Genomic DNA, 102705 nt, shown 5'->3' with positions numbered 1-102705 from the left:
GGTGAATTCTATCAAACATTTAGAGAAGAGCTTAACACCCATCCTTCCCAAACTCTTCCAAAAAATTGCAGAGGAAGGAACACTCCCAAACTCATTCTATGAGGCCACCATCACCCTGATACCAAAACCAGACAAAGATACTACAAAAAAAGAAAATTACAGACCAATATCACTGATGAGTATAGATGCAAAAATCCTCAACAAAATACTAGCAAACAGAATCCAACAACACATTAAAAGGATCATACACCATGATCAAGTGGGATTTATCCCAGGGATGCAAGGATTCTTCAGTATACACAAATCAATCAGTATGTTACACCATATTAACAAATTGAAGAAGAAAAACCATATAATCATCTCAATAGATGCAGAAAAAGCATCTGACAAAATTCAACTCCAATTTATGATAAAAACTCTCCAGAAAGTGGGCATGGGGGAACCTACCTCAACATAATAAAGGCCATATACGACAAACCCACAGCAAACATCATTCTCAATGGTGAAAAACTGAAAGCATTTCCTCTAAGATCAGGAACAAGACAAGGATGTCCATTCTCACCACTATTATTCAACATAGTTTTGGAAGTCCCAGCGACGGCAATCAGAGAAGAAAAAGAAATAAAAGGATTACAAATTGGAAAAGAAGTCAAACTGTCACTGTCTGCAGATGACATGATACTATACATAGAGAATCCTAAAGATGCCACCAGAAAACTACTAGAGCTAATCAATGAATTTGTAAAGTTGCAGGATACAAAATTAATGCACAGAAATCTCTTGCATTCCTATATACTAACAACAAAAGATCAGAAAGAGAAATTAAGGAAACAATCCCACTCACCACTGCAACAAAAAGAATAAAGTACCTAGGAATAAACCTACCTAAGGAGGTAAAAGACCTGTACTCAGAAAACTATAAGACACTGATGAAAGAAATCAAAGATGACACAAACAGATGGAAAGATATACCAAGTTCTTGGATTGGAAGAATCAATATTGTGAAAATGACTATACTATCCAAAGCACTCTACAGATTCAATGCAATCCCTATCAAATTACCAGTGGCATTTTTTACAGAACTAGAACAAAAAATCTTAAAATTTGTATGGAGACACAAAAGACCCTGAATAGCCCAAGCAGTCTTGAGGGAAAAAAAACGGAGCTGGAGGAATCAGACTCCCCGACTTCAGACTATACCACAAAGCTACAGTAATCAAGACAATATGGTACTGGCACAAAAACAGAAATATAGATCAATGGAACAGAATAGAAAGCCCAGAGATAAACCCACGCACCTATGGTCAACTAATCTATGACAAAAGAGGCAAGGATATACAATGGAGAAAAGACAATCTCTTCAATAAGTGGTGCTGGGAAAATTGGACAGCTACATGTAAAAGAATGAAATTAGAACACTCCCTAACACCATACACAAAAATAAACTCAAAATGGATTAGAGACCTAAACATAAGACTGGACATTATAAAACTCTTAGAGGAAAACATAGGAAGAACACTCTTTGACATAAATCACAGCAAGATCATTTTTGATCCACCTCCTAGAGTTATGGAAATAGAAACAAAAATAAACAAATGGGAGCTAATGAAACTTAAAAGCTTTTGCAAAGCAAAGTACAAACAAGATGAAAAGACAACCCTCAGAATGGGAGAAAATATTTGCAAACGAATCAATGGACAAAGGATTAATCTCCAAAATATATAAACAGCTCATGCACCTCAATGTTAAAAAAAAACAAACAACCCACCAAAAAATGGGCAGAAGACCTAAATAGACATTTCTCCAAAGAAGACATACAGATAGCCAAGAAGAACATGACAAGCTGCTCAACATCACTAATTATTAGAGAAATGCAAATCAAAACTACAATGAGGTATCACCTCACACCAGTTAAAATGAGCATCATAAGAAAATCTACAAACCACAAATGCTGGAGAGGGTGTGGAGAAAAGGCAACCCTCTTGCACTGTTGGTTGGAATGTAAATTGATACAGCCACTATGGAGAACAGTATGGAGGTGCCTTAAAAAACTAAACATAGAATTACCATATGACTCAGCAATCCCACTACTGGGCATATACCCAGAGAAAACCATAATTCAAAAAGACACATGCACCCCAATGTTCACTGCAGCACTATTTACAATAGCCAAGTCATGGAAGCAACCTAAATGCCCATCGACAGATGAATGGATAAAGATGTGGTACGTATACACAATGGAATATTACCCAGCCATAAAAAGGAAGGAAATTGGGTCATTTGTAGACACATGGATGGATCTAGAGACTGTCATACAGAGTGAAGTAAGTCAGAAAGAGAAAAACAAGTATCGGATATTAACGCATATATGTGGAACCTAGAAAAATGGTACAGATGAACCGGTTTGCAGGGCAGAAATAGAGACACAGATGTAGAGAACAAACGTATGGACACCAAGGGGGGAAAGTGGTGGGGGGGAGGATGAATTGGGAGATTGGGATTGACATGTATACACTAGTATGTATAAAATACAGAACTAATAAGACCCTGCTGTATAACAAAATAAATAAAATACAATTTAAAAAAAAAAGGCCCCAGGAGGGAAGGGAGGAGAGAGGCTCATCTGTCGACAAATATTTGCTGAGCTCCTGACTCGTGTCAGGCACAGAGCTGGTAGACTTCATCCAGGAACTCCTTACTGGGGGATCCCCCTTACATAGGGAGCTGAGCCTCGGCTTAAGTGCATTCATTTTTCCCAGGGGAAAGGGGCCACATCTTCCACCAGATGTTACAACCACAGCTTTATGGAAATAATAGGATATTAGCAATCCTCACCACAAGCCTCTTATCTTCACCTTACAGGTAAGGGAAACAAGGCCCATGGGGATTGGGTGGCCCAAGGGTACCCAACTAGGAAGTTGCCGAGCTGAACACTATTCCTGCTCTTGGGATGTTTTTGCAACAGGAGCATGTAGAACTCCTAGTTCATCTTTCCGGACTCCATTCTGATGCCCTTCTTGGGTGAAACCATCGCTGCCTTCTCCACCCCACCCAGTGTTCCTTGGTCTGGCACTCCAGACCTTTTGAGACCCAGCCCGTGCAGGAATATCTTGCTCTTCCCCGACTTGCACCCTGTGCTCCAATCAAACACCGTGGTACCCCTGATGACAACACTCAACTACACCTTCATGCTTTTGCATGTGCTGTGTTCCCTGCCTGGATCACCCTAACCCCGCCCACCCTCAGTCTGCCTGGATAACTCCATTGTTCCTTCAAAACCCGGGCCAAGAGTAACCTCGGCTGGAAAGCCATACCTAACCCTCCTGCGCAGGCTTGGGTGAACCTCCGAGTTCCCCTCCACACTCCGTACACTCAGCTTCTGCTGGGGCACCCAAGTCACACTTGGTTGGAGCACCTCTGTTAATATCCGCCAGCAGCAGCGCCCCGGCTCCACGGGCACACTTCGGGGATCGCCCCGTACCGTAAATGTGGCCCTACATGGGCCTCCCCAGGGAGACCGCGAGCTCCGTCAAGGCCACACGGGGCCCTCTCACCATGTTCCCCAGCCCTGCTCGCGCGGCACGGAGTAGACAGCCAGTAAATAATCTGTTGACAGATGAGTTGGTGCGGAGTTCCCGGCACACCTCTCCAACCGGTCAACAGTCGTCGTGACGGTGCCTGTTGACGCTGAGATCTCGCTCTCTGCGTAAACCCTCAGCAGCCTACCCTCCTAAAAGCAGACCCTCGCCGGGCAGGGTTCCGCCCCACTCTGCAAACCGCATTCTCCAAACCAGTGCTGGACTTAATCACTTTCCCGCTCCGGAAACGCGGCCCCGCCAGGGCTGCCGCCCCGGCCCGGTAGGCGCGCTGGTCGGCACACCGCTGGCGGCGAGGTCACCGCGGCCGCGCGCACCCTGGCCGGCCGCGCTCGGGCCGTTTGAATCTCCCGCCCCCGCGGGCGGCGCGGGCCAGGCGTGCGAGGCGCGGCTGCAGAGGGGCCGCGCGGCCCTCGGTCGGGCGAGGCGGGGCCCGGCAGGCTCCGGGGGGCCCCGCGGGGCCGGAGACTCACGCGCCCGCACCTCTCAGCCACTCGGCTTCACGTGGGGCCGGCGCCGCGCGACACGGGCGCGCGCAGGCAACGGCCCCGACCCGCCGCCGACCGCCGGTGCCCGCGCGCCGCCCTCCGCCCCGACCCTCCGCGCGTGACGGGCGCGACCTACCTCGCTGCAGGTCGGCCACAAGGAACTCCTCCGCTCCCCGGCCCGGCCGCGAACTGCCCCAGAGCATGCGCTCTACAGGCCTCCGGCCCCGACCCCGGGCCAGAAAAGAAAACAAAGAGCCCGGCGGCCCCTGGCGGCCGCCCCGGGAAGTGCAAGTGGCGCGCTCTGGCTAAGGCGCTCCTAACCAGGCTCTCTCCGCCCTGGCAAGGGCACAGTGGGTGTGTATTTTGAAGACCCCAAATTGGGACAAGAGGACTGACAACCAGAAAGACTACTTGAAATCAAGGTTTGTTTGGGAGAATCTGGTGTGGAAGGGACTGTACGGACAAAAAAGATTCGGATCCTCCCTGCTCTCAAGAGGCTCTCCATCAGAGAAAGATGAGAAATCAGACTATCAGCAACTACTCAAGGCTGTGACAACGGTACGCACAAGGTTATCTAGCTCAGCCGGGGCTTAACAAAGGCTTTCCAGGTTAAGCCTAAGAGGGCAGGGCATCCTAGGAGAAGCATCCCGTGCACTGACAGGGAGCGATTGGGAGCCTGTGGTGTTTGTGGGAAACTGCCAAGGTCTGACTGGGGCAGAGGGTGCCATGCGGAGGAACTGGAGAGGGAGAGACAGATCATGGATTCAGGGTCTTGTCTAAGGAGGCAGCCTCTTCCCTGGGGAAATGGGGAACTATGGAACGGATTTAAGCACGTGAGTGACAGGAGCAGATTTTTGTTTTAGAACAAAATGGAGAATGCAGAGAATGGACTTGGGGGAAGGGGAAACCAAGAGTGGGGGAGGGAGGCCAGATAAAAAAGATGAGGCTGTGAACTGAAGTTGGGAGCTAGTGATGGAAAACAGGCGCCAAGCTGACTACCCTGTCTTGTTAACACACTCCTTCTTCAGGACAGGATACAAACAGTTCTTCAGGATTTCAAGTTCTCTGTGGTGACCTTTCAGGCCTTTTGATTGTGTCTGGGGGTTTCCCAGGTCAAAGGCGTGGCCTCTGCAGAAGGATATTTTCTCCATTTCATGTTGATTCTGACTCTGAAGGTCATTCTATCATACCTGAACTCTAGATAGACACTTTTTTTTTTTTTTTTTTTTTTGCGGTACGCGGGTCTCTCACTGTTGTGGCCTCTCTCGTTGCGGAGCACAGGCTCCGGACGCGCAGGCTCAGTGGCCATGGCTCAGGGGCCTAGCCGCTCCGCAGCCATGTGGGATCTTCCCGGACCGGGGCATGAACCCATGTCCCCTGCATCGGCAGGCAGACTCTCAACCACTGCGCCACCAGGGAAGCCCTAGATAGACACTTTTGATGAGAGTTTACCAACTGAGTTTCTTCTACACAAAGCCCACCCCAAAGCACTCCCCATCTTTAAGGTTTCTCACCTCCTCAAGTTTACTGCTGCCTCCATCAGGGACTCCATCTTTTGGATGTTACACTGTGAAATTCCTCCAAGTTTTAACCCTGGGATCTCTGATCTGTCCCTGCTGTCTTCCTCCAAGATCTTACTCATTCATATGGCTTGATGTAATTATAAAAATAACTATCATCACGTATTTTGTAAAACCTCTTACTTCAACTACAGAAACACATCCATCCATTACTTCATTGGTTCCTCACAAAACCCTCGACAGATGGAAAATGAAAAAAATGAGGTTCAAAGAGGTTACGCAAGTTTTCTCTGGGGTCATCATACAAGTGGTAGAAGGAGATCAGAAATCTTCTTTAGGGCCGAGCCATCGCCTTTTAACTGAGAGGGCAGCCCACCTGGTCTGATTCTGACCTCTACCCTAAGTTTTAGTCCTACGGCTCTACCCAGAAGACTCAATACCCCAAATAAAACTCATTTTCCTTGGATCTAGACCTCCCACCCCCACCCCCCCCTTCATCCTTCAAGCCAAGGTTAAGGTTCTCTGAGAAGTACAGATTCAAACTTTCACATCTTTTCTGATTCTCCCCTCTCCTCTCCATCTTTTATTTCTGCCACTCTGGTCTAAAGCACCACCCACCTGGCCTCTACTCCCACCCCTCATCCTTTCCCCTTCATTTCATTCCACCAAGATCCCAAGGTTAATCTCCCTAAATCATAGCTGTGAGACTTTGCCCTGCTTAGAAATCTTTAAAGACTCACATATTTCTTCAGTGCTGTGCTAGGAGCACCAGGTGGCAAATGCCCCAAGCTGTTGGTTTCCTATTTCCCCCTTGGCGTCTGCACTGTACTCTGAGCATGCCCATGCCCATTCCTGCTTTCTTACCTTTCTCACCTCCCTTACCAGGTGCCTTCTTTCCTGCCTAGCTGAATTCTTGATATGTATATTTTAAGGCTCAATTCAGTTGCCATCTCCATGAAGCCTTCCTTAGCCCCACTTATCTTTTCCTTCTTTGAATGCAAATATTAATTTTTTTTCACACTCTATTATTGTTGTATTTTATTTATTGAACACAAACCATAGTAAGGAGAACAATCAATTGAATCCAACCCAGAAATGACACAGATAAATGGAACTAGAAGTGAACGATATTAAAAGTTATTATTACTGTATGGCAGGGCTTCCCTGGTGGCGCAGTGGTTAAGAATCCGCCTGCCAATGCAGGGAACGTGGGTTTGATCCCTGGTCTGGGAAGATCCCACATGCCGCAGAGCAACTAAGCCCATGTGCCACAACTACTGAGCCCACATGCCACAACTACTGAAGCCCGGGAGCCTAGAGCCCGTGCTCCGCAACAAGAGAAGCCAACGCAATGAGAATCCCGCGCACTGCAACGAACAGTAGCCCCTGCTCGCCGCAACTAGAGAAAGCCTGTGCACAGCAACGAAGACCCAACGCAGCCAAAAATAAATAAATAAAGAACTAAAAACATTTTTTTAAAAAAAGACTTACATTAAAAAAATAAATAAATAGGGCTTCCCTGGTGGCGCAGTGGTTAAGAGTCCGCCTGCCGGTACAGGGGACACGGGTTCGTGCCCTGGTCCGGGAAGATCCCACATGCCGCGGAGCAGCTGGGCCCGTGAGCCGTGACCACTGAGCCTGTGCGTCTGGAGCCTGTGCTCCGCAACGGGAGAGGCCACAACAGTGAGAGGCCCGCGTACCGCAAAAAAAAAATTAATTAATTAAAATAAATAAATAACTGTATGGCATATGTCCAAAAGTTAAGTGGAGACATGGAAGATATAAAAAGACCCAAAGTGAGTTTCTCGACAATATCTAAGATTACAAATACACTGGATAGCATTAACAATAGATTAGATATTGGAAAAGCAACATTAGTGAACTTGATGCACAGCAAAAGAAACTATCCAGGGGCTTCCCTGGTGGCGCAGTGGTTGAGAGTCCGCCTGCCGATGCAGGGGACACGGGTTCGTGCCCCGGTCCGGGAAGATCCCACGTGCCGTGGAGCGGCTGGGCCCGTGAGCCATGGCCGCTGAGCCTGCACGTCCGGAGCCTGTGCTCTGCAACGGGAGAGGCCACAACAGAGAGAGGCCCGCGTACCGCAAAAAAAAAAAAAAGAAAGAAAGAAACTATCCAAAATGAAACTTAGAAAAAAAAAATTTAAGTGAAAATAGTATTAGTGAACTATGGAATAACTTAAATAAGTAGCCTACTCTACAGGTAATTGGAGACCCTGAAAATAAGGAGAAACTGGGGACAGAAAATACATGAAGAAATAATGGCTAAAAAATGTTCAAACTATAAACCCATAAACTATAAACCTACAGATCTGTGATTAAAAATAAATGTGGTCTTGGGACTTCCCTGGTGGTCCAGTGGCTAAGACTCCACACTTCCAATGTAGGGGGCCCGGGTTCGATCCCCGGATAGGGAAACAGACCCACATGCGTGCCGCACCTAAGAGTTTGCTTGCTGCAGCTAAAGATCCCACATGCCACAGCTAAGACCTGATGCAGCCAAATAAATAAATACAAAAAAAAAAAGCTTTAAAAAAAATAAAATAAATGTGGTCTCAACACTCCAAATGAAAGGCAGAGATTGTCATAATAAATAGAAAAAGCAAGACCCAACCACACACTGCCTACAAGATATACACGTTAAACATAAATACAGTTGACTCTTGAACAACTCAGGTTTGAACTATGCAGGTCCACTTATACTCAGATTTTTTTCAATAAATACGTACTACGTACTACAGTCCTACACGATCTAAGGTTGGTTAAATCCATGGTTGCAGAATCACAGATACAGAGGGCCAACTGTGAAGTTATATGGGGATTTTCAGTAGCACTCCTGTGTTGTTCAAGATTAAAAGTAAAAAGATAGAAAAAATAGATTAAAAGTAAAAAGACAGAAAAAGACATACTCTGGTAACACTAGTCAAAAGAAAGCTGGAGCAGCTATATTAATAGCAAAGTAGATTTCAGAGCAAAGAATATTATTGAAATAAAGAAGGTAATTTCACAATGGTAAAGGAGTCAATCAAAACGCACAATCCTCAGTATATGCAACTAATAACAGAGCTTCAAAATACGTGAAGTAGGACGTCCCTGGTGGCACAGTGGTTGAGAGTCCACCTGCTGATGCAGGGGACACGGGTTTGTGCCCCGGTCCGGGAAGATCCCACATGCCGCGGAGCGGCTGGGCCCATGAGCCATGGCCGCTGAGCCTGTGCTCCGCAACGGGAGAGGCCACAACAGTGAGAGGCCCGCATACCGCAAAAAAAAAAAAAAAAAAGTTAAGTAAAAACTGATAGAACTTCTAGAAGAAACAGACAAATCAACAACTATAGTTGGAGATTTCAATAACCCACTCTCAATATTACTGATAGGACAGGTAGGAAGAAAACCAGCAAGGATAGAATAGACTTGAACAACACTTTCAATCAATTTGAACTGACTGACATTTATGGAACACTTCACCTTTCTTCACACTCCACCTTGATTTTTTCGGACAACAGTAACATATTCATGCCTTTTTTTTTTTTTTTTTTTTTTTTATGGTATGTGGGCCTCTCACTGCCGCGGCCTCTCCCGTTCTCCCATTGCGGAGCACAGCCTCCGGACACGCAGGCCCAGCGGCCACGGCTCACCGGCCCAGCCGCTCTGCAGCATGTGGGATCCTCCTGGACCGGGGCACGAACCCGTGTCCCCTGCATCGGCATGCGGACTCTCAACCACTGCGCCACCAGGGAAACCCCATACTCATGCCTTTTAAGTGCACATGAAACATTTCCCAAGATAGGCTATACTAGGTTATAGAAAAAATCTTGTTAAATTTAAGATGATTCAATCATACAAAGTAAACATATACTTAAGCCACAATGGAATGAAAGTAGAAACAAGTAACAGAAAGATCTTTGGAAAACTCCCAAATATTTAGAAACACACTTTTGGTTATTCCCTGGCAGTCCACTCGTTAGGACTCAGCACTTTCACTGCTGTGGACTGGGTTCAATACCTGGTCGGGGAACTAAGATCCTGAAAGCCGCCTGGCGTGGCCTAAATAAATAAATAAATAAAAATAAAAACAATAAAAACACACTTTTACATAGCCCACAGGTCAAAGAAGAAATCAAAAGGGAATTTCAAAGTATTTTGAACTGAATTAAAATGAAAACATAACATAGCAGAACTTCTGGAATATTTTCGTTTGTTTTGTTTTCTACTTCTGGAATATTGTTAGAGTAGTATTTGGGAGAAACTAATAGCACTAAATGCCTATACTAGAAATGAATAAAAGGTCTCAAATTAATCAGTTTCTGCCTTAGGGAACTAGGAAAAGAAGAGCAAACTAAACCCAAAATAAACAAAAGAAAGACCATAATAAAGATCAAAACAGAAATCAATGAAATAGAACACAGAAGAATAAAGTCATCAACCAGCGTTTGCTATGTGCCAGGCCCAGTATTAGGTCCTGAGCATACACATAGGGTCCCATGCTTTGAGGATAACTCAACTAGTAGGTTAGATGGACATTAACTAAAAAATAAGCACATCAGAATGCTAATAACATTATCATGATGGAATGCTCAAGGTGCCCACCCTACCTCTGAGAGAAGCCATTATGGGTGCTTAGGGAAGGGGAGGTGAGAATGGTGGATGAGTTTAGGCTCTAAAGATGCAGACCTTCATCTAAAGATGTGTGACCTTGGGCAAATAATCTAACCTTGATTGTCTTCCTGTTCTATAACATGGATATAAAAAATGTCCCTGTCCTGCATAGGGCTGTTATAAGGATTAAAGAATGCCTAGCACATAGCAAATCCCCATCAAATGTCAGATACCATCATAAAGACACAGGTTCTGGGACTTCCCTGGCTGTCCAGTGGTTAAGACTCCACTGCAGGGGCCCAGATTTGATTCCTGGTTGGTTGGGGAACTAAGATCCCATCCATCAGAGGGAAAGACATGCATAAAGACAGAAAGTGGTGAAAAACAGAAGTAACAGCCAGGAAGGGCTCCCGCTCCCCAGTAAACTGCACTCATGTCTTAGTATTATCCAGTTAAGTAGACATAGGCTCATAGCAGGTTTATAATTTGTTACAACTGCAACAGTTTTTATGGTGTAGTGGGTACTAAATAGCTGAATACAAAGTATAAATAGCTAATTTTCTCAAGGCATGGCATGATGTGGGTTGAGCACAGGCTCTGCAGTCAATTGCCTTGTTCGGATGCATGCTCTGCCACTTACTGGCTATATAACTCGTGCCAAGTTCCTCAACGCCAACTTCAGTCTCCTCTGCAAAATGGGCACAAAGGGTACCTACTTTACAAGGGTACATAGAATATTAGATGAAATAATGTACATATCTTACCACACTGCCTTGTTCAAAGGAAGGTAATAGTATATCATGACACCGTTTTGGGTTCAAATCCTGCTTCTATTACTAGTTAGGTGATCTTGGGCAATACTAATCCCTGCATCTTCTCCCCTTTTCTCTCCTGAACAGGTAGCGTTCTGAGTGAGATGAGCCTGGTTTAGTAGATCATTTATCTGTGGTGGCAGACTTTATTAAACAAAACTTTAATGGATACTATATCCCTAGTTGTTTGCTTTTAAGTCAGAGAATTTTCTCACAAGCTCACTGTACTTAGGAGACTGTAAGCTTTTTTTTTACAAAAATTAACTTTAAATTCTCATTACAACTCCAAGAGGTACTTTTATTGTCCCCATTCTATGCATAAGGAAACTGAGGCAGAGAGGTTAAGTAGCTTGCCCAAGGTCACAGGGACTACAAGTGGTGTCAGGATTCAAACCCAGGCAATCTGTTTAGCAACTACTGCTGTGACTATTAAGGCCTACATGGAGAAAAAAGCCAGAATAACCTGTTTGTAAAAAGTCTACAGGTAGGTATGTTGCAACCTGAAGTTCACCAAAGGATGCGACCTAGAATACTTGCTGACAGCTTTGCTTCAGCTACACTTGGACACCAGGAGAAATGGATGTATTCCCCACCTAGCACTCAGCCCTACCCTGAGAATTTACACTAAAAACATTGTTCAGATTTTACTGTGGATCTACCAACCAGAGTGTTCATGTGGGAATGATGCCAAGACGTGCGCTGGACACAGGGCTAACCCTGGGGATACAGGACCAGTCCACTTCCTAGTTGTAGATTTGGGCAATTATTTAGCCTTTCTCCTCCTGGGTTTTCCTATCAAAGCAGACAGATTAATACCCACTTCAGGGCTGTGATTAACACATGCCAAGTGCTTAGAAGAACCTGGCACAGGTAAGCACTATAAGTGTTGCTACTTGCTTAGGTAAAGCAACCCAGGTTCTCCAATAATCATGGCCACAAACTAGCTCCTATTATTTACCCTCTTGTCTCTGAACGCTGTAAAACTGTACATCTGGACATTACATGTGTTTGGGCCACAACCCACCAAACCCCCAAACCCCCCCCTTAAACCTGACCCCAATGGATTCTAAATTGGTTATTCTACCTCATGTTGTAAAATTCACTTAATAGCCCCATCCAAGATCTAGACTCTGCCTTCTAGATGGTTCCCTGCTAGTCCCCATCCTTCAATCTTATGACTTCCCTGTTGTGACTCAAGCATAGCCCTTTGACACAGAAGCAGAGGATTAACTAACTACCCCAACAGCTGCTTTTAACTTTTTAACATCTGCACCAAATCTTGTACAATGGTTAGGTCTCATCAGCATCAAGACCTCTCATTCAACACCCATGTCCAGTGGCCTAATGTATAAATCTGTAAGACCATACCTTAAGCCACCTATTTACAACTGGTTAGGAAACCATTTTCCCAAGTAGTAGTACACAAATGCCAATATTAAACCCAAGAGCTCAGGGCCTTTAATTAGTGCAGAATCAGTCAGGTATTAACTGCTTGAACAAGCAGCTTCATTTATAGAATACTCATTTAGCAGTCATATTTGCATAGAAAGAACCACACAGGGAATTCCCTGGTGTTTTCACTGAAGGGGGACCAGGTTTGATCCCTGGTTGGGGGGCTTAAGATCCTGCAAGCCACATGGTGCGGCCAAAAAAAAGAACCACACAATTATGTATATAGTCAACTTTATTATAATTCACGAGTACATTAGAAACTGACATGGATCTCTTTATTAAGACATGTAGATTCTCATGGGCACCTGCTCTCCACTTTTAAGAAAATCCAGTTTACTTGAGAATGGCCAAGATCTTAGTATCAGTACATCAAGTTTCCACCTCATAGGAAACCTGAAAGGGTCTCTTGGGACTCCCAGGTCACTGTACTGTCCAGACTTGCCCACACTCAAGTGTCTTCTGGAATTCCTTCTAAATTTCAAAAGGCACCTGGGCAACAGAACACTACTACTCTGCTGGTGTTTAAGGTGCAATTCCAGGGTTAAACATTGTGCCGCAACTTTCAAATTGCCCAGGCTTATCTTCCAAAAACAGTGTATTACTCACTTTACTAATCTCCCTGCCAAATAAAGGCCCCCAAAGCACTGTTAACTGCACAAGTCTGGCAAGGCTCCTCTTCTCTCCTGAATGAAAAGGACAAAAAAGAATTAGATTCATACATAACCATCTTAGTTCACTTTTAAATTTTGGTATACTAGATGTCTCTCTGCATGGTTTGTCTCCTCAGTCATTGTCCACAGGACTCTGAGAAGCTGTAGGAATATGCAGGCGCAGACTCAAGGCCCGGCTTCATCTCCAACGTTGTGGAAAGGGACTGTACGTCATGGGGCAGAGCCCTACGCTCCCCTACGCCACCAGGACAGAGCCCGGGGAGTGACCTCCCGGGGTATCCACGTTGGAATGTCTGACTGAACAGAGTTACTGTAAGTTCCCATACAAACAAGTTTCGCTCTGAGAGCGGACAAAGTACAACAAAGTTAGCCTAGGTACCCAATTAACACACTTGACTATATAGTACTGTACTGTAATATAGTTTTATAATACTTTTCACACAAATATATAAAAAACAAATACAAAAAAATTAACATTTTAAATCTTACAGTACACCTTGAAAAGTACAACAGCTAGCATACAGGAGCTGGCCTCGAGTGAACAGGCCATGAGTTACTGACTGGAGGGAGAGGAGGTGGGAGATGGTAGAGCTGAAGGACCAGCAATAGGAGACGGAGGGCAAGCTGCAACTTCACTCATGCCTGACGCTGATGGCACAGGTTCTGGTCCCTTGCTGGATTCAACTCTTATCTACCCTCCTGAAAAAACGATCCAGTGATATCTGGGTACTAGCTCTTTTTCTCATCAGATGACACAGTAGCACTGCATCGCATTCTGAATGGTTGCTGCAACTTTCGTGTACCATTCTACATCCAGGTCCTCTGCCTCAAAAACTAACAGTGCCTCCTCAAATAAAGAAAACCCCCTTACCACTTCCTGCATCATGAATCTTTCATTCTTCAGCAGTACCACCTACGTCACTGCTGCTTTTATGCTTGTTTCCAGACATCCTGGGCTTAAAATACAGATACTGTCCTAGTGTACTCCATGCAGTACTGTAAAGTATACTAAAACACAACCACTTGTAGAGGATGCACGCATGTGACTGTAAGGCCTGGCCGTAAAGGATGGCACCGTGAAACACAGCTTTAAATTAGCTTTATTTGGGAGCGCTACCGGGCGAGGTTCGCTGGTCCGAAGGGCAGGGCCAGAGAAGTCGCGCCCGGTTGAGGGCTTGGGTGGGATTTATAGGGGGTAGAAAGGAAAGGGTGGGGCAGATGGTTCTTGGCGTAGATTAGCCCTCATTTGGCGGTTTTCTTCGGGTGCTGTGGCAATATCGGACACCAGTTGCATCAATTGTAGGATTGTTAGTTCCGCCCCTCTCAAGAGGGGGAAGGCTGAAAGTCCCCGGGCTGATGCAACCGAATCAGCAACTGAATTTGTTTGCATCACCTGCCTCGGGCCAGCTGACCTTACAGTGACAATGTACACCAGACACCTGAATTAACTTACATGACTGGACATGTGCACACATGTTTGCATCTTAAGGTCTGCATGTAGAGGACTTACTGTACCCCTGTTTTCAAGACATTTGATTTCCCCTCATCCCATACTACATGTAGATTTGAGGGAAGTTCAAGTCCACAAGGATTAGCAACTGTTTCTAATAACTTCCCAAAGTTATGCTTTATCTATCATAGTTACTGTCATTGTAGACATATGCTCCGCATATGCTGGCGCAACTTAACCCCCCCGCATCACAGAAATGAACTGTACAAGAGACCAAACCCTTAGTTCCCCTGGAAAGATCGAGAGGGTACACACATTACATGGCTCATGGGACAGTTTGCTGTCTTTGGTTAAGTCATTCAAAATTGTTCCATTTGCAAAACAGAAATCTCTCCTCTATCATGAGTATTAAAGATGTGAAGATAAACTTTAAAAAGCCACCTTCCTGGAACGAGTATACATCTAAGAAACTGTCAACATGCCTACAAAAAAAAGTAGCAAAATATCTAGATGCATTAAACGGCAGCATCTTCATGAAAGGGAACTGAGCTCAAAATGATCAAATGTCTTATGCAAAATGTTGGCAGGCAAACACTGATAGGCCAAAAGGAAATCGTACATTTACTTACCCCGAATCAGATTATTTGGAATCCCAAACGAATGCTGCAAAACAAGGCAGGTAAGAGCTTTAATCCAGTAGTACACCCAAACTCATTACAACAAATTTTTCATTCACTTCGGATCAACCTAGATTCAGATATGCTGCTCTAGAGAGCTGTTTCCTGCATGGTTTGTCTCCTCAGTCATTGTCCACAGGACTCTGAGAAGCTGTAGGAATATGCAGGCGCAGACTCAAGGCCCGGCTTCATCTCCAACGTTGTGGAAAGGGACTGTACGTCATGGGGCAGAGCCCTACGCTCCCCTACGCCACCAGGACAGAGCCCGGGGAGAGTGACCTCCCGGGGTATCCACGTTGGTCACTATACTTTAGAAATTAACTTCACCAAGTTCACAGCTACTTCTCAAGAGTATCCATAAGGGACTAGATCCCAATCACCCCAGAGTGTCAACAAGAGTTGAGCTCAAGACTAACCAGCAGACACATCAATAATCTGAATTTTCAACCAGGTACTCCAAAGACATCTAGGAACCCCAACAGGCGATTAGCTTGCTGCCAGAGAACAGCAAATAACAAACAGCCGTTATGACCCCAATAAAGGCTCCTACCTTTAACCCGATTGCCTGAAATAAAAAAATTGCCCCAAAAGAAAAACTAAATGGCAGCAGAATTAAGAATAACCCGAATCGGGAACAAAATGGCCTGCACTCAACTCCACTGAAGACACTAACGCGCCTCCTAAGAAGCAGCATAATGGCGCAACAGAAAATGAGGGCGGGCGCTGCGCACTTAGCTTGTGGGCGCGGAGGGTCGCGCCCTGCAGGCCTGGGAATTCCCGCGCTAGCGACCCTTGGTCACGGCCAAGACCCACGGCCGGCGAGGCCTCCCCCGCCCACACCCGACCCGGCCCCATTTTTGCGAGTAAGGGTAGTCAGCATGGACACCGAAGATTTGGAATCATTCTAAATAGTATGATCCCCACAGAAAAGGCTGAGTAGCGGACCCAGTACCAGACAAAACGCTGAGGAAGCAGGCATCTAACCACACTCACCTAACACCCAAAGCGCACGACAATAGGCTTCACCGAAAAGACCAAACCCTCTCAAGCCATCGGTATTTATACCGTCTTAAGCCCTGGGAAGTCAAGAAATCTCTAGTGCGCCTGCGTCAGGTCATGCGCAGTTAGGGAGTTAGAAATTCGCTAAGGGTGCTGGGACTCCACTGCAATGTTAAGCCCCACCCCTACCTGGCGTAGAGGCATCTCGCGATACTAGAGACTTCGCGCGGGACCTTGAAAGTGCAAGTTATAGAAAGGGAGGTTTTGAAGTATTTAGGCTGATGGGTACGTGCTGGATCGGGTATTTACGGCTCTACGATCAGTTCACCAATCTGGAGGATAAGCCGTTAAATAAAGTCAAAAAACCTTTGGATTAATAAGTGTTTTGAATAGAAGAGGCATTTATGCCTTATCTGAAAAAAAAAACACAGAAAGAAAAAGGCATCTAGAGAAATGCAGTCTCAAAAGGGATTGAATCTACCCTGTTACGTGTGAAATAAACATTTGATAAATGGCGTTGGTAAATAAGTCGGAAGTACTAAACTGTACACTTAAAAATGGTTAAACTGGTAAATTTTACGTTACGTGTATTTTAACACATATAGACACCTAATATAAAGAAGGCAAGCAAAGAACCCTGAAGATAAATGTTACATGTGAAATGCTGCAAATGCGATAGAACTTCGAATAAATGTTAGATAAATTGACATAGAGCCATCACAGCTCTGCTATAACGAGTAGAAACATGGTGTTCCTCCTATAAGATTTTGTGCTGGGTGCTTTAAATACATTATTTACCATCACAGCAATTCTAAGACACTGGTATTATTACCCAGTTAAAAAAAATTTTTTTAATACCATGCATTTTCTTTCTTTCTTGCATTTATTTTTGGCTGTGATGGGTCTTCCTTGCTGCGCGCAGGCTTTCTCTAGTTGTGGCGAGTGGGGGCTACTCTTCATTGCGGTGCACGGGGTTCTCACTGCGGTGGCTTCTCTTGTTGTGGAGCATGGGCTCTAGGTTCACGGGCTTCAGTAGTTGTGGCTCGTGGGCTCTAGAGCGCAGGCTCAGTAGTTGTGGTGCACAGACTTAGTTGCTCTGCGGCAATGTGGGATCTTCCTGGACCAAGACTCGAACCTGTGTCCCCTGAACTGGCAGGTGGATTCTTAACCACTGCGCCACCAGGGAAGCCCTATTACCCAGGTTTTAAGATGCGAAACAGGCCCAGAGCAGTGGTTCTCTAAGTGTAGTTGGCCAACTGTGGGGTCCCTGAAACTCTTTTGGGGGTTCATGAGGTCAAAACTATTTCATAATAATACTTAGACTTTTTCTGCCTCCTTCACTATGTTGAGTCTACACTGATGTAAAATGAAGTTGTGGGTTAAACTGCTGGTGTCTTAGTTTGCTTCAAAGCCCTGTCACCAAACTGTACTGGTGGTCATTGTATTCATCAACACAAATTTACAATTAAAAAAAAAGTTTCACCGAAGGGCGTCCTTGATGAAGAAGTAAAAATCATTAATTTTACTAATTCTTGCCTTTTGAGTATCTGTCTTTTATTATTTATTTATTTATTTGGCTGCGTTGGGTCTTCGTTGCTATGCACGGGCTTTCTCTAGTTGTGGTGAGCAGGGGCTACTCTTTGTTGTGATACGCAGGCTTCTCATTGCAGTGGCTTCCCTTGTTGCGGAGCACAGGCTCTAGGCGTGTGGGCTCAGTAGCTGTGGCTCACGGGCTCTAGAGCACAGGCCCAGTAGTTGTGGCACACGGGCTTAGTTGCTCCGTGGCATGTGGGATCTTCCCGGACCAGGGCTCGAACCCGTGTCCCCTGCATTGGTAGGCGGATTCTTAACCACTGCACCACCAGGGAAGTCCTGAGTATCTGTCTTTTTAATATTCTATGTGACAAAGTTAGAAATACACATAGAGCATTTATGCTGCATGTGAAAAGCTGATCTGCAGGAAAAGCACTTATGACATTGTTTGAGTTGTGAGCTGAAAAAGCCACGTTTTTTCATGGAATACTATCTTATTTGAAAGAATGGCTGACATCTTTACCAACTATATATCTTGTGTGGGACTGGATTTTCTTCATTTACTTAAACCAAAACACCATATAGTAACAGGTTGAATGCAAGAGCAGATATGAGAACTGAGTTGCCATCAATTAAACCAGACAGTAAAGAGATTTGCAAAAAATGTAAAACAATGCCACTCTTCTCTATTTTTGGAAAATAGTTATTTTTCATACAAATATATTGTTAATTAACCTGTAATGGATTATTATTTTGAAATGTATCATAAATATTTTTAAATTTTCTCAGTTTTAATCTTAGTACAGTAAGTATCAATAAATACCAACAGATAGAAAGGTTTTTGGGGTTCTGAGTAATTTTTTAAATTATGAAGGGGTCACGAAACAAAAATGTTTGAGAACCAGTAGTTTAGAGGAAGAGAGACAATTCTGCTACTTTTCTGGTGATATTACGAGTATTCAGTTGCCTTTCAATCACTCATTCAACATTTAGTGATTATGACTTAATTTGCTAGGCATTGTGCTAGACACTGGGGATTGAGATGAACCACTTTTTCTGTCCTTGAGCGCTCACAGTGGGGGAAATAGACATGACAGCAAATTCTACTACTGCTTGATAAGCTCTGTGTGGCATGAATAATGTATTCTGAGGACAGAGCAACTGAACAATTGGCTAAAGGCTGAGAGGGTTTTCCTGGGGAGTTGAAATCTGAGCTAAAACTTGAAGGAATAGTAAAAGGGTGGAGTGTGGAAGACGACAGCATTCCAAGTGAGGAACTAGCAGACCTGTGGTCTCCCGGGAAGGGTGAGAGGTCAGCTTGATTAGGAACATCAAAGGGGGAACTGCCTGGGCTTTTCATGAGCCTGAGAAATAGGCAAGAGCTGAATACAAAGTATCTTGTGGTCCAGACAAAATTTAAATTTTATCCTGCAGGGGCTTCCCTGGTGGCGCAGTGGTTGGGAGTCCACCTGCCGATGCAGGGGAGACGGGTTCGTGCCCCGGTCAGGGAAGATCCCACATGCCGCGGAGCGGCTGGGCCGGTGAGCCATGGCCGCTGAGCCTGCACGTCCGGAGCCTGTGCTCCGCAACGGGAGAGGCCACGGCAGTGAGAGGCCCGCGTACCGCAAAAAAAAAAAAAAAAAAAAAAATTTTGTCCTGCAGGTAACTAGGGGTCAATACTTTCGAAGTAAAGGATTGCTCTATCTTTGCATTTTATCTTTTTTTGGCTGTGCCACAGGGCATGTGGGATCTTAGTTCCCAGACCAGGGATTGAACCTGTGCCCCTGCAGTGGAAGCGTGGAGTCTTAACCACTGGACCGCCAGGGAAGTCCCTATCTCTGCATTTTAGAAAGGTAACTCTAGTGGCAATGTCGGAGGATAGATTGGAGAGACTGGAGGTTATAAAGTTCCATTAAATTATGTTGGCTTTTTTTTTTTTTTTTTTTTTTTTTTTTTTTTTGCGGTACGCGGGCCTCTCACTGTTGTGGCCTCTCCCATTGCAGAGCACAGGCTCAGCAGCCATGACTCATGGGCCCAGCCGCTCCGCAGCATGTGGGATCTTCCCTGACCGGGGCACGAACCCATGTCCCCTTCATCAGCAGGAGGACTCTCAACCACTGCACCACCAGGGAAGCCCAAATTATGTTGGCTTTGAACTTGAATGGTAAACAAGGCAAGAGGAGATAAAGGAATTGAGAGACATTTCTGAGGTAGAGAATGTACAGACTTTATTGTCCTACTGGACCTGCAAGGTAAGAGAGAAACTTGCAGATAATACCAAAGTTTCAGATTTGGGATGCTGAACATATTGTGGTCTCTAACTCTGATAACTGAGAAAGTAGGTGGTAGGGGTAGCGAGTAATGTCCGCACAGGAGGTGAATATAAGTTTTGTTGTTGTTGTTAACCTCATTGTTTATTGAATTGTGAACTGCTGCAAACGCTGCTGAAGTCTCACTCATTGTGACCCCTCTCTCAGCACCCCCTTGAAAAGGAAGCCTGGAGGTGCATACCTTGGGAACATGTGGGTGTATATATGTCTACAGGGTAACTGGATATAGGGTTGGACTCCAAGCAAGAAATCCGACTTGTAAATAAAGATGTAGAAGTTGTCAGAATAAGAGTGGTGACTGAAGTCATGTTGGAAGAGCAGGGAGAGTGATGAGAGGACATGAAAACCCAACATTTAAATGGTGGTCAGTGAAGAAGCCGGGGGACAGAGGAAGCACGATCAGAGGAGAACCAGGAGAGTGAGTGGTGTCTGAGAAGCCAAAGAAGAAGTTTTGAGGATTAGAACATGGCCCAGAGCATCACATGCTGCAGAGTAGTCGGATACATTTTGAGCTGAAAACAGGCCTTGGATGTGGCAGTTAACCAAGAAGACACTGGTAACCTCAGGGAAAGCCATTTTATTTTGGTTTTAGTTTATATTTTAATGAGTTTAGTGAACATGGCTTTAGAAATGGAAAACAGCATGTATGTACCAGAGGTCCTACACGAATGTCAAGAAAACTGTTCAGTTTACATCTGCATTGCTTCTTTTTCCTCTGTCACTCATTTAGTTCAACTGCTTGGACTGTACAAGAATTTAAGTTGTTTAATGTTAGAATAGATTATGTGAGGGAGTATGGGAAAAGTAGGTGATAGAACAACAGGGGAAGCTTGTTTTTCTTGGTGGGGCAGGAAGGAGATAAACGCTGATCAAATGAATGAATTAATGGTGTGTGTGTGTCTCCTCAGTACCAGATGCAGAGAAGTTGAGGGTGTTTGTTCCTGTCATATGACCTCTATGCTTTATGAAGGAGGCAAAAATTCTTGGGGGAAGAAATTAATGGTACCCAGAGAGGAGAAAGATGGAGCAAGCGGTCCAGGCTGCTGGTGTTTCCTTCTCTTCCCTTCACGCCTCTTACAGATGGAATTGAAACAGTGGTTTAGGCTGTGTTTTGGTTTCAGCACCTGGCTTTTGTTGTACATTCTCAACTTTTATAAGTAGACTTCCTATCCCACCCCCTCCCATTCAATATCCACTGGACTTGCCCTTTCTGATGGTGGTTTTCCAAACCCCTTCTCTGCAATTGTAGTCCTCTCTCTCCTGGGGTACAGTAATCAAAATCCTTATGGACGCTAAATTCATTCACTGTTTCAGCAAACACTGGGCAATGTGTACCTTCAAAATACCCTTTTAGAGACAATGTGTGACCTCAAAAGGGTAATGGCAGTTTGAGGCCTCTTTGGAGGGCTAGAAGGAAAATATGGGAGCAGGTGGAGGCCAACGGCATGCGCAGTTCTGACTCATGGTTTCTCTTAACCCTTGGTAAAGGGTGGTACAATAATCAAGGCCAGTCTCTGAAGTGACAAGTACAAAGTGAGTCATTGGTGGGGCCACCTCGATTGAAACTGGGATGCTTGCCAGAGAGGAGTACATAAGCTACGATCTGTCCTATTGTGGTGTCAGCCTGAGGTCTCATTATATGTGGTCCAGACACAGTAAGTCCTTGCAGGGACAACTGATTAGGATGCAATTGCTTTTCCTCGAATACATGTAAAGAGTGATTACATAATTTTCTTTGACTTTGGGGAGGTAACTTCATCTCTCAAGTTCTTCACTGGTAAAATGAGTGTACTTTCACTTACCTCGCAGTCTAGGTGGGATTAATAAAACCTAGAGCTGCACCTGCTACACAGTGTGGGGTTCACAGTTGGCTTTCCCCTCTGCAGCTTATTCTTTTTCCACAATTCTGTACAGACAGACACAAACATCACTGACCTTCATCTCTGGTTACGTTTAATGTTCTTACTATAATTTTTCCCCCTCATCTACTTCTCATTTAGGGTGTCTAGCAATATTTTAGGGATTTTTTTTTTTTTTTTTTTTTGCCATGCTGTGCAGCTTGCAGGATCTCAGTTCCCCTGCCAGGGATTGAACCATGCCCCCTGCATTGGGAGCACGGAGTCTTAACCACTGGACTGCCAGGGAAGTCCCTTAGGGAGCATTTTTTTTTTTTTTGAATGCCAAGATGTATTATTTAATAAGAAGGAAAAAAAGAACAAGGTGCAGAACATAATGTAGAGCATTATCTCTCTCCTGTTTTTGGTAATTTTTTTTTTTTTTCACATTTTTATTTTTTTATTTTTTTATTAGTTTCTGCTTTATAACAAAGTGAATCAGTCATACATATACATCTGTTCCCACATCCCCTCCTTAGGGAGCATTTTTAAGCAACCTTAAATCATTTGGAGTGAGGTAGAACATAAAAAATAAACACTACACACCAGAATAGTATAATTTGTTTTTTTAATTCTAAAATACATTAATAATTAATATTGATAGGAAGACTGATATACAATGCAATTATTTATTTTACAAGGAGATTCTGTACATCAGGGAAGCATCTTGAAGTACAATACAACAGGCTTTTATTTCTTCTTTACATTATGATTGTGAATTGTTACTTACACGGAAAGAGAACACAAAATCCTCTTTATATATATATTTATATAAACACCTGAAAAGACTTGACTCCCAAAGTATCTTGTTTCAAAAGAATATGAATGAGATGAAAGATGAACTAGATTCCTTGGTGGCACATAGAAAGCAGACAAGTAGCTCAGGAAATCAAATCCTGTTTCAAGCTTGGCACATTAAGGGAAAGGAAGGCGGTGAAAGGGGTTTGAAAAATGTCATCTGAAGCCACAGAGGATGCTGGCATAAGCCAAATAGTTTCCAGAACAAGATAGAAAGGTTAGAAGAAGTTAACACTTAATGTGTGGCCACCTTATATACTGACCTCTAACAACTTTGTAGAATTGTCACTTATCTTCCCTTGGTCATACCAAATGTTAATGAATTTGAAGGAGATGTGGGCCCAGTGTATCTCCACAGCCATAAAGCACTTGACGTTTACTGAGAAATCCAAATGCCTCCCTATTCCCCATATGGAGGGAAGATACTACCTTTTAAGGTCACTTTAGCTTTGTTTTAACCTGATATTCTGATTGTTCAGCAAATCTTACATGGGCATGAAAGGAGGAAAAGAGAAAAATCCACTGAAAGATCACATACAGAACATGGACTGCAGAAGAAATCAGAAGAAATCTATAAAATAGCCACAATTTTCTGAACATTAAAGGGAAAAAGCCACATTCATCAGTTAAGCAGAAACTATTTTTTTCCCTTCCACTAAGAGTGTATAGGAATTAGAGGGAAATAGTAAGGCTGTACGGTTTTCAGTAAAAATTCAAAGAAAGCAACTGAATCTTCTGTTTTAGGAAATCATATTAATATATATTACACATACAAAAAGGAGTGGGGCCTGAGTCAATGCCCAGGCACCAACTGCACTGGCTACAGCTTGGAAGAGGAGGGGTGAGTGAGGTGGAAGCTCCCAGAGAGGGTCAGCAGGAAGATCAGTGTTGGGAGTTAAGACAAAGAGCGCAGCAAGAGAAGGCAAACAGTACTGAGGAAAAGAGAGGAGCAGTGGGTCATGATCTTGCCCCTCCTCACTGCTTCTCCAAAGACCTTTTTCTATCTAGCACTCCACATCCCCAGGACCTTGCTGTGATTCTGGCTGGAAGCGTGGGGCTGACAGCACACAAGTGCTCCCACAGAGTTGCTGCAACTCTGCTTTATGGGGGAAAACACATCTCTTGGTTAGAATGATTTAGAGTATCATTTGGTACAACAAAAGTACAATAGCCTATACAATTTAAGCCATGAGTCAGTTTTCTGCCAAGTTAGCCTCAATGTAAAGGCCTTTTTTTGGTTTTGTTTTTACATACAGAAAACATATACGCTTTCTCATTTTCCCAACTTGGAATCTGGTTGCAGCTCAGACTGTTTAACAGATAGGAAAAACATAAGTTCCCATCATTTCTTCAAGATTTCTTTCTTTTTTTTACAGATAAAAGTCAGAATGACTTGTGCCAAAAGGAAGAACATGTCAGATCCTGAGCTTCTCTTGGGCTGGACTGCCTGAAGAGGACTGTACTGCTGTGTTACAAGAGGTATAGTGCAGTGCTTTCAGCTGACATGCCAGTGTGGTATGAAGGCTTCCCCTGGAGGTGGGGGCCCCTTTTTCCAGAAGGTTGGGGGCCTCCAGAAGGTTTCCCCCATCACCAACTGGATGTGATGGCTAGAATTTAGAGCCTACACAGGTGGGTCTCACAACAGAACAGCAGGTAAGGCTAATGGTGCAAACTGTGCCTCAGCACAGGCAGTCATCTTGGGTGAGGGTGAGGTGCAGCCAATAAACCCTGGAACCTGCAGGTGACTCAGAACATTGGTGGCTGGTGAGGGAAGAGCCCTCAGGTACGCTGCAATATTAAAAGGTTCAAAAGCACTGACAAAGTGTTCAGCTTTGCCCGAGGCAGCATACAAGAATCCATTCCAGTGAAATGCTACATTCACAGAAGTGCTGTTCACCCCAGAACTATATCCCAGAGGACTCAATTCTGGCTGCGCTGAGAAGTGCTGAAGTTCCCTCCATGTCGCTCTGGAGACTGAAGCAGCAAGGCAGCCCTGTTTTAGGGGGTTGCTTAGATCCTCTCGCAAACTTCAGCATCATGGACGGTGGTAGCTAAAACAGATGATCAACAAGAGCCGAGTTACCAGATATCGTAAATTTCTTTGCTATTACAATTGACCCTTGAACAACAAGGGTTAGAACTGTGCGAGTCCAACTGTACGTGGCGTTTTTTTCAATAGTAAATACCACAGAACTACATGACTGAATAGCCTGTGTAGGAAGTGGAACCATGGATACCCAAGGTGCCACATATATTGAGGGGAGCTATAAATTATAAGTGGATTTTCAACTGTTCAGAGGGTTGTGGGAGCCCCAAGTCCTGCCTTGTTCACAGGTCAGCTGTATTATCTTAAAAGTAATGAAATGAATGTTCCAACTGAAAAACATGACCTCTCCTCCACTCTAATCCTACCTGACATTTCTGTAGCATCTGATACTCCTGATCCTCTTCCTTCCTTCTTGAAACTCTCTTCTTCTGACTTCTGTAACACTATCTTTTCCCTAGTTTTCCCTCTCTTTCAATTGCTTTTCCTCAATGTTTTTCTGGTTCATTTTCCTCTGTCCACCCTTTAAATACAAAACACTTTTCTCCTTAAGAGCTACTATCTTTTTTCATAAATTTGAATCTTTGTACCTTGCATTTCTCCCTGGACTCTAGGCTGAATATCCAACTGTCTTCTAGGCAGCTCCCCCCCTCCCTGTGTCACAGGCTCATCAGACTCAACATATATAATTGACTTTCTAGTTTGTTCACTGTCTGCCTTCCTCTTTTAGAATAAAAGCTCCCTGAGGACAGGGACTTTATCTTGTTCTCTGCTATATCCCAAGCACCTAGCACTGTATCTATCAGGTAGTGGGTGCTGAATATTCACTGAATAAATGTCCTAAACTGTTCGCCTGGACTCCTTATTAACTAAACAGTCTTCAAAAATCACACTGGAAATCTAAGGAGTCATTTTGATTACTTCCTTTAGTTCATCCCTGCAATCAGTAGATTGCCAAATCTTGTTGATTCTATGCTTGAAATGTCTTTCAAACCTATCTTCCCTGGTTTGAGCTAGCAGCATGCTCACTCTATTTTAGTTGCTTCCTAATTGGTCTCCCTGCTGCTGGTCTCGTCATTCTTCCAAATCACCTTCCACAGTTCCACCAGGGCTTTTTCCCAAATACACAGAACTCCAATGGTTCCAATATCCTAGCATGAGTCAAAGCTCTTCAGAACATGACTGTAACCCATCTTGCTAGTCTCACCTTCACCATGCTGCCCCCATCCATCCTCTGCTCCAGCTACATGTTCTATTACTCAGAACACGCATTTTCCTGCCTCCCAAAGTCTTGCTAAAGCTGGTAGCTCTGCTTACAATGTTCCTTCCTTCCTTCCTGTCCAAATAAATTATTTTACATAATTTAAGATGCAGCCTAAATGTCACTTTCTCTCTGACTTTCCTGTATTGTTGCTCAATGTGGTACTTTACTACTAATACTACTACTAATAAAAAAATAGCTAACACTGGACTTCCCTGGTGGTGCAGTGGTTAAGAATCTGCCTGCCAATGCAGGGGACACGGGTTCGAGCCCTGGTCCCAGAAGATCCCACATGCCGCAGGGCAACTAAGCTCATGCGCGACAACTACTGAGCCTGTGCTCTAGAGCCTGAAAGCCACAACTACTGAGCCCACGTGCCTAGAGCCCGTGTTCTGCAACAAGAGAAGCCACTGAAATAAGAAGCCCGCGCACCACGACGAAGAGTAGCCCCCGCTCACCGCAACTAGAGAAAGCCCGCATGCAGCAACGAAGACCCAACACAGCCATAAATAAACAAACAAATAAATAAATTTATTAAAAAAAAAAAAGCTAACACTGACAAAGCCAGGAAATGGTGGAGTTGGGATACGAAACCTGACAGATTCAGGCCTCAGAATGACTGAGACATTTATCACATTGATTGTACACAGTGGTACATAGGTCTCTTCCTGGATTAGACTATAATCTCCTTGCTGGTTTGGTTTGTTATTTGAGCTCATATTACAGCACCGTGAATGGTGTTACTATTGTTCAAAGAATCTGCCTTCTCTAATCCTGTCAGAGTTCAGTACAAAAAAATTTTGTAGTTAAAATAACCATTTGTCTGTATTGTGATCGAAAAAATGTTTAACATTTTATTTTCCAATTTTGCTTCTTCCTTTTTTTTTTTACAGCAAACTGTAATTGTCATTATAACTTCTTTCATTTAGCCTCCTTTTATAAATGTTCTGAGAGTCACCTAGATACTTTTACTGATTCCATTTGTGGCTCGCTGAGTCTTTAGGTATGGGCTGGGTCCTTAATCACAACAGTAATTCCAAATCAAAATGCTTCTTGGCTTGTTTCATGATGTTTATACACTAAATTGGTAAGATCAACTGTGCTAGAAAGGACTGAAACCAGAGAGGGCAGGCTGTTGTCTAGCTCAGCAACAGTTCCTCATCCATAACCTGGGACAGTGAAGTGCAGAGAAGAGTGGCTTTTAGTCATTCATTCCTTTCCCCACATCCTGGTTGTGCAAGTCAAGCACGTTACTTAACCTTTTTGAGTCTACTTCCTCATCAAGAAAATGGGGATATGAACACACCTGGTATGTTTGCTGCAAGGATTAAATGAGATAATATACATAAAATGCCATACTCAGTAAGGCATGAACTATGCCTCTTAGTTCTCATCTGTTTCTCTTAACATAGTCTTCTTGCAATTAACACTGAGTGTTGTTCTTTTAACTATGTCATTAGAGTTCTTCCTAGCTGAACAACTCTGCTACATTTGCTTTTTGGTGGAGCTCTACTTAGCTCACAGTATTTGGGTCTTACCGTGTAAAATGTTTGCTCTCCTCATGAACTTCCATCTCTGAGCTTTTAAATTCATTTAATTCTTTTCTTATGGCGGCCTGCAGAGTAGAAACAAAAACGCTTCAGCATCTTCTGTCTGCTAGAGTACAGCAGTGTATCTGCCATCTAGTCTCTACTGTGCTTAACTCTGTGAGTGACTGCGACCCCCGGAAGGTAACCCAGAGGGAGGGAGGAAGCCAGGTCAACACATTGGGTGAAGCTCTGAGCCTGATGCATATCGCCTTTCCTGACACCCTTCATCTCATAATAAACCTGAAATCTCCAGTTAAATCAAAACACTTGAAGACCTCCAAAGAGATATTGTACTTTTTATAGTTTCCACAGCATGTAAAAATGCTTTTCCTGTTATAAAAGTGAAATATGGGTAATTACTAAGATATACCATCCAAACTCCCTCCAATCAAACATAACCACTGTTAAAAAATGTGTTGTATTTCCAGATTTTTGTACTCTGTGATGTAGCAGGGATTTTCTTCTGTTTCAGTTTTGGTGGTGGTGGTGAAGTCATTAGTATAAAGTTTTGGTTGGTACATCTTGGTATTTTGTACCTTAGATATTTAACATTATACGAGAAGTAGAAATTTTGTTATGGTTCCCCCTTCTAGTTAATGTCTTGTACCCTTCAAATAAAGAAAGAGAGACAGACGACAGACACCTTGTCGGCAGGGGTCAGTTTGGTCCACGGTTTGTCAGCTCGCCGGTCATAATCATGAGCATCTGTTACCTCCACGTATTCATTAAACCTCAGAATCTTCCTGGCAAGTAGTTCAGCCACAGTTGGCCTTTGACTGAGCTGAAAGAAATGGAGGCTCTCAGTTCACTATGCCAGAAGTTAGGCATCAATCATGCATTCAAACTGCCTCTAATCCAGAGCTTCAACCTTTCAATGCACATCAGAATCAGCTGGGGACCTTTAAACGTGACTGATCCCTGGGTCCATCTTCAGAGATTCTGGGTATCAGGAGATTGTTTGTTTCTTTAAGCTCCACAGTGCACAGCCAAGACAGAGAACCATTGCTATAAACCGGTATAACCAGTGCTTCTCAAACTTCAACATGCATACAAACCACTTGGGGATGTGGTTAAAGTGTAGATTCTGACTAAGCAGATCTGGGGTGGGGCCTGAGATTCTGCATCTCTTACAAACTCCAGGTGATGCCAATGCTTCTGCTTCGTGGTCCGCATTTTGGGTAGCAAAAGGGTCAGGGCTACAAATTCATATCTAATACATTAGAAAGTGAATACATTTAATATGAAAGCAATATCTATTAATGGGTAATATATTTTTTTTTTTTTTTTTTTTTTTTTTTTTTTTTTTGTGGTACGCGGGCCTCTCACTGTTGTGGCCTTCTCCCGCTGCGGAGCACAGGCTCCGGACGCGCAGGCTCAGCAGCCATGGCTCACGGGCCCAGCCGCTCCGCGGCATATGGGATCCTCCCAGACCGGGGCACGAACCCGTATCCCCTGCATCGGCAGGCGGACTCTCAACCACTGCGCCACCAGGGAGGCCCTATTAATGGGTAATATTAAGGGTGAATTTCCTTTCACCATGAATAATACCCAAGATATCAGATTCTGTAACAAATCATGATTTAAGGTTGAACAATCAGGTAACTTGCTCAATCTGAAGGCATGAAGTCCAGTGATGGCCTCTAGCCACCCCCAATCTATCAAGGATAATTCCTCTGGTCCTGGGGAAGGGGAGAAGTGGGAAAAATCAGGAGGAAAATGCCTAGATTCCTTGCTCTCCTGGGGATTCTTATACATTTTAAGAAATGTCTAGAGAACTCAGACCAACTCCAAGAATCTACAGGAGGTAACTACCAACTATTATGGAGGGAGGGAAAGGAAAAAGGGCTTAATCCCAGAGTTTAAGGGCTAACACAAGTCTGGTACAGAAAAGATTCTACCCTAACTGATTTGGGACCAATGAGAAAATCCTATTTGGTTTTTCATACTTTTCAGGTGTTACTAAGGGTCAAGTTCAGTTCTTTCTCTGATTAGAAAACCACCAGTTTGCCTTGCAAAATTGAATTCTACACACTCCTCCTGTTACCATTTCCATACATCAACAGCTTTTATAGTCTAAACCAAAATCCCAGGTCTACCAAACAGAAGGTCAAAACTTGTGCAAACATTTATTGAGCACCTTCTTGTGCCAGGCTTTCTTTAAACAGTAAAAATGGGGGGAAAAAAAGTTCTTATAATGCTGTGTTGTTTTCTGTATTTTCATCATGTGTTCTATTTTCCCAGCAATCTATGGCAATTCAAGTCACATTTATTTCTTTCCAGTCAAATAGGTCATTCAAATACAAGACACGCAGTGAGTGGACAGACTGAGGCAGTGTACCTTTCTAGTGAGCCGACGTTTAATCTCTCGTTTTTCTGCCTGACGATCAGCTTCATTTTTAGCTACAGTTGACAGTCACAAACAAAGAATATTACTTCAAAATGGCAATCTGCATATCAAACGTTACAGAATTACACACAGATATTTCTTTTTTTTTTTTTTGGCTGTACCCCATGACATGTGGGATCTTAGTTCCCTGACCAGGGATTGAACCCGGGCCCCCTGCAGTGGAAGCCTGGAGTCTTAACCACTGGACTGCCAGGGAAGTCCCATACACAGATATTTCTTACAGGTTCCAAGTCAGAATAAAATACTTACTTTGGGACTGGTTAATCAAGACAATTTTCTTGTCAACTGGTGTAGCCAAATACTTAAGAGCATGGGTCAGCCGACTATGGTATCAAATCTGGCCAGCTGCCTGTACTTTTCCTGCCCATGAGCTAAGAATGGCCTTTACATTTTTAAATGGTTACATTTTGAATGGTTTGATAAGTACCTACATAATAGCTTCCTTGTGCTTTTTGGCCTGCAAAGTTGAAAATATTTACTATGTGCCCTGTAAGAAAAACTTCGCAGATCTTTGCTCAAGAGTAACCACTAACAATGGAGAATGGAGCTCACACTAGGTTTCACATGGTAAGTCTATAAAGCCTCCCACACTTGTAACCCTATGAAGCCTAATCCTCCTCAGGGTGGAGGTATTTAAGGACAAATTTCACCCTATAATCGGGAAAAATAAATCTGTACTGGATTAGAATGCTATTTCAGTTAGTCATTTACATAAACAGAAAGCAAATTAAATACATGGTCCTATTTTCTGACTTTGGAGGTATGAAAGCCTTAAGAGATGAAAAAGGCACAACAACTGCTGCATTTGGGACTTGCTCTGGGTCCCCACTCTCAGACACTAGGAATAGGAAGGTCCACTCCAAATATACAACCACTACCTTACCTCTCTTAAGACAGAGAAAAGTTGGGCACCACACGCGTCAAAACCTCTCAAGTGCCCAAGGTAGGTACAGGATACTATGAGAAAATTAAAATACAATTTTCTGGAGTATCCCAGTACACTAAACAATATTATAATGATATCTTGTAAAGGAAGTTTGGGGGGAACTATGTTCCTTCAGGGGTAAAAAGTATGAATACTCCTTCCTTGGCTAGAATACTCTCTTCTTGGCCCTTGTTGAAAAATGCTTCTCTTTTCTGTCATGTGTATTAAAGTCAGAAACACACAAAGAAAATCTATACGACTTCATTTCCATAGCTGGACTCACGTTGTAGTATGTTTCGTTGTTCTAGTTCTTCTGGTGTTGGTCTTTGACTCAGTCGTCTAAAAAGGAAATAAGAATATTGTCTATGTTAAATCTCCCGGTCCTGTTTATAAAGATCTGTTTATGAAACACTTTTGAAACACCTTATGAAAAGTGTTTATGAAACACTTTTCACACTGAAAGTGTTAATACAGATATTACAACATAAAAAGGAATTGTACAGGCAAACAGGAGGCCAGGATTCTAGTTCTAGCTTTGATGCCAGCAAGCCCTATCACCACAAAAACTCAGTTAGACCTTGAATTACTCATGTGTAAAATGAAGATTTGGACTGTTCTGGTGGCAACCAAACACATTTGCTCCTTCAGCATACAGGTTAACACAGATCCTCAAAGATATTAATAAAAATTCTCATTTAGGAAACCAGAATGAGGACTGAGACTGTGTGTGTGTGTGTGTGTGTGTGTGTGTGTGTGTGTGTGTGTGTGTGTGTGTGTGTGTAATGCTTCCCATATGACTCTGATCTTCCTCTTTTTATTTTTATTTTTATTTTTTTTTTTTTGCGGTACACGGGCCTCTCACTGCTGTGGCCTCTCCCGCTGCGGAGCACAGGCTCCGGACGCGCAGGCTCAGCCGCTCCATGGCATGTGGGATCTTCCCGGACCGGGGCACGAACCCGTGTCCCCTGCATTGGCAGGCGGACTCTCAACCACTGCGCCACCAGGGAAGCCCCTCTTTTTATTTTTATTTATTTTGTTTTCTTTTTTTTTTTGGCTGTGCAGCATGTGGGATCTTACTTCCCCAACCAGGGACTGAACCTGCGTCCCCAGCACTGGAAGTGTGGAGTCTTAATCACTGGACCGCCAGGGAAATCCTCTTTTGATTTTGATTTATTTATTTATTTTTGGCTGTGTTGGGTCTTCGTTGCTGCACGTGGGCTTTTTCTAGTTGCGGCGAGCGGGGACTACTCTTTGTTGTGGTGCACAGGCTTCTCATTGCAGTGGCTTCTCTTGTTGCAGAGCGTGGGCTCTAGGGTGCGTGGGCTTCAGTAGTTGCGGCACACGGGCTTAGTTGCTCCGTGGCATGTGGGATCTTCCCAGACCAGGGCTCGAACCTGTGTCTCCTGCGTTGGGAGGCGGATTCTTAACAACTGCGCCACCAGGGAAACCTCTCTTGATTTTTTTTTTTTTTTTTTTTTTTGCGGTACGTGGGCCTCTCACTGTTGTGGCCTCTCCCATTGCGGAGCACAGGCTCCGGACACGCAGGCTCAGTGGCCATGGCTCACGGGCCCAGCCGCTCCGCAGCAATGTGGGATCCTCCCGGACCGGGGCATGAACCCGTGTCCCCTGCATTGGCAGGCGGACTCTCAACCACTGCGCCACCAGGGAAGCCTTCTCCTTTGATTTTTAAACCAGTGTTTTAGGAACCACTGGAATTTGAGGTTGTCTCTTTTGGAGTTATATTCTGTAAAATCTATGATTTTAATTTCAGTCCTCTCTGAAATATCTGATGAAGTTTCTCATCTCATTCCCAGTTCTGAGATGTTATTCACCAATGACAACTTGTCATTTCTAGAATCAGAAAGTTCCTCATTTCTTACTTTTAACGTATAGCTCTGACAGTATTTGAACTACGTGCTAGTAACTCTTTAGATGCATGGAAAACTCCCACCCCCATTTTATATACAATTTACAACTTTATGTATTTCAAAGCTTTTCTTTTTTCAATGTTCATTAAAAAAAACACCACCACAGCTTTACGAAGGTATAAATGACATACAATAAATTGCATGATTTGATATTTTGACATATGTATGTCCCTATAAAATCATCACCGGACTTCCCTGTGGTGCAGAGGTTAGGAATCTGCCTGTCAATGTAGGGGACACAGGTTTGAGCCCTGGTCTGGGAAGATCCCACACACCGCGGAGCAACTAAGCCCGTGCGCCACAACTACTGAGCCTGAGCTCTAGAGCCCGTGAGCCACAACTACGGAGCCCATGTGCCACAACTACTGAAGCCTGCGTGCCTAGAGCCCGTGCTCTGCAACAAAGAGAAGCCACGGCAATGAGAAGCCTGCACACCACAATGAAGAGTAACCCCCGCTCGCCACAACTAGAGAAAGCCCGCATGCAGCAATGTTGACCCAACACAGCCAAAAATAAAATAAATAAATGAATAAATACATTAAAAAAAAAGAGTTCATTAAACGATTTAGTTCCTCAGGGTAAAAATCTTAAAAAAAAAAAAATCGTCACCACAATCATGGTAAGGAACATGTCTATCACCCTTGGACTGATTTCCTAGGGCTGCTGTAACAAATTACTACAAAGTGAATGGCTTATAACAGACACTTATTCTCTCACAGTTCTGGAGTCCAGAAGTCCACAATCAAGGTGTTAGAAAGGTTGGTTCCTTCTGAAGTTTCAGAGGGAAAATTTGTTCCATGCCTCTCTCCTAGATTCTGGTGGTTGCCAGCTGTCCTTGGCGTTCTTTGGCTTGTAGATGCATCATTCCAGTATCTGCCTTAGTCACACAGCGTTCTCTGTGTGTGTGTCTGTGTCTATCCGTCCCAATTTCCCTCCTCTTATGAGGACACCAGTCATTGGATTAGAACCTACCTAATCCAGTATGACCTCATCTTAAGTTGATTATATCTACACAGACCCTCTGTCCAAATAAGGTCACATTCAAAGGTTCCAGAGATTAGGATTTATTTTGGAACATACAACTCTACCCACTACAACCTCCCTGACAAAATTTCATTTCCTTTGTAATCTCTACCTCCCTGCCTCCAGGCAAACACTCATCTGCTTTATTTACTCTCAACCTCCCTGCCCCCAGGCAACCACTGATCTGTTTTATGTAACTTAGTTTTCATTTTCTAAAATTTTATATAAAATCATACAGTACGTACTCTTTGTCTAGCTTCTTTCACTCAGGATAATTACTGAGATCCACCCAAGTAGTGGCATTATAAATAGTTCATTCCTGTTTACTGCTCTGTAGTATTCCATCACAGGACTATGTTCATGTTCATCCATTTATGTTTTGATGGACATTTAGGTTGTTTCTATTTTGGGGGGACTATTAGAAATAATGGAATGGCTGGATCATATGTTGTTTCATTTTTTTTAAAGAAACTTACAAATTGTTTTCCAAAGTAGTCTATTTTACACTCCCAGTCTATTTTACCACCACTGTGTGAGAATCCAGCTGGGCCTCATCCTCAGCAACTTTTTTTTAAAATTAATTTTTATTTATTTATTTTTGCTGTGTTGGGTCTTCGTTTCTGTGCGAGGGCTTTCTCTAGTTGCGGCGAGCGGGGGCCACTCTTCATCGCGGTGCGCGGGCCTCTCACTATTGCGGCCTCTCTTGTTGCGGAGCACAGGCTCCAGACGCGCAGGCTCAGTAGCTGTGGCTCACGGGCCTAGTTGCACCGCGGCATGTGGGATCCTCCCAGACCAGGGCTCAAACCCGTGTCCCCTGCATTAGCAGGCAGACTCTCAACCACTGCGCCACCAGGAAAGCCCCAGCAATTCTTAATATTATCAGTCTTTTATTATTTATTTTATTTTTAAAAATAAATTTATTTGTTTACTTATTTATTTATTTTTGGCTGCGTTGGGTCTTCATTGCTGTGCGCCAGCTTTCTCTAGTTGCGGTGAGCAGGAGCTACTCTTCATTGCGGTGTGCGGGTTTCTTATTGCAGTGGCTTCTCTTGCTGCGGAGCACTGGCTCTAGGTGCACGGGCTTCGGTAGCTGTGGCACGCGGCTCTAGAGCACAGGCTCAGTAGTTGTGGCGCACGGGCTTAGTTACTGTACCGCATGTGGGATCTTCCACATGCCGGGCCCCCTGCATTGGGAGGGCAGAGTCTTACCCACTGGATCAACAGGGAAGTCCTTGCTTCCCCCACCTTTTAAAAAGTGGGTTGTTTCTTATTGAGTTTGGAGAGTTCTTCATATATTCTAGATATAAGACCTTTATCAGATACATGGTTTGCAAATATTTTTCTCCCAGTTTGTGGCTTATTTTTAAATTTTTTTTTAAACAGTGTCTTTCACAGAACAAAAAATTTTAATTTTGATGAAGTGCAATTTACCAATGTTTTTCTCTTAAGAACCATGCTTTGAGATCATATCTATGAAATCTTTCTTTAACCCATATTCTAGAAATTTTACAGTTTTAGCTCTCATATTTAAGTCTATGATCCATTTTGAGTTAATTTTTTATCTGATATACTGCATGAATTGAAGCTATTTTTGTGCCAGGACCATTTGTTGAAAAGACCATCCCTTCTCAATGAAATTGTCTTTTTACCTTTGTCATAAATGAGTTGCACATATATGGGTGGGTCTATTTCTGGGCTCTCTTTTCTGTTCCATTGATTTCTTTGTCTATCCTACCTTTACATCAGTACCATACTGTTTAGGTTACTTTAGCTTTATAATATGTCTTAAAATAAGACAGTGTTAGTCCTCCAGTCCTGTTCTTTTTCACAGTTGCTTTATATTTCCGTAACAATTTTAGAATCAGTTTGTCAATTAAAGCCTACTGGGGGTATTTTGATTGGAACTGCATTAAATCTACTGATGTCTTGATAATACTGAGACTTCTGATCCATGAATATGTTATTTGTCTCCATATACTTAGGTCTTCTTTACTTTCTTCAGCATTATTTTATACTTTTCAGTGCATAGGTCTTACACAATCTTTCATCAGGTTTATCCACAGGTTTAATTTAAAGATTTTTGATGGTATTGTAAATTGCTATTGTAAATGTTAATCTCTTGTATTTCTACATTTTAATTTTAGACTATTCATTGCTAGTGTCCAACAAGCTCTTCTAAGACGATTATGACCTGGGAAAAAACACTCAGAGACGAGCAACTAGCATTGCAATAAAGCAAAAGGAATCTATTATTAAAGATCCCCATTCTTGGATGAAATATACAGTGTGGGAATATAGTCAATAATAATGTAATATCTTTGTATGGTGACAGATGGTAACTAGACTTATTGTGGTGATCATTTTGCAATGTATAGAAATATCAAACCACTATGTTGTGCACCAGGAACTAATATAGTATTGTAGGTCTATTATACTCCAAAAACCAACCAAACAAACTTATAGAAAAAGAGATCAGATTTGTGGTTACCAGAGGCAGGGGGTGGACAGGGGGAACTGGATGAAGGTGGTCAAAAGGTACAAACTTCCAGTTATAAAATAAATACATACTAGGGATGTAATGTACAACATGATTAATATAATTAACATGTATGTTATATATCAAAGTTGTTAAAAGAGTAAAGCCTAAGAGTTCTCATCACAAGGAAAATATTTTTTTTTCTGTTTCTTTTATTCTGTATCTATAGGAGACGATGGATGTTCATTAAGCTTATTGTGGTCATCATTTCATGATGTATGCAAGTCAAATCATTATGCTCTATACCTTAAACTTATACAGTGCTGTATGTCAAATATATCTCAATAAAACTAAAAGAAAAAAAAATCCCCATTCTTAACTAATTCCTAATCTTGATGGTCTCTTGCTGACACTGAGAGGGCCACAGTTCTGCATTAAGACTGCCATCAGCAAAGCCAGGTGTCTGAGGTAGGAGAGGAGAATATATTTTAATTAACAGGCATCCTTATTTAATTGTTTTTAAGGAATACGCCAGGAGTTCCACTTTCCGAGAGGAACATCTGAGGTGGGCAAACATGTGTCTGTATACCTGGACTCTACGTGCAGTACATATGCAGGAAGCTGGCCTGCGTTCAGTCTCTCTATGCTTTTGGTTCCAGCTGACTTGAAAAATATACTAACACGTTGAAAGGAGGCAGTTGCATGGAACATGTGAAACAGATACAATGGAAATTATGTGTGTGATTTTTAACTGGGCTGGCACCTCATGGTTGAGCAAGCCAGAAGAGGCTTGCTGTCCTGGGAGCCACTTAAATCCTTAGAAACTTTGAAAAAAACCATACTTACGTTTATCTTATGGTGTAAAGCTGTGAGATCTATCTCATGGTTTAAAGCTCTGAGAGCCACCTAGTTCCTTAATTTCCAAACTCTCAGAAGATACCCATCTGTGTACAATGTGTGTTTTTAAAAATTATGCTATTTCTAAAATTAAAAAAAAAAAGATACCTGCATGCTCCACCACAAAGTATGTCTCTAAGACATATACTGGCATAATCAAATCAAATCAATCTATTCTAAGAAAAGGCCTACCGGATCAGCGTGTTCCCAATCTGGTGCCGTATTTCATTCCACTCCTCTTTGCTTTTTCGAGGCCAAGAATTCATGTTCATTTCAGGTTCACTGGGTCTGTGGTTCAACTTCATTGCCAGTGTGTCTTTCCTCTTCACTTTGTTGGCCAGAGCACCTTTGTACAAGGGAAAGAAAAACATGTAGAAGCTTAAAGCTCAACCTCACCTGGAGCTAGGCAAGAGTCTGAATAAACAATATCATAATCCCATCTTCCTAGCTGGCCTCTGATGATCCACCTAACAGAGAGGTGGGGGTAAAGCTGAGGACATCTAAAAATCTTTTTAGCAGATGGCCTCAGACGGGCTAAAAATATCTTTTCCCTTCTACCAGTTCTGTCTACATTTTTCTTCTTAGTAAGAGTTGCTAGAGGAGGGATGGTCTAAGCAGGGGACAGCCTCTGAATTACAACACAGAGGCATTTGCACTAACACACCTCATAAGGTTCCTACTCTTAAAGCTGCTTTCCACTTTTAGGAATCAGATTTCTATTATTCGCAGATGTGTGTACACGAACATTTTTTTTTCTTTGCCCCATGAACACAGGAAGCTCACTAGGCTGAAGGAGAGCATCACCTTTGTCTTCTCCACAAAGCCCAAATACCAACTTTCCTTTACTCCACATTCTTTAATACCATCAAGGTAAATAATTTTTAAATCAAAACCAAACACATAAAAAACTGATTGACTTAACCTACTGGGCTCCCTGTCACTGGCTTGTTATAACAACGGGAACAGCAGGGACAAGAGTCTTTCACAGAGCCTTCCAAGAGCAGTCAGCCAGATGACTCGATGGGAGAGGGTGCCTGCTTCCATGCATCTTACACTTGCTAAGACCAGCACACAGCTTTATCTGTAAGAGAACTTTCTCCTTCTCTTTCCCTCCCTTTCTTACTATGATGGCTTTCATCTTCATCCTCTTCATCTCGGTATTGAATAGGACCTTCTGAATCAGAGTCACTCTCTTTCCCTTCTTCTTCCTCCTGCAGACACTGCGGTAGTTTAGGAATGACTGAGGTAGATGCTACATCCGCATCGAACGAAAATATGTGGTTCTGCTCCTCCTCTTCTTCATCGTCTGGACTAACAAATTAACATAATTACATTTTACATTTTCCTTTCAGAGACATAAAGAATAACTGATTTGCAAGGCAAACTACTGAATAACCATGAAAAAGTCCATGAATGAAATAATTTATAGTTATTTCCCTTAATTTTTACATTCTTGCTAAGAAACTTTTTAGCAGCTATTAATCTAAAGGGCTCTGGGTTCAAATCCCAGATCTACAACTTATTTACTAGCTTGTAAGTTATTTAATTTTTCTGTAAATGTGAATGATACCTACCTTGTTGGCTTGATGTGAGAATGAAATAGACAAATTCTAGAATGCACTAGTGTCTTGCACATAGGGCCCTGATGATCAATATATAAGATGCAAGTTTGCTTTGGTCTGATTGAATGAGAAGATTACACAGCATCTAACACAGTACTTGGCTCATGGAAGATACTCAATAAAAACATTTAACCCATTTCCTAAACCAAGGATGCAAAGAGAAGTAAGGATGAAAACTAACTTCTTTGCTTTACACTCTGGAGGCATAAAACTATGACTTAGTCTACTTCAAATTCCTAAACTGTCTCTTTCCAGGATGCAAAATAAATAATACCAGGAAGTACAAAAGATTATGGCAAAAAAACCAAAAAGTAGGATACTGCAACAACTCTATAACAATTCTTTTAGTTATTAGTAAGACAAATTTCCAACTTGCCAATAAGTGTTAATCTTCAGTCACAATTTGTCTGAATTTAAAAAAGACAGACAAAATAGGTATAAGTACCAATGCTACTGTGAACAGATTGAGTGTTTGGGGACAGATGAGGGAGAGAAAAGATGAGCAGTTTCAGTCTGTGGGGCTGGAATACTGAGCTATCTTTCAGAGCTCCCTTCTTTTTCTCTAGGCTTCTCTCTGTCCCTCTCTACCAGGTTCTGTGCCAGGCACTAGAGCCTTCAGATTTGTCTAATTTCATTCTCACAAGCCTATGTGGTAGGTATTATTTCTGTTTACAGGTTAGACAACTGAAGAGCAGGAAGATTAAGTAACATACACTACTGCACGCTAGTAAATAAGAGGCAGAGCTGGGATTTGAACCCAGAGCCATCTTACTCCAAGGTCAAGGTTCTTAAGCACCATGTTACACTGCTTCCCGTATATCATATAAAAATACATAGTGATTTTAATTTTCAAGTACAAAAGTTTGTAATTTTTGTATCATCAGGGAAATTTCTGCCATGGGAACAATGTTATAGAAATCAGGAGAGTAAAAGTTCAAATTCAAGAACATGTCCTATTTGTTGAGTATTCTTCTTAATTTAAATTTATTCACATTTTCTCTCTATAAGTAATTTTTTCCAAGAAGGGCTAGCTAGAGTAAAGAGGGGACAAGAAGCAAGCTTTAAAGGCACTCACACTTTCAGCATTTCAATAGTGATGGGAAGTGACCTGGTCCGACCCAGGGTACTGCTGTCCTCAGAAAAGCTGTCACTGTTCTCGAAGAGTAATGAGTGAGCTCTGTGAGAGCCTTCCAAGGGGGGAGCCATGGGGAGTGGGCTGGTAAGGGCCTGCTGGATTCGGATATGCAGTGGGACTGGGGGCAGCCTAGAGGGTATATGGGGCTCCCCAGAGCTGTGGTCCAACATCCTCTTGGGTACTTCCCTTTTCTGACTTTCCTGCTGGGGAACCTCCTGGGGTAGGTCTAAGGAAGGTGGGAGCTCAATTTCTGGCACAACTTGAAAAGTCTTAGCAGGGAATGGAGGGGACCGAGGGGGTTCTGGAGGTATATGAGTAGGCAGTGGGGGGGATGGGGCGGTAGGGGGGATCATCAGCAGGGGTTCGGAGCCCACAGAGCACGTGCTCTTCTCTTTCTGATCACTTGGTGCTTTTGTGGTAGTGGCAGTGGCAGCAGCAGACTCTGAGGTGGATACCAAGGTTGATGGAATGCCTCTCTTAGGTGGTAAAGGTGGGGACGGCTTTAATAACAACGTACCACTGTTTATTGCCTGGGATAGTTCAGCTGGAAAAGAGAAAGCAACACCTCAATTTAAGATGGCTTTACAGTGCTTTGAGGGGCCAGCCCAGGGCCTAGAATTAGAGCTGAGCTCAGTCTTAATCTTTCGGGCAAACTATACCATTTCATGGCTTTGCCATTCCCTAGCTATCTCATCCTGAAACAAAATTAATATTTAAATATCTAGAAACCCTAATAAATGTACAGAGGTGTAGGAAGACCACTACCTTCACACTCTGATGAGAAACTTCTTACTTCTTTACTATGATAATAGACATGACAACTTTTTATGACTTGATCTTGGTGTAGATAAAGTTAATATGAAAAAAAAAATGTGACTAATAAGTTCTTTTGTCTAACAGCACTCCATTAAAAAATTTAAACATGCAGACTGAAACAAAAAAACAAACACTATCAGGCATTGTTACCATATACTGATAATGATATCTAGATATCTCAGCACTTTATTATTAAACTATCAATGATATCTTGGATTTTTATAGTAAACGCAGAGGCCTTTGAAGAAAGCAAGGTGCTTTTCTATCCTTGACTTCATATTCTTCTTATACAAGAGATCATCTTTACCATTTTACAGAAGCAAAAACTGAGGCCACAGAAGTTACGTGACTTGCCCAAGATCATACTACAAACTGGTAAGGATTCAGCTAGTTCCCGGGACTCATTATGAGGCTCCATCGTCTGGATCCCACTGACTTTGTTTTTTATTAGTGTCCACACCTCTTCTTGTCCTTTATGTCCAATCCGCCATCTCCACTCTTCACTATGCTATGGGCTCCTTGACAACAGGGCACCCCTTGTCTCTATCAGCATATTCACAGGGTGCGGCACAGTGCCTGGCACATAGTGGGTCCTCAATACATGTTTACTAGATGAGAGGCCCCTACCCTGGATCATGACAGTATATATCCCTATGTGATCCCCCAAAGCCCACAACGTCTCAGGTGTTGATTCCACAAAGTCCCTTTGGAGAGCTCCAAATGGCTTTTAAGATGTGGATCAACACATCACAAAAGGTCAACCTTGCAAAATAATTAAATAGTAGTTCTCTCGGTTACCAACCTCTAACCCTCTACCCAAACCCCTCACTTGTTTTCAAAGGTTTTATATGTCTTACCTAGAGAGCAACACTTCAAGTTTCCCTAAATTAAAAATTTAACTGCACTAAATGCCATTCCATTGGCAGCATTCAAAGTAAAGGTCTAGCTATAATCTGATAATGCTTTAATGTCACTCTTCATAAGTAAAATTTTAAAAGGTCCTTCTAGAAAAATACTGCATACACATATAAAAAAGGATTCAAAAAATGTGAATTTCAGGATCAATAAAAGGTATTTTTTGGTAGACTGGATTTTTGCTGTCTGTCTAAAAATAGTGGTTAGCTATTCCATCTACAACAAAACCCACCCCTGACAATACCAAATTTGAGTATTTTAACATTTGAATGATAAAGTAAATTACCTTTGGTAATTTAAGGAAAACATATACCTGAAAAGTAAAGGAAATGACCTCTGGTACACATATCCTCTGGTACAAATACCCAATGGCATTTGGCTGTAGTTCCGTGGGAAAGATGCCAAAATGTTCGTTGGAGGGGTTACAAATTCCCTTCATCTGTTCAGTTATTTATGGTGGTCCTTCCTTAGTCCCAACACTACTAATTTGTCTTAATACTATTATGCCCATTAGTAGACATAGCAATGTCTAAACATTGGTTTCCAAATGTTTGGGTTTCATGGACCAATACTATTAAAAAGATTCTCAACCAATCTCAGGTTGTCAATTTTTATTGTTTTCAACTAAGGCTTCTTTTTTTTTTTGGCCATGCTGCGTGGCTTGTGGGATCTTAGTTCCCAGCCAGGGACTGAACCCAGGTTCCCAGCAGTGGAAACATGGCACCCTAACCACTGGACTGCCAGTGAATTCCCTCAACTAAGGCTTGATATTCAGTAAACCACTTATGAACATAACCCCTTCATGGAAGAAATGGTCTTTTAACACCAAAGAATTAGGAAGGTCCATAATTTCAGAATAAAGGATAGTCCTTTTTTTTTTTCTTTTTTTTTTGGGCTGTGTCGTGCAGCTTGTGGGATCTCAGTTCCTCGACCAGGGATTAAACCCAGGCCACGGCACTGAAAGCTCAGAATCCTAACTACTAGGCCAGCAGGGAACTCCCTAAAGGATAGTTCTTTAAATCAAGTCTACTTAACCTTAACAAAAACTCTGTGAACTATCTTATTTTTCTGTTTCTGCCGAGGACCACTTGTGGACTGATGTTGGTCCCTCAGTCACAGGGCCTATTGCTTTGGGCTATTCATCTGAGGCCAAGAGTGGCCTCCGCAGTTTAGCCCAGGATACAGTACACATATTATCTTTTTTTTTTTTTTTTTTTTGCGGTACACGGGCCTCTCACTGTTGTGGCCTCTCCCGTTGCGGAGCACAGGCTCCGGACGCGCAGGCTCAGCGGCCATGGCTCACGGGCCCAGCCACTCCGCGGCATGTGGGATCTGCCCGGACCGGGGCACGAACCCGTGTCCCCTGCATCGGCAGGCGGACTCTCAACCACTGCGCCACCAGGGAAGCCCACATTATCATTTTTTAATATTCTCTTACCCTGAAAAGGGTGGAGTACTACTGGTTTAGAACTGTGGTTCTCGATGTGTGGTCCCCATATATGGAGCATCAGCATCATCTGGGAACTCATCAGAAATGCAAATTCTCAGGCACTACCCCAGACTTACTGAATTAGAAACTCTAAGGGCAGAGCCCAGCACTCTGTGTTTTAACAAGCCCTCCAGGTGACCATGATGAGAACCCCTGTCTAGACAACAGGTTGAGAACACAAGTATACAGGACAGAGGTGTGTACTCCAGAGTTGAAAAGGCTGTGTTTGGTTTCTGTCTTTCACTAATTGCAACCTGAGTCAATCACAACTTCTTCACATTCTTATTGCCCTAACTATATAATAGATAAAATAGATAAAACTCCACAAGGAGGTTTTGAAAATAAGTATATGAAAGCTCCTCAGTCCTCAGAGATAAGTCAACACAGCACTATCCATCCAAGGTAGTGATAATAATAATAACCTTCATCCTGTTTTTATCAAGCTCCTCCAACCTGCTACAGTCACAATGAATTCTAAGCCTGTTTTTCAAGGTTCTAGTCACTCCATACAATTTGGTTAATTAGCCATTTGATGAGCACACTTTTTGTTTCTCCAATCATTAACAAAAACTTTAAGCAGTACTAAGCCTAATATCATTTTTCTTGAAAAACTACCATTTTTCCTCTCCTCCCTTTCTTAAAAATTCCTCTGAATTTATATAAGGAAAACTGACCTAAATATAATATATTCAGGTAAATATAAAAAATTTACTAAACCAATAAAAAGTTACTGGTTATCTTCCCTGCTTTCATTCTTCCACCACTTATTTTATTAAGAGTAGCATTCTTAACTCTCCTGAGACAAAACATGATTTTATCAGGATAATTTAAGTATCTTTGCAGTTTCCCATGAATGTACTATGCCAGACACTGAATCACAAGTTACACTGGCATCTATACAATCACCTTTTTATGTACTGGATTTATGTTGAAGGAAGGCACTGGCAGTTTAAAGTAGGTTAAAGAAAAAACCCTTTTCTCCAAGCAGGTCAAACCCACTGTGGTCTTCACATGTACAGTCCCCCAGCTACAAACAGTAGTTCAGAAACATTGTTTTAGTAAAATAAATATTAATCCCCCAAAACTTGAACCTAATTTTAGTGATATTTGACCCCACTCTGTTTCCATTTATAGCCATCTGCCTCATCTTCAAGGCTTTCTTCTATACTGGGGGCATTCACAGGGACAAGCTATGGAGAACTCTCTCACAGACCAAATCAATATTGTACCAGTTATCCAATAAAACAACTGTCTAAAACCAAACCAAACCCCAAACAATGGAAATCTAAAGACTTACTTACCAATGACAGGGTTGCTATTTCTGTGAGCTGGTTTAGGGGGAGGGATAGGGGGCTGCTTGGCAGGGACTATATGAGTGAGGCTCGGGGTAGCAGTAGTGTTAGTGATGGCAGGAGAAGCAGGCAGAGTCCTGGGTGCTTGGGAAGGGGGGACAGAGGAATTAACAGTTTTTGCTGGGTTCGTGGCAGCCGTGGTGGCAGCAGGTGCTGTGGTGATCGCAGTGGTGGGCGTGGAGGAGAGTGGTCTTGCCGTGCTGCCAGAGGAAGTGGCATCCTTTGCTTGCCCTTCATTTGCTTCGTGAGAAGAGGATAAGTGTCTTTTAGGGGGAAGTAAAGGCTGTTTGGGTACATTCTCAGGAATGGACTCCGCTTCAGAATTAGGCTGGCTTCCAGTTGAGCCTGTGTAATAACAGATGTGATTTAAAAGGAAAGAGTTACAAGACAGACTGAAAAAGCTAACACACCCGTAGCTTATGGTCAACTCCATCCATTATTTAATGTATAGATTGGTTTACGGACAAAGTTTCCCAACCTCAACATACTTAAGGTATATGACACTTTCTCAATCATAAGAGAGGCTTGTTATGGTAGTGATTCTTCATACAAGAGCCAGGAAACTGGACACAGAGTCCCTTGGGTGGAGGAGGAGGAATGTGTAGCTTGAAAAAGTCCTACAGTTATCTGATATTTAACATCCTCTTCCGTCCTTGAATATCACACACTTAGGTATTTTGTGAATACAAGAATGAGGGGAGAAATTCTACTTAAAGTGGCAACTAGGTGAGGAACTGCTAGAGGAGAACAGAAGTCCCTCTGGATTTTATTTCTCCCCTGGCTCTTGTAAACCCCTGAAGTAAATGAGAATGACTGATCCATGGCTCTTAAACTAAAAAATTCAGAGTTAATTACCTAGTCGCTTCTTTGGGTCCTCTTCTGGAATAGGCTTAAGACTTGCTGTTCTTCTTGGTTCTTCCTCTACTTGGACTGGACTAGAAGATCTGGCACTCCCTATGGGGGTGGTATGGCCATTCTTTAACGTGGCATGGCTCAACTTCCCTGGATCCTCACCACCTGCAAGGTCCAAAAGAAAGAGCAAACTGATGGACTGGTGTGGTCAGGCAGGGAGAAGAGTTGGCAATTTCTAACCTTTCTTATCCCCTTTATCCAACCCTCTTCCTGTTTTAGCTTATTATTTAGATTTTATAGTAGTAATGAAAATAAGTAATTCTTTTTCCAACAAACATTTGATTGTCTATTATGTGCCGGGTGCCTTGCTACATGAATAAGACATTTATTTCACACAAATAATTACAATGCTAAATGTTAAGAGCTATTATGAGTGAAATACTATGGTACAAATGAAGAAACAATTTTCTTGGGGGTGGGAATGGACTTAGAAAAGCTTCACAGAAAGTGGTAGCTAAACTGAGTCTTAAAGGAGGAGTAGGAGCCTGCCACTCGATGACAAGATGAGCAAAGACCATGTAGGAAGAAGAAATAGCATGTATGAAGGTGTGAAATTATTCGACATGTTTGGGAACTGACAATTAGTTTGTCCTGGCAGGAGAACAGATGCACATAAGAAAAAGTTAATAGGAATGGAAAGGCAAGCACCATGTAAAAGAGCCTGGACTGAATCCTATAGGAAATAGGAAGCCAAAGAATTAAAGTAGGAGAGAGATATGATCTGCTCTGTCTTTTAGAAAGTTAATAATGAGAGCTGTGAGAAGGATGGATTAGGCAGTGATTGGAATAGGAAAACTAATAATAAGCAGAATGTAGGTGAGAAATAGCAGAGGGTGCCTGAGGGCATTAGGAGTGGACAGCAAGGGGGAGAACTGATAGACACATCAAAGGTAAAACACGGTACACATGATGAATTCCTATAAGCTAAACTGCAGGAATGATCACTAGGCTGCAGGCTTTGGGATGAACACTCATCACTATTAAACTTGTAGGCAAGATCCTTTTATGGAGGAATTAGACAAGTGTTCCCAGTTACTGCTGAGGTTTCCTTTGGAGGAGAGAACTGAAACACTGAGGTTAGAGACTGAAAACTGTCTCACCCCCTAGTGTCATGGGAACTGGAACTATTTGCTCTCTAGTTACTCTCTTTGTTTTCCATAGGGAGACACTCTTAATTTTAGTGTCTCTTGAGTTAGTCCCTCGAGTTCTCATAGACCAGACTCCCTCACCCCAACCCACCACTTCCTACTAAGAGATTAGCCAGTATCATTCTTCATACAGTCTCAGAAAGAGGTGGAGCTTGGGCTAAAAGTAGTAGAAGTCTAAGGCAAATGAGCACTGAATGAAAAATGTACTTCTAAAGTGAAAGTATTCTGACAACTATTTTTTAAATTTTAAAACAGAGGAAAGGGCAAGATGACAACAGCTATGCAAATGTTGTAAGTTACTGCTTATGTTAATATAGCGCACCTTTAACAAAAACAGGACTTTCTAGAATGTAAAGCAATGAATCATTTCAAAGCCCCTACTTTCTTTCTTTTTTAAAAAAAATTTATTTTATTTATTTATTTTTGGCAGCATTGGGTCTTCGTTGCTGCGCGCGGGCTTTCTCTAGTTGCGGCGAGCGGGGGATACTCTTTTGTTGCAGTGTTCAGGCTTCTCATTGCAGTGGCTTCTCCTGCTGTGAAGCACGGGCTCTAGGCAGGTGGGCTTCAGTAGTTGTGGCTCGCAGGCTCTAGAGTGCAGGCTCAGTAGTTGTGGCGCACGGGCTTAGTTGCTCAGTGGCATGTGAAATCTTCCCAGACCAGTGCTCGAACCCATGTCCCCTGCATTGACAGGCAGATTCTTAACCACTGTGCCACTAGGGAAGCCCAAAGCCCCTACTTTCTTTTCATTTTTTTATTTTTTTTTTTGCGGTATGTGGGCCTCTCACTGTTGTGGCCTCTCCCGTTGCGGAGCACAGGCTCCGGATGTGCAGGCTCAGCGGCCATGGCTTATGGGCCCAGCCACTCCGCGGCATGTGGGATCTTCCCGGACCGGGGCACGAACCCGTGTCCCCTGCATCGGCAGGCGGAATCTCAACCACTGCGCCACCAGGGAAGCCCCAAAGCCCCTACTTTCAAAAAAACATACAGTGAAAGGTAAAGACACATTATTAATTAGTTTCTACACAGCACATACCAGCAAAAGTGATCAGTCATCTTGCAAGTTACTTAATCAGGATTGTCTACTTTGAAGTAAAACTTCTTATATATACACATATTTAAAAAAATAAATTCATTTATTTATTTTTAGCTGCGGTGGGTCTCTGTTGCTGTGCACGGGCTTTCTCTAGTTGCAGCGAGCTGGGGCTACTCTTCATTGTGGTGTGCGGGCTTCTCATTGCAGTGCTTCTCTTATTGCTGAGCATGAGCTCTAGGCCCATGGGCTTCAGTAGTTGTGACGTGTGGGCTTCAGTAGTTGTGGCACGTGGACTCAATAGTTGTGGCTAGCGGGCTCTGGAGCGCAGGCTCAGTAGTCGTGGTGCACGGGCTCAGTTGCTCCACGGCATGTGGGATCTTCCCGGACCAGGGCTCGAACCCGTGTCCCCTGCATTGGCAGGTGGATTCTTAACCATTGTGCCACCAGGGAAGTCCCAAACTTCTTATGTTTAATGCAAAGGGTTTGTGTTAAATGCTAACAGAATAGAATTAGAATCTGGCCTCAACATCTATGAGTGCCTCTCAATCCCCAACTCAGAAAATCCATTACATATTTTATAATATAGTCAAGTCAGAACCATAATCAAGCCAAAAGCCATCTCTGAGTATGAAAAGAACTGCAAGGTTCCAATACTGCTTTTAGCCTAAACTGGAGATATGTAAGCCAGGCTGTGAGGCCCATCTCTTAGTTTCTTCTTTTTTTAAAAAAAATTTATTTATTTATTTTTGGCTGTGTTGGGTCTTCGTTGCTGCATGCAGGCTTTCTCTAGTTGCGGCTAGTGGGGGCTACTCTTCGTTGCGGCACGCGGGCTTCTCATTGCGGTGGCTGCTCTTGTTGTGGAGCATGGGCTCTAGGCACGTGGGCTTCAGTAGTTGTGGCACGCAGGCTCAGTACTCTTGGCCTGCGGGCTCTAGAGTGCAGGCTCAGTAGCTGTGGCTCAAGGGCTTAGATGCTCCGCAGCATATGGGATCTTTCCGGGCCAGGGATCGAACCCATGTCCCCTGCATTGGCAGGTGGATTCTCAACCACTGTACCGCCAGGGAAGTGCTCTTAGTTTCTTCTTACAGAGTACAGTTTAGGTCAGTTCTCTGGTTGGCAGAGGGACATCTTGTCCAATGGCTACAATTCACTTAGCAATTGGACCTCTGAGCTTGCTTCTAAGCTGATAACAACTTGGATCAAGAGCCAATAGGAAGCATATGGCAAAAAAGACTGAATGAAGGTGAAAAACAAGAAAGAAGTAATGTATGGGGTTTGGTGAGTGAGCAAGAAAGGTAAGAGGTAGGAGAGCGCATGGAGTGAGGAATAGCTATTATCAAAAAACAATGGCCAAAGGCGTTGCAACAGAGGCATTATAACTGTAGTTACCCACCTAAATACCTAGAAGTTTTTGTGTCCTACTGTAAAAAGCAAATAGACTCATGAAAATTTAGAAAATTTAGAAAAATAGAAAGAAAAAAATCCCCTACATTCCCATTCCAACATCCAGAAATAATATTTTAGTATTTTTCCTTCAAGCTTGTTTTTTCTACTTAAGCTTTTATATAGTTGAGATAATAAGTACATAATTTAATTAAATTTTGCAAATAAGTAATACATTCAAATGGTTCAAAACCTAAAGAGTATAGTATTTCATTGGTTTGGTTCCTTTCTTCCACCAACCAAAGGATATATTTTTAAAACTTGGCTTTCATATTTTGTCTCACGCTAAACAACTCTAATGAAGAGAAATGAAATGCAACCAATGTACTACAGCCTTAATCTTCTGATAAGCTGCTTCATAAAAGTCACACATTAGAGAAAGTCCTGACATTATTAAACCAGCAGTGAGTGTTGAAATACCAAAACATGATCTTTATGACAGACAAACAAGAAAGATTAGGGCAGCAATATGGGCCTGGAGACAAATTTGGCATTTCAGAAAAAAAAAAAAAAAAAAGGAAATGACACAGTACTGCAGCTAGCACAAAGCTGAGGATGTACAAAGAGACAGAGAATGGTTGTCCTAAGGATCCTTCACCAACCACTGAACTGCAATTCCAGAGTTAAAGACTGCAGCCAGATAAGGTAGGTACTTGGAAGGAAGGGTGAAGGAAGCTTTTTTTATTCCTCAGCAAGAAAATGGACTTTAATACAGAAAATTAGGCAGCAATTATTGGAAGGGGTTTACCCCTTATGTTTACCCCCTAAGCTGAGATTCCTTAAACAAAAAAATCAATTATTCTCATTTATGTTTTAATATTTTTTTCTTCATTAGATATTTTCATTCCCACAAAAAAATATATGCCCATTTATATGCAAAAAAGGGGTGGGGGACTGGGAGGTACAAACTACTGAGTATAAGACAGGCTCAAGGATGTATTGTACAACACGGGGAATATAGCCAATATTTTGTAATAACTGTAAATGGAAAGTAATCTCTAAAAATTATATTAAAAATGCCTTCTTAAAATAAATCAAATATAGATGGTATGCCACTGAATTCCATAGAAATACCTTATCATTATTTAGTATTTTTCATTGTCAAGTTTAATACCAGTAGAGAAAAATGTACAAAATAGAAATGTAAATTTCAAAGACATATTACAAGGAAAACACTTGTGTGATCATCATGGACATGAGGAAATACAACGTTTTCAGAGCTCTGAAGCCTCTCTCTCTCCCTAGTAACATCCCTTTCCTTCCCCCACAAAGCAATCAATCACTCTCCTAACTCTTATGATAATCCTTGCTTTGTGTTATTATAGTTTAACCACATAAGCATGCATCTCCAAACAGTTTTTCCTTTTTCTTTTTTTTTCTGTTTTGAAGGCATTTATTTCAACAGTTCATTCACTAAAACCCCCTGAGCTTTAGTCCAAAAAGTTAGTTTCCATTTTCTTTTGATAATCAGGAGAATCAACCCACTTTTCTAAACAATCACTTTTTTAGATCATTTACTGGGAGAAAGTATCTTTTATCCTGTGGTGTTTTTTTTGTTTGTTTTTGTTTTGTTTTGTTTTTCGGTACGCGGGCCTCTCACTGTTGTGGCCTCTCCCGTTGCGGAGCCCAGGCTCCGGATGCTCAGGCTCAGCGGCCATGGCTCACGGGCTTAGCCGCTCCGCGGCATGTGGGATCTTCCCAGACCTGGGGCACGAACCCGTGTCCCCTGCATCGGCAGGTGGACTCTCAACCACTGCGCCACCAGGGAAGCCCTGAAAGTATCTTTTAAAAGCATGTTTGGAGTGAATTTGTAAGCAAAAATTAGTAAAAGGGCAAGAAGAACTTTTTATTCCTCAGCTCAAGCTCAACTCACGTTTAACTTTTAATTATTTCCTATCTTGTAAGAGTCATTGCTGCCACTAGGCCTTTCTTTGTGAGGTGGCCAGTTTTCTCCTTAACACAGTTCACTAAACTCATTTTCTTTTTTTTCCAAACGCTGTTTTTTCTTCACACTTACAGAAATGATACAATATGTATTCTTTCATGACTGACTTCAATTGCTCAGTATTACTTATGACATTCATATTAAACCATGTAGGTGCAGTTTGTTTGCACTGCTGTATAATATTTCATTTTATCAATGTGTCACAAATTATGTATATATTTTACTATTGATGGACATTTGGGTTGTTTCCAATTTTGCTCTACTGTTAATAAATATTGCTGCTATGAGCATATTTATACATATCTCCTGATACACATGTATACATATTTTTGTTGGGTATATACCAAAGACTGCACATAGGTTTACATATCTCCAGCTTTCATAGATTATGCTAAACTTTTTTTCAAGGTGATTCTTCCACTTTAACACTTCCACCAATAGGTGTATGTGAATTCCACTTATTTCATACTCTCATCAACTCTTGTTCTTGGTCATCTGATTAATTTTAGGTTTTCTAGTTTATACATAGAGCTATTTTATTTTGGTTTTAATTTGTATCCCTTAATTACTAATGAAGTAAAAAACCCACCTTTCTGTTTATTGGGCATTTGTATGTACTCTCCAGTGAACTGTCTGTTCAGTGCTTTTGCAGACTTTTCTACCGCATTGCCTTTTTCTTTTCTAACAGAAGTTATAAAAATATATATTCCAGGTGCATGAACAGTTTTTTAAAGCCCCCTTCCCTCTCAACAACAGCAATAATAAAGAAAGAAAATTCAAATACTTAGTCAGAACCAAAGGCCAAGTGTACAGAGGCAGGCATATGCTATTTGCAAACTCACCCTGCTCAAGGTCTTCCAACAGAACCCCTCTTTTAACCAGCTCTTCTCTCGGTTTTCGCATAGATATTTTTCGCTCTAAAACTAACATTAAATTGGAAAACAACACTCAGAAATGTGGCAGATAAAATTCACCTCCTTAGGTAAAAGAATAAAGTGATTCAATTTTCTATTCTTAGGAAAGAAAAGAATACAAAAACTAACTTTGAATTTAAAAACTTAATTTCATTCACAACCTGTGCTATTGGGAAAATATCATTTCCAAAAAGAACTATCCTTTCATAAGTTTAGCTTTTCCTTTTTTTAAATTTTTGGCCCACCACCCGGGCCCTTGGCAATGAGGGCGAGGAGTCCTAACCCACTGGACCGCCAGAGAAGTCCCTCCTTTTTTAATGGAAATTGCAATAGTAAGATACTTATGGATGAACTTCTTCTGGGAGGAAGTGGCCAGAATAGAAAAAAAGAAGCATCTTATATCTGCTGTAGTTCAGGAGCTCCATTCATCACTCAATTGATAAACACGAACCCTGTCAAAATACCAACCTAGGAATGAGGATATAGCATATATGGCTTAGTGAGTGACCACCTGTTTTTTTAATTAAAAGATTCAATTCCCTTTTCAAACAGGGGGTTATAGAAACTTGGGAAGAGAATGAAAAAGTTAGGTACTTCCAATGGGGAACTCTCTAACTCAGAACATATATTTAAATCTTAACATCTCACCTTCTGATGTCTCTTTGAATTTATCACTTTTTTTTTTCCGCCATTTCCAGGGCTTGAAGATCTTGCCAAACCCTGAGAACTTGCTCTTCCTTTTGGTAGGAGGTGTTGTGTCTCCTGCTTCCACACTGTCCATGACCATGCCTGGGTCTGCAGTGGGCTGACCTGCTTCTTCTGTTGCATGGTGAGAGGGAGAAAGGGAAGAGAACAGCCAATTTATTATTTCAGCACAATCTTGAAAATGTCCCTTCCCCTATCTTCCTGTGGTAGTTGGAAAGGATCAGAGCAATGATAAAATAATCATGCAGACAGACTCCTTGACATCACATGGACACCAAACATCAAAATCCATAACAGATAAATTACTAGGGAGGAAAAGGAACCAAACGGAGCTGACATCATTTTAGGACAAAAATTCAATGAGATGATCATAACCAGCTCAAATCTCTTAAAGGCACACACACGCACAAATGTGGATATCTTCCCAATGTGCATGAGATCTTGCCCCAATGTAGGCTATTGCTGTTGCTATGCTCATCCTCTTGGCATGGGGGAAGGCCTGTCTCAGCTAACACCACTATCTCTTGTGTCACTGAAGCAGAGAATTCTACCATCGGTGAGTGAGTCGTTATTCTCTGTTAAACACTGCCCTCTCCCTGCCCTCTTTTTTCAGGATATAAATAGTTCAGGGAGGGGGGTAACATTTAAGTATTAACACCTTACTTGTATATGTTATCAGATTATTTTCTCCCTTTGCAAAAAAGACCTTAGGTAGTTTTGGAGTATTGGAAGGGGCTTGGGGAGCGGGGTGGGGCAGGGGTATTAGACAGTGTTTCAAAATAAAGGAAAACTTTTTTGAAAGTAGAGATGAGATTTCAGTTTGCTTATTACAATATTGTTTTAGGGACAATCCTGATTCTAAAGATTTGACAAGAAACATAACTGACATGATAAATGTGCAGGATTGAAATGAAAGGCCATGAGTCCCTCATAATGACCACACATGCAGGGTTTAGTGAGTGAGCTTTAGTGGCAGAGAAAGGAGCAGCCAACACTGGGCCAAGAATAATAAAAAAAAGCAGGAAGGCAACAAAAAAAGCAGGAAGGCAACACAATACAACTTTGCACTCCACCTACTGTCCCAGCGTTCTTTGGAGAAGTCTAGAGGAGAAGAAAAAAAAGAGTCATGTGGAATAACAATCCTGGAATTAAATTGGGACCTTTACTTTATAGAAATACATCAAGGACCACATACTGTATAATCACATGTAATAAGTTAACATGTTTATTGTAAACAATTTCACATTTGAAGCAAATAATGCATTTGGAGGTGGAGGGGACAAAAGGGCATAATATATACACTAAAAAAAACCCTCTTCTAATTTAATAGATATTTTTTCATAAGAGAAAATACACAATCAACAAGCACTAATTTTTTTAAAGAAACACTTGACAAATTCAATCTTTTTTCAGTTGATAGATGTTGAGTCTAGGGAAGTCCGTTGATAAAGGTAAGATTTACACAACAGTAATTATCAGAGCGACTTCAGCAATGGCTGCTGATGCATTACTTTGCTATGCCTAAGGTGACATAGGCAAAACAGGGGTCTGGTTCCTGAAGTGCAACAGATGAAGAGGACAGAGGACAGTGACTCTTTTCTTTACTTGAGGGCAGCTTGGGTCTCAACTACTTTAATTCTTTACATGAAATGCAATAGAACATGGTTATAACACTGGATCATATTTTTTAAAGTTTAGTTGCTAGAGACGTAGAATAACTCCTGTCCTAACAATTTCCCCTCAATGGTACCCCGGGATGGACCGCCAAGAGTGGCACTAGGGTGAACATATCGTACTGTTTTTAAGAGTGAGTGCTTTAACTAAGACAGTATTCTACCAATTGTGGAATTTCAATGAGACCCGGACACATTTCAGACCATTCATGATATCATAACATTAATATTTAACATATATTAATGATAACACTTTCAGAAATGGAGTTAAGTATCATAAGCTGTTCATTCTCAAAGAGTAGCCTTCCTTACAGAGACAAGGAAGGACTGAAACTTTAAATCTCTTGCTAACCCACCCACTGAGTGAAATTCAGAGTTCCAAAAGACACACAGGAAAATGCCTGTTTGGTTAAAAGTAACAGGGAAGATAATTTAAAAAAACAAAACCCAAACCAAAACAAACAAAACCCCAAACTAACAGTATGAAAGTAAAGGTTATTAGTGCTATGTGACGCTTTTACAAAGAAAAATAGCCAAAAACTTTACGAATGTTAGGTGGTAACATATTCACAGAAAAGTTCCTGTCTGTAAAGTCCTAAAATGAAATATATCCAATCTAGCCTGCTTCCACTATCTTCTTTGATATCTAATGACCTTCTAAAGTAGGATTTAGTTCAACCCTTTTAGTTCTTCATTATATTGAACAACAAATTTATCTGTCCTCTTTCTCTTATACATTCAAACAAGAAAATCATGATATCCTTTCAAACATATTTATGCCTGCTAGCATATGAACTCAAAATAAGTTCAGTTTATATTAAGTCACAGTGTGTGTGGAAAATACCAACAGCTTACAATAAAAATGAATGCATCTGCCATCAAGGCTCTGAATACAAAAAGCAAAGAGAGCAGTACTTTTTTTCTTTGACGCTTTATGAAAATGTGTTTAATCTTCATGTCCATAAAACTTTTAGAAACTGGTATGCCTCTTGCATCAGGCAGTGAGGTTCAGCCACACCAAGTCCTGACCCAGTTATCATCCCAAATTCATTCATTCATATTCTTATATTCTCACATTCTCCTTTCCTTCCCCTTCTCCCCTCCTCACTTTCATGACAAACAGAACATTATTTCTGTGACACCCAAATCTGTTCCAAATACTCGGAATCAGCCCAGTTGCCTTTTCAAAACACAGAATCTCCAGGAGCTGGGACCTAAAAATCTGTTTTTAAAAAATTTCCCAGGCAATTCTTATGATTAGTCAGCTTGTTAAATGCAATTTCAGATTACTATCTGGAAAACTTTTGCATGTTAAAAGAGACAGAGGCAGACATTCTCTGCACGTAACCTAATTCTTTCTTTCTCCCTTCCTTCCTTCCTTCCTCTCTCCCTCTCTCCCTTCCTTTCTTCCTTTCTTTCTTTCTTTTTGGCTGCGTTGGGTCTTCGTTGCTATGTGTGGGCTTCCTCTAGTCGCAGCAAGCAGGGGCTATTCTTCATTGCGGAGCATGGGCTTCTCATTGCGGTGGCTTCTCTTGTTGCGGAGCATGGGCTCTAAGCACTTGGGCTTCAGTAGTTGCAGCATGCGGGCTCAGTAGTTGCGGCATGCAGGTCGCTTCAGTAGCTGTGGTGCACAGGCTTAGTTGCTCCGTGGCATGTGGGATCTTCCCGGACCAGGGATCGAACCTGTATCCCCTGCATTGGCACGCGGATTCTTAACCACTGCACCACCAGGGAAGTCTCTATTTATTTATTTTTTGATGTGGACCATGTTTGAAGTCTTTACTGAATTTGTTACAATATGGCTTCCGTTTTATGTTTTGGTTTTTTGGCCACGAGGCATGTGGGATCTCAGCTCCCTGACCAGGGACGGAACACGTACCCCATGCATTGAAAGGCAAAGTCTCAACCACTGGACTGCCAGGGAAGTCCCTATTATTTTTTTAATTAATTAATTATTTATTTATATGGCTACGTTGGGTCTTAGTTGCGACATGTGGGACCTTCTGTTGCGGCGCAGGGGCTATCTCTAGTTGTGGCGTGTGGGTTCTACAGCGTGCAGGCTTACTTGCCCTGCAGCATGTGGGATCTTTGTTCCCCAACCAGGGACTGAACCCATGTCCCTTGAATTGGAATGCAGATTCTTAAACACTGGATCACCAGGGAAGTCCCTAACTAGGTATTATTTAGAACTAGAATAGGGGCCAGGGCCATGCACATATTTTTTCAAATACAGGTTAAAAATAGAGTAGGAGGTTACATGCACTGCATTACCTACACTATAATATACATTAAAAAGGAGAATGGGATATTCACAGAAAGTTAGACAAAATGAAAAGGCAGAGGACTTTGTACCAGATGACGGAACAACATAAAACCCCAGAAAAAAAACTAAATGAAGTGGAGATAGGTAACTTTCCAGAAAAAGAATTCAGAATAATGATAGTGAAGATGATCCAGGACCTTGGATAAAGAATGGAGGTAAAGATTGAGAAGATGCAAGAAATGTTTAACAAAGACCTAGAAGAATTAAAGAACAAACAAACAGAGATGTACAATACAATAACTGAAATGAAAAATACACTAGAAGGAATCAATAGCAGAAAAACTGAGGCAGAAGAACGGATAAGGGACCTGGAAGACAGAATGGTGGAATTCACTGCTGTGGAACAGAATAAAGAAAAAAGAATGAAAAGAAATGAAGACAGCCTAAGAGACCTATGGGACAATATTAAACATAACAAAATTCGCATTATAGGTGTCGCAGAAGGAGATGAGAGAAAGAACCCGAGAAAATATGTGAAGAGATTATAGTCAAAAACTTCCCTAACATGGGAAAGGAAATAGCCACCCAAGTCCAGGAAGCACAGAGAGTCCCAGGAAGGATAAACTGAAGGAGAAACACGCCGAGACACACAGTAATCAAATTGACAAAAATTAAAGCCAAAGAAAAATTATTAAAAGCAGCAAAGGGGGCTTGCTTGGTGGCACAGTGGTTGAGAGTCCGCCTGCCGATGCAGGGGACACGGGCTCGTGCCCCGGTCCGGGAAGATCCCACATGCCGCGGAGAGGCTGGGCCCGTGCGCCATGGCTGCTGAGCCTGCGCGTCTGGAGCCTGTGCTCTGCAGCGGGAGAGGCCACAACAGTGAGAGGCCCGCATACCGCAAAAAAAAAAAAAAAAAAAAAAAAAAAAAAAAAAAAGCAGCAAGGGAAAAAATGACAAATAACATACAAGGGAACTCCCATAAGGTTAACAGCTGATTTCTCAGCAGAAACTCTGTAAGCCAGAAGAGAGTGGTACAATATATTTAAAGTGATGAAAGTTAAGAACTTACAACCAAGATTACTCTACCCGGCAAGGATATCATTCAGATTCGGCAGAGATCAAAAGTTTTACAGACAAGCAAAAGCTAAGAAAATTCAGCACCACCAAACCAGCTCTACAACAAATGCTAAAGGAACTTCTCTAAGTGGGAAACACAAGAGAAGAAAAGGACCTACAAAAACAAACCCATAACATTAAGAAAATGGTAATAGGAACATACATATCGATAATTACCTTAAACGTGAATGGATTAAATGCTCCAACCAAAAGACACAGGCTCGCTGAATGGATACAAAAACAAGACCTATCTATATGCTGTCTACAAGAGACACACTTCAGACCTAGGGACGCATACAGACTGAAAGTGAGGGGATGGAAAAAGATATTCCATGCAAATGGAAATCAAAAGAAAGCTGGAGTAGCAATACTCATATCAGATAAAATAGACTCTAAAATAAAGAATGTTACAAGAGACTAGCAAGGACACAACATAATGATCACGGGATCAATCCAAGAAGAAGATATAACAATTATAAATTTATATGCACCCAATATAGGGGCACCTCAATACACAAGGCAACTGCTAACAGCTAGAAAAGAAGAAATCAACAGTAACATAATAATAGTGGGGGACTTTAACACTTCACTTACACCAATGGACAGATCATCCAGATAGAAAATTAATAAGGAAACACAAGTTTTAAATGACACCATAGACCAGATATATTTAATTGATATTTATAGGACATTCCATCCAAAAACAGCAGATTACATTTTCTTCCCAAGTGCACACGGAATATTCTCCAGGACAGATCACATCTTGGGTCATGAATCAAGCCTCAGTAAATTTAAGAAAATTGAAATCATATCAAGCATCTTTTCTGACCACAATGCTATGAGATCAGAAGTCAATTACAGGGAAAAAAACGTAAAAAACACAAACACATGGAGGCTAAACAATACGTTACTAGATAACCAAGAGATCACTGAAGAAATCAAAAACTATCTAGAGATAAATTACAATGAAAACACGACGATCCAAAAACTATGGGATGCAGCAAAAGCGGTTCTAAGAGGGAAGTTTATAACAATACAAGCCTACCTCAAGAAACAAGAAAACTCTCAAATAAACAATCTAACCTTACACTTAAAGGAACTAGAGATAGAAGAACAAAGAAAACCCAAAGTTAGTAGAAGGAAAGAAATCATAAAGATCAGAGCAGAAATAAATGAAATAGAAACAAAGAAAACAATATAGCAAAGTGAATAAAACTAAAAGCTGGTTCTTTGATAAGATAAACAAAATTGATAAACCTTTAGCCAGACTCAACAAGAAAAACAGGGAGAGGACTCAAATCAATAAAATTAGAAAGGAAAAAGGAGAAGTTACAAGGGACACTTCAGAAATACAAAGCATCCTAAGAGACTACTACAAGCAACTCTATGCCAATAAAATGGACAACCTGGAAGAAATGGACAAATTCTTAGAAGGGTATAACCTTCCAAGACTGAACCAGGAAGAAATAGAAAATATGAAGAGACCAATCACAAGTAATGAAATTGAAACTGTGATTAAAAATCTTCCAAAAAACAAAAGTCCAGGACCAGATGGCTTCACAGGTGAATTCTATCAAACATTCAGAGAAGAGTTAACACCCATCCTTCTCAAAGTCTTCTAAAAAATTGCAGAGGAGGGAACACTCCCAAATTCATTCTATGAGGCCACCATTACCCTGATACCAAAACCAGACAAAGATACTACAAAAAAAGGAAATTACAGACCAATATCACTGATGAATATAGATGCGAAAATCCTCAACAAACAGAATCCAACAACACATAAAAAGGATCATACACCATGATCAAGTGGGATTTATCCCAGGGATGCAAGGATTCTTCAATATACACAAATCAATCAATGTGATACACCATATTAACAAATTGAAGAAGAAAAACTATATGATCATTTCAATAGATGCAGAAAAAGCTTTTGACAAAATTCAACACCCATTTATGATAAGAACTCCCCAGAGAGTAGGCACAGAGGGAACCTACCTCAACATAATAAAGGCCATATACGACAAACCCACAGCAAACATCATTCACAATGGTGAAAAACTGAAAGCATTTCCTCTAAGATCAGGAACAAGACAAGGATGTCCACTCTCGCCACTATTATTCAACATCGTTTCGCAAGTCCTAGTCACGGCAATCAGAGAAGAAAAAGAAATAAAAAGAAAACAAATTGGAAAAGAAGTCAAACTGTCACTGTTTGCAGATGACATGATACTATACATAAAGAATCCTAAAGATGCCACCAGAAAGCTACTAGAGCTACTCAATGAATTTGGTAAAGTTGCAGGATACAAAATTAATGCACAGAAATCTTGCATTCTTATACACTAACAACGAAAGATCAGAAAGAGAAATTAAGGAAACAATCCCATTCACCATTGCAACAAAAAGAATAAAATACCTAGGAATAAACCTACCTAAGGAGGTAAAAGACCTGTACTCAGAAAACTATAAGACACTGATGAAAGAAATCAAAAATGACACAAACAGGGGCTTCCCTGGTGGCGCAGTGGTTGAGAGTCCACCTGCCGATGCAGGGGACACGGGTTCGTGCCCTGGTCCGGGAGGATCCCACATGCCGCGGAGCGGCTGGGCCCATGAGCCATGGCTGCTAAGCCTGCGCATCCGGAGTCTGTGCTCTGCAACGGGAGAAGCCACAACAGTGAGAGGCCCACGTACCGCAAAAAAAAAAAAAAAAGATGACACAAACAGATGGAGAGATATACCATGTTCTTGGATTGGAAGAATCAATATTCTGAAAATGACTATACTACCCAAAGCAATCTACAGATTCAATGCAATCCCTATCAAATTACCAGTGGCATTTTTTACAGAACTGGAACAAAAAATCTTAAAATTTGTATGGAGATACAAAACACCCCAAATAGCCCAAGCAGTCTTGAGGGAAAAAAACGGAGCTGAAGAAATCAGACTCCTTGACCTCAGGCTATACTACAAAGCTACAGTAATCAAGACAATATGGTACTGGCACAAAAACAGAAATATAGATTAATGGACCAGGATAGAAAGCCCAGAGATAAACCCACGCACTTATGGTCAACTAATCTATGACAAAGGAGGCAAGGATATACAATGGAGAAAAGACAATCTCTTCAATAAGTGGTGCTGGGAAAACTGGACAGCTACATGTATAAGAATGAAATTAGAACACTCCTTAACACCATAAACAAAAATAAGCTCAAAATGGGTTAGAGAGCTAAACGTAAGACTGGACATTATAAAACTCTTAGAGGAAAACATAGGAAGAACACTCTTTAACATAAATCACAGCAAGATCTTTTTTGATCCACCTCCTAGAGTTATGGAAATAGAAACAAAAATAAACAAATGGGACCTAATGAAACTTAAAATCTTTTGCAAAGCAAAGGAAACTACAAGCAAGACGAAAAGACAACCCTCAGAATGGGAGAAAATATTTGCAAACGAATCGACGGACAAAGGATTAATCTCCAAAATATATAAACAGCTCATGCAGTTCAATGTTAAAAAAACAAACAACCCACCAAAAAATGGGCAGAAGACCTAAATAGACATTTCTCCAAAGATGACATACAGATGGCCAAGAAGCACATGAAAAGCTGCTCAACATCACTAATTATTAGAGAAATGCAAATCAAAACTACAATGAGGTATCACCTCACACCAGTTAGAATGGGCATCATAAGAAAATCTAGAAACAATAAATGCTGTAGAGGGTGTGGAGAAAAGGGGACCCTCTTGCACTGTTGGTTGGAATGTAAAGTGATACAGCCACTATGGAGAACAGTATGGAAGTTACTTAAGAAACTAAAAATAGAATTACTATATGACCCAGCAATCCCACTACTGGGCATAGACCCTGAGAAAACCATAATTCAAAAAGACACATGCACCCCAATGTTCATTGCAGCACTATTTACAATAGCCAGGTCATGGAAGCAACTTAAATGCCCATAGACAGATGAATGGATAAAGAAGATGTGGTACATATATACAACAGAATATTACTCAGACAGGGACGAAACTGTGTCATTTGTAGAGACGTGAATGGATCTAGAGACTGTCATGTAGAGTGAAGTAAGTCAGAAAAACAGTATCATATATTAACGCATATATGTGGAACCTAGAAAAATGGTACAGATGAACCAGTTTCCAGGGCAGAAAAGGAGACACAGATGTAGAGAGCAAACGTATGGACACCAAGGGGGGAAGTGGCGGGCAGCGGGGAGGGGTGTTGGTGGTGGGATGAATTGGGAGATTGGGATTGACATATATACACTAATATGTATAAAATAGATAACTAATAAGAACATGCTGTATAAAAAAATAAATAAAATAAAATCCATAAATTCAAAAAAAAAAGGAGAATGGAAAGAACTAAACGAAAATGTAAATATAATTTGATGATAGGACTACAGGATATCTGTGCTTCTTCTAGTTTCTTATATTTTGTGTGTGTGTGTGTTTTTATTTTACAGTGAACATGTATGGCTTTTTTTGTTTGTTTGTTTGTTTTTGCGGTACGCGGGCCTCTCACTATTGTGGCCTCTCCCGTTGGGGAGCACAGGCTCCGGACGTGCAGGCTCAGCGGCCATGGCTCACGGGTCCAGCTGCTCCGCGGCATGTGGGAGAGATCCTCCCGGACCGGGGCACGAACCCGTGTCCCCTGCATCGGCAGGCAGACTCTCAACCACTGCGCCACCAGGGAAGCCCTATGGCTTTTCTAATTGGAATAAAAACAAATTTACTTTGAAAGTGGGAGCTTTCAAATCATGACAGTTAATAAAGTCCAGCATATATATAAGTACACAAAAGAAAACAATTCTTTCTAAACATTAGGTTCCTATAAAAATGAATTATTTCTGGGCTTCTCTGGTGGCACAGTGGTTAAGAATCCACCTGCCAATGCAGGGGACATGGGTTCGAGCCCTGGTCCAGGAAGATCCCACATGCCGTGGAGCAACTAAGCCCGTGTGCCACAACTACTGAGCCTGCGCTCTAGAGCCAACGAGGCACAGCTACTGAGCCCGCGTGCCAGAACTACTGAAGCCCGCGTGCCTAGAGCCCGTGCTCCGCAACAAGACAAGCCACCGCAGTGATACGCCCACTCACTGCAACGAAGAGTAGGCCCCGCTTGCCACAACTAGAGAAAGCCTGCGCTCAGCAACGAAGACCTAATGCAGCCAAAAATAAATTTAAAAAAAAATTATTTCCTACATAAAAATCATAGTCTGAAGTATTAAGCAAATTAAACCATTCAACGACATTTTCTTGGAGTAGTGACACGTTAAAGTAAGTAGATTTGGATCACCCAAAGAACAGTTTCTAGTCCTACATTCTTTTAAGAATACCACCCTTGTTCACCATGAGTACAATCTTGTACTAAAGGAGCTAGAGACCAAATTTAATGGTAATCTAAATTCACCAGGTGTAAACTTTTCAGCTGTAGAATAAAGGGTTTTAAAGTATGCATAAATTCTTGATAGCAGTGGCTGATTAGATCTAATTGAAGCCACTAATCTCCGTAGCATTCTTGGATCCACTGAAACTATTCAGGCTTCCTACTGTGAATTTTTGTCTGACTTTAAGAAAATTCAATTGCATCGCTTAGAAAACTGCAGTAGAAAGAAAGAGAAACTGATGGATGAATAAATTACACAAGAAAAGGTATACTCAGGTATTGAGAAACCATCTTTTTTATTTTATTTTTTTTTTTGGTGGTACGCAGGCCTCTCACTGTTGTGGCCTCTCCCGTTGCAGAGCACAGGCTCCGGACGCGCAGGCTCAGCGGCCATGGCTCACGGGCCCAGCCACTCCGCGGCATGTGGGATCTTCCCGGACCGGGGCACGAACCCGTGTCCCCTGCATCGGCAGGAGGACTCTCAACCACTGCGCCACCAGGGAAGCCCCGATCTTTTTTATTTTTAATGATACAATTACACCTCAAATATTGTTTCTGTACTCATAAATAAAGGGCTTAGGGAGGTGAATTTGAAACTGTTCATAAGCAAATCTGTACATCAACCAAATATTTGTTCTCAACAGTTCTGATTTTATGACCATCTCCCTCCCATTTCCAATTTTTTAAAATTAATTAATTAACTAATTTATTTTTGGCTGCACTGGGTCTTTGTTGCTGCGTGCGGGCTTTCTCTAGTTGCGGCGAGCGGGGGCTACTCTTCGTTGCAGTGCGCGGGCTTCTCCTTGCGGTGGCTTCTCTTGTTGCAGAGTACAGGCTCTCGGCACGCGGCTTCAGTAGTTGTGGCTTGCGGGCTCTAGAGCGCAGGCTCAGTAGTTGTGGTGAATGGCCTTGCTCTGCGGCATGTGGGATCTTCATGGACCAGAGCTCAAACCCGTGTCCCCTGCACTGGCAGGCTGATTCTTAACCACTGCACCACCAGGGAGGCCCCCATTTCCAATTTGACAGAAGAAATACAGGCTTGGAGTCACATTTGGATACCCCATTGTTTCTATTTAAACTCAGTATGGAATTTAAAATGTCCTCATGGTCCCACTGTTTTCCATGAGAACCAAAACAAGGTGGCTTTTCCCTCCTTGTTTCCCTTTGTTTGCCAGAAAACAGGGTGTAGAATGCTGGCTATAGTTTTAGGATTGTGTGTTCCAAGGAAGTCATGCAGCTGCAGGCCACTAGGAAAGCAAGTCACAGAGTTGGAGGTCTTGGTGTTTTTTGGAGGGGGTGGAGGTTAGGAGAGGAAGATAACTAATTACAGTTTGGAGTTTCCAGTTTGAGAAGTACCCTGAAGCTACGCCCCGGTGTTTAAACTACTTACTCCCTCCTCCAAGTTGTAGCACCTCACATTTCAGAGGCTAGTTTCTTATTTCACATATTATTCGGAGTTCTAGCAGTTTCTTTCTTCAACCCTCAGTTTTTTCCTGGTCAACATTTAATTCAATGGTTTTTAGTTCAAGTTTAGTTGTTCCAGATGAATTTCTGAGGTGATTTTAAAATAAATGTATAGTATTATTAAAAAATTACTTAGCACTTTTCATCTTCAGATAAACTATTTGCTACAGATACATGTTATACCTACGTTACTTGCTAGAGATAAGGGATAAAACAAGGTTAAACGGTAAACCTAGTTCATTTGAGAATCTGATTTACAACCAATTAGTCATTCATGTTGGAAGGCAAGGTAAGGCACAGGCAATTGCAGTTGACAAGATAGCCTTCACTACCCACTCCCCTTCACTAGGCTTAGTAATAAGCAACAAAATTACTGGGACTGTCTTAGTTCCACACCTATTTCTTATACCTTGTCAGGTCTTAAAAAATGTGTAGATTTAAAGTGTATAAAATTCTCTCATTTTACCCCCAAAACTTTTAATAATCAGTTATTGTCCGAAACTTAAAAATACATAGCTTTGTGCAATGAGATACATACTCCATTATCAAGAGGTACCAATTATCTTTTTTTTTTTTAAGTTTAAGGTATACAGCATAATGGTTTGACTTAAATATATTGTGGCCAATTACTTTTATAATCTAATGGTTCTGTTTAATTATCTTTTATGCCCATCTAGCTTGAAACAGATCTTGCTTTTATACAATCATTTTAACAGCGTTAGAACTCTGTAAATGGAGAACACTAATTTATGGTACTTACACTATTGTACTTATACTCATTTTTGCCTTCTGAAAGAGGATTATTATTGAATTTAAAAAACTGTTTTAGAAAACTGCAACAAAATTACAGAAAGCAAAACCTGCCACTAATGAACAAAGCAGGCTTTGTCTAGAGCAGGCCCATAACTTCCCTTGGAAATACTGCATAGTTCTGACCTTTGGGAAATAGAACTGGGCAAAGCACTCAAGAAGATAGCCAGGGAGAAGGTCTCTCTCTGTACCTGCAGGTACAATTAGGTCTGAGGTTCCAACTCTGGGAAAATAGATCTTTGACCGTAACTGCATCAAGAAGTGATGCTGCTTTACTCTGGTAATTTGATATGTATACTTTTTTGATAAAGGTTCTAAGTTGAGAGAAAGGTTTTAAGGTGAGGTGCCAGAAAATATATTCTCTCATGGAAAAAAACTTTAAACCTATCAAAATTAACCTGCAAGTAGAAAGAGGGAATACACTGTTGTGACAATAGGCCATTCAGAAAATCTACTGAAGCAGAAAGAGGGAATAATAATTTTTGATTGGTATTCAACAGAAAATCCTTTAAGGAGTACATGACAGACCCCTAACACTTTCTCTTGATTCCTGGATTACATGAAGAAAGTATACCTGTTCCTTCTTTCTCAGAAGCATTTATTTTTAGATCTAGATAGGTATGAGAAATGTCTCTGATAATTCTGGTGACTAAATAATGCCAAGTGTTCTTCTTTCAAGTCTCATGAAGAAGTTTATTTTTAATTAATCCATCTATTATTTATTTCTATGTTAATATTGTTCTGTAGCTATATTAAAATTTATTCATCCAGCAATCTCCTTACTAACTTTGCCTCCAAATAACAAAATTATTTCTAAAGCACCTTTCCCAAAACCACTCCTATTCTCATGTGGGAGAACACATAACAACAAATTTCAGAGTAAAATGAGTTGAATACTGATGCAAAAGGAATGAAGGAAAGAAGAAATATTACAACAGTGGTCCCCAACCTTTTTGCCACCAGGGACCAGTTTCGTGGAAGACAATTTTTTCATGGATGGGGGGTGTGTGGGGGATGGTTCAGGCAGTAATATGAGTGATGGGGATACTGGTATGCGGCCTGGGGATTGGGAACTCCTATATTACAATATGACATCTTTTAAAGCAATATATTCTTATACAAAGGAGAAGTGAGGAAAAAAGAGGCTAATTATTGTGTGAAAGGTATATGATGGGGGAAAAAAAAAGAGCTAGAGAGAGGGAATGGAAAGTTAGAGAGAAAAGGAAAGTGCCAGCCTAAATGGTTGGGTAGAGTTCACTAAAATTCTTGGTACTTCCCTGGTGGTCCAGTGGCCAAGACTCCATGCTCCCAATGCAGGGGGCTGGGTTCGATCCCTGGTCAGGGAACTAGATCCCACATGCATGCCGCAACTAAGGGTTCGCATGCTGCAACTAAAGATCCCGTGTGCCGCAACTAAGGCCCGGCTCAGCTAAACAAACAAATAAATATCTTTGGTCTTGTGCCTAATTTAAGGACGTGCTAAATCAGCTGTTTTTTTTTTTAGCTGTTTGTTTTAATATGATACATAGTAAAGGATTCTAGTGAACACAGAAACAGCTTTTTTATGTTGATTGAGAATACAAAGTATTATTTGAAAGTTTTATCTCAGTAAATCTTTTTTTTGGCCGCGCTGCACAGCTTGCGGGATCTCAGTTCCCAGACCAGGGACTGAACCTGTGACGTGGCAGTGGAAGCCCAGAATCCTAACCACTAGGCCACCAGGGAACTCCCCAGTTCATAGGACTTTTATTAGGGTTATTGGTAGAAGGAAAAATTGATGAATGATGAGCCCTACTTTTTTTTTTTTTTTTTTTTTCTTGCGGTACACAGGCCTCTCACTGTTGTGGCCTCTCCCGCTGCAGAGCACAGGCTCCGGACGCGTAGGCTCAGCGGCCATGGCTCACGGGCCCAGCCGCTCCGCGGCATGTGGGATCTTCCCGGATGGGGGCACAAACCCGTGTCCCCTGCATCGGCAGGCGGACTCTCAACCACTGCGCCACCAGGGAAGCCCGAGCCCTACTTTTTTTTAATAGGCAGAAAAAATTTGAACCTTTATCTGTTGAGATGAAAATTTTTGTCTAGTATATAGATGTTAAATGGGCATTCTTCATAAATATCACCACTCATTAGTACGTTGTACCTGCTTACCCATTTCTTGCTTTTTGAAGACCTTTCATTTCCATCTCATAGATAAATGCCTAGCATGATTTACATCCTGACTTGTTAACAGAGAACCACCTTTGTAGTAGAAACCACAGGAGAATTTAGTGGCCCAAAAGGGAATTTACCAAATTCAGGAGAGTGGTTACCTCTGGGAGCAAACAAGCAAAATGCCATCATAAGGGAATGTAGGCATAGAGAGAGGGGTGGGGTGGGATATAACTCTGTTTTTAATTTCATCTCTTAAGCTGAGTAGAGGCCCCAGAGGGTCCTTTATATTTTCCTCTATACCCTTTTCTAGCCATTGGGTTGGCCAAAAAGTTCATTCGGGTTTTTCCGTTAACATCGTACGAATTTTTCGGCCAACCCAATGTGAACGATTTCATTAAGGGAATAAAAACAAAACAAAACAACTGAGCTACTGAATTGATATGGACCCAGCCCTGGTGATCAAAGTAAAGTAAGTCAAGTTCTGATTTCAGTCCTAAAAATCTGTGGCTGAATGACTCACTTTGCGATCCATGTGCCTCAGTTTCAATAAAATATGAAAAGTACTTTGTAGGAATTTCACCTGGCAAGTTCTCAGGGGAAAACATACCTTTAGAAATGAAATTACATTAAATCATGAGACACATTTGGGCGTGTTACCTGTGTTCCCACACTTTATGGTTTTCTTTAAAGTCACTAACATTTTTCATTTCTGGGGGAAAAAAAAGCACCCTGGGACTGAACATGTTTTCTGCTGCTTCCTAAATCAAAGAGAAGGTATAAGAAGGTATAAATCTTAAAAAAAAAAAGTATAATGTCAAGAAATGATTCACAGGCTTTCCCCCACTTTGTTTATATTTAGGAAGTCTTTAATGAATATCCACTTAAATCTATCTTTCCCACCTTTCCATCTTCATTTTATACAAAACCCCACAAGGTTGGGAAAATGAGTCTTTTAGTGACAGTGGACTTCCATTTCACTTATATGCTTTGAAACTCTGGCTACACTTATCAGCCTGGTTTCCAGCTATCTCTGAGACAATAACACTTCAAACGCAAAGCACTGCCTTCAGAAGTGTTTATACCAAGTATTGCCTTATGAGAAACGGAAACACCAGCACAATGGAAAAAGCCTGACACTTATTTGGAAAATGTATAACTGAGTCTAAAAAATTAAGTCAAATCTCAAAAATGGTCCTGTCGGGAATTCCCTGGTGGTCCAATGGTTAGGACTCTGTGCTTCACTACAGGGGGCCTGGTGGAACTGGTCGGGGAACTAAGATCCCGCATGCTGCAGCCAACAAAACAAAACAAACCAAAACAGGTCCTGTTTATAGAAGTCAACAATTCTAATTCTACACCACATGTATATATCAGCTGCCCAAGTTCTGCAAAAGAGCAGTAAAACACCATTGATTTCTAAACATGAGTTCCTGTAGCACTTATGTTCTGCAAGGGCAAGAAATTAACAGATGGTTTACTAGCAATATTGTCTTTAAAAAGTCCAAAAGGATCCAGTAAAACGCAACTATGAGTGGTAAGTTAATATAACTGAATGAAAAACTAACTTATTTTTCATTTATTCTTCACAAAGTGATAAACATCCCAAAGTTAAAAACATCAAAATCCTCACATTCAAATTCCTATAAAATAGTCAACTTCACCTACAGATCTGCCTTGCCTCTGTCAAGATTTTGTTTCTTTGCCTTCTATTACTCACCAACTCCATCTGGATTTACCGGTCTGGAGATGTCAGCTTGCCCCATGATTATGTTGTCTGATGTGTCTCACAACAACAAATTGTCCCCGACCAAAGCAAACTTTTCTTAAACGATAAATCCACATAAGGAGGGGACATGCACTCCTCTCTCAGTGTCACCGCCAGACATCAGGAAATGGCAGGAAGTCAGTTAATCCGCAGGAGTTTCTGTTTTCCTGTATCCCGGACAAGGCACTGGTGTTTCTCACAAATATGTCTTCACGCTGGCTCTCTTCACATAGGAATGCCTGTCATTCCAGAGTGCACACTGTGAAGAGCTCAAGTGCAGGACGGGGAGGAGACTGCCAACCACATTCTAGCTGCTGATCGGCACAGCCCTCGAAGTCCACACCTACTTTTTCTGACACTGAGCTGGGTTACAACTTTCCAGACTCACAGTCACGAAGAAAGGGAGGCTGCTCAAGAGTCTACCAAAGAATTTGTAAATTTAATCACACAAAAAACATCCGGGTTATGCGTAAGCAAGCTGATGGGAGCAGAAGTCCATTCAAAGGTACATTTTAGATACAGGCTTACCTCAAAATCAGACCATTCTGACATTTCACTGCTTGCTCTAAAACTGTATTTCGTACCTGTGAGTGGCATGCTCAGGGCAGAATGAGATCTGTGTATTGGGAATTAATAACATTAGGAACAATATTTTAGAATTAAATATACCTTTTCTAAAAATAAAAAGAAATATTTCTGAAAATTTTGCTTACTAAAATAGTAAACTTGAAATAAATATTTTTAAGGTATTATGCAATATTTCTCTTTCTGCTAAAGTTCAATAATGATCTTGAGGAATACAAAACTATAGGGAGTAGCCCTACGTGCTGCATATAATACATAGGCAGCATCAGCTAACCACATGCAGCAATGGAAGGGCCAGCCTGCATGCTGATTTTATTCAGATATAACTAGTTTATATACAGCCATATACATAAATATTAAGGATACAGCTTGATGAATTTAACATCTGAAGGTAAAGGGGGAACTAACAATTTTGAGCACTATATTAAGGAGTTTTATACTTTCTATGTCCTTTAATTATCACCACAAATAAACAGGCATTGTGAAGAATATATTATTTACCCTATTATCAGATGAGAATAAGGCTACTGAGGTCAAATCCTGTGTTTGTCAAAGCCCTAATATTCCATTAACAAATGACAGCTACCCCTAAAACTGAGCTTTTAGTTTAAAACTTTGTTCTCCAAACTGAGATTTCAGAAAGATTTCTAGTATCTGGATTTTTCCTTTGCCTTTCCTTAGCACCTGCTCCTCTTTCCCCATTACCTTATCTCTATTATCTGCTTTTGATTAAAAAAGTAGCAAAGGTAAGGAATAAGAAAACGACAATGCTAAGGCATCAGTAAGAAAAAAAAAGTGTACACTTGGGCAAAACTCAGTTGTTAGTACTGGTAGTAGTAAAAAAAATTATGATATTGACCATTAAATTAGGAAAGGATAAAAGGAAAAAAACAGCGAAATTTTATATTAGAAGAATGCGCCAGGTCTTCCCTGGTGGCGCAGTGGTTGAGAGTCTGCCTGCCGATGCAGGGGACACGGGTTCGTGCCCCGGTCCGGGAAGATCCCACATGCCGTGGAGCGGCTGGGCCCGTGAGCCATGGCCGCTAAGCCTGCGCGTCCAGAGCCTGTGCTCCGCAACGGGAGAGGCCACAACAGTGAGAGGCCCGCGTACCGCAAAAAACAAAAAAGAATGCGCCAATCTAAGAATGTCAAATTCCTTCTAAGCTGGCCCGTACATTTATTAGCCTAAAAGCAGATCATGTGCAAGAGCACCACCCACTACTGTAAAATGGGGAAGCAAAAGGTGGCAAATGCATTGGCCAGCACCTAGTAGGTGCTCAGCATATTGTAGTTATCACCATCATGCAGACAATACAGCATATTGTTTAAGAAGATGAGCTTTGGAGGCAGACTAAAATTTTAATTCCAGATCTATTACTAGGTGTTAACACTAGGCAAGTTATTTCACCTCCCTGAGCCTCAGTTTCCTCATTTGTAAAGTGGGCATAACAATACTTACCAGTACAAGGCATTAAATGACATGAACAGAAATAAAGCACTTCGTAATGTGCCTGGCACATGGAAAGTTCTCAATAAATGCAAGCAATACCTATCACAGCTGTTATAGTAAAAAAAAAAAAAACAACAAGTCAAAAAAGGAGAGGGCAGGTCAGGGGCAGCCAGACAATGGTACATGGCAGAAAACCCAGTCATTACAAGGAGGTTAGTCAGAAACGGAAGAGGATGACATTTCTGTACCATGAATCCAGAGAGCAAGCTGGAAGAAGCAGGCCAAGGAGGAAGTTGGAACACAATCAGGTTGGTGCACAGAAATATTAAGCAGATGGAACAGCCCAGGTGTGTGCATTATCATGAATTAGTTCAAACCAGGCACATTAAACACACATACACATACACACACACACACAGAGCCCAGAAACAGTATTATAGAATCTAGTTCATGTTGACAGAATTATACAAGAGTAGAACAGATAGATTTAAAGATCCTCGTATGGCTGCTGTTTACCACCTGCCAAATTTAAATGTCCAACTTGACTTGGCTCACTGCTGATCTTGGGTATTTGAAAGCAGCAATAAACTCAAAGATTAGAAAAAGGATTCTTAGTGATCATTTGGCTCAATCTCCTATTCTTTACAGAAGAAGGAAACTGAGGGTTCAAGAGGTTAAATGCTTTGCTCAGAGACAGGACTAAAACCCAAGACTCCTGATTCTAACTCCAGGACTCACTTTGGCTCTTTATAAATGGCCAAGGAAATACTTATTTCCTAAAGATATATTCATTTCCCAGGGAAGTCCACACTCTACAACAATGACAAATCTCTCAGAGATTCTAATTCTATCACCTATGGACCAAATCAACACATGTTCCCTAACCAGCATGTTTCAGTTTCATTTTAACAATCAATATTTACTTTGTGCCGACAAAAGCAGACAAGCAGGGAGAGGGGAAAGTATTGGCCCACTGATGGCTTTAAAATTTAACAATAAGGCCTTGTGTTCATTCTAGTTTTCCATGTAACTCTCAAAGGTATGCAAAGGTAACTCTCACTTCAACTTTATAAGAAGTAGACAACCCTCTCTGAAGTGTCACCTAATAAGAAACTCTCTTTTTAGAGTACTTTTCTTCCACAGCTTATTGCCTCAAGGAATGGGGCAAGTAACAGATTAAAATCTGTGAATCTCTTCCTATTTTATTTAGAGAAAGAGAAAAAAGGCCTTATAAAGTTTAATATGCAAAGGAATCTAAGTTACAGCTTAGATTTATATAGCAATTGAAGCCCCCAAGCAGTCTCATTTTATTGAAGAACTGTTTCTAAACAAACACTGCTAAACATTCAAAACCTTTAGTGACACTTACAATTCCAAAACTTTTTGTTGGCCAGCACATCAGACACTAACGTGAGAACACGCTTTATATTGTCAATAAACAGTTTACAAGATCAATCACAAAAGTATAATGCTTCCATTTAAATGTACTTTTATGCTGAGGTACCAGTATAAATTGGCTTACCTAGGAGAGTAAACTCTTCGCTATTTCAATTACATCTCCCTCAGCTTAATTCAGCATATCACTTTAAGTTTGAGATGTCTCAAGGAGGTGAGCTCTAGTGAGAGGTTGGGAAGAAAGTCACTTTCCTCTTGGAAAGGCTGACCAACAGAAATTATTAACAGGTCACACAGATACATATTCAAGTAAAAGACTAATTTTCAACTTCTTTATATATAATTGAGGGTGGGAGCAGCTTTCTATTCTTTATTCCACCATCTAACTCTAATCTAGTCTGGCTGGCTCTGAATAGGAGATAACCTCCTACAATTAATAAACTCTGTCTCATATTCCATGTGGAAATTAGAAAGCCTTGCTAGTCACTTGTAAACTCTTCATTGTCTCATCTATTTGTACAAACCACTCCCTTGGCCTGGAATTTCTTTCCCAGATCCATCTAGGGAACTCCTACCCATCCTTTAAGAATTGGCTCAAATGTTGCTTCCACTATTAAGAGCGTTTTCTTAGTCACTCAAGCAGAATTCAGACAAAGATTTCCTGATCACTGATTATGTGCCCAGCAATGCGCTGGAACTAAAAAGAATAGTTTTTGTCCTTAAGGTGATTACAGTTCAAATAAGTAGGATCAACAATAGAGCATGATAAGTACCTAGGTGCTACACAAACACATATTGATGGGGCTGGGGGCATCTAGCTTTCTCCTGAGAGATGAGAGAAAATATCTTGAATTAAGTGACTTCTAAAATCTGAGAGAGTCAGTCATAGAAGGAATAACAGAGGTGAGAAAAAGGTAAGGGCAGCAAGAGATAAGACTGGAGAGGTAAAGAGCTGCTCATGACTGATGGTGCCGGATGTATCACCCTAAACTGCAATGATCTTCCGACTTCTCTGCTGGGCAGGAACCATCATGTGTTTACACTTAAGCCCTCAGTGCCTGGCACGACTCAGTGCACGGTGGACATGCAAAAAGTATTTATTAACCTTGAGGACAAGGGAAGAAACAGCATTCCTCAACTTTAAGCTTTGCTCACAGATCTGGTAGCAAAAGACAGTTAAGGTGAAAAGCGCCACAGATGAAGGCTGGTAGAAATGTCAAGACCATAGACTAGTTTATCATTCCAAACAATCTTGAGAACTACTGTGAAACTCTCAATTCTGTGTGAAAAAATGGCATGCTTATGATGGTTTTTGATAATTTACTGCTTTGCAAGCCGTAATAACTTTCAAAGAAGACAAATGTGTCAGGTGAATGTTTACATAAACCCTCATATAATCACGACTGCTAGGCTCAAGATCCTCAGCAGAAAGCACTTCTACTCCATGTGAACTAGCCGGAAGAACAGGCTGAAAGACAGAGATTAAAGTTAAGGGGGAGCCACTGGTACCACCAGATACTCATCCCTCTTACTCCCAATGACACTGGTTTCTTTCTGTGGCTGGCTCATTGGAGGCAAAAAATGAACACACGCGCCGCCTATTCTACATCAAATACTGTAACTCTTGTCCCCTGCCTACCCCCACTTCCAGACGGAAGCATGGCTTACCAACGGAGGAAAGCTTTCGAGGCTTTGGAGTTACATATACATAACTATGTAAAATTTCAGCTTTTCCATTTGCTGATTAGGTGACTCTGAACAATTACTTAACTTATATGAGATAGAGATAATTACTCAGAGTTTTTGTGAGGATCAAATAAGAGAAATCTCTAAATTATAGTCTGATGACTGAAAGTGATTAATATGTTTGGATCCTTCTCACCTCACTTAGATTCTTCATATAAATGACTCCCCCCACCCAATGCTTACATTTAAGTATCACCATTCCTTAGGAAAAAATGGGGAGGTTCTGCTATGCCTTTACATCACAGTGGCTATACATATGGCAGGCATGAAGTAATGTATATGTTTACAAACCTACAGTATGTTGGACTGTGTTTATGGGAGAAAGAAACTGAAATTATGCCAGCAGGACTGCTTTCAGATCCACGGAATAAGAGACCTCAGGCTAGGAAACTGGAGCTACAGAAATTCTTTTTGCTTTCTCTTAAAGTTTTTGTTTTGAAGACAACAAATTCTTAAGGATGCCCTAGTGGTCAGGAGATGTTTCTAGATCTGAGGAGTTAGTTATAAAAATTATAGTAAGCAGGAAAGTTTCAGTTAAGAAAGATGAAACATTTCTCTCTGGTTGGGTTAAGGGATTAGGTAGTTCCTCAGAGTACAGTAGAGTCAGTGGAAATGGTAGGCCTAGATGAAAATGAGAATTAGCTGAATGGGGACTTCCCTGGTGGCTCAGTGGTTAAGAATCCGCCTGCCAACGCAGGGGACACGGGTTCGAGCCCTGGTCCAGGAATATCCCACATGCCACGAAGCAACTAAGCCAGTGCACCACAACTACTGAGCCTGTGCTTTAGAGCCCGTGAGCAACAACTACTGAGCCCGCACACCACAACTACTGAAGCCTGCACACCTAAAGCCTGTGCTCTGCAACAAGAGAAGCCATGGCAATGAGAAGCCCACGCACCGCAACGAAGACCCAACGCAAACAAAAGTAAATAAATAAATTAATTTTAAAAAATCCTAATTAAGAAAAAAGAATTAGCTGAATGGAGATGAGAAGAAGTGGAAAAAAAATTGAGCAAAAAGATTCACAGGTTGTGTGGATGAGGGAAAAAGGGAAATGAGAAGAGGATATAAATGACATTTATCAAACTTTAATCCACTATGTGACATCAGGCACCTGAATCAAATTATTGCCAAGTTCCCTTCAGGTTCTGAAATTCTACAGCAGAGCCAAACTGATGACAACCAATTCAGTGCTCTGTCTCAAAAAATGGTTCCAAGAAATGTTTTATTACGGAAGAGAACAGTGGCCATGGTGCACTTTATATAGCTAATCCAACTCAATGCTTCCCATAGAATGCAAAATAAGTGCTTAATGAATTGGGGTATTGTTATTGGGAAACCACAATCCTCATTTATTCATTCCACAAAAATGTCCTGAGCACCTCTAAAGTATCAGTTATTGTTCTAGGTGTTGGAAACACTGATTGGATACCAAGAGGGGAAAATCTATGCCTTCTTTCTAGCATGTTAGATGGTGATAAGTGCTATAGAAAAAAATTATTCAGGGAAAGGGAATACGATGGGCTGAGAAAGAGGGTACTAAATTATAAACTGTGCAAGCAGAAGGGCCTCATTGGGAAGATGACATATAAACAAAGACCTGAAATAAACAACACATTCCTCAATTAATGTACTAAAAGTAAATATTAATTACAACTATAGTATATTTTAATGACTGGTCAGTGAAGTAAGGGTTATCAAATGAGTTGCTCAGTTCTCAAATATTTAAAGATGTGCTGTCTAATACTGTGGTCACTAGTTACGTATGATTATTTATATGTATATTAATATTTAATACATTTATATTAAACACAATTTTCAATTCAGTTTCTCAGTTGTACTAGCCACATTTCACACATGGCCACCACACTGCATGGTGCAGATCTAGAACATTTCTATCATTGCACAAAGTTCTATCAGACAGGCCAAACCCAAAGTATTTTTAAAGTACACTTACAAGTCTTCCAGTAACAATGCAAAACAGAGTATTTCATCAGCATATGGTATCTATTTTCCATGGCACCAATGACTAAACACCAACAACTAGGGGCAGTATACTCCGAAGGAACACTGACAGTTAAAAAAAAAAGTTTCCTTTTATTCAGTCACAAACTATTGAGCTATTTATACTCACAATCTTTGATACTCTTACTTTAACAGTTGAATTAGTTTCTTTTCCTAGTAACACTCAAGTAAAGTCTTTGACTATTAATAACAACTCAAAGCTCAAGGAAGGATGGTTTTATTTCAATTTAAAGATCTACTGAGAATTATATCCATTTGTTACCAATTGAAAATTAACAACCTCCATCTTACTGGCCGTCCATTTAATATTCTATCTATCCCAAATAGTATTTTTTCATGTAGTTACAATGAAAGTGATTGAGAAATCTTAATCTTAAAGAAAAAAATATTTAATAAAACCACATGATATTCATAAAAACTAAGTCCCAAGTGGCCTCTGTCTACTAAGGAACCTGGAGGTATCAATGATGTGTAGAAACTAACCAGTCAGAAATCAAGGAGCTGCCCGTCACAGGGTTCTGAAACACTAAATGTTCTCCAGTAAAGTGGCATGCATTGCTGATGACTCAGAGATGACTACTAGTCACTGCCACGTCTCTCCTTCCTTCTCTCTTTCATAACTCTTTCTAACTCATTCGGTTCTCAGTTTCACTTTCAGACAGTGAGAAAGAAATCCAAATATTACCAACACTCAGCCACATATCCAGTGGAAATACAATATGTCTGATGATAGCTATAACATTTGTAGAAGTTATTCAGAAATTTCTAACAAGAAATCTCCTTAAACATTCTTTTCTGGTACACGTGCAGGAGAATACAGACTTCCTCTTCTACTAAATAAAAATTCTGAGTAATGAACACCTGGTTACACTATGAGTCAACAGTAATTCCACAAAAGAACAAAGGATGACCATATAAATGGTGTTTCTATCAAACTTGCTCCAGCCAGTAATTCAAATGTACTTTATTCTTTGTTTTCCATGTAAGAAATATCTATCTCTTTTATACCATTCTCTTCCCTCAAAATTCTCAAACTTTCACAACCACAGAACCTAGGAGGTGAGGTACAGGAGAAAAAAAAGGTTATGTATATAATTTCTAAATTCAAAGAGAAATAGTGTTTTGGATTATACATACCTTTGTTTCTAAATCTTGTAAAAAAAAAAAAAGTAACAGTGAAACACCTTAACACTTTAGGAAAACAATGTATGAGGTCAGAGAAAATATGAACAAGCTGTCCCTTTGCTCATCTGTCTATGTTAAAGCAATGAGCCCAATCCTAGTTTAACCTTTCTGAAAAGCTAATCTTTATTAGTGCTACTGGGTCTATAAAAATGTAGTCACCAAATAAAACCATCCAAGATGCAAATCTGATTACTGTTTTTTCAGCCTAAAAATAAGTTCCTTTGTTGAAAAAGCCCCAAATCAAACAGGATCCAATTAGCTATTAAACACTTTACCCATTCTCATCTTGTTCCCAGGCCTAGGCACCAAGAGCCTTCAGAATACCACCTATCCTAAAATCCAAATTGCTGACAACCAAGTTTGTTGTGTTGATTTGTAGTGAATGAAAAGAAAAAAAGATAAAGGGCTAAAATGATTCTTCTGGGATTTATTCACTTGGGACAAAAAGTCTTCTATATCTTTAAACAATTTTATAAATCCCAGTCTGATAGAATTTATTTGTGGATCACAGCTTTCAAATGTGACATCCTTTTATGTGTGTTTGGGACAGTAATAATTTCCTTCTTACCTGACTCCAGTTTTGTCCCTTTCTGATCTATTCTCAACAGTGGTGCCACCACGACCTTTACAAAAACACAAATCTGACAGGGCTTTTCACAGCTTATTAAAAATCCTTCGAGACCTGGCCCAATGTCTACCTTTCTTTCTTTTTTTTTTTTTGTTTAATTTTTACTGGAGTATAGTTGATTTACAATGTTGCGTTAGTTTCAGGTATACAGCAAAGTGAATCAGTTATACATATACATATATCCACTCTTTTTTAGATTCTTTTCCCATACAGGCCATTACAGAGTATTGAATAGAGTTCCCAGCGTTATACAGTAGGTTCTTATTAGTTAGTTTATATACAGCAGTGTGTATATGTCAGTCCCAATCTCCCAATTTATCCCTCCCCCCCTTCCCTCTTGGTAACCATAAGTTTGTTTTCTACATCTGTGACTCTATTTCTGTTTTGTAAATAAGTTCATTTGTACCATTTTTTTAGATTCCACATATAAGCGATATCAAATATTTGTCTTTCTCTGTGTGTCTTACTTCACTATGACAATCTCTAGGTCCATCCATGTTGCTGCACTAATGCCTATCTTTCTGTCTAACCTTTTCTCTCACCACTCTCCCATGCCTGCTGTCTTAAGTCCTATTCCAAACCACTTGGAATTCTTAAACGATGATATATTTGCCCAGGTCTACCTATCTATGCATCTGCTCTTCTAGCTGCCTAAAATGTCCTCTCCCTCCATTCCTTAATCTGGCTAACTCTCACTCCTTCAAAATTCAGTTTATGTTTCACTTCCTCTAGGAATCCCTCCTTGAACATCTACCTTTCTATACTTAAGACTGAATTATGCACCCCTTTGGTACTCGGAGGTCACCCGTATATACCTCTACATAGAGGGGTATAAATCACTTTTGTTAAAATTATCTACTTACTTATTTGTCTCTCCTACATTCTTTGAACAGAGATTGTCTTTATATCCTCAGCTAGTAACATACTTCTCAGCACATAGAAGGCATTCAATAAATATTTTTTTAAATGGAGGGAGGCAAAGGGAAAGTAAGATCTTTCACTAGTTTAGCTTGTTAAGTGTCCCTTTCAGGTTATGGAGTATTTGTTTTGGGAAACATGCCAGGCCTGTAGGTACTGAACATATTATAATAAATCACTGAACAGTTTCATGACAAACAGGAAAGAAACAGACAGATATAATTGAGATTCACTTCCATAGATGCTTACAGTGACATAATCTTTTAATTACTATTGCTTTTAGACTTATAAAAAACTGATTAAAAAAATAGCTCTACTTTTCTTCTAGTTCCTAAGAGAAACAAAAGGACTAAAGTAGCACCACGAGTTTTTAATCACTCAGAGCTGATTTCTGGTCTCTGCTTCTTCTCCCCTTCATTCCTGTTTTCTGGTTTCTGATCATTTCATTAAATGGTAAAAGTTTCCATCAAAAAAATCAAAACATAAAGAAAATAATACTAAACTCAAAATGATTTACTGTTACATATGAACATCTCTAACAAAAGATCTGATGAAAAAGAAAGCTAAAGCTTAGAAAAGGTAAATTAAGTTCAAATTCCTATGCATTCCTTCTCCCCATTCTCTATGGATAATAAGAGCTAACATTAATCGACCATGTATTATAATGCCAGGGACTATTCTAAGTGTTTTGTTTTGTCTAATTCTTACAACAAGGCTATAAGAAGGATACCATTTATTATCCCCATTTAGTAGTTGAGGAAACTAAGTCACCCAGGGGTAAACCTGTCCAAGGAGTTCATAGCTAATAAACAGCAAAGCTAAGGTTCATATCTAAGTAATCTGGATGTGAATCTCCACTCCCAACTACTACAAGATAGTTTGTACTACGAAATGGACTTTGAATTCACACAATACCTCCTAGGTGTTTAGATAAGAACATTTATTTTTAACCTTATAAAAACTTTAGGAGGTAGTACTTTATCTATCTATCTATCTATCTATTTATTTAGGGCTGTGTTGGGTCTTCGTTTCTGTGCGAGGGCTTTCTCTAGTTGTGGCAAGTGGGGGCCACTCTTCATCGTGGTGCGCGGGCCTCTCTTGCTGCGGAGCACAGGCTCCAGACGCGCAGGCTCAGTGGTTGTGGCTCACGGGCCTAGTTGCTCCGCGGCATGAGGGATCTTCCCAGACCAGGGCTTGAACCCATGTCCCCTGCATTAGCAGGCAGATTCTGAACCACTGCGCCACCAGGGAAGCCCAGGAGGTAGTACTTTAACAAAAGTAAAATTCAGGTACAGAACAGTTATGTGAATTGCCCAAAATGACAATGTTAAAATTAAAAACACCAACAATTTGTTCTTAGCTTACCCCTGATATTTCCAGTATGACTACCAAAAAGAATGATGTTTCTTATCTCAAAATCAATTTTTAAAGGAATTACTTAGAAAATAAGTGAAAGGTCTAGCTAGAATCAAAAAAAGTTGGCTATATGGGATACAGACATTTCTACTACCCCTCAAACCAAATCTAGAACAAAAATACTTTAGTCCCAATACTGCATGAGAAACCCAAATTACTGAAGCACAGGTTTACACCTTTAACCCACATGTATGCTACTGGGAGCAATCATTATTAGCAATGTACAAATGTGCTTCACCACCATGTAAGTTCTATCCATACTCCCTAAGGTACCTAGGAGCCCCTAGTTTTTCCTATTTCTCCATGTTCACCAAATTTTCCTGTTAGGTACGAGACAAAAACAATTAAAACAAAAAAACTCTACTTAAAGTCATCAGTATTAAACTGTTCAAACAACACAGATATAGAAAAGTCAATATAGATGCTATAAAGCAAGTTTTGTTTTAATAATTTCCTTAAGTACAAGTCATGTTGAATAACATGGCATGAAATTCCAATAACACAATTATTTTTATCTGTATAAAAACACTTATTCATTCTGCCTAGCATTAATAGTTTTTAATCTCCTCTCTGAGTGATGAAACTATATCTATATCTTATTCTTTTTTTAAAATTAATTTTTATTGGAGTATGGCTGCTTTACAATATTCTGTTAGCCTCCACTGCACAACAAAATGAATCAGCCACACATACAGATATCCCCTCCCTTTTGGACTTCCCTCCCATTTAGGTTACCACAGTGTATTAGGTAGAGTTCCCTGTGCTATACAGTATGTTCCCATCAGTTGTCTATTTTATACCTAGCATCAATAATGTATATTTGTCAATCCCAGTCTCCCAATTCCTGCCTCCCCACCCCTTTCTCCCTTGGTATCCATACATTTGTTCTCTACGTCTATGTCTCTACTTCTGCTTTGCAAATAAAATCACCTATACCATTTTTCTAGATTCTGCACATATGCCTTATTATACGATATTTGCTTTCCTCTTTCTGACTTACTTCACTCTGTATGACACTCTCTAGGTCCATCCACGTCTCTACAAATGACCCAATTTCATTCCTTTTTATGGCTGAGTAATATTCCATTTATATATGCACTACATCTTCTTTATCCATTCCTCTGTTGATGGACATTTAGGTTGCTTCCATGTCCTAGCTATTGTAAACAGTGCTGCTATGAACATTGGGGTGCATGTGTTTTTTTAAATTATGGTTTTCTCTGGGTATATGCCCAGTAGTGGGATTGTTGGGTCATTTGGTGAAAGTATATCTTATTCTTTTTGTTTGTTTGTTTGTTTTGTCCTTCATGGCAGCTAGGGCAATGTGCCTAGGAAAATTTATTAAATGAATTAATGAATCACTCAGCCAGACAATCACCCATCCATCCGCTTTTTCACCTTTTGATTGGTTAGGGTATGTAGTGAGTATGACAATAAATTATCAAGCAAAACCAACTAGACTTCACTGTAACCAATGTCAAGCTACTGGCCCTGGATGCATTATGAGATTATGACTAGAAGTAACAAGCACACACCAAAGCACTTCACCCCAGCAAGAATGTCTTTTCTTTGGTGCCACTTTTCTCTTTTACTCTTTAAGACATAATTCTTACGGGTTCTTGCTATTCAAGCCCTTTGATTATCCAGCTCTATACTGAAGAGGGAAAAGACTGACCTGGGGTGGGGGGCGGGGTGTAAAATGGACAAAATAAAGCTGCTAGACCCATCTGCTTTACACCATTTAAATTCTTTTGGGAGATCAAAGAAGAAAAACAGAAGATACACAATCATCAAAAGAAACCTAAATCTGAAATTTTATAATGTTTAAATAGTCAAGTAAAATGTAGTATTTATTTAATATTCTCATGCAGTGAAAAAAAAGAAAGCTGTAGCTACAGACTGCAATCCGATATGATATCACTCTGGCTACCAAGAGATGCACACACTAGTTTGATGAGGAAAAAACAGAACACAAATCTTTGGGACTTCCCTGGTGGTCCACTGGGTAAGACTCCGCACTCCCAATGCAGGGGGCCTGGGTTTGATCCCTGGTCGGGGAACTAGATCCTGCACGCATGATGCGACTAAAGAGTTTGCATGCCACAGCTAAGAATCTGCATGCCGCAACCAAGAAGCCTGCAAACCATGCCTAAGAGCCTGTATGCCACAACGATGATCCTGCATGCTGCAACTAAGATCTGATGCAGCCAGAATAAATAAATATTAAACACACACACACACACACACACACACACAAATCCTCAATGAGGAACTGAAGGCCATCAACATCATTCCACAAGATAGTCCATTATACTACTATCCCCCTCTTTTAATGGAAGCCTCCATTACGGGGTGTGTACGTGTGTGCACATCTGTGCGTGTTTTGGACTCCATTGATGTTTCATGTTGCAATCTTGTAAAACCTATCCTGCCTTTGAATCAAGTCAAAGCTCTATCATGAAAGGCCATTTTTAGTATGATAGAACTCTAGAGGGCCAAGAAGCCAACCACTGAGGTTGTTTTGAAACTAAAGGTCCCCTGCCTAATGGGAAATGTTCATACAAGTTTTATTACCAACTTTTAAATCCCACTGATCATACTTAACCTGAATTTGAAGCAAAGTTGAAGAAAAACATTTATTTATATTTTTATTTTGGCCGTGCCATGGGGCTTGCGGGATTTTAGTTCCCTGACCAGGAATTGAACCCGTGCCCCCTGCAACAGTGCAGAGTCTTAACCACTGGACCGGCAAGGAAGTCCCACTCATCACTCACTATTAAACCATAAAAATTTCAAGAACTTTAAAGTTTTCTTTTCTTTAATAAAAATAATACACACTTTTAAATCTGAATATGCCAGTGTGCTGTGCACACTGCTGTTTATCAAGGTTATTTCTTTAGGTAAATTGGGTAGATGGACACTAATAATGGACACTAATAATGGACACTAATAATACGTTTCTTGACGTAACGCCTTTATTTACTTATCTATGATAGCATATTTCTAGTTTTATAAGTTATGTACTTTTCTTATTAAGATCATTCATAGGTATTTTATAATTTTGGTTGTTGTAAATACTTTTAATCCCCTTAGTTTTTTAGATATAATTTATTCTAATATATGTAAAAATTTTAATGATTCATTTTTGAACATTTAGTTTGCATTTATCAGCCATGTTACTGAATTCTTTTTCAGTTGATTCTTTTGGGAATATTTTTCTGAAGAGAGAATAATATTAGCCAACAACTATGTACTTATTTTGTTCGTTATTGGAAACATGCCTCTAATGATTGCTCATCTTACTGCATTAAGAACCCCCAAAATAATGTTAAATAAAGTAACAGTGGGAATTCTTGTTTTGTTCTTACTCTAGTGGACATTTCTTCAGTATTTCACTGTAAGTGTGCTAGTGTCTCTTGGTTTCAGATAGCTATTCTTTATCATATTAAAGGATTATGTAAGCATATTATAAAAGAAAAAAATGAACTAAAAGGATATACACAACATCCATGTTATGGGTTGTCACTGGAGAGTAGGGGTCAAAGGAGATTATAACTAACTTTTATAAATATGCCCTAATGTTACCAATTTTAAAATCAATTGAGTAGAAATATAGGTGCTTGTTATTATTTAAATATTTTAGAATAAAAATAAATTATCCTATTCTTAGTGTAATAAAAGCTTTGAGTGGAATAGTTGAATTTTATCAAAATTTTTTGTGGGGGCTTCCCTGGTGGCGCAGTGGTTCAGAGTCTGCCTGCTAATGCAGGGGACACGGGTTCGAGCCCTGGTCTGGGGGGATCCCACATGCCACGGAGCAACTAGGCCCATGAGCCACAACTACTGAGTTCATGCGCCTCAACGAGACAGCCCATGTGCCACAAACTACAGAGCCCATGCACCCTGGAGCCTGCGCGCCACAACTAGAGAGAGAAAACCCGCCACCACAACTAGAGAGAGGTCTATGCACTATGAAGAGCCCGCGTGCTGCAACAAAGGATAGCACATGCCTCAACAAAGATCCCGTGTGCTGCAACTAAGACCCTACACAGCCAAAAAAAAAAACCCCAAACAAACAAAAGAAAAAGAAAAACAAACAAAAAACTACTCACTGGGCTTAGATACATTTTAACATTTCGACCATGCCTGTTAGTCTATATGGGATTTTCATGTCTTGAGTCACTTTAGTAAATTATATTTCCCTAGAAAATTACCTATTTAATCAGGAATTTATTAATAAAGGTGTAAAAGTATTCAGTGGACAAAGGAGAATATTTTCAACTTCATACCATATACAAAAGTTAACTCAAAAAGAATCATTGACCTAAATGTAAAACCTAAAAAGATAAAACATCTTGAAGGAAAAACAAAAATATCTTTCTGACCTTGAGTTAAACAAAGATTTCTTAGAAGATAAGGAACACTAACCAAAAAAGAAAAAATTGGACTTCATCAATTAAAAACGTCTGCTAATAAGACAAACCACAGGCTGGGAAAAAAACATTTGTGTAGTAACACTTATAAAGAACTTGTATGTGGACCACGTAAAAAACTCTCACAACTCAATAATAAGAAAATAAGCCAATTTTTAAAAAGATCAAGATCTGAACAGACATTTCATCAGAGAAAAGATATGCATGGCAAATAAACACATGAAAAGTTACTCAATATTATTAGTCATGAGGAAACTGCATATTAAAACCACAATGAGATACCACTATACACCTATTAGAATGGCCAAAATCCAAAACACTGACAGCACCAAATGCTGGAGCAATAGGAGCTCTCATTCATTGCTGATGGGAACACCAAATAGTACAGCCACTCAGGAAGACAATCTGGCAGTTTCTTAAAAAACTAAACATACCCTTACCATACATTCCAACAACTGTACCCCTTAGTATTTACCCAAATAATTGAAAACTTACATCCACAAAAAACCTACACACAGATGTTTATAGCAACTTTATTCATAACTGCCATAATTTGGAAGCAACCAAGATGCTCTTCAGTAGGTAAAGGATAAATAAGCCATGATACATCCAAACAATGGAATATTTTTCAGTGCTAAAAAGAAAAGAGCTATCAAGCCACAAAAAGACATGGAGGAACCTTAAATGCATACTACTAAGTGATAGAAGTCAATCTGAAAAAGCTACGTATGGGGGCTTCCCTGGTGGCGCAGTGGTTGAGAGTCCGCCTGCCGATGCAGGGGACATGGGTTCATGCCCCGATCTGGGAAGATCCCACGTGCCGCGGAGCGGCTGGGCCTGTGAGCCATGGCTGCTGAGCCTGCGCGTCCGGAGCCTGTGCTCTGCAACGGGAGAGGCCACAACAGTGAGAGGCCCGTGTAAAAAAAAAAAAAAAAAAAAAAAGCTACGTATGAAAAAGCTACTGTATGATTCCAACTTTATGACATTCTGGAAAATTAAACTTAAAAGCTTTTGCACAGCAAAGGAAACCATAAACAAGACAAAAAGACAACCCTCAGGATGGGAGAAAATATTTGCAAATGAAACAACAGACAAAGGAATAATCTCCAAAATATACAAACAGCTCATGGAGCTCAATATCAAAAAAACAAACAATCCAATTTAAAAATGGGCAGAAGACCTAAATAGACATTTCACCAAGGAAGACATACAGATGGCCAAGAGGCACATGAAAAGATGCTCAACATCAGTAATTATTAGAGAAATGCAAATCAAAACTACAATGAGGTATCACTTCACGCTGGGTCAGAATGGTCATTATCAAAAAATCTAGAAACAATAAATGCTGGAAAGGGTGTGGTGAAAAGGGAACCCTCCTGCACTGTTGGTGGGAATGTAAATTGATACAACCACTATGGAAAACAGTATGGAGGTTCCTTAAAAAACTAAAAATAGAACTACCATATGACCCAGCAATCCCACTACTGGGCACATACCCTGAGAAAACCATAATTCAAAAAGAGACATGTAGGGCTTCCCTGGTGGCACAGTGGTTAAGAATCTGCCTGCCAATGCAGGGGACACGGGTTCGAGCCCTGCCTGGTCCAGGAAGATCCCACATGCTGTGGCGCAACTAAGTCCGTGCACCACAGCTACTGAGCCTGCACTCTAGAGCCCATGAGCCACAACTACTGAGCCTGCGTGCCACAACTAATGAAGCCCACGCGCCTAGAGCCAGTGCTCCGCAGCAAGAGAAGCCACTGCAATGAGAAGCCTGTGCACCACAATGAAGAGTAGCCCCCACTCGCCACAACTAGAGAAAGCTTGTGCATAGCAATGAAGACCCAACACAGCCAAAAATCAATAAATAAAATAAATAAATTTAAAAAAAAAGAGAGACGTACCACAATGTACATTGCAGCACTATTTTCAATAGCCAGGACATGGAACTTCATCGACAGATGAATGGATAAAGATGTGGCACATATATACAATAGAATATTACTCAGCCATAAAAAGAAATGAAATTGAGTTATTTGTAGTGAGGTGGATGGACCTAGAGTCTGTCATACAGAGTGAAGTAAGTCAGAAAGAGAAAAACAAATACCGATGCTACATATATATGGAATCTAAAAAAAAAAAAAAATGGTACTGATGAACCTAGTTGCAGGGCAGGAATAAAGAAGTAGACATATAAAATGGACTTGAGGACATGGGGTGGGAGGGAGAAGTTGGAGCGAAGTGAGAGTAGCATCGACATATATACACTACCGAATGTATAATAGTTGGCTGGTGGAAAGCAGCAGCACAGCACAGGGAGATGAGCTCAGGTGCTTTGCGATGACCTAGAGGGGTGGGATAGGGAGGATGGGAGGGAGGCTCAAGAGGGAGGGGATATGGGGACATCTGTATGCATATGGCTGATTCGCTTTGTTGTGCAACAGAAACTAACACAGTATTGTGAAGCAATTATACTCCAATAAAGATCTACTAAAAAATGAAACAAAAAAAATATGAAAAAAAGGCATGAAAGGAATGAACTACTGATACATGCAACAACATGTATGAATCTTGACAGCTTTATGCTAAGTGAAAAACCAGACAAAAGGCTACATATTGGGGCTTCCCTGGTGGCGCAGTGGTTGAGAGTCTGCCTGCCGCTGCAGGGGACACAGGTTCATGCCCCGGTCCGGGAAGATCCCACATGCCGTGGAGCAGCTGGGCCAGTGAGCCATGGCTGCTGAGCCTGCACGTCCGGAGCCTGTGCTCCGCAACGGGAGAGGCCACAGCAATGAGAGGGCGGCATACCGCAAAAAAAAAAAAAAAAAAAAGGGTATATTGTATAATTCTGATTACAAAAGGTAAGCAGGGAACTTTTGGTATGGAAGGAAGTACTCTACATCTTGATTGCAGTGGTAGTTACATGATTTTACGTGTTTGTCAAAAAAAGAACTATTATGTACTTAAAAAGGGTAAATTTTATTGTATATAAATTGTATCTCAATTAACCTGACTTATTCTTTTTTAAAGGAATTCTAAGGAGTACCTTGTAACTGCTTAACACAGACCGAAAGCTCCATAAAAACAGAGATTACATCTTATTAGTGATTATAATTAATAAGAATATTACAGCTACTGTATGTTCACTATGTGGTTACAATGCTAAGCATATTTAAGTACTAATTCACTTAATTCTTTTTTAAAAAAAATAAATTTATTTATTTTTGGCTGCATCAGGTCTTCATTGCTGCATGCGGGCTTTAGTTGTGGCGAGCAGGGGCTACTCTTCTTTGCGGTGTGCTCTCATTGCGGTGGCTTCTCTTGTTACGGAGCACGGGCTCTAGGCGTGCAGGCTTCAGTAGTTGTGGCTCGTGGGCTCTAGAGCACGGGCTCAGTAGTTGTGGTGCACGGGCTTAGTTGCTCCACGCCATGTGGGATCTTCCTGGACCAGGGCTCGAACCCGTGTCCCCTGCATTTGCAGGTGGATTCTCAACCACTGTGCCACCAGGGAAGTCCCAAGCAGGCAGATTCTTAACCACTGTGCCACCAGGGAAGTCCCCATTTAATTTTTATAGCAACCTTGTGGGAAAGGTAAAAATTCATATCCGTACTTTAGGAATAAACTGAAGATTAGAGAGTAACTGTCTTGCCCAAAAGGACACAGCCAAGAAGTGGCAGAACTGGGATGTGAAACCAAGTTTGCTTACTCCAGAGCGTGAGAGTTTAACTGTTAGGATATACTGCTTTGCTGATTTTGCTTAGTGTTTACTGAACAAATGAATGGATGAGGAACAAGTCAACTATGATGGAGTCTGGCAGGGTAGGCTGAATCTACTGACAGTTCATAGGAAGAATAAAACACATATATATTTAAAAGGACACATTAGTAAGTAGAGATGTAAAGTGGTAATTTTAGTTAGGTGTAGCAGGTAAGCTGTGAATGTAGAATGACCATGATAGTCTTTAATACCCTTTAACAATACCCTTTTATTCTCTTTTACCTCCTTTAAGAAAATTATTTTACTAATTTTAATTTTTGACACTGAGGAATACAAAGAATGAACTAAAATGCCCATAACCCTACAATCCAGATAAAATCCTTTTTTACATTTAAAAAACCTAAAGTAATATATGTATACAGATGAAAATGCAAACCATACAGGAAGATACAAAATGATAAGTGAAAACCGTCTATCCTTCCTTTTTTTTTTTTTTTTTTTTCTTTTTTTGCCGTGCTGCGCAGCTAGTGGGTATCTTACTTAGTTCCCTGACCAGGGATTGAACTCAAACCTATGGTAGCAAAAGCTCAGAGTCCTAACCACTGCACCACCAGGGAATTCCCACTATCCCTCCCTTTTAATTTTCATTCTTATAATCATTGCCTATGTAGTGTCCAAGACACATTTAAAATATATATATATATTTCTTTATTTTGGCTGTGCTGGGTCTTAGTTGCGGCATGCGGACTCTTAGTTGCGGCATGCATGCAGGATCTAGTTCCCTGACCAGGGCTTGAACCCCAGCCCCCTGCATTGGGAGCGTGAGTCTTACCCACTGGACCACCAGGGAAATCCCTGTCCAAGACACAGTGATGAAGGGCTTAGAATGCAGAAATAAATTCAGATGGAAAATCATCTACACATTTAGTCCACCTATCATACTTTCTATGATTTTCTAGGGAGTAAGTAGCAATCAGAAGTGATGAAAAGTGGTGAGACGATATGGGAGATGGTCCAGAACGTCAGCATCACTACTTTTCAGGCTTGCATGACTACAAAGATGGCTCATCTTTTTCTATTGACAGAAAAAAATAATTATAGGGCATCTGTGTTATTAAAGTTCATAGTGTTCTACAATAAACTGGGGTTCTATGCACTCTATTTCCCTTAAGATTGTTAATTCTATCTTATGAAGAAAATTTAAAACCACTATAAGAAATACATACAAATATTGCCTACTATTGAGTAGTAGGATATAACAGTAAAAAGATCTTGCCCCTCATAAGTTATACTCTTATCAGGAAATAAGATGACAGAGATATTTAATATAATAATGCTATATTAAATTTCTACTGAACACCACAGGGAAAAAAATAGAAGTAACATCATTTTTGGCATTGTTTAATTCCAGAGGAATTTATCTCCTACACCTTAAGAATCTCAAAACTAATTAAGTTCATATTTTGCCTTCATTCTTAAAGAGAAGGGAGGGAAGGGCTGTGTTATTAGCATATTTTGAGCTTCAAGTACTACAACATGATAACAAAAAATTTTCCCGTGAACTTAAGTGAAATGCATTAGTCTTGAACATGGTTCCTTAACAAATGTCCTTGAAAGGTTAGGAAAACCCCCTTTAAAACATAATAATGATTTATAAATTCAGATTCAGAATAGGAAGAAAACAATTGACTTTATTTGTTTAGGATATGGCTTCTGTTTTCCACTTCAACAAACTGATTCTCATATTTCCTATGTGATACAAATTCTACTCTAAAGGTGATATTACCTTGTTAAATCTGTTTAATCTGTTCCCAGAATACCATGCATATGAATAAAGCCTTTGCACCTAGCTTTAAATTCAGGCTTCACACCAACAATCTATCTCATTAAATAATTATTTCATCAAACACAACCAAAAATTTTTTTTTCAACAAACTGTGCTCTCTTCTGTGGAAGGGAGGGCATATAAAAACTTAATGAAGTTGTTAGAAAATTTAAAACATTTTGAGAAGGCAATTTAGTATATACAGATCCTCTCCTACCCCAAAAAACCTTTTAGAAGAAGTTTCATATGCCAGGGTTTCAGTCCCTTTTCCTGGGTGTGCTACGGAGAGAATGGCTGTTAACCCATAAACATTTGAGAAGGGAGGAAGAAAGAAAGCAGAAGCAGGAATAAGCCATTTTTAAAAGTAGCGGGGTTTGAAGCATCATGGTAGCTTAAAATGTATACATATTTTCTCTGGACGCTGCCTTCCCCCAGCACTTATGTACAGTGTAGCCCTTACTTAAAAAAAAAACCTAGTAGCTTCTACCAATATAAATTAACAATGAATACTTTCACAGTATTCTACCAGGTCCCTTTGAAAGGAAAGGGAATAAAATAAGGAGAATTAGGGTAAAAGCTGTTTGATTCCTTTACCACCTTCCCCACTCCATGACCTTGAATGTCTGTCCCATACCAACCCTGGAAGAATTCTGGAGGCCTGTTTTCTGGAAGGGATAAAACAAATGGTCTCTGGACTGGGGGACTCAAAAGGCGGTTGACGGTGGGAACAGAGCATGAAAAACTGAGGGGAATTGAGTGAACATAATGAATACTGAATGCAGCAACCCTCCCAGTCTTCATCACCCTTTACCATCCAGTGATGAGAAGACTCCGCCCCTCAAACCCTGATACTGATAACAGACATGTTCCTCAACAATAGGGACAAGAAGCTCACACTATAGTAAGGTCCAAAGGCAACCAGCCTATGCATTTAAAGCTTCTAATTTAAAGCTCACCACTCTTAATCACAAACAGACAGCTAATTATTACTAGACTTCAGAGGAAAACTCTTATATAAGAGAGATCAAAACAAACAAAGGAAAACAACTTTGGGCGAAAAGAGCCTATGCAGGGCAAAGTAAATCTGTTGAAACAATAAAGAATATTATGAAAGAAATATTCAGAGAATAAAAAAGACCTCCTAGGGACCTCCCTGGCGGTCCAGTGGTTAAGACTTCGCCTTCCAATGCAGGAGGTGTGGGGTCGATTCAGGGAGCTAAGATCCCACATGCCTTGAGGCCAAAAAACCAAAACATAAAGCAGAAGCAATATTGTAACAAATTCAATAAAGACTTTAAAAACGGTCCACATCAAAAAAAATCTTAAAAAAAAAAGAACTCCTAGAAATTAAAAAACATAATAGTAGAAAAGAAAATTTTTTTTTTTTTTTTTTTGCGGTACGCAGGCCTCTCACTGCTGTGGCCTCTCCCGTTGCGGAGCACAGGCTCCGGACGCGCAGGCTCAGTGGCCATGGCTCACGGGCCCAGCCGCTCCACGGCATGTGGGATCTTCCCGGACCGGGGCACGAACCCGCTTCCCCTGCACTGGCAGGCGGACTCTCAACCACTGTGCCACCAGGGAAGCCTGAAAAGAAAAATTTAATAGAATATAAAGATGAAGAAATCTTTCAGGAGGTAGAGCTAAAGAAAAAAAGAGATGAAAATTAGAGAACTATTTCAGGAGTCCATCATCAAGCAGCTATTGGCAATCAAGAAAGAAGAAGAGAGAGTTCCCTGGTGGTCCAGTGGTTAGGAATCTGCCTTCCAAAGCAGGGGACGCGGGTTTGATCCCTGGTCAGGGAACTAAGATCCCACATGCTGTGGGGCAACTAAGCTCGAGCGCCACAAATAAGACCTGACGGAGCCAAAAATAAATAAATAAATAAACAAATAAATATTAGGAAAAAGAAAGAAAGAAGAAGTCATGGGATTTAGGAAACAAAAGAGCCAACACAGAAGAGAAGCAGAGTTCCCAGGTGAATAAGAATACCCCAGGATGACAGCTGTGTACCACACACAGGGGGACACCTGTCCATATTGGAGCAGTGTGACTCGAGACATACTGAAGGCTAGTGTCACCAAGATCTCTGCTGCCGTTTACTCTCTTTTTAAAGATAAGAAAATAGTGCCCAGGTGAGCTCATCTTGACTAAATGCTGGTGAATTTCTTCTCAAAATACTGAGCTGCCTAATGAGCTCAGAACACTCATTTCACCCACAGAAGTGTTCTTTAACTTATTCCTAAAAGCTTCAGGTAGGTCATGATCAACTTAGCAGAGTCCACAGAGCAGCTCACTCCCTCTGACCATACTCTGCCAAGTGTACAAGATTGAAGCCCTGCCCAAAACAATTTCCAGGACTAAGTCTTGACTCTGTCCATGACTTCCACAGAAGAGACTCTGAAAATTAGGAAACTGAAGCAGGTATGGTCCACTGATGTCTGGGTATCCCCAAGATCCTTTCAGGACCCAAGAGGTACAATGATATACTTAATAATATTAAAGAATTCGTTGCCTTTTTCACCACGTTGACACTGGTACTGAGGGTACAAAAGCAACGGTGAGCAAAACTGCTGGTACCTTCACACGTATCAAGGCAGTAGCACCAAACTGTAGTAGGACGCATAATCTTCACCACTACATAATTACAGTTAAAAATAATGCCAGTTTAAGAATATCCTTGATAAAGCCGTAAAAACTATTATTAGTTGTAATAAATCTCAAGCCCTCTATGTGTCTTTTTACTATTTTGCATGATGAAATGGTAAGTACAATGGTTACCTTCAGGAAAGGCACTTGAGTAATTGAGTTGCAAGCTGAACTGGCCAGTTTCATGAAATACCACTTTTACTGGAAAGACTGAATGACAAACTATGTTGTTCAAGCTTAGATATTTCACAGATATTTTCTCAAAAATGAATGGAGCCTGTCACTACAAATAAAACTGACAGTACTTGTTGCCAGTGATATACGTCAAGCTTTCAAGAGAAAATTCGAATTTTGGAAAACATATCCACTAGAGTGAGCCTGCCAACTTCCCAATATTTAAAGACTTTTCTGATGAGATCAGTGGTGGCATTAACAAATGTGATTTTAAAATATTATATAATAAAATGTGTAAACATCTGTCCATGTAAGAAAGGTCCTAGAGGCCTTAGGTCTGTCCCACTAGAATGTGATGGGTAAAAATCTCTCACTTTAATTTTCAGAATGCAACAAATAATTCTTTTCCAATGTATCTACATAACTGTTAGTTAACCTAACTGTAACAAAATTCTCAACCATCTTCCAGGGGCTCCATCTTCTTAGAAACAAATTCATTTTACATTCAGAATTCTTTTCCTTGTCAAATGGCACTGAGTGGACCATAACTCAATAAACCAGATTCTTAACATATGTATGTTTTGTGAGCAATTAAAAAAAAACCCTATAAACTATTATGCATAAAATAAGCTACAAGGATATATTGTACAACACAGGGAATATAACCAAATTCAATTAAAAAAAATAATAAAGTATAAGGGCTTCCCTGGTGGCGCAGTGGTTAAGAATCTGCCTGCCAGTGCAGAGGACATGGGTTCGAGCCCTGGTCCGGGAAGATCCCACATGCCGCGGAGCAACTAAGCCTGTGCGCCACAACTACTGAGCCTGCGCTCTAGAGCTCAAGAGCCACAACTACTGAGCCCGCCGTGCTGCAACTACTGAAGTCCACGCACCTAGAGCCCGTGCTCCACAACAAGAGAAGCCACTGCAATGAGAAGCCTGCGCAACGCAATGAAGAGCAGCCCCGCTCACAGCAACTAGAGAAAGCCCGCGCACAGCAACAAAGACCCAATGCAGCACCCCCGAAAAAAATAAATAAATAAAAGTATAAGCGGAAAAAATCCTCTCACTAGCACAGAAGACAAACCTTTTATCATATTAGTGATCAAAAGCACATATTAATTTATATTTCAACTGACTACTAGCCAACTATAACTTCCATAGCAACTTTCCCTTTGGTATTCTCTAGTAAATTTAAATTATATTTAAATTTAATTTAAGTTGAATTTAATTAGCTTAATAATAAGCTTAATTAATTAGATTAAATTCCATTTAAGTTATGTTTAAGTTAGGTGAGGTAAGGAGGTCACTCAGTGGAAAAAAAATGTTTCCCATAAAAGCCTTTGGAGTTGTCGTACATTATGCTAGTTTATCATATGGACATGTTCTTTAGGATTTGTCACCAGGCAACTATATCAACTCGATTCACCAAATTGTTCATAAATAACGCCCTTAAGAATTCATTTGTAAAGAAACTGCGTATTTATGAATAAAGTACTGACTGCCCTCTAGTGGTCAAAATAAGGATTTCACTGATGAGCTAGATGCAATGTACACTACAGGGTGAAAAAAGCTAAACTCCTAAAGAAGCCATTTAGGGTCATTAAAAGCAGAGAAGAAATTCTGATCTGGCAAGGTTTTCAACAACAGTCTTTTCAAAGCAAGACAACAAGCTATTAATCTGAGCTATATGATTACTTACTTGTACCAGGTGCCTAAAGAGCCTAATTTCAGTCATCTACAGTAACTGTGCGTGAGTAGAATATAAACTTGGAACCTTTTTTACACTACTACTTCAAGCTACACTGCCATAAAATGAGATTCAGACTTTTCCCATTTGGTGAAGAAGCACAAAATGCTCGAATCAAAACCTGCCTCTTGGGCTTCCCTGGTGGCGCAGTGGTTGAGAGTCCACCTGCCAATGCAGGGGACGTGGGTTCGTGCCCAGGTCCAGGAAGATCCCACATGCAGCGGGAGCGGCTGGGCCCGTGAGCCATGGCCGCTGAGCCTGCGCGTCCGGAGCCTGTGCTCCGCAACGGGAGAGGCCAGAGCAGTGAGAGGCCAGCGTACCGCAAAAGAAAAAAAAAACCTGCCTCTTGGGACTTCCCTGGTGGCGCAGTGGTTAAGAATCCACCCGTCAATGCAGGGGACACGACTTCGATCCCTGGTCCGGGAAGATCCCACATGCCGCGGAGCAACTAAGCCCATGCACCACAACTACTGAAGCCCACGTGCCTGGAGCCCTTGCTCCACAAGAGAAGCCACCACAATGAGAAGCCCAGCGCACTGCAACGAAGAGTAGCATCCCCCCACCCCGCAGCTCACCATAACTAGAGAAAGCCCGCACGCAGCAATGAAGACCCACCGCAGCCAAAATAAATAAATAAATAAATAAATAAATAAATAAATAAAATAAAAGTACCTATCTATCCTTTAAAAAAACAAAAAACAAAAAGCAAAACCTGCCTCTAGCAAGGAAAACTTTCTCTGGTTGCTTTTTTTTTGCTGATGCATATAAAGTGGGAAGTACGTCCTAACTAGTCTCCAAGTGTATAATATGTGGGGGTTTTTTTTTTTTTTTTGGCTGCTACACTTTTAATTGTGGGAGGTACAATATGCATCAATGTACAAGAATGTTTTACATACTCATTAGCATAGTGATTAATGTAAATTTAAGGCTATACAACGTGTTAAACCTGAAAAACTACAAAGTTTGCTGCAACCTAAGATAATGGAAAGGCTCCTTCTTAAGTTTTTACACTACCACCTTTACTTTTAAAATTCTAAATGGTATCGGGGGGAACTAAAAAGTAATAGAAGGTTTGTTTTAGCTGTGGTTCAACAATTCTAATGAAGCTGTATGGCAATGACACTGGAAATGTTAAGTTTTCCCCCAAAGGGCTTTCTAGATGACCACATGACAAATTTTTAAAAGTATTTCCAATAACATGTAGGCAAGGGGAGTGGCTTAATAGTTTAAAAGCCTGGGGACTTCCCTGGTGGTGCAGTGGTTAGGAATCCACCTGCCAGTGCAGGGGACACGGGTTCAATCCCTGGCCTGGGAAGATCCCACATGCCGTGGAGCAACTAAGCCCGTGCGCCATGACTACTGAGCCTGCGCTCTAGAGCCCGTGAGCCACAACTACTGAAGCCCGCGTGCCTAGAGCCTATGCTGCGCAACAAGAGAAGCCACTGCAATGAGAAGCCTATGCACCGCAACTAGCCCCCACTCGCCGCAACTAGAGAAAGCCTGTGCGCAGCAATGAAGACCCAACGCAACCAAAAATAAATAAATAAATAAATAAATAATATGCTGTGGATTCAGAACACGATGATAAAAAATAAAATAAAAGCCTGGAAAGCAGCTAAGATGTCTCCTCTTAGAGAATTTTAAAAGATGGTAGAAATACCATTTCTCTCCTACAGAGAAACTTTTTAAAGCACGGATATAACCCTATGGATACTAAAGAAACATCAATAGTTTTCATAAAGCTTCAATAAACACCACAAGGCACAAGTGTTCAAAATGGCCTACTAACTATCTCAGACCTTATCTCTCTTTGAAATTGCAGTCAAAAGGAAAACAGAGTTCAATACACAGTGACTGACTTTTTAGTCAAAAAGTTAGATACCAAACCTTTGTGTGTCTAGATTTATACTCCCTTAACCATGTTGTTACAGAATTTAAAACTTATTATTTTAACTTGCCAGCTGGTTCTTTGCTGTATTTGAAGTAACTAACATTCTAGAGCATTAGGTTTCAAAGCGTGGTCTAGGAACTACTAGAGATGCCTCATAGCAATGTCAGAATTACTTTTTATATTACAAAAGTGTTATTTGCCTTTTCACTCTCATTAGCTCCAAACAGTCAATTCTCGAGTCTGCAGGGTATGTGATAACAAAACAGATTAAATGCAGAAGCAGATATGTGAATCCAGCTGTCTTCTATTAAACCAGACATTAAAGAGATTTGCAAAATGTAAAACAATGCCACTCTTCTTGTTACTCTTTTTTATTTGGGGAGTTATTTTTCATTAAAAAATTTTATTTATGTAACATATAATGGGTTTATTAATGTTATTTTGAAATGAATTAATATTTTTAAATGTCTCTTTTAATTTGTAATATAGTAAATATCAATAGATATAAATCATACAAACAAAGCTCTTTGGGGCCCTCAATTATACTTAAGAGTATAAAGGGATCCTGAGGCCAAAAAGTTTGAGAACTGATAAACTAGAGAGCTTAGCACACTAAACATGAAAAAAATCAATTTATTCTCAAAGCTTTAATGGAGGTAAGGATAAAACACAAATATCATTTACTAAGAAAAATGTAGGTGATACTCACCAAATGGATCTTCCATGCCACTATTAACCAGTTTAGGGAGGTGGTATATAGTTTCTAAAAAGAGAAAAAAGTAAATGATATACTTAAAACATAAAATCCATCATCTTTTATATTTCTTAAAAAATAAACCCAATTCAGTAACACTGATTATAGTTTAAAACTAGAACATTATAGAAATGTACAACTTATTAAGTGAGAACATTGCCAACTGGGATTTATTTTAAGGGGGCTGAGGTACAGATACAATAAGTTCCCTTTCCAATCTCCATCTTGAATTTACTGGAGTGTAAGGAAAAAGGCAAGTTAAAAAAAAATTTTTTTTTATTTTTTAGGGAGGGGGGACAAAGGGAAAAAGGGAGGGGTGGGGAAGGGGAGAGGGAAGAAGGGAGGGAAGGAGAGAGAGCAGCAAAAAGCCAAATTTTTATGCAAAAAAACCCCAAACAAACAAAACTCACATAAACATCTGGGAAAGCATATGAGGATATCATAGAATGAAGGAATTGGTTTTGCCTGAGGAAAGTAGAAAGTAGTTCAGTAAGTTAAGAATGCTCAAGTACTAGAATAAAACAAAAAAATTTTGAAAAAAGTTGAATAAGTATAGATATTCAACCTCCCTCACCCTTAATCAAAACAAGGATCGAATCTGCCCAATCTTGCTTTTTTACCTCTTTCATAGTTTTGATCCCAAGGGCACTCCTTAGTTAACAATTTGAATACTAAACTCCAATTCAGAGTCTGCTTTTCAGAGAATATAACCTACTAACAGTTGGGGCTGGCAGTGATCTGAGAAAATTAGGACTGTGAAGGGGTTTTGGAGTTGAATCGCTCACAGACTAGATGGCACTGAGGACCCCACTGGTGGTGGCAGGTAACCAGATAATCCCTGGCACAAGGTGCTGGTACAATTCTTAAACTTTCACTAGTGGTGAATAATGATGATCTATCTATGGACAGAATGCTCTAGTTGATTGGACTTATGAGGCACTTGAAGAGTAAGGGGGAAATAACTATAATGACAATGGAATTGAACGGCTATTACTAAACTTAACTGATGCTCTAGAAGAAGATAACAAAAAGCTAAGAGTGATTAACAGTCAACTGAAAGTCAAATATGGGGAATTCCCTGGCAGTCCAGCAGTCAGGACTCCATGCTTTCACTGCCAAGGGCTGGGGTTCAATCCCTGGTTGGGAACTAAAATCCCACAAGCCGTGTGGCGCAGCCTAAATAAATAAGTAAGTATCAATAAGTAATTAAAAAGAAGAAAGTCAAATATGAACGCCCCAGGGCCTCCTGGTAATTTATAAAGAGGCTCTTTTCTGTGGCAGCAGGAGGAGAGAAAAAGCTGGAGACCAGGCCCAAGAGTTAATCAACAGAGTAGCCGAGCACCAAGGAAGGTTAACTCTCAGCCAAGGGGGGTACGCTACGCCACGTCAGGGCCCTGACTGGTAAAGAATGAGACCCTAATACATGAGATGGAGACAACTGAGGTGATGCCCCTCCAATATCTTGAATGCGATAGCGCCCTTGAAACTGCGCAAGTGGCCCACCATCTCTGTAAGAGCTAGCACTCTTCCCGCACTTGAAGATAATGCAGAGGCCTCCCCACCCTGCTCGGTAAACAATGTCCCCTCAGGATCTGCCACCTCCATGCCTCCTAACTTGTAGTAGGTCAAGCCATAACCCAGCCCAGATATTTTGTGCCTGATAAGGTCACAAAGGAATTATAACCCAAGGGAGCTGCAAGACTTAGCCAGCATGTACTGGCAGGGGCTAAGTGAGAGCAAATGCGAATTCTGAGGGTGCTTGAACATCACAACCAGAACATAACATATTGATTACTCTCCGAAGATACAGGATTTAACACCCTGGCAAAAACCTCAGAATATGGTATGAACTTATCACTAGGATGGTTCCTAAAAGCTGGAAAAGTCACGGCCCATGATAAGTAGCAATGACAAAACTGCAGTGGCAGACAGGGGAGAAAGGGATTAAAAGGCTCACTTAGTGAAGCTGGCTTGCTGAAGTGGTCAGAAAAAAGTATTATGTTCCTTGAAATGGCTGGGAGGATACTATAAGGAATGTGCTGGTGAGAGGGGCACCAGCATCATTAAGAGTTTAAAAGCTCTTCTCCATAGAGAATTTGTTATAAAACTAATGCCACTGGGACTTCCCTGGTGGTGCAGTGATTAAGAATCCGCCTGCCCATGCAGGGGACACGGCTTCAATCCCTGGTCTGGGAAGATCCCACATGCCACAGAGCAACTAAGCCCGTGTGCCACAACTACTGAGCCTGTGCTCTGTAGCCCCCAAGCCACAACTACTGAGCCCGTGTGCCACAACTAGTGAAGCCCGTGCGCCTAGAGCCCATGCTCCGCAACGAGAGAAGCCACCGCAATGAGAAGCCAGCGCACCGTAACAAAGAGCAGCCCCCGCTCGCCGCAACTGGAGAAAGCCCGCGCGCAGCAACGAAGACCCAACACAACAACAACAAAAAAAGATTTATAAAACAAAAAAAAAACTAATGCCACTGATAGCAACGGTGATGATAGGACCCTAAAACAAAGGAGACCAGGCCATGGTACTTAATGATTGAAGCCAGATGGAGACACTTACTATAAAGATCAGCAAAGTCAGAGTGGCAGTCAAAGGAATCCGACTCACAGATTTGTAGAGATAGTTAATAAAGCATGGTGTATTTATGAAGCAAAATAGACAAGCAGCTAATAAGAGCACTTCTCTATCTGTAACATCAAAAGAAATCAGGGATGGAAGATCTGGATGCTGAGGTCAGTCCCCTCAATAAAAAAATATCAGAATCCATGTCCAGTGTCTGAACCTGAGCCAGTTTCAGATCCTGACCCCTTTGACTGGAGGAGGCCAGGTACCGAAGAGAAAAGAACCTGCAACACCAAAGCAAGTATAACAATTCCCTGAGAAACCTATGGCCTAAGAGACCCATATACTATAGGTCTCATGGACTCCATACTCAGAAGGTCCCTGCACTTGAAGTTTAATGCTCTGCAGTCACTGTCTTAAAATTCTTAATAATTTTATCTATGAATTTCTGCTCCATAAGTGAAATCTGAGGGGGAAAATGAAGCATGTGCTGGGGGCTTGAAGCCTCAGCTCACACACAGTCTACCTCTTCCTGTCTTCCCAGGAGCAGCCTCTTGGCCACTCCCTCTGGTCCCACCTGGCCATCCTTTTTCCCTGCCTGGGCTAGGAGTGCCACGTACTTTTGGCGGGCAATTTCTCTCGCCCACTCTCAATCCAGGTGTATTCAGCATGCAAATTATGTAGTCAGCTCTGTCTACGGTCATTTACTCAGGTAACTGTAAACTGTGTAAACGGGAATGCTAACATTTTAAGGACAGGTTGACATTGACACCTGGAGTCTGGAAGTATAATCATGGACTTATGAGGACCAGGAAATAAACTGAGCCCTGGCCAAGATCCAGTTCACGATGGGCCCACTGGATGTGTGAACCATCCTGGTGGTCACTTCCCTGGACCCTGAATGTATAATTGAAATAGACATACCTGGAAGTTAGTGAGTCCTTGGCCTATGGGATAGGAGTTATACTGGGGAAGGCCAAGTGGAAGGAAGCCTCTAAAGGTGGGTGCCCCATCCCACCTTCCAAGATAATAAACACAAAAGAAAACAATATTGTATTCTGGGGGCAAGGGAGGGGAGATGGCAGAAATTAGTGCTACACCCCCAGAGGATGCAGGATTTACCAGTGTAGCCGCGGCAGAAACCAGATAAATCCTGGAGGAAGGTAGATAACCACAAACTCAATCTAATAGTAGCCACAACTGCAGCTGCCATGCCAGATGTGGTATCTTTGCTAGAGCCAATTAACAGAGCCCTAGGAGCATAGTACACAGTCAAAGATCGAAGGAATAAGTTCTTTTTCTCTTATCCCTTCAAGAAAGTAGGATCAGAAACAATTCACATTCACATGGAATGGATTATAGCATACTTTTACAGGACCATGTCAATTTTGCCACTGTCTCATGTAATATAGTCCTATGATAATATAGACTTCTTGTAGAATATCACACTGACCTACTATATTAATAACATCATGCTAATTGGGCCAGATGAACAGGAGGTGGATAGCACACTGAAGGCCTTGACAGAACACATGGACTCCAGAGGGTGAAAGATTAAATGCTACAGAGATTCAGGCACCCATTCATCAGTAAAATTTTTATAGGCTCAGCAGTCAGGGGCTTGATAAAACATGCCATTCAAGTAAAGGCATCCAAGTAACCAACTGCATCTTGCACCTCCCACCATTAAGAGGGAAGCATGACACCCAAGAATACTGCTCTGGCTTTTATATCAGGTGACACAAAAAGTTACCAGTTTCCAGAACAGTAAAGGACTCTGCAGGTCTGGATGGTGAGGCATACAATCTGGCAAATGCTATGGTATTATGGCAAGCCCCAGTGGGAGAATCACTATGCAGACCCCTGGGATCTGGAGCAAGGCCATTCCATTTTCAGTGGAAAATTGCTTGCCTTTTGCAAAACAACTCCTGGCATGCTACTGGGTCCTAGCAGATATAGAACACCTGATGGTGTGACACCAAGTGACCATTTATCCAGAATCACCCACCATGACCTAGGTTCTATGAGACATATCAAGTCATAGGGTTGGGTGGACCCAGCAATAATTCAGCATTAAGATGAAGGTGATACATCCAGTATCTAGCACAAGTAGGACCAG

The 102705-nt window shown here is 41.0% G+C and overlaps 1 protein-coding gene and 1 long non-coding RNA gene across 3 annotated transcripts; both read right to left on the bottom strand.

Annotated features, from left to right (window-relative positions):
- Positions 1-12695: 12695 nt before the first annotated feature.
- LOC307047871 lies at positions 12696-16303 on the bottom strand. The gene is made up of 3 exons (XR_013810693.1): positions 16273-16303; positions 15232-15265; positions 12696-13164 (listed from the first exon to the last, which is right to left on the bottom strand). It is a non-coding gene; the product is annotated as an uncharacterized lncRNA (long non-coding RNA).
- An 11370-nt stretch (positions 16304-27673) lies between these two features.
- Positions 27674-69516, bottom strand: PHACTR4 (phosphatase and actin regulator 4; the record flags this gene model as incomplete). 2 transcript variants are annotated; one of them, XM_079697223.1, is made up of 13 exons in its annotated part: positions 27674-27754; positions 28372-28509; positions 30067-30128; positions 31344-31399; positions 37577-37730; positions 38508-38695; positions 40082-40685; positions 44663-45058; positions 45569-45730; positions 52037-52117; positions 52757-52927; positions 53891-53914; positions 69427-69472. In XM_079697223.1, 13 exons carry the CDS (start codon positions 69470-69472, stop codon positions 27674-27676), a joined length of 2163 nt encoding a protein of 720 aa, XP_079553349.1. The 2 variants fall into 2 exon arrangements, with proteins under 2 accessions (XP_079553349.1, XP_079553350.1); XM_079697224.1 differs by lacking the exon at positions 53891-53914 and having other exon boundaries at positions 69427-69516.
- Between the last annotated feature and the right edge of the window lie 33189 nt (positions 69517-102705).

The sequence above is a fragment of the Hyperoodon ampullatus genome (assembly GCF_949752795.1).
Source record: "Hyperoodon ampullatus genome assembly, chromosome: 2".
Classification (NCBI taxonomy): Eukaryota; Metazoa; Chordata; class Mammalia; order Artiodactyla; family Ziphiidae; genus Hyperoodon; species Hyperoodon ampullatus.
Note: the sequence above shows the minus strand (reverse complement) of the source record. Positions and strands in the feature narration are given on the sequence as shown.